Source organism: Macrobrachium nipponense, chromosome 41 (assembly GCF_015104395.2).
Source record: "Macrobrachium nipponense isolate FS-2020 chromosome 41, ASM1510439v2, whole genome shotgun sequence".
Classification (NCBI taxonomy): domain Eukaryota; kingdom Metazoa; phylum Arthropoda; class Malacostraca; order Decapoda; family Palaemonidae; genus Macrobrachium; species Macrobrachium nipponense.
Window position 1 is genome coordinate 42097077 of NC_061102.1, and position 122500 is coordinate 42219576.

A 122500-nucleotide genomic window follows, 5' to 3' on the forward strand; every position below is an offset into this window, starting at 1 on the left:
CTTTGATGTTCCGATTAATACTCGTCTTAGGATGGCATAGATTGATGTAACAGAAAAGAAAAAGAAACTTATTATGTTGTCAGATTGAAATGATTTGAGAAATTGAATTTCAGTTGAAATGGAGAACGGAAACAAGATTTGCGGAACCAGTCATGTTCCATAGCTGAAAGGCTTAGGGATGTAATCAGATCACCATGAAAGTGAAAGAACACGATATTTTTCACACATTTCAAAACTTTATATTTGTTCTTGAAATACTGTCAGATAGACCATGTTATATATAGGATCTTGCGGTTTGTGCTCGCACTCATCTGTACTCAGGGTCTACCCAACCTTGATCTCACCCCCTTCATGTGACACTCTTATCAGAGGATTATTTTGGGATCGCAGAACTGGTTCTCCTCGCAAGGAGACACCTCGACAATTTACAGGTCAAACGTTTCTCTTCATTTCTGAGGAGTAAACGTCGGAAATAACTTGAAAATATTGCCAAAACAATGATGACTATAACGTCATGTATGTAGCAAAGAACATCCAAACTTCGTGACATCGTATGAAACATCATATCGTCAGATAGAATTAATCACCTTTGTAGTGAAGGGACTGGAGAAAGAGTAATGATTAAACACAAAAATAATTGGTATAAATTGGAGAATTAGTTGTCAGTTGCCTTGCTCATATATTTGGTATCTGGGACAAAAGCAGGAAGCATCATTATCATTTCTTCGCCCACTTTTCCCAGTGATTCACCACTGTCATTTGATAAAAGATAAAAAACGACATATCCAAAGAGAGACTGACAAAATAAACAATGAATAAAAAAGGGAGAAATGAAGTATAATATTTTCAACACAATGAACTTTGAAAATGATTAGAAAAATAATTATGTTATTAACCAGATATATCCAGCGGTACGTTCAAACGCTTATTATACATAATACATAATAATAAGTATGACACGTAACTGTCATCTCTTATCCAGTAGAGATTTCGAAGACGTACATTTTGAGAATAATCAAGAAAATTATGTTTTCATTTTCCATGCATTATCCGTGATGCTACCATTATTCACATACTGTGAAGTTCCGTCAAGTCTACCGATCTGTACATTACGTTCGTAATGCTGTTTTTTTTCTCTCTCTCTAAAAACACGATAACGTTTCTCTCGTCGTAAATTCCATATCACTGCTCAACTCATATCCAGTATAAGTCTTCCGTGAGGCGAGGGAAGGCGTGGCTAGATTGGATGTAAAAACAAGCTAATGGAAGCTCGGCAGTTTTTTGCTTATGCGTATATCAGAGACCAATGATAATGATATATTATATAGAGTAATAATAATAATGAAGATTTGTGAGAAGGAACAGCTGCTGGCACTGCTAATCTTTATTAACACACACACACACACACACACACACACACACACACACACACACACATATATATAATATATAATATAAATATATAAGATATATATAGATATATATATTATATATTGGGGTAACTGAGACGTGTACATATATGCCTTCAGGAAGTAGCGCCCCCTACCCCTTTGTGAGCCCCAGGTCCAGCTGGGCCAAAGTATGAGCACCTGCTGGCTTGTAAGTTAACTCTAGGTAAAGGTAGGTTCACAATTGAAAGTTGTGGCTTTGTCCAAGTGGAGGACCAAGAATCATTGGCAACAAGATCACTGACACTGACGGCAGTGACTACTTTGCTTTAGCTTCAATTCTGGACCCCTGGCAGATGATAAAAAAGAGGCAAAGATATGGATCATTGGCTTTATGAGTTAGGAACTGCTCTATAAGGAACTGGGTATCCTTTATTGTATTTAGCCAAAGAATCCATTGTGAATTCTGCTGTATAGATGGAAAGACACAATTTAGAAACGGTCGCCCGTCTTGGGTATATGGGACTGCTGAAAATCTGGTTTATAAATACTGAGGAAATATTGAAATCAAAACTTGAATGTAGGAAACCTTTTTTCAAATTAGTAATTAAAAATGGGTAGAAAATGAATTCAAGAGATATGAGCCAAATATCTTAGCTATATGTGAATCACGGTACAAAGAGTGGGAAAATAGATCTTGGAAGGGGTAGTTGGTATGTTTATTCAGGAAGGGCAGAAAAAGTACTGACTGGCTGGAGAACAATGAGCAGTCAATTACTGTTACCAAGATGTATATGGCTGTATAAACTAAGTCCGGACGACCTGTTTATTATCAGAAAAATTTGGGTGTATTTGCCATGAAGTGTTTTTTTTTTAATTTCAGTAAGTTCTACAGTGCTACACATTTGCTGTTGACCAAAATCCAAATATCGACTGTTTCTTTGAAAGGATTAGTATGGCTCACTAATTCGTTATTTGTGGAGACTAATGCAAAGCACAACAAATGGCTAAATTAAAATTCCACAGATCACATGGTCAGTATGCTCTTAAGTTCTTTGTATCCTCCAATGTGTCCAGCTAAATGAATAAACCATGGCCATTTCTGGTAACAGACTAGAGCCACTGCTGATCATTGGGCATAACTGTCAATCAGTATGTTCTTAATTCCACCTGTGGAAAAACTGTCTGGCTGAGATTTAGAGCCATTTGGGATTGCATTATTGAAGCTTGTCATGCACTTAATATTTCAGATGCTATATCAGAGCCTGACCCCAAGAAGGAGTTAAATGAAATGCTGATGGCTATTTTTTCAGTTAGGACCCTAGTAAGGTCGTCAAATTCAGGGCATGACCAGCCATGGTTTGATGATACATGTAGGTGGGCTTACCATGACAAACAGACCAAATTCAACACATGGATATGAAATCGTTCAAATGAAAATTGCACCATTTATGTTCAGTCTTTCCTTGCAGCAAATATAACTTGCCATACAGCCTAGAGAAATTACAATAATTCCTCGAAAGGAAACTTGGAATCACTCAGCCTCATCTGTGGTGGACCAACATCTATCTTTGGGTCAGGCTCGTCTTACCATTGCACAACTACTAACAGGTGATGGCAGATTTGTTGCTGACCCTAGGGACAATTGTTACTGGCCCTAGGGACAATTGTTACTGGCCCTAGGGACAATTGTTACTAACCCTAGGGACAATTGTTACTGGCCCTAGGGACAGGGGACAAGGCTGAACTGCTTCATCGAGCTTTTGCAGCTAAGCAATCGGCTGAGGATGTCCCTCTCCCTGATACTTGTCGTCCTGAATCTATTCTTAAAATATTTTCACTTCGCTATAGGCATCTTGAGAAAACTCTTGATCATCTTGATAACTGAGATAGTTTCCAGTGTGCTCTCTTCCAAGGTTGGTAGATTCTATAGATTTTTATGTCGACGTAGTACCTTAGAGGATGAGCGCAAGCTTAGTAATACAATGGTTGTTCCAAAAAATGGTATATCTGTAGACTGCAGTAACTACAGGCCAAATTTCTATTCTCCCTGAGCTCTCCAAAGTAGCAGAAAAACTTATTTTTAAGCCTCTATAAGTATGTTATGTGATAGTCAATATGCATAATGGAAGAAGTTAGGTACCTGCGATGCTCTTGTCCTGAGTGCAGAGTAATTCAAGTAGAATTTAGTGTTGCTTTCGATTTAGTAAATCACAAGGCACATTGTTATAAACATCAGAATCTTGGATTGGGTGGATATGTTTTAGGATTACTTCAAGATTTCCTTACAAGTAGGCAGCGAGTTGCTGTTGATGGGATCTTTTGCGAATCAAAACCTATTGTGTCTGGAGTTCCACAGGTTAGTGTTCTTGTCCCACTATTATTTTTAGTGTATATAAGTAATGTCGTTATTGTCCTGGGAAGTAAGATTGTTCAGTATGCCGATGATGCAACACTTGTGGGTGTAGTAAAGTCTCCACTTATGAAAAATGAAACTGCCCTCAGCCTCAATCGGGACATGGACCGGATCAACGAATGGTGTGGTCAGTCGGTGGGATATGAGGCTGAACTCCAGTAAAACGAAGCGTGAGGCCTCATATATTTATGGCAGTGATCAAATCATTGCAACCCGATTTAAGTCACTTGTCCCACCTTTACTCGAATACTGTTCTCCGGTGTGGATGTCTGCTTCTGCCTGGTATCTATCTCTTTTAGCGCGATTGGTTCGTGGTGGTAGGTTCCTGTTTCCTAATAATATCAGTTATGACTTGGACCATCGACGGATGGTCTCTGGTTAATTTTTCTTAAGTTGTATTTTACACTCACAGTTGATCATTGATCCCCTCTCCCTGCCGAGAGCAACCAGGTTCGCTGAACAGCTGCACCGATAAGCAGTAAATGTGGCTCGCTGTCTAACTCTCAGTTCCAGAGGTCCTTTATACCTAACACCGTCGGACTGTGGAACAGTCTCCCTGAGGATGTCGTGCAAATAAAACTTCAGAAATTCAAGCAGAGATACAAAGCATTACTACCCTAGTGCAATTCTCCTTGTATTTTCATCATTTATTTACATTTTTATTTATTTATTTACTAAATTGTCAATTTATCTTTTTCTAATAACTGATCTCTTTCTGTATTTTTCTTTGCCTTCTGTTACTTCTTTCGAATGAACACCGTATTCTTTGGAAGCTTGAATTTCAAGTCGATGGCCACTGTGGGCTTCTTCCTTATGAATAGGGTTCATCTTCTGAATAATAATAATAATATCAAAATTACGTATTATGAGTATTATTGCATCCAACACCAGCGAATGGACTTCACAAAGACGTAAAAGATGAGTATTATACAGAACTGCAACATTTTATATATCAAATACCAGAAAGGAATATGAAAATTATTGCGAAAGAGAGGCCTTGGAGGGACTGCAAACGAAATGAGATGAATGTTGTTAGTTTATGTGCTGCAAATGATGTCATTGGGGTTCTCTTTTTCCAACGAAGGACGCACACAAATGCACTTTATCATCTCCGGATGTCATTCATAGAAACTAAAAGATCGCACTAGTGTTCAGAGAGAGAGGAGAGAGAGAGAGAGAGAGAGAGAAGAGAGAGAGAGAGAGAGGAGAGGAGACGAGAGAGAGAGAGAGAGAGAGAGAGAGAGAGAGAGAGAGAGAGAGAGAGAGAGAGAGATAAGGCATTACTGAAGAGAAGAGCAGATGTCGGCATTGATCACCATTGCAACACTAAAACTGAAAATAAAATCACCCAAGGAAAAAGTTGAAAAATATCTGGGTTTGTTACAGTAAAGCTTCTCGAGAGTCTTTCAATTTAATGTCGAAATAGATTTGCAGTTACAGAAACCATATGTGAGGAGGGGCAAATAATAAGTAAAGATCAGTTTAACATGAATGTATGTGACTAATCTGCTGGAGAGGAAGTGATTGGATTTTGGGTAACAAGACAGCTGAGGCCTGGGATACAATAAATGGTAAACCAAAAACCTTGTCATTTCTGCTTTTGACGACATCCCGAGTGAGTAGGCGGAAGTGTCGTTTTTAAAACACTCGAGATCATTTTAGGAATATCATTGTAACGAGTTTTGCGAGTCATAAGACTGGATGCATCTGAAGGTCCCATGCAAAGAATATCATGAAACTCAGCAGGGAAATTTTGGATCCAAGATTAAAGCAACATAGATATCATGTAAGGTGTGACATGGTCAATGAATTGTTTACTCATATCAATAATAGCTAACACGGTGCTGATTAGATAAGATTTAAAGAAATTATGTACCGTAGAGACTTTTGTGAAGAAATTGTATAGAATCGTTCATTGTTGAAAAAAATGCCTGCGATAAAGATTTGTATAGATTAAATAAAAAATTAGGGTATTACTGGTGCCATTACGTCAGTGTTTTGTTGTCTTTATCTCACTACGAAGTCTTCTTGTGACTTCTGATTTCCCCAGCACTTGCACCGGAAATCCTTTAAGATGTATCAGTGCGTGGAAGAGACTGTTAGCATTATTTACATACTCCCGTGATTTGAAATATTTAAGTACAAAAGTAAAACGGAATGATCTGATTTCACAAGGCCCATCTCGTGGAACAGCATATTTGGGGCCGTATTGTACCTTTTCTGATAAAAAATGAATTTGTCTTTAAATTCTTTATTGTTTGAGCACGAGAAAAGTTAGACAGAATGGAAAATGACATTAGACCATGGGGTCTAATTTAAGTTTACAATTTTCAATACTGAGAAAGATAGAAGTTACTATGTCTGACAAAAAAGATGGTAACAATCTCATACTTTAATCCCAAGATGTCTAACAACTACGAAAGCAATTTTGAGCTCCGTAGGTTGCTTAATAAACTTGTTTTTATTGTTCTTGTCCTTGTTGTAGTAAGAATAACCTGGCCTTATGCCAGCAAGTGCTCATACCCCCTTGAAAAGCATGTAACATAAGTGGCAGCGATGAAATTCAGACATATCGGATGTGTGGGGGAGGGGGAGGCGATGAGGTATGCCAAGGGAAATGTTGGGGAAGGGGGGGCGGGGGCGGGGAGTGTTTGTCATGCTGGAGGGGAAGGAAGGAAACGTCGTACGTCAGGCGCTTGATGCTTCTCAGGAGACATTAAATACGATGCTGGCTTTCCGTGAAAGAACAAAACATAAATAAAGCCTTGGATATTTGTTTATCATTATATTTTTTAAGTCTCTGTTGTTTTAAAATATGACCAATCTATGGGGAAGGGCGACCAGGTTAAGACAAACCTACTTTTTTTAAATTATGACAGCATTAGAAGTTGGCTGTCTGTATCATGATTAATCCTTATCATCATCATCAGTATTTCCTACGAAGTGCACTTAGTGATAAAGGTGTGAATATTATTCACTGGTACTGAATTAGAGAGAGTCAGGAGGAACATAGCCAAGTTGAAATCAAAATTTTAATAATGTTTAAAAAACTCCAATTTGAGTTCAGCTAAGTTCAAGGTTTAGTCCTTGAGTTTAGTTCATCTTTACAAAAATTAGGTTGACAAGCAGAGCACTGCCGGTCTTTCGGCCGCTCAGAGCTTCAGACAGTTGAAATGATTGGGCAGCAAAAATGAAATATCTATTTATACATACTACATATATATATATATATATATATATATATATATATATATATATATATATATATGTGTGTGTGTGTGTGTGTGTGTGTGTGTGTGTATGCGCGTGTGTGTGTGTGTGTATGCACGTGCGTGTGTGTGTATGCGCGCGCGCGTGTGTGTGTGTGTGTATTTCCCTAGTTGATGAAAAGAAGACTTGGAAAAGGGCGCCAACAGACATTTGCTTTAAAGGATGAAAATGGAAATTTCATCAACAAAAGAGATGGGATGATAAAAACTGCTGAGGATTTCTATACAATGCTGTACAATAGTGATATAGAAAATAACTTTGTCAATGGAAATAATGAAACACCTGAGCCAGTACCTAAAGTAACAGTAGGAGAGTTAAAGAAAGGATTAAAAGGCTTGAAAAGAAACAAAGCAGCAGGAGAAGACGGCCTAACAATTGATTTAATAATAGATGGAGGTGATTTCATAATAGTAAAACTCGCTTAGCTTTACACAAAATGTTTGCAAGAATGCCCAATACCTACAGCTTGGAAAAACTTTATCATTATATTAATTCACAAAAAGGGAGACTCAAAAGACCTGAAAAATTACCGCCCAATAAGTTTACCCTCAGTAACATATAAAATAAATATAAAGATCATGTTAGGCCGAATAGAAAGACAGCTAGATTTTCATCAACCAAGAGATCAGGCAGGTTTCAGAAGCGGGTATTCAACAACTGACCATATCCATGTAATGAACCAGCTAAAGGAAGAGTCAACAGAGTATGACAAACCACTATGTATGGCATTTGTAGACTATGAGAAAGCTTTTGATTCTGTCAAAACCTTAGCAGTAATGAAAGCCCTTCAAAAGTAGGGAATAGATGAATCTTATGTTATTACACTTGAAGCAATCCTAAAACTACATAAAGACAACGAGAAATTTTCAATTGAAAAAGGAGTTAGACAGGGAGGCCCCATCTCCTAAATTATTCACAGCGTGCCTAGAAGTTTTTAAGAATTTAGACTGAGAAAATGCGGGAATTAACATTAATGGGGAATACCTTTACAACTTGAGATTTGCAGATGACGTAGTTCTACTCAGTGAATCAGGAGAGGAATTACAAAAGATGATAGAAGATTTGAATAGAGAAAGCAGAAATGTAGGACTGAAAATGAATAAGAGTAAAACTAAGATATGTTCAATGAAAATGCAGAGACAACAAATAAGGGTTATGGACGAACCTCTAGAGATTTTTAATGAATATACGTATTTAGGACAGACGGTAAGTGCTTCCCTAAGAAATGAGACCGAAAGTAAAGTAAGGATAAGTATGGGATGGAGAGCATTTGGTAAACAAAATGCGATTATGAAAAGTAAAATGCCACTTTCTCTAAAAAGAAAAGTATTCAATCAGATGGTCCTACTAGTATTAACTTATGGATCAGAAACTTGGGAACCTTACTAAAGCCTAAGAACATAAGGTAGTTACAACTCAAAGAGTTATGGATAGAATAATGATGGGAATAACTCTAAGAGACAGAAAAAGAGCAACATGGATACGAGAGCAAACTAAAGTAGAGGATAATCTTACAACATGTAAGAAAAAAAATGGACGTGGGCAGGACATATAATTAGAATGTCAGATAATAGATGAACGAAAAGAATAACAGAATGGGTCTCTAGATACTGCAAACGAAGCAGAGGAAGGAAGAGTACATGATGGATTGACGAGCTAAGAACATTTGCGGCTATAGACTGGCATAGAAAGACCATAAACAGACGAGAGTGGAAGAACATGTCTGAGGCCTTTGTCCTGCAGTGGACTAGCAACGGCTGATGATGATGGTGATATATGTGTGTGTGTATGTGTATGTATGTGCGTGTGTGTGTGTGTAAATAAATTCTTCTGTTAAAACAGGATCCGTCTCAGGTACAAAAGGCCCACTAAAACACTTTGGTTTAAAACTAAGAAGTATATTTCGGTGGACTGACTTCCACCCTTATCAATCACTGAATGACAGAAGTAGTTGCACTGGCAAAATATATAGTGGGAGATATGCCCTTAGGTGATGCCTGGGGTCACTGCCAAGCCAACATTGGTTCTGTTAATTGCCTTAATCTGTTTCATTGTCAATATGGTCAGAGTCCCAGGCTCCATTAGAAAGGTTGATCCTATTATCTTGTTGTTTTATCAGTGAAGATTCCACCATCTGAAATTTGTATCGACAGCTGCTCTTGTATAAAATTCGGGACAAGTTCCAATCCATGGTATGGTTAGGGTTATTTATATAATGGAAAATTGCCGAATTATTTTGTCCATATCTAACTGAACGTTCAAGAGAGATTTTCCTGTATGTCCATAGTATGACTTATCACAGTCCCTACGGGGATCTCAGAAACTCCTACGTCTTTACAAACTGGTTTCTGCTGGACGTTGATGAATGTCAGTTGGTGGAATCTTCACTGATAAAACAACAAGGCAATGATGAAGTGGATTAAGACAATTAGCATATATTTACTTCAGAAGTAGAGAACAATAATACTTTAGCTTTCCTTGACGTGTTCGTAAGTTAACACAGCGATAACACTTTTTCAACATCAGTTTACAGAAACCAACATTTACAGGACTCACAACTAAATTTTCTTCATTCATCTTTATAGTTTATAAACGCAATTTAGTCTGTACACTTGTGACCCGTGCCTTTAACATTTGTTCAAATTATTTTAGTCTTCATTCAGAATTTCAGTTTATAAAAGAAATGCTTCAAAAAAACGGTTTTAATAATGCTTTCATAGATACATATGTTGGTAAACAGCTAGAAAAGTTATTGTTCCCGAAAGTTTCCATTTTAAAAGCCAATAAAGCAGTACTGTATTTTACCATGTTTTTCTATGGTAATAAGAGTTTTTCTGTTAAAAATAGACTACTAAAACTTTTAAGAAAATTTTATCCTCAAGTTAATGTTAGGGTAGTGTTCAAGCCTAAGTATACTATTGGTGGTTTGTTTAAGAACAAAGACATCGTATCCCCAGAACTACAGTCTCATGTTGTATATAAATACGATTGCAATTTCTGTAATGCAATTTACGTGGGGAAAACAAAGCGCCAAGCACGTGTACGATGGTTTGAACACTTTGGAAAATCAGTTAGGACAAACAGGCTTTTAGCAAATCACCATTCAGTGCCATACGGGATCACGCAGAAAATAGTGATCACCCTCTAAAGTTAGATTCATTTTCCATTCTCTCTAGTCGAGTGGCCCTCATGGAGCTGGCAATAGTAGAAAGTCTCTACACTTTAAAGTTGAAACCTTCCCTCAGTAACAACGAGAGGTCCACGGAGATGCTGTGTTTTTAAATTTTTAGTGTGTATGTTTGTATGCCTTCATGATGCAGGTATTTATTTATTTTTTCTAATATTGCTTCCTTTCCCTTTTTTATGCCTGTACATTACTTTTTTTTATTATATATACAATGTAACCTTTGTGTAACATTTCTTCATTCTAATGATCGATCGTAATTTAGTGATTTTTAATTTTTTTCTTTCTGTGATTTTGTATAGACCTGATGATGGAGACAGTTACTCCGAAACCGGCAGTCATAAGAAAATAAAGGATGTTTTATGTACAAGTGCTGGTTTTACTCTTTCTATCAAGACTCCGTTTTCCAAGGGATAGATCAGTTGCAGATATATATATATATATATATATATATATATATATATATATATATATATTGATTTATTTATTTATTTATTGTAAACGTATGCATGTTTGTATGTATGATGTATATATATATATATATATATATATATATATATATATATATATATATATATATATATACATACATACAAACATGCATACGTTTACAATAAATAAATAAATAAATAGATGTAAAATAAAATGATACCACCGGTCCTTGTATTTTTAATTGTTTATGAGTAAGCTATGATGAATTTCGTCTTAAAGTATCACTTACCCGTATAACAAGGAATCTTAGTTACATATTCGTGAAGATATATTTCTTTAAATGTACGTATAACAATCTTTTAAATTAGTGTTATTGAGTAACTGCGAAATGATTAAATCAACCCCATTAACTTTATAAAGTACAATGCATTCTGACAAGAAGACGAAGCTTTACAAAGGTCTCCTCCTCTCGTGAGGTCTGTATCGAGCGATGACGTCATCAATGACGTCATGAAAATGTCACGGTTTCACATCTCATCACGGGACCTTGAGAAGTGACTCATTGCCTTGCGGTGTGTGTGTATGTGTATGTGTGAGTGTACCCAAAATGTTCACAGGGACTTAGTTCACGCTCAGGCCCAAGGCATTATAAGGGCTATTGAGCCTTTCATTTGAAGGCATACAGCAATGTCCTTTTACAGTAATGGTCGGTTTCTTTCTGTTTTTTTTTTTTTTTTTTTTTATCTTGTGAGAAGTTTCCTTGATAGGAGACTAAAAGGTACGCTTGACCAATAACTAGCAAAGAGAAGGGACTTAGAAAATATTAAAGGTTAGGTTAGAACTGAATAAGGAAATGGACGAGTCAGTCCTGGAAACAAAAAAGTTCAACACTGAAAGAAAATTAGCATAATCTCATTATCTTCAAATCTCAAACGTTGACACTTACACCTGACAGTCACAGGACATTGTTTAAACGTTCAAATTAAAAAAAAAAAAGTCTCTCTCTCTCTCTCTCTCTCTCTCCTCTCTCTCTCTCTCTCTCTCTCTCTCTCTCATATACGTGATATATATAGTATATGTGTGTGTGAGTAATGATAACCCCTTACAATATCGTTTTTTTTAGAATACTTTTTGAGGTTTGCAATGTGTGCGTCTATAACTCATACCTTATCAGTGACCCTCCACAAAATAAAAGTTATCAGCTCGATGGCTTTATCTTATTCTGTACGGTATAAACAATTAAGAGAAGCACTCTGACATATATTCTTTCAAAAGAGTAGTAAATAAAGTACCGTCACGTCACATATAGATCTGTAATCTTTATTTATTTTTTGTTTTGTTTGGAGGCAGAGAATATGCAAGCAAGTCCCCCTTAACGAGAGCACACACTCAATAAAGAAAAACAAAAAACGTAGAACACAAAAGCTTAACTGGTCGCCTTTATCCTTCATACTTTGCTGGCCTTTATTCCGTAACATGGCTCCTTCCATTGATTCATTTGTGTGGAATGGTGACTCATAATCAGCATGGAAGCTGAGCAACCCCGGTTGGTAGCCAAAGGTCGTAAACCGATCGAAAGTAGGGAACCAGATCCACGTCTAGTGTTGAGGGCGCTTTCTGCCTTTCTCAATTCTGATTTAATACGTAAACCGAATGTAAACCAATTATAACTGACAAAAGTGACTAAAGAAAAACTTCTCATCACTTAGACATGCGTTTCACACAACAATGTAAGCGATTCTAAATATACAGTTAGACAACCTTGTTTATATTTAAGAAACATTTAAAAAATATGAGCATCCAAAAGAACCAGTTTTCATAAAATTATAAACTGCAGTGGAATTATTTGACGATGACTTAAAGGAAATGACAGACCAAGGATGACATTCTCAGGAAGAATCCCATCTATCGTAATACTATGTAGAAAAAGAAAAGCTGGGTCTTACATGATTTATGGGGTAATTAAAGAAAAAATAGAGGGGTCTCATATCATTAACTTTACTCTTTGTAAAATAGATCCAAGCCCTATGGTATTAAACTAGTAGGCTCCGTGTAGCCTACTAGCCTTGAAACCAACAGAAGTTAGAGCATTCATAATATATTCCTAGTACAATGAGTCTGAACTGTCTCTAGCCTACATAGCTACAGATTGAGCACGTTTAACCCAAAGTCTGATTACACAGAGAGCTTTGAAAGAAGGTACCTAGACATACTATATTCCAAAAGCTAACACCTCGGGGATTTCACAAGGTTATGACACAGGAAACAAAGCAATAATCCAAAGAAATATTAAGAATAGAAGCCCCAAGGTACCCTGGTCTGAGTATCATGAGAGAACAGTAACAGAAGGATTGTGTTGATGAGATGTAAATATAGATAGTTGGCTGATTTAGATTAAGATGGCTTCCTGCCACCACGAAACTTTCCTTGAATGAATGTGTAAAATGTTGAAGGGTATAAGATGTTTTGTTTGGATCTGTGGACTCCATCCAGCCAACATAGAGATAAAATTCGGTGACAGTGGATGAGATGTCACAAACGAAAGTAAACTTCATTCTGATTAACTGCTTCTCTCTGTCGGTTTGGAGTTAGTGTAGTGTACATGAATGCGAGAATGCGTCTAAGCGCCTAACTTAACTTTTCTTTCTTTGTTATTTTCCTCTTTCTGTTTTTATGTTTTTTCGCATATAGACTACCTACTTTGCAAGCCAAATGTTTTTCAGGTTTCTTTGTTTCATTCTGAATACTAATACTTCTAACAATTATTAATAATATCAAGGTTAATGGAATGGAGAATAAATTCCACATTAATTTTGTTGTTTGGATATTATCAAAATAAAAAGTGAGCTTAGAGAGACAATACCAAAATGAAGGATCTTGATTATGTGTTAACAAAAGGGCGTGTTAATAATAGTACTAAGCTATAGAGTGTTAATAATAGTACTAATGGGAGTGTTAATAATAATAGTAAAGTGAGGGAATCCTGTAAGAAAAAAGAACACATGGTTATGAAAGTATAAAGGAAAGTATCCTGAGAATATTAATCCTTCAACACAAACAGAATTTGAACCACGTGACCTCATAATGCAGAGAATCAAGATGTGTGTGTTGCAACAGGTGTATCTGACTCTCATCAAATTAAGAGGCTTTAGTGAGATAATATATATATATATATATATATATATATATATATATATATATATATATATATATTAGAAAACATAAAAGACTGATTCCTGAACACGGAAAGGGCGAATTTTATTCTTTCGACACATCCCTCCGATGATTGTTACTCCCCCCTTTCTGTGACCTGTCAGTGGTCACGTTCTGTATGAAGTTTGAATGTTTGAAACAGGTAGGCTTACCTGTAAAGTAGACGGTTTAAATTCTAAAGGTGGCTTCTGTACTCGAGGACAATACATCCAGCTCCATTAATCGGTAGGTTCTTGTATTGCTTGTGCTTTAGATAATTCAGTGTTGACCATCGTTGTTATTTTGTATTTCTGAAGAGGGAAATTTTCTACATTATGATTCCAGATAGATTATCTAAAAATCTTAAACAGATTGCTAGCCATGTAAAAACTATTCCATAGTCTAATCTTTTGCCGGGCGCCTCTCTCTCTCTCTCTCTCTCTCTCTTCCCTTCCTTTCCCCCTTTCTCTCTCTCTCTCTCTCTCTCTCTATCTCTCTCTCTCTCTCCTCTCTTCTCTCTCTCTTTAAAAAAAATTCATAGCAGGATTTTCAAAAGAAATACATAGCCATTAAGCAGGGCATAAAAAACGATTTTTTTTATAATTAAACTTTTCAGCAGCAAAATTTGTATACCTTTGCAAGACAATCATAGTGAGCAATGTCTGTGTTCTTCTTGTGTGAAGTTTTAAAGCTATAAATCCATTCTCGAGGTTGTTTTACATGAAATGCAAAACTCTGTTAGGAATCAAACCATTAGAATTCATATTTAGTTTTATTTTGTTTTGAATCTAAACTCTAGATAAGGTCTCGTGATTAAGATCCAGACCCTTGCAGAAATTTCATATTTTTTGCATTAAAGGTAGTTGGAGATATATCAAAATGTCTTGAAAAATAAAATTTTTAAAAACTTATAAACATACATACGTATATAAACACATATATAAATAAATAAATTATATATATGTATATATATATATATATATATATATATATATATATATATATATATATATATATATATATAATCTGTACTTCTCCCATATTGTTCGTGAAACCAAAACAGTAACTGGAAAAATCTTGATTAAAGCAGCTGTTGTCTAATGCATATCCTTTTGGAGTAGATTTTGCATGAGTCGAGCATGCTTTCATTTATAGATTTAAAGAACACACTAAAGTACTTTATTTTGAGGGAAGAATCTCCAGTCAAAAACATCCGGCTCCTGTGAGGTTATACTTCCTCCAACAAGTGTCAGTGAGAATGACGTCATAGATCAAGATGATCTAAGGTATTTTATAGCATCATTAATTTGACCAAAAAATATGAAATGCGAAAGTAAATGAGTAGGTCAGCCTATTTCGTTGTGGAATAATTTCATTGAACTACCAACATTTGAGTCTAGAGAGCCAATTGAGCGAAAAAAAAATCACAATATCGTTAGGTGATCTAGAAGCTGGCAACAATCAGACCACACCTCTAAAAGTTACCAGAGACTTCATTTATCGTAAATAAAGTTGGTCATTTCATTTCATTTAGTATTGAACCATTAAAATGTTAACAGCATAAAGGAATAAATAATACACATTTACTGTACTGCATGACTTTCAAGCTGTTTAGAGACAGTTCATGGCCAGATGACTGCTGTCAGTTGTGGTCAAAATTTTGCGATTGTTATCAGCTAAGATTTTAGACTTCAACCATATTTGGAGACTGGATGTATCCATTGCGTTACTATGTCCATTTAGGTGATGCCAGAATTACTAATTATTTAATTTGTAAAGATTCCTCAAGTGTAACATGCGTAATTGATCAAATCAATGTCATTTAAAGTCATGAGAGTACGCTCGAATGATGTTTAGTGACGTCATCTACAACTATCCAATCAAATAAAACCTCGACTTTATTTTCTGTTTTTATTTATGGATGTGATAAAGACACCGCATGTCCTATGTTTTGTTGTATATAATAATTGTAGATTATCGTATTTAAGTAACCAATCATTATTAGCTTTGCTAAAAAAACAAAACCAAGATGTCCGGGCAAAAATCGGGAAATGTAACTCTCTTCGTTGTAAACACAAAATGTATATTCATTTTAGATCCAAGACCTGTAGCAGAATAAAATGTAAATTATCAGAATTTGAACTCATAATAATAAATTTTACCAATTTCGTGAAGATGGTGGGACCCAAAATATGACAAGTTAATTTGCACATAGTTATCTCTCTATTACGTAATGAATTTTATCATGTTGGAAATAAAGTGAGGTGTTCACATTTCAATCGGCTTATACGTTACACGTCATTCTCGAATGCTCTTCAGTGACTATTATGACTCATTGACCGAACGCTGGGAAGAGACGAAACAAGTTGAGATAACTTTAACGAAAATCCAGCGGGTGGGTCTGAGGATAGTTTTCGTTGGGTGACGAAGTCGACGTTTCATAGCTCCTAAGTGTTATTGTGGAAAATGGCTAAGAAGACTTATGATTTGTTATTTAAACTCCTTTTAATAGGTGATTCTGGTGTTGGAAAGACATGTATACTCTTCAGATTTTCAGATGACGCTTTCAATACCACCTTTATATCCACAATAGGTAAGAATGGCCGAGTTTTGCTAGGTACCGTTGAGTAACCTGAGGTGCTGATATTTCAAGGTAGTCCAGTATACCTACTAGGCTACCCTTCCCCAAACACACGTTACTATCAAAAGCAAATGCAAATTACACTCTACTTGTAGTTATGGAATTGTGTTATGTTAAGTTACATCAGCGTGACCTCTTTGCACTTTGCTGATGGCCGTTGGTAGCCGCTGTAGCCGACCGAGACCAACTTGAGATCGGCTAACTTGGGTTGGCCTAGGAGTAGTAATCGCAGCCTAGCCTAAGCTAGGGGTAACCTAGCTTAGGTTAGCCTGGGTCCTGACGTCAGTATATTATAGTTCTAAAGTAAGGTGACGTTAAGCTTTGGTAATGAAGAGCATAGGGTAAATAACTGTAGGGTCCAGAGTGGACCATGTTTGGTCAGCGTGTACAATCCCCAAAAAAGTACATTAGGGTAGATCATCACAGCAGGCCACGCAGGCCACCTACCATCAATGCAAGCCACCCTCCGAAAAAGTACATTATAACGCGTCCTGACACCCGAGATGGGCATCAGTCGCGACTTGTTGTTGGTGAGAAACGGAGCTAAAGACCTCTACTCTCCTTTCGAAGTAAGTATTTTCCCCAAAGTTAGAAATTAAGGCCAAATTTTAAGATTTAAACAGATTTAAACAGAGGGTACTGAAAACGGTCTCAAACGTAGTGCAAATCGTCACCAAAAACAGGTTCGAACCCATTTTTAACTTACAACTCGAGGTATTTAGAAGATTGACGCCATCTCGATGTTTACGGAGTAGCTTGTGTCAATAAACTAACCATTTCCTGTGATAAATCCGCACACCACTTGTACCCACAGACGCTGGAGCACTTTTATCACAACAATCGAAACACGATTTCTCATCAACAACAAGCCAGGCGTAAACAGCTGTTGGGGTAGAAGATGACGAGAAGCGTGCTCTTGGCTAATTTTTAAATAAGTAGTAAAACATCAATATTTTACATATTTATGATGATTAATTTGAAAATATTCGTTATTGAAAAAGTAACTCGACTCTGACTCAAATTTAAGTAATTATTTTTCTGAATTAGAACGTTCTTTCAAGTTCTGTATTATGACGTCACGACATCTTGACTTTCGTACCTATTGTAAATAATTGCTATACTCAACTGTCATTGCAGAACAGTTTACCAGTTATTCATGCAGATTGTTATCAGCTATACATGTAATTGTTATAATCGTAATGCGCATATATATCTTTATTATTTACTTTTGGATATATGAAGATGTTTTACTGCTGGATTATCGCCGTAGTGTGACGCAATCGTTTTCGGTCCATGGGCCTCTAGTCTGTTTTCGCACCATAAGAAATTATGGGGCCGAATTTGCAATGACCAGAAAGTCGTTAAAAGAGGAAAGTTAGCATTGAGGGGCATATGTTTTGACTGAGAAAAATAAAAATTTATTCAATAGCTAGCTTTTAAAAAATACTTGGTTATAAAACTTGATTGACAACTAAGCAGCATGTCTACTATGGGTTTCAGAGACAGTGCAAGCAGGTTTTTGGGCAATACCTATTTCTGTAACGAACACTCTTAACAGAACGAGATTTTGCTATAGTGCATTACACCCAGTGCCGTAATTTATAAGGGTACGTGAATCACTAATCGTAAAGAATAACGACACTTGTCCTTGTACCAAGAGACAAAAACTCCATTATGCAGAAATGGATACGAACACGCGTATAAAGCTCCACCTACCCTCTCCCCCCCCCCCCCCCCCCCCCCATCCCTTTTCTTCTTCGTTCCTCCGCCTTCCTTTCTCTCTCTCTCTCTCTCTCTCTGTTGCCATTCGGTATTGTGTTGACCCTCCAAACTGGGTATAAGACTACACACAAAAACGTTGAAATTGGTGAAATTAGGCTATGTATTGGAAGTATATACATAAATATTAAAGCAATTTTATCATTATTGCATTACTATGACAACTAGAATTCATGGAAACAGTTTATAACCTGTTAAGCGTCACCCACGTAATAATACGTTTACCGCGATCTACTCGGTAGCGCCTTCAACGGGATATTACGTTCAAGACTTTAACTGTGCTTGTCAAGTCGTCAGCCCCGTAATAATACGTTTACTCGCATAGAAAGTGTAGGAACATCATTTGGTAACACTCTCAGCACATGGGAAACTTATTTCCAGCCTGGCAACTCTTTCCTGGTGGTCGCTTATGCTAGAAAACTGCCTGTCCCTGTTGGTTTTCTTTCAATACGCTTCGGGCGTTTATCGAGACAAATTGGATTTCGCGTCTTTCACAATGAATGTCCCAAAGAGGAGGCATATTTCTTTAGGTGAGATCAATCAAATACTAGATGAGGAGTGTGATATTGATAACCTATTTGATGATGAGAGCTCTAGTTCTGAATCCTCCAGTGATGATACAAACTTTTCTTCCAATTGCGGGAGTGAAGATGACTTTTCTTTGCCGAGTGACTGGACTCCGAGAGAGAGAGAGAGAGAGAGAGAGAATTTCCAACAGTTAATTACAGTATGAATAACAAGCATAAAAATCAATATTAACTTTGAAAAACTATCATCAGTGCTATGATCCCTGATTACAAAAAAAGCGTGACGGTACGTTAGCAGCGAGCTCATCAGGGGCGGACGCTTAACAGGATAATGGAACGGCGTATGTGTGAAGCCTCCACTAATGTGGCAACGATGATTTTGCCATTCTTAGCATGCAAACATTAAAGGTTACATTTATTTCTGGCATACGATTATTTAAGAAATTCAAAATACTAATAAAGACTGAAATCAATGAAAAGTGCTAGCAAAAACAAAAAAGCAAAAAAAAAAAAAAAAAAAAACGTAGTCGTTTCCTCTATGCACTTTTCCGTATTCGTTCCTCTATGGTTTTCACGGCAGCCAGATGTACGAAAACGTTAGAAACATTTGATTTTATCTACGTTAGAAATATCTGTAATTTTTCGGGTAATTTGGTTGCAAAAAAGGGATAATATACATGAATTAAATCAAAATTTTTAAATAACAATGTAAATTTAAACTAAATAACGAGTAAAGTAAACAGTTTAGGGAATAAAAACTTTGCAGTTTCGGTCGTCTGTCGTCGTCTGCTGTTTGTAATTGTGTTTATGGCGCGCGCGCTTAGAAACCAGGAACAGCAACGGGTTTAAAGTGCAATGTGGAGTGAACTGAGACCAAAATGTGTATAATAACAATCAAATAAGCACTGTGGAGTTTCAGTTGTGATGGCAGTAAGGATAAAAACTGCCGATTACAAGGTAAGAATGAATTCAGTTCCAACCATAACCCCGGGAATAACAAGTTTCATACTTTCACTAATATAGGCAACAAAATGTTGTTTTATTGTGCTGATTACAACTGCAATCTTGAGTAAGATCAATAAACGTTACATACATACGCTAACATTGTTCAAATGAGTGCTGGGAAGGCTGGGGAAAGATGGTGTCCGTCACTGATGAGAACCGTCCATGAAAAACGTAGCCGCCATATTGGATTTCAAAACTGCCTTGAAAACATATTTTACGAAGAGCTCACATGCTTATTTTAGTTCGTATGGGGCTTTCATATATCACAATATGTTGACGAAACTTCAGTCTTTTAAATGGTATGCTTAGAGTTGCAATTGTATTCATGTTTCACCAATTAAATATCGAGTGAATAAGACCCGTCTACCGTGATGAGGGTTGGCCTGTACTGATGTTTCCCCCTATAACGCATCCTGACATCGGAGATGGGCATCAGTCGTGACTTGTTGTTGGTGAAGTATTTTCTCCAAAGTTAGAAATTAAGGCCAAATTTTAAGATTTAAACAGAGGGTAGTGAAATAGTGGTACAAGGCAGTCCAAATCTCACCAAAACGCGACAACTCGAAAGATTTAGAAGATTGACGCCATCTTGATGTTTTGATGGAGTCGCTTGTGTCAATAAACTTCCCATTTCCTGTGATAAATCCGCACACCCACTTGCACCCACAGACGCTTGGGCACTTTCATCACAACAATCGGAATACGGTCCTTAACTGACTTGTTTGTTAGTAAACAACTGTTTTGGTAGAAGACAACGAAGCGTGCACTTGGATAATTTTTTTAAATAAATAGTAAAAACATCAATGTTTTACATTTTTATGCATGACACTTACCTGGCAGGTATATATATAGCTTATCCTCTTGACGCACTGGCAGAATTTCAAAACTCGCGGCAACCGCTAGTACACTGGTAGTTCAGGTGATGGCCACCCCGCTCCCGTGGCGCTGGTACTTGGAACTATTCCCGTTTTCCTCAGATTTTCTCTGCCAGCCGAACCGGCAACATCGTTGTTGGTTCTCTGTTGGAATTTCCTGCTCGTTATCTGACTTTTGGATATTGGTATCGTATTCACGAAGTTAGAGTGGCAATCGCAATTGGTTTGGATTTTGTCTAGTATGTCTGATTCAGGAAGTATGTTTAGAGTTTGTGTGAAAGAAGGGTGTAAGGTGAGACTGCCGAAATCATCGGTAGATCCACATACTATTTGTAAGAAGTGTCGTGAGTTTGTATGTACGTGGGACAATAGGTGCAATGAATGTCAGTGTCTGAATGAGAAAGAGTGGAAGGCTCTTATGAAGTATGTGGAGAGATTGGAAAAAGATCGGGTTAGAAGATCTGTATCTAGGAGTGAAAGATCGGGATCTTCGAGTAAACCTTTGGATGATTCTTTGCATGTGTCTTCTCCAGCTCATTCACATGGTACGAATGTAGCCACCTTTTCCCCAGGTTTCTCCTGCTCCAGTTGCTGTATCTGAGGATACTACTGATCCACAAATTAGTGAAAGTGTTCGCTGCCCTTGCGTCCATGGAGACCAAATTAAACGTTTAACGGACAAAGTGGAAGTGTTTGGTGACAGTGTTGTGGAGGGGCGCCTGATCGTCTCTCTCGTGCTCCTAGACCTAGACCTCTGTCAAGCTCCCAGACCAAGGAGAAGGCATGTCGACAGTCGAAGGGAGGCGAGAGGGGTTGACTTGCGATCAGTCGTCCCTTCAGGCAGTCCTGTTGATACGTCCCAGGCTGCTGCAGTACGCCATAGGAAAGGCGATACTGGGAAGTGCCGTTATTCTTCGGATAGTTCGGCCTCGGGAAGGAGTAGGCGGTTCGCTGAGGTATCGCGTCCTCTCAAGAGGTCATCTGTCCGTCCTCTTCACAGGAGGAAAGGGCTTTCGACCAGGAAGGGTGGAGTAGCCCTGAGATTTTTTCATCGGAGGATGAAGAGATGATCCCTATCAAAAGGAAGAGGATTTCACGTCGGTTGGAAGTTCGCTCGCCGCCTCGTGAGCCCGGTGCGTCCTCGATCTCCTCATCATCAGGAGTCTCGTAAGGAGGCGGGAACGAAGGAGGTGCTGCGTGATATGCAGCAGAGATTGGCAGTAATTGTGCAATCATGGGAGAAGACCGAACAACCTTCGGTTAGACGTAAGGACTCGTCTCTCCCGGTTAAGTCCTCCAAGAGGACGCAGGACGTACAACGCGATCCAGGACGCAGTGCGTCCTGTAAGAAGGACGAAGTTCAGGACGCAGGACGCAAGAGGAGAAGTGATGGACGCAGGGTGGACGCATACGTTCAGGAGGACGCAGGACGCAGGCGGCAGCAAGTCAAAACATTGTCTCGACAAGGAAGAGAGGAGTTTTATAGGGAGTCAGTGCCGCATTCGCTTTCTAAACAGGATCTGCATAAGGACTCTGATTTGGAGAATCAGCAGGATCTTGGTTTTCAAGATATTTCTTCGCAGGAGGAAGAATTTGCGGAGAGTACGGAAGAGGACAAGACGGAAGCTCCTTCTTCGGACTACAAGCTAACAGAGTGCCTTCTTTCTCTGTTTGAAGGAGATTTTCAACCTTCAGGCCCGCCATCGCCTTTGTCGCAATTTTCGAAGACGAAGAAAGCCAAGAAAGCGTCGTTTTTGAAAATGACTTTTGTCCATTTCGGCCAAGAAAGCCCTTCAACGCGTAAATGAGTGGTTGAAGGAGAAGAAAGAGTCGGGGAAGACTTCTTTTGTATTTCCTCCGGCCAAGTTGGCTTCGAAGTCTGGTGTTTGGTATGCTACGGGGAAAGTCTTGGCCCTGGGAGTACCTGCCTCCTCCCAGGGAGACTTCTCCAACATAGTGGATAGCTCCGTAGACATGCTTTGCATTCAGCAAAGTGTGGTGGACTTCTTCGGAGTTCGACCATTTACTCAAAGGTATCTTTAGGACTTTTGAGGTGTTTAATTTTCTTGACTGGTCGTTGGGCGGGGCCCTGGCTCGGACTTCGGAGATGGAAGAGTCGTCAGTATCCGAGTTGTCGAGAAGCATCATGTCCTGGATAGATAAAGCCTTGAGAGATGGAGCTAATGAATTGGCTTCAATTTTCACAGCAGGCGTCTTGAAGAAAAAGACATCTCTTATGCTCGTTCGCTGCTAAAGGAGTGTCGAACGCGCAAAAGTCGGAGTTGATGTTCTCTCCTCTGTCAGGACAGCTCTTCCCTCAAGAGATCATTAAGGACATATCTCTCTCCCTCACTCAGAAGGCTACTCAAGATCTTCTTACGTCATCTGTGAGGAAGTTTTTACCTTCTAAGGTCATGAAGAAGACTACGAAAGATACGAAGACAGCACAGCAGCCCTTTCGGGGTAGGACTTTCTCTCGACCAGCATTTAGAGGGAAAAGAGTTCCAGCCAAAAGAGGTGCTAAAACTTCAACGAAACAATGAGTCAGAAGTCCTCCAGACTTGTGTAGGGGCCAGACTTTTGGACTTCTGGGAAGTCTGGCAAAACAAAGGAGCGGATCCTTGGTCCGTAAAGGTAGCGAAGGAAGGGTACAAGATCCCCTTTCTCAAGAAACCACCTCTCGCTACAGCTCCGAGAGCCCTAGGGGCTCATTACATCGATTTAGAGAAGAGAGAGGCTCTTTGGCATCAGGTCGTCACCATGATGGGAAAAAGAGCACAATCAAAACAGCAATGTCTGGAGGACACGAACGTAACATTGGATTTAACCCAGCAACTGGTCTGATGGTGAACCTGGAAAAGTCACGACTGATCCCATCTCAGGAAATAGTTTATTTGGGGATTCGGATATCCTCAGTGACTTTTCGGGCTTTTCCATCACCCGAAAGGCAGACCATGTGTATACGGAAAGTGCAAGAATTCCTATTGAAAGACCAATGCTCAGCGAGAGAGTGGATGAGCCTGCTGGGGACACTCTCTTCGTTAGAGCGGTTCATTTCACTAGGGAGACTTCACATGAGGCCCTTACAGTTCTTTCTGAACGAAGTCTGGCCAAGAAGATCGCAACCAGATTCCTTCCGGTTTCCAATTCCTCCAAAGATAAAGGAGGAACTAAAGTGGTGGCTAGTTCCGGAGAGGTTGTCAGAGGGTACGTCACTCCAGCAGAGGAACCCAGACCGGATTATTATTTTCCGACGCGTCAGACGCAGGCTGGGGGGCGACGCTGGGCCCTCGGGAGGAGTCAGGCCTTTGGAGCGAAGAAGAAAAGGCATGGCACATAAACAGGAAGGAACTGATGGCGATCTTCTTGGCTATGAAAGCGTTCAGACCGTGGATCAGCGGCAAAGTAGTGCAGATCAACGCGGACAATACCACAGCTCTGGCGTATATACGGAAACAAGGAGGAACCACTCGTTGTCACTTTGCAACCTGGCGAAGAGATTCTTCTTTGGTCGCAGAAAGAAAACGTCACCCTGCTCACCAGGTTCATTCAGGGAGAGAAGAACGTCAGGGCGGATCTGTTGAGCAGGGACGGACAAGTGCTTTCCACGGAGTGGATGTTGCATCTTCAAGTATGCCAGAGACTGTGGAAGCTCTGGGGCACTCCAGTAGTGGATCTTTTCGCTACCGCGGCGACGAAGAGGTTACCGAACTATTGTTCTCCAATCCCGGACCCTCTTGCAGTCGCAGTCGATGCCTTCCTACTAGATTGGACGGGGCTAGATGCGTACGCTTTTCCCCCGTTCAAGATTTTAGGAAAGGTAATGAAGAAATTCAGGGAAAGTCGAGGAACAAGGCTGACCCTGATAGCCCCATACTGGCCGGCTCAAACGTGGTTCACAGAGGTACTGGAATGGACAGTAGATTCCCCGAGAAGTCTACCCACGAGAGTAGATCTTCTCAAACAACCCCACTTCGACAGGTTCCACAAGAACACGCTCTGGGTCTGACTGCGTTCAGACTATCGAAAGACTTGTCAGAGCGAGGGGGTTTTCTAGAGAAGCAGCGAAGGCAGTTGCAAGAGCACGAAGACCATCGACTATCAAAGTGTACCAGTCGAAGTGACAACTTCCGTAGATGGTGCAAGAATCGGAAGATTTCTTCATCCAGTACCTCTGTGACTCAGATTGCAGATTTCCTGCTATACCTGAAGAAAGAACTAGGTTTGGCTAATCAGACGATTAGAGGCTATAAGTGTATGTTGTCGGCAGTGTTTAGACACAGAGGTTTAAACCTGTCCAATGACGCAGATCTTAGAGATCTCCTCAGATCGTTTGATACAAAGAAGGATCGACGGTGCAGAACCCCTTCTTGGAATTTGGACGTCGTTCTCAAATTCTTGGAGACGGATAAGTTCGAACCTATGGGCAGTGCGCCGTTGCGAGAACTAACTAAGAAAACTATTTTCTTAGTAGCCTTAGCTACAGCTAAAAGGATTAGCGAGCTGCAAGCTATTGACAAGCAAATAGGTTGGAAGCACAACAAAGCAGTTTGTTCTTTTCAACAGGAGTTCTTAGCAAAGAATGAGAATCCTTCGCATCCATGGCCAAGATCATTTGAGATTGAAGGACTGGCTGATCTGGTAGGTCAAGAACAAGAAAGGGTTCTTTGCCCAGTAAGAGCCTTACGGTTTTACGTAGAAAGAACAAGAAGCATTAGGGGAACTTCATGTTCTCTGTGGTGCTCTGTTAAAGATCCTACTAGACCTATGTCTAAAAACGCAATGGCTTTCTTTGTAAGAGAAGTCATTAAAGATGCTCATTTGCTTTGTCAAGAAGAAGCTTCGCTTCGGTTTAATTAAAGTTAAAGCTCATGAGGTGAGAGCAGTAGCTACGTCCTTAGCATTCAGGAAAAATTTAGCCCTCAAGGACATTATAGATTCAACGTATTGGAGGACAAACTCTGTGTTTTGCCTCGCATTACCTTAGAGACGTGAAGACAACTTTTGATAATTGTCAAACGTTAGGCCCGTATGTATCCTCAGGTACAGTACTGGGCAAAGGAGTTTCCACCCCATAACCTAATAACATGCTAGGTTTTATTTTAATTCATGGTTATAGTGGTTTTTTATGGTTGTATGAGTGGAGGTTAAAGACCCAACTCAGTTGGCTGGATTAGATTAGGGTGGTATTATATGTGTGTGTGGTTCAGGTGACTAACTTTCCTAGCATGAATGCCCGTGGTGAATGAGGGCTAGGGTTCTCTGTCAACGAATTGGTCACGTCCAGTTGTCAGGCCCTTATTGTTAGCTTTCTCACAAACCGGTCACGTCCTAGTTGAGAGCTACTAAGGTTTAGCAGGCTAAGAGGCAGGACCTACGAAGTCAGCTACCTTAGCAGGTAAGGAACATAATATATAGTTCTAAAAATTTGGTTAAATTTTTGAATTATGACGATGTTGCTGTCTATGACCCACCTCCAAATGTGTCAATCAGCTATATATATACCTGCCAGGTAAGTGTCATGCATAAAAATGGTATTGTTATGATACAATAAAGTTTTATGCATACTTACCTGGCAGGTTTATATATATAATTAAATTCCCACCCTCCTCCCCTCAGGAGACAGGGTTCAGAGAAAATCTGAGGAAAACGGGAATAGTTCCAAGTACCAGCGCCACGGGAGCGGGGTGGCCATCACCTGAACTACCAGTGTACTAGCGGTTGACGCGAGTTTTGAAAATTCTGCCAGTGCGTCAAGAGGATAAGCTATTATATTATACCTGCCAGGTAAGTATGCATAAAACTTTATTGTATCATACAATACCATATTTATGATGATTGATTTGAAAATATTCGTTGTTGTAAATGTAACTCGATTCTGATTCAAATTTAAGTAATTATTTTTTGGAATTAGAATGTTCGTTTAAGTCCTGTATTATGACGTCACGACATCTTGACTTTCGTACCTATTGTAAATAATTGCTTTACTCAACTTTCTTGCAGAACAGTTTACCAGTTATTCGTGCAGATTATCAGCTACCTATTCATGTAATTGTTATAATCGTAATGCGCATATATATCTTTATTACTTACTTTTTGGATATATGAAGATGTTTTACTGCCGGATTATCGCCGTAGTGTGATGCAATCGTTTTCGGTCCCTGGGCCTCTGTTTTCGCACCATAAGAAATTATGGGGTCGAATTTGCAATGACCAGAAAATCGTTAAAAGAGGAAAGTTAGCATTGAGGGGCATATGTTTTGATTGAGAAAAATACAAATTAATTCAATAGCTAGCTTGTAAAAAATACTTTATTACAAAAAACTTGATTGACAACTAAGCAGCATACCTACTATGGGTTTCAGCGACAGTGCAAGCACGTTTTTGGGCAATACCTATTTCTGTAACGAACACTCGTATCAGAACGAGTTTTTGCTATAGTGCATTACACCCAGTGCCGTAATTTATAAGGGTATCATGAATCACTAATAGTAAAGAATAACGACACTTGTCCTTGTACCAAGAGACAAAAACTCCATTATGCAGAAATGGATACGAACACGCGTAAAAAGCTCCACCTACCCTCTCCCCCCCCTCCACCGCCACCCCTTTCCTTCTTCGTTCCTTGGCCTTCCTCTCTCTCTCTCTCTCTCTCTCTCTCTCTCTTTCTGTTGTCATTCAGTATGTGTTGACCCTCCAAACTGGGTATAAGACTACACACAAAACGTTGAAATTGGTGAAATTGGGCTATGTATTGGAAGTATATATACATAAATATTAAAGCAATTTTATCATTATTGCATTACTATGACAACTAGAATTCATGGAAACAGTTTATAATAATGAATCGGCGTATGTGTGAAGCCTCCACTAATGTGGCAACGATGATTTTGCTATTCTTAGCATGCAAACATTAAAGGTTACATTTATTTCTGGCATACGGTTATTAAAGAAATTCAAAATATACTAATATAGACTGAAATCAATGAAAAGTGCTAGCAAAAACAAAAAAAAAACAAATTATATATAATCCACTTATCCGTAGTCGTTCCTCTATGGTTTTCGGCAGCCAGATGTACGAAAACGTTAGAAACATTGGATTGTATCTACTTTAGAAATATCTGTAATTTTTTGGGGTAATTTGGTTGCAAAAAAGGGATAATATACATGAATTAAATTAAAATTTTTAAATAACAAAGTAAAGTTGAACTATATAACGAGTAAAGTCAACAATTTAGGGAATAAAACTTTGCAGTTTCGTCGTCTGCTGCTCGTAACTGTGTTTGTGGCGCACGCGCTTAAGAACCAGGAACAGCAACTTGTTTAAAGTGCAATGTGGAGTGAATTGAGACCAAAATGTGTATAATAATAATCAAATAAGCACTGTGGAGTTTCAGTTGTGATGGCAGTAAGGATAAAAACTACCGATTACAAGGTAAAAATTAATTCAGTTCAAACCATGACCCCGGGAATAAAAAGTTTCATACTTTCAGTAATATAGGCAACAAAATGTTGTTTTATTGTGCTGATTACAACTGCAATCTTGAGTAAGATCAATAAACATTACATATGTACGTATACGCTAACATTGTTCAAATGAGTGCTGGGAAGGCTGGGAAAGATGGTGGTCGTCACTGATCAGAACCTGTACATCCACACGGTAGCCGCCATATTGGATTTCAAAACTGCCTTGAAAACATATTTTACGAAGAGCGTCACATGCTTATTTTAGTTCGTATGGGGCTTTCATATATCACATTATGCTGACAAAACTTCAATCTTTTGAATGGTATGCTTGGAGTTGTAATTGTATTCTTGTTTCACCATTTAAATATCGAGTGAATAAGACCTGTCCACCGTGATAAGGTTTGGTAGTCGCTGGTATTTCCCCCTATGTTCTCAAACATTTATTTCAAGTTCCAAGTGCGAGTCCATTGACAACTAGTTCTGAAGGGTACAGTGTCGAATGACCACCTGGCGGCCTCCTCTACCATAGCGAGACCACCTCCCCAAAAATTGGAAATTATAGCCTTAATTTTTGACTTAAGAGAAATAACTTACTTCAAGAGGAAAGTAGAGGTCTGGAGGTGTTGCTTTGACGGACGCTGGCTCTTGACTGATGCGTTACAGGATTTGTTAAAGTACTTTTTCAGGAAGGTGGTCGTGCTACATTAGAGGCCGGCCATACAGTAATTTACCCTATTTACCCAAATTTCATGTTTTTTTATTACTAACGTAATAATTCCCAGGTAGGCCTAGGCTTCTTTAGTATTCATTACACCTAAGATTACTACCATGCTCCTTTGGTTAATGTATCACCCATAATGGTGTAGCACTAGGGTAAACGACTGGACAGCGACTTGTTCAATCATATTTAATTGGTGAAACAACAATAGAATGAAATCTCTAAGCATACCATTTAAAAGATTTTAGTTTTAAATATTTAACTTCCCTGGTAGTTACATATATAAAGCTTTATCCCGCTGATTCGTTGCGCGCACGGCATAAATTCAAAATTTGCGGCTATCGAATTTTGAATTTCTGTGCTCCCTTTATCCAGGTACTTGGAACCATTCCCATTTGCCCTCAGAAATTCCCTGCCGTCGTTAGAGCAACACGTTGGAAATTCGCTCTACTTTGTTTGGGTTTGCTTCAACTACAAATTGGTGAAGTACCCATTGCTTGGTTTTTTGTTGATGGCTTTTGCTGATATTGGATTTTCCTTTATTTTTTTTCACACACGGATAAGATAGTCTTTGTTGCTTTCTGACTTGGACTATTTAACTTGTTTTCTGAATTTTCAAGATGGCTGACTCTGTTGTTAGAATGTGTGTGAAGGGGTGCAAGACCCGGCTTCCAAAAGCCGCTGTTGATCCCCACACAGTATGCAAGAATTGCAGAGAGCATGTGTGTACATTTGATAGCAGATGTAATGAGTGTGAAAGGTTGTCAGAGAGAGAGTGGAGACAATATGATCGTTATGTGAGGAGATTGGAGAAGGACAGAATTAGGAGAGCTAAATCTTCGAGTGTTCTGTCAACTAGATCTTCTGATAGTCAAGTCCTTTCTAACTTGTCTAACACTAATATTTCTGATCCTAGCCCTAAGGTAGTAGTACCAGAGCCACCTGCGGAGTCGGAGGTAAGTGAGCCTACTTTGAAAGATATCATGGCTGCTATTTCTGCCTTGGGTATGAAAGTGCAATCCCTTACTTAAGATAAGGAAGTGATGTTGGGGGCAGTGCGTGGTTTGCAGCGCAAGTTCGGGGACAGTGCTAGTGCAGTGGAGGGTGCGTCCGTTCGTGTCTGTCATGCTCCTAGCCCTAGACCTCTTCCATGCTCCCCAACCCCTGGGAGAAGGAACGTCGACAGGCTAAGGGAGGTGAGATATGTTGAACAGCGAGTGGACGTCCCCTCAAGCGATCCTGTTGACGCATCCCAGGACGCTCCCCCTCGCCGCAGGAAAGGCAAGATGAGGAAGTGTTCGTCATCCTCGGACGACGCAAGACCCAGACGTGGTTGGCGACAACCTCAAGAATCGAGACCTCTCAAGAGACGCAGGTCCCCCTTTACGTTCCAGCAACCCTCTTGTAGCAGTTAGAGCTCTCCAGAGAGATTCCTGTCGGAGGAGGACGACGCGTCCGCGCCTAAACAGAGGTGTAGGACGCATAGCTCTTCGGAGGAAGAAGACGTGCACATTACGTCAGTTCACGCTTCTCCCCCTCCCCCTCCCCTGGAATGGGAGGTGTCGCAAGGGGCGTCACCACCTCTTCGCCAGAAGACCCCAGCTAGAGTCTCCGAAGCTGTAGACGTACATGCAGTGCCATCTCCAGTTGTTCCCCAGCAGCTAGAGGCACCGCGAGCAGCGTGCTTGTCAGAGCTTCAGCAGTCCATTACGTCTCTGTTTGATGTTTACAAGCCGCAAGGACTAAGAGAGGAAGCACGCAAGAAGGAACCTAAGGACGTCAACAGACCCAGGAATAGGATAAGACCGGAGTTAGGACAGCGAGACGCTAACAGCCAGCAAGACGCGGACTCGCTGCAAGTTGCAGCGCTCATAGACGCTCCCTCGCAGAAAGCTGGACGCGTGACGGGAAGTGACAAGGATCGTGACGCTCCCTCCCAGCATGCTTGACGCAAGCAGGACGATGTGCGTGATTCCCCCACTCGTTCGACATCGGAAATCGCCAATCCTTTGGAAGAGATCTCGGAGGAGGAGACGCAAGAAACTCCTCATGCGGCGGATCTGAAAAGATTACTTGCGGTATTGGCAGACTTATATCCGAATGATTTTCAGCAGGCTGTACCTCGGAGCCCGCAGTCAGTGATAGGTAGTCATTTCTCCATCACGATAGTGGTGCAGGACGAGAGAAGGGACCGAGCCACATTGGTGGCTCGGACCCAGCTATAAAAGCTAGGAGTGGCTATTCTTCTGGTGCCAAGATCAATGTCTCTGTCCCTCGGGATAAGACATCTGAAGGAGATAGGAGGAGGTCCTCTGTGTAGTCCTCTTCTTGAGGTTCGATCACGGAGAAGATAGATGCGTAGCAAGACGTGGCAAGTTCTTGTCAGCTTTTACTGCATTTAACTCTGGTCAACTTTCACTCACGTTTGCGCGAACGAAACGGTTGTAGGAATAAATGCTTGATTTAACAGAGTGAGATCATGGCAAGTCAGGGAAGAGCGGGCAAAATGAGTCAATCCTCTTTTTTTTTTTTTTTTTTTTTTTTTTTTTTTTTTTTTTTTTTTTTTTTTTTTCTCCTCTACTTCCTGGTTATACCGGAATGAGCAAGGAAATAAGAGGAATTCTGTGGAGTCTACTCCTCGGAATTCAAACGTGAGAGAGTTATGTTTTTGGTTCAATCTTCGGATCTTGCTGAACATACGTCAATCTGTTCAGGATGGATAGCACCGAGAGGTTTGAATGCCTCTACAGTGCTACTGTTTTGGGAACAACCAGTTCGGCTTGAACTAGTCGTCGTTGGTATCCTGTAATTACCATAGAAGTCTCCCTTCGGGGAAACCTAACCTTCATTCTCTTCATTGGAGAATGAAAGAGGTCTGCTTCCAGTCCTTATTCTTGTCCCTCAAATGAAGAAGAATTAGGCTGGAGTGTGATTTACTGGAATCTACAAATATATATACTACGTACATTTCTCTTGCAACATGCTTCTGTTGTCAGTTGCATTATCCAAGTAGTAGGCACATACCTGTAATTCAACTCTTCTCGTATGTGATCGAGACAATTAACACCTTCTCATAATTGATCTGTACTCAAGACAGCCTTTTGGGCTTCCCAAGAGTTATTGGTTTTGATTTTGAGATAACTAGTGGTATTGTCTCCCAACAACACCGCAGCATTTGCATTATTACAGAGTAGGAGGGTTTTCTTCCCTCCCATTTCGGTTAAAATGCAGATGCTCAAGTGTATCTTTTTTGCGCTCGATGTTTCTAGCCAAATGCTTTCCTTCATGGAATGGACTACCAGGCAACTCAAGATGACGACAAGTTGAGTGATTGCTCTCCGAGATATTTCGGTTTGGTATTGTTTCTCCTCTGTCGAGGCTTGACTATCAATTCGAACCTCTGCCCGGCAATCACAGACTTAGGTCTCTGATTGCCTGGAATTCTAGCATACCTGTATACCCATCTCTCCTGCACCACATTTTGTCGTTTTGAGAATTTTCAGACATATATATCTCACTAGACACTTTATCATCTTTCTGTTTACCCCATGGTAAAGCAGAAGTCTGTAGCCTAGTCTTCTTCTTTTCCTTGGCATTTGCCCCATCGGCTGCTGCGATGACGCAGAATGATATTCTTCAGACAATTTGAGTTTGTCTTCTAATATACATTTCCCAATTCGTAAGTTAACCCGAATTGTAAATGAATAACTGAAAACTTCTTATGTTCCCCGCCCTACTAGGTCTGCTTCCAAAGTAAATAGAAACGTCCTCTCTGATCCAACCCACGAGAAGCGGTTCTTCAGGCAGTACAATCCCTGTGTTTTCATTACTGAAAGACGCTCCGCTTTTAATGCAAACTCCGACTTTCTTGCCGAGCAGCAATGGAATAGCGGATTAGCTTTTTCAGTCCTCTGTAAAACAACAGGGATTAAAGCTGTCTTCACTAGTTGGTGTCATCGACGGGACTTTTTCTATGATCAGAATCTTGAGAGTTTACTTCTCTCAATTCAACTGTGAAGACGTGGGTCCGGCATTCACCTTAGTCATTCACTAGTAATATAGTATTGTTTCTCCTTAGTTGAGATTCAACTACTGATGATAAAGTCTTGCCATCACAGGGACCTCGATCTCTAGAAGGTAATTGACTATCGTGTGATGTGCGCGTGCCTTGAAAGAATCATCATCTCGTCCCTCAACATCGGCAGCGAACAAGTTAGACTATTTGTATGGTTATTCTCAACATAACTCTTCAAAAGGCGAGTGTCATGTGACTATGTCTCGGATGCGTGGCAGCGCAGTCAGTCGGCATCTGTTGACAAGTCTGAGTCCATCATGAGCTACGCTGTGGACTTTGTATTGGTTGATCCAGATCAGTCATTAAAGAATCGACACCCATCATTGAGTGTCGGTGTCTATCCGCTGCGGACTGCCATTGCAGAAGTGTCCGATGACACGTCTTTCTCTGAGTCTTACGAGACTGTGAGAGACTTCTCTGCAGTTGGATAGTCAAGTGAATGGGTACATTTCATCACTCCGAAGAATATGTCGGACAGTAAGATAGATGAGGTCTCATTGTGACCATATTTATATCTTTCTTCTTTCGGTCTGCCCACAGGTCATTGGAACCTCCTTTCCTAGGACCGGTGGTGGATGCTTGCAGGTTGTGTTTGCTTGCCCGGCTCCTTCAAGAGGACAAGTTGCATCTCAAATATGGTGTGCAGTTCTAGAGGTAAGAAGGATGCAAGAGTGACTGGCCTCTCCAGCTTCCCCACCTCGTCCTTCTACTCCTCTTCCTTCGGGTTGAGGATAGGACTTGAACTTACACTGGCTGTCGGGCAATTGATGCGGTAATCTTACACATAGCTTCCTTTCTATTTTCCTTATCAGAATCATAGAAGAAATCCTGCTCCTTCCTCTAGCAAGGGGAGGAAGGAGACTGGCAATAATGCAAACCCTTCCTAGAACTTTGCATTAATGCCTCCGACTCTTAAATATTCTTCCCAGCCCATTTTCGGATGAGTTATGATTAATCACTCATTTCGAAAAGGCCTAGAAGTCTGACTCCTGATCGTGGAGCTCCTATACTCCGATCAAGTTGTCAGAGGCAGGGCACTCCTCCTTGCTCTTATGACCAGGAGGAATAGCCCAGGTGTGCAGAACTCAAGTCAGTTCTAGAGGCTCACTCACATTCCCACCAATCAGTGAGTCTTCCTTATGTAAAGGACCAAGAGTTTGTATATCGTTTAGGAACGAATCACAATTTTTGAAAGTGAATTGTATTTTTACTAACTACAAACCTGAGGTTCTTTACATTTATGCCCACTTCATGCCACCCCTCAGCCTGAACCTGGGCCGAAAGGCAAAGTGGAGTGTTTACATCCGGGCAGGCTGGCCTACCCGCTTACCAGACAGTAGTTACTGCTTAACCACCTTGTTCAAGAATTTAATGGCTGTAATTCCAGCTACAGTGAAAGTAATTCCTCGTGTAAAGGACCTCAGGTTTGTATAGTTAGGAAAAATACAATTTACTTTCAAAAAATGGGATTTTTCAAAATATCAGTATTAATTGCTAACCCCATCGTAAAATCAGATCATTGTAAGGCGAATTATTGAAACTTGAACACTACCTGTACATTTTATAAAACCTTATTATAGCTTTACTTACTCTTTCCTTAATTATTAACATAAAACATAAAAATATGGGTGGCATTTTGAGGGTTGAAACAGATTAAGGGCATTTTAAGTATTTTCAATGGGGAAAATTGATTTGGTGTACGAGCAAATTGAGCTACGAGCTTGGCCACGAAACGAATTAAACTCGTAGATCAATAATAATATAGTGTGTGTGTGTGTGTATGGTTTTAGGATTAAGTGAAGATTTTGAATACTTAAAAAGAAAATTTATGAGTTTCCAATAATAATGATCTCTTATTCCAATTATAATTTGATCTTTCATAATGCATTTTATTTCACATTTATCACTGCATTTTATTTCACATTTATCACTGTTGCCAATTGGTATGTGTTTACCCTCTAAATTGGGGTCCAGACTTACACTAACCCGTGGAAATAAGTGAATTTAGTGTATCTATTTGAAATATATATACATAAAAGATTTGATCAGTTCTATCATTATTGCATTACTATGATAGCTAGAATTCATGAAAACAGTTTGTAAAGGCATCGGCGTATGAATAAATTGGCAAAAATATTTCCATTTGCCATTCCTAGCCAATCATTAAAGGTTAATTTATTTCAGCCATAATTATTGATAATTTAAAAAAATTAAAAATAGTAAAATAGACTTAAATCAATGAAAAGTGCTTTAAAAAATAAACAAGTTTTGTAATAAACAATTCACTAATGCGTTGCTGCTCATGGATGTTTTTGGCAACCAGATATACAATACGGCTGATTCCCGCCACAGTTTCACTGTGAACAAACTCACATATTTCAAGTGGAATTTGGAGTGAATAAAGAACAAAATATGTATAATTCCAATCAAATAAGCACTGTGGAGTTTCAGTTGTGATGGCAGTAAGGATAAAACCACCAATTACAAGGTAAAAATGCATTTCAGTTTAAAACATGACCCTGGGAATAAGAAGCCTCATACTTTCACCAGTATAGGCAACAAAATGTTGTTTTAATTAAGTGACTTACCCAGTAATTATAGTATAGGTAAAAGTTTCTACAAATCAGCAGCTAGAATTTTGAAAATTCGTGTGGTGCGCTATTTTTAGTGGCTAAGTGACAAGCCCCACCCACTTTTGGGGCTAGAGAGGAACAACTAGCAACTAGATAGTTAGGCTTTATCATTTTTTTTATTTTGAACTTTTATAATGATTGTGATGGTATAAGGTATTGCAAAGGCTGCACAACTTGTCTGACACAGGAATCCTATGATTCACAGTATTTGCACTGGTTGTAGAGGACAAGTTTGTTCATCAGACATTGGATGTGATATGTAAAGGTTAGGACTTGCATAAATGGAAAACCTTGAAATCGCATTACATAAATTGGATAGGGATAGAGAAATAAAGCTTTAGTTAGCCATGAATCCCATCAGGATAGTATTGATGATGTTAATGTTGTTGAACCTGTTACTGCTATTGATCCTGTTCCCTAACTCTCAACTTGCTCCTTTGCCCAGCTCCCTTAATTCTGAACCCAACACCATTGCCAGTCTCGAAAGTAGGATTGATAAGAGGTTCGAATCTATTGCCGAATCTCTTTCTCAATTAGCATCCTCTGTTAAGGTATTAATGGATGATAGGATTATTTTCGTGCGTACGGTAGCGCCTAGTGTTGGTGATGTATTGGAGTACCCCGTGGCGCCTAGTTCAAGTGCAGTGTATCCCACCACCTATGTAATTACTTGGTAATTACATAGCCCTCCCTCCTCCCCTTGGATAGACATAAGGGCACAAACAAATTGAAGCTCCTTGCCAAGTTCTTCCTCGCTCCTTGAAAGTGGGCGGTGCTAGTCACTTATCCAAAACAACAGTAGCAGTATGTACTGCAAATTTCAAAATTTTACTTAAAAAAACTTTATTATAAAAATTTAATTTTTCAATTTTTCTTTGTAAAGAAATTTCAATTTGTCATATTTGAAAGTTTTTAGAAGACAAGATAAATTGGTTAATGGTACTATGACTTATTAAAAAAAAAATTTTTTTGTTCCAGGTATTGACTTCAAAATCAAAACCATTGAGTTGAGAGGGAAGAAAATAAAATTACAAATATGGTAAGTTTCTAATTTATTTTTTAATGTGTGCATGGTACTGTGAAAAAATAGAAAGCGCAAACTTTAAAAATTTTTATACCAATATTGGTTGGTTAGATGAAATTTTTAACTTAAAGATGATGATGTTATTGGCTGTATCTTAACAAGCAAGTTAGTCATACCAAGAATTGCTCTCATTTCCCTTTTGGATTTCATTGTCTGCATATAATTCTGAATATATAGTAATATACATGTAAGATTCTCATCCATTTCTGTTCTGGTGCTGTTCATTTTGTTTTTGTAATGTAGGTGTTTGGTACTGTATCTCTGTACAGTCCATTTTACTTATGAGGAGTTTCCTTCAGTGACATCTGGTTTGTCTTTGAGGACCAGTAATAAAGTAGTTAAACATTACATAATGGGTTGGTGAGGTGTTGGGAATGGGCCACTTACCTGTTAGTTGCACTTATCCCTTGGCTTGCATCAATTCAATATCTCCATTGCTGCTGTGGTCATGGAATTTGACATGGTTTTGAAGCTTTCATTAATATACTGATGTATATTTTGTTCAGTTTGTATGAGATGCAAACAATGAATTAATTTTTGTTGTTGCTTTGGCATCACTTTTTTCTTCTTCTTCTTCTTCTTCACCACTAAAGTTACCTGTATGACGTTGTCAGGCTTGCCATATGTTGAGTTATATGATGCATACTTAATACTATCCTCTGCTGTAGAATAAGACTTAAGCTTGGAATGCTAGAGAAACATTATCATTTATTGTTAAGTTTGTTACAAGCAGTCTGTGTTCTGCTGGGGTGGCATGTTAGCGCGAACTCCTCCAGAGGATTGCTTAGGGTCACCATCGATGTCCTACCTGTGTTCTCCTTCCTTCGTAGTCTTCGGATTCCTTAAGGAGTGAAGGATGTCGGGAGTGATCTTGGGGTTATACTTGTAGAATATCATATGTGGTCCTTCTGTAGAAGAGAAGCCAGTCTTTGATCCGTTGACTGGGACCAAAACACTGGGAGACTTGTCAGTTTAGTCACCTCTGAAATGGCAGGAAAGGGGCCTTGACAATGTTTTTGGGGTTTTGGTTGATGGAACAGTCTCTCATGAGGACAATTGCATCAAAGCATGGACAAGCGTCGACCCACTTGCATTGCATTGCATAGTAGAATTGAGAATTCGTACTTTTCATGGTAGTGGAACCTCTACATACAAAAAATTCAGGTTATGAAAGCAAATACGAAGATTTTTTTGCTTTGGTGTAAGAAAATAATTCAGGTTGCGAAAGGGTAAAGTCCGAGATTCGCCCCGGGCCGCCGAGAACAATTTTAAAACTCGCACGCCGCCAACTGAGTAGACTCACCACAATCCTCCCGCTCTCCCATTGGTTCCTGATGCTAGTCACCGCCGTAAGATCCTGCTCTCCTATTGGTCAGCATCTGTCCCATCATGCCTCTATGTAAAGGCGTTCCTTGACCATTTTTTGCGGCAGCGTTATCATAAACACTTGGAATTCGTTCGTTCACATATATTTCGTTTGTTAACATAAATTCGTGTTAGTGATTTTGCTTTCATTGTACTGTAAGTTACTTTAGCGTGTTGTGTGTGAACTTAATTACTTACGTTATTAGCCATGGGTCCCAAGAATGTTGCTGAAGTTAACGGAAAGAAGAGGATGCTTTCTATGGAGACGAAGGAGATAATCAAGAAGTGTTAATGTTTTCTGCCATTTGTTAATGTGTTTTGTAAAGTTTAGTGTTAATGTTTTCTGCCATTTTTTAATGTGTTTCGTGTTTCATAAAGTTAAGTGTTCATGTTTTCTGCCATTTGTCCTCCTCCTCTGTCGTCACTTTAGGACATCGCCTCACTCGAAAAGTAAGGTTCCACATTTTACTACATACATACGTACAGTATTTCTTGTACTCTGTGCACTAATACACTTTATTTACAGGTACAGTCATGGTTATGTTAGGTATTGAATGGTCCAAATTGTTGTGTTTCATTGTTTATTGGTCAATTTAGCTTTATTATAAAATTTACTGTTGTGTTTTTGTAGGGCTTGGAACAAATTAGGCAATTTACATTAAAACGTAGGTAGAGCTACGAAAAAATCAGGTTATGAAGGTAACTTCGGAACGGATTAATTTCGTATCCTGAGGCAATACTGTAATATGTATACTGTTACTTGAGGTTTCTCGATGATTTATTGAGTTTAGTTTTTCATTTTAGTTAAAATACTTTGTAGTACCCTTGTGGTTTACAACTAAAATTGTTGAGAGTTGAATATACAATAATACCTCCAGTTTAAATCTTTCTGACATAAGGCGTTTTCGATGTTAAGGTGGTTGTTAGTAAAAAAAAGTTAATGAGAAAAATTAAAATTAAATTCCAGTTTATGCACCTTTGCATTGGTCAGCAACCAATGATAAAATGCCATAAAAACAGAAATAAAAGAAGTGTAAAATCACAGAAAAACAAATTATAAAATAATAAAATTCACAATACGTATTGAGATGTACAGTATATTACAGTACAGTGAACCCCCCCCGTTTTTGTGGATTTCTCTCAGGAACATATACCCCCATTATTAGAGAACACATACCCCATTATTTGCAGAGAATTTGCCTATTCGCGGTATTTTTCTTTGTGAAATATCCACAAATTCCTGTTTTTTATCAGTTTCATCATAAAATGCACTTTTTGTGATAAAACTTAAAAAAAAACTTGAGTATAAATATTTTTAGTGGGTTTTTCTTGAGTTTTACTTTTATAGGGGTTTCAACTATTCGCGGCTTCCAGCAGAGGGAACACTGTATATTATTTAAAAGCTGAAAAGTATTAACAATTCTGTTATTTACTTGATATTCAGCTACAATTTGTATGGTATATTTGTGGTTAAGTGGTTCCAGTAGTGTCATCGCTCAAAAATGTAAAAAATAATCAGAAAAGTGGCAAATCACCTAAAAGTAATTGTTAAAGATACAAAATATTATACCTTTACAGTAATATGTGTACTTGGGTGGAAACCAGTTGAAAATTTAAAAATCTAAAAAAATATTGCCATAGAATTTGATGTTCTAGTTGTAGTTATAGTTTATCTTTATATTCTTTTCTAATTTATAGTATTTAGATTTACTCAATTACAAAGGTAGCAAAAATTTTTAACTATTGGATGACTTATTTCACAGTTTATATGTAAGTGTTATTACAGAATTAATGTACCCTTTACATGTACTAACAATGTTATAAGGTTGTTTATAGGGGTTCATGAGGTGTCTAGGTCATTTTTGAATGACCTTATAATGAATAAATGACTGAGTGTGAGGTTCTACTATGTAAGAAATTTTATTTAAAAGTAAGTAGAGGTCAAGATAGCAATTGCTGTACTTAGGAAAACTCCATTGTAGTGCCGTATATGTAATTAAAGTATTCAGTTGTAGAGAACAACTTGAAAATTTGGTGTGGAGAAATTGTTTTCTCTGCCATTACTGCTAAAGAATTTGGTTGGTTATTGTATGTAGTTATGCAAGACGGTTATGAAAATTGGATCCATTCCCACCTGTGTTACATGGAGATAAGGAAATTATGAATGAATGCTGCCATATACTTCCTTATTTTTTGTACTATATATACAGTTGGATCTACCATAAATTTCAGCATTAAGTTCACTTGAGGTTTGTTGCTCAAAATATTGTATGCTACTAGCATGCCAAATTTGATAATCAATGGAAAAACACACAAATCCCCTAAACTCTTAAATTTATATATATTGAATGGCTAACCACCTTTAACATATAGTGGTTACTCAGCTGTGTGGAAAACTAATGAGAAACTTCTGCCATCTTATTAGTACTCTTTAGACATTTGTGTCAGTCAGTAAACAAATAACCAGTATTGCCTGGAACCCCACACCGTCAGTTCTGAAGTGTGCACTCTTAAGTTGTCAGTACTGTGTTAGACAGTTATCTGTAAATCTGTATTCATGTTGCTTTGCAGATTATTGCATTGTCTCAAGACATAAATGTTGTAGCTGACCAGCTACCATATATTTCCCTGTATAAGACAACCTTTAAATCTTAAAATTCATCCCCAAAAATTGTGGGTTGTCTTAATCTACAATTCTAAAAATCAAACCTTGAATTCTAAGATTTGTATCGGTAGGCTAGCCTCAGCCTCGGTGGTGAAGCCTAACCTGAAGATTCACATTATGAAATACTAATAGTAAAGGTAATATAACCCTTTTTACCTTATATATTATTGGCATATCTTCATAACAAATAGCCTATTTGAGTAATAATTCTAAATCAATGAAACAAACTTTTATCTATGCGACCTCAGCTGAGAAAATGTAAACATTGAGTTACGGTTGCTCTAACACCAGTGGTAGTATAATACGGTTGCTCTAACTTCAGTGGTAGTATAATTATGGTAATAATAACATTTAGGATATTAATTTTTCATTAAGAGTTTCTCATACATATCACAAGATTGATTACATTTGCCACCATCATATGTATTCCAGTCTGGTTCTGGCGAGTCGACTTCGGCTCCGTCGTCGATATCGTACACATTGTCTTCGGTACCAACCATGGCATTTTTTAAATGATTTTATGACACTTTCAATTGTCACGTTCCCCATGCTTTTATAGCAAAAATGCAGCGAACATCGCGTGAGGCAGCACACAAAGCTGTTTATAATTGTTCAGAACAATTCACTCTTATGAACGATAATTGTGTGGTACAATAAGTATCGTTCATTATTGTATTTTTATTAGCTGTTGTTTGAAAATGGTGACGAAACAAAACAGTGATTTCCCTTTTAGGCAATGTCCGTATGAAAAACATGATATAGAATCTGCTTTGTTAAACCCACCTTTGATCATTCATGAAAGGAATGTATCTTTGAATTAAGTTTCATTTGGCAACTGAAGACAATGATGATATCAGTAAAACGCGATCACCTGATCATTTCAAGACTGTAAACAAAACTAGAATGCAAGTGAAGCATCACTGCTCTGTTCATATATTGTAATACAATAATGTATGCTTATGATTAAAGTAAAACGAAGTTTTATTAAAATTATTATTCTCAATACAACTATTATTTGATTTTTGAAAGTGGATATCTATCAGTGTAACATCCTAACCGAGGCAGTGATACTCCTCCCGTAAAAAAATTCCGGTTTTTAGAATTCTGGATGAAGCAGTTATTGTAATTGTATGTCATAAACAACCGAATCGAGAAACAACTGATTGCTAATGTCATTTACCGTAACTATCAACCGTTTTTAAGAGCTCCGTTAACATTGTCAAGTTGTTAAACCCTGCCGATTCTCAATGGTGGCTTCCATAAGTAAAAATAAAATACATTGGAGATCTCGAGCTATAGGTTATAGCCGAGGCTGAATAAAACTAATAGCGGCCAGGCGGTTAAGTGAAGTTTGGAACTGGAGAAATTGCTTGTACAATGAAGTGATATAGGCCCGTTTTCAACCAAACTTCATTAATTTATGATAAAAGGCATCTCCGAATTATATCTTTTCTAACAAATAATGGCAATAGAGATATTGATAATACTCAAATCAGCTGAGATTTTGAGAATGTAAACAATATCAAATGCAGCAAATGATGTACTTGATGATATTTATCTGTAATACAGTAACAGTATGATAATAGCAATATACTGTAATTGTATACAACAAGCAAAACAACCTTTATTTAAGTCATCATTATTATAAATGTTGTTGTACGATTTAATTTTTGCAAATCAATTTTTTCCAAAAAAACATTTTGGTTTTGGAATTTAGAAGTCGTCCTATACTACAGATATGAGATAAATTAATGAAAATTTGCCATGATTTTTTACCTTGCCTTATCTAAAGGTCGTCTTATAACGCGGAAATATACTGTAATTTTAACAGCATTGTAGCAAAACTTGAAGAAATGGTGGTGATTTTCAGAGGAGACCTCCGACCTGTTTACCCATTCTGATCAGTGTTAATGTAAGGTGTATAACTTGTTGTTAATGGTGAAATTTCTTTTGAGTGGACATATTTTGAATTTTTACTATTAGATTGACATTTTATCTAAGTCTCAATATATCAGTTAGGTTCACTAACACTGGTTGTTTTTAGAATTATATGTTATAGTAATGCTTTTATATTTGTCCACTTGTCTTTGGTAAAGATTTGCATTTAACCCTGCCATTTATGTCAAAGGTTGCATTTTATAACCTGTCATATATGTCAGGTTTGGAGATACGTATTAGTTTTTGAAAAGACAGCATATACTAAAGTATCTTGATTGTGGATTATGAATATTGACTATAGTTTTGTACTAGGTTTAGCAATATTTGCATTTTATTAAATCATTTATTAGATAAGCTGTCATAGATACTTGAGTGTATATAGCCCTTTATTGGATGTACCAATAACATTTCCATTTTATTAAATAATATATTAAATGAGCTGTCATATATACGTATTTGGGTTTACAGGATAACACCTAATTTTTCTTTAATTTGCTGCTGTGCCCTTTGTTAATACAACGAAGATATGGAATTGAAAGGTATAAATGAGAACGAGGCACAGGACAGAAATCGATGGAGATGACTCATTCGCAATGGCGACCCCATATAAAAATGGGTTTAAGCTAAGAAGAAGAAGAAGAAGAAGAAGAAGTAGTCCTTTGTTAATACATACCTACTTGTAGTAGTATATTGTTCATATATCCTCTTAAATTTTTAAGTATTAGATTACCTTAGTTTTCTTGAGTATTCTCATTAGAATCTTTTAATGTTTTACTGACTGAGCTTTATATTTTTTCAGGGATACAGCAGGGCAAGAGAGATTTCACACAATCACCACATCATACTACAGAGGGGCTATGGGAATTATGTTGGTTTATGACATAACGAATTCCAAATCATTTGACAATATAGCCAAATGGTTAAGAAATATAGATGAGGTGAGTGAATTTCCATAATTTGTATGTAAAATATGTTATGAAGATTTATTACCAAACTGTCTTTAGGCTTACTTGTTAGCAGATGTTAATTGATTTTACCTAACTTTATTAGTTTTACTGTTTAGAGCCCTTATAGCCTCAGCCATATCCATGTATACATACTGTTAATTATCAGTACAGGCAGACCCTGGGTCTAACTTAAATTCAAAAGTCTACAGGTGCCACAATCCACCTTACGGTGCCCTAGATTTGTTAAAGATGCCTTAGACAGTTTCACGGCCAGGTATTTTGCCCTAATATGTAATAACTCTATTGAAAATGTAGAATTTCATTTGCCTAATCATTTACTATGGTCTGCATGGTAGTTTTAGAGAGACATTTATCTTATCTTTTAGTTAAGTTAAAAAAGCAAAAGAGAATGGTAAAAGTATCGTAATGTTATAATTGTTACTCAAAAACGACATCCATAAACAACTGAATGATAATAGTTGTTTTGCTACGACAACCAAAATGAATCTAATATAACAACAATGTTTTGCTTGCATTTCAGCCATTTTACGATGGTGAAAAATGTCCGAAGTAATGTTACTAATAATGTTAATTAAGAAGAACAGGACTTAAATATTTTTGCATTATACCTTTATTTGCTTGGGGAAAATTTTGGCAAGGAAATATAGTACTGCTAAATTTAAGCTGTAGTTGTAACTGAACCTGAAAAAAAAATGTTCACACTGCTAATGACTATAAATTGTAGTGCATCAGCAACAGGATGCAATTCGACCGCAAATAGTAGTGGAAAAAAAGTATTTTAATAAAAAAGGCTGGCCATGAAAGAACACATTTTATTGTTGTTTTCACTCCAATAAAAGATAAATATATGTAAATCTTTCATTATGAAATAGGATGAAAATAACTAACAGAATCTGCTTTTTAAATCATGTACCCGACACCATTTATTAAAAAAAAAAATAATTGAGTTCACAACAAGACATGTTTAAGTCATATTTAAACTTGAAAGCACTTCATATAATGAAAAATAACCTCGTTCTATGTAAGTAGATACTAGAGATGATCTATTCATGCTAAATAGAAGCAAGAAAATCGCTCCGAATGTAGGTAAATATGACAAAATAAACCTGCTTCTGCCCTTAGCTGATTTTTGTATTTTATAATGCTAGTAATAGTAATATTAGACTACATCCAAGGAAAAGATGCATATTCATGCTTGTATTTTATGAGGGTCTCTTTGCACTTGGGCAAAGTATACTGATAACCAGACAATGGCACCATCTATTAATGAAAAAATAAGTATTTCACAATAAGACTTATTTAAGTCATGTTTCAACTTAACACTTCTTATAACAAAAAATAACCTTGTCACGTATGAATAGAGTTTCTAGAGATTAATTTACGCTAAATAGAGCCAAGAAAATTTTCCGACTTGAGTTAAACATGGCAAAATAATCTTACCTCCGCCCTCAGCTGATTTTCCAAACCAAAACATGATGGGTTTGCTTGTATTTTACAATATTAATAATAATGATATAAGATTACCCTCAGTATTATTGGATACAGCGTAGTAAAGGATAACATTTTAAGAAAGCCAAGGAAAAGATGGATGTTCATTATGTTTGTATTTTATGAGGCGGTCTCGGCACTTGGCCTAAGCCTCTGAAAACCAAAAAATGGAGCTGTAAACCCTATAGAGGATAAAAACCAGTTATGAATATAAGCGCCTCAGTGGTGTGGTTGGTATGGTGTTGGCGTCCCACCTCGGTGGTCGTGAGCTCAATTCTCGGCCATTCCATTCAGGAGTGAGAGATGTGTATTTCTGGTGATAGAAGTTCACTCTCGACGTGGTTCGGAAGTCACGTAAAGCCGTTGGTCCCGTTGCTGAATAACCACTGGTTCCATGCAACGTAAAAACACCATACAAACAAACCAGCTATGAATATATTGAACAAGCGCCATAAAACTGAAATGCCAGTAACCGGGGGCTGTTTGTATATAATATGTAAAAATCATGGTCACGTATTTGCTAGAAATGGTAATGGATTAGAATGTTGCTGATGCCATTCCCCTTGGTGGTGGTAGTTCTTTGATATAATTTTTTTTCTTATCAGTACAAACCATTGCTTTTCATGTGATTTTCTTATGGTTGTAGCAGATCAGGTGTAGTACTGAATTGAAGTTTATATTTGTATTGGTATTTGACTGGAGTGGTAGGCAACCATTTTATGTGTTTTATTTAATGTCCCTGTAGGGGGTAGTGTCCTGAGTGCATCTCGCACAGTGTAGTGTAGGCATTACTTAAGGTTCCTTGAAGCCTCATTTCATTCCCTAGCTGCAACCCCTTTCAGTCCTTTTACTGTGTCTCCAGGCATATTCTCATTCTTCCACCTTTCAATCTTTACCCAATAATTGTTTCATAATACAACTGTGATGTTTTCCTCTGTTAGTACATCTTTAAAATCTTTTTTGACTCAATTTCCCTTTCAGTGCTGAATGACCTCAGTTTCCAGTGCTTGGCCTTTGGCCAAAATTTTTCTTTCAATTCCATTCATTTTCATTCATCCAGTGTCTATGATAATGCATTAAAGAAAAATTTTCATTAAATACTTATTTGGTAAGTTTTTACCTTCCAGCTGATCTTCAGATATTTTGTTTTATCTGTTGCTGTATTATTAATTGGGTTTACTGACCTTGACCTCAGAAGCTTTGAGTTTCACTTATCTCTTTGACTGGATTAGTCATAAAACTTGAAGTCTTGTTTACTGGTTTGAAGGAAGCAAGGGCTCGTTGCTTTTGGGAAAATTTGCTTGCGTGCCAGTGTTGTTGTCGATCCCTACTGTGATTACCATATGCTTAGTCTCTTGTTGATGCTGGTGACTGTTACTAGATTTTACATTGATTAACTGAATTACCAAACTTAATCAACATGGACATTTGTTAAGGATATAGAGTGAAGGAGCCAGCACAAAATCCATTGATAGTGTCAAAGAAAATTTTGGAAGAATGCTATAGAAAGAAGGCAAAGTGAAATAGGATTACTGGTCAAAGGTGAAATGATGAGAATGATGTAAAGTAACAAGTACTTATGTTCGCTTCTGCCACCATGATTTTTCGAGTTCTTTTCTTCCGCCATTCATTGTGGGTAGATAGAAACCATGTTGTTATCAGTTCTTTTTGGCCACTGTGCAGTGTGAAAGATACAACAGAGGTTATTCCTGCCACTATCTGATGTGGGAAAATGGTAATGAAAGTCTGAAAAGGAATCTTTTCAATGGACCCCATGGGGGAGGGGGTTGTTCCATCAGTGCAGCTCATGTGGTGCCACTGTAGGCATTACTTAAGATTCTTTGCAGTGTGCCTTTAGCCCTAACTGCAATTTCTATCATTCCTTTACTGTACCTCCTTTCATATTCTCTTCATCCATCTTAATTTGCACCCTCTCTTTACAATTGATTCATAGTGTAACTATGTGGTTTTCCTCCTGTTACACCTTTCAAACCTTTAACTGCCAATTTCTGTGTCAGCGCAGAATGACCTCATTGGTCCCAGTGCTTGCCTTTTCACCTAAATTCTTTATTCAACTTTTCCAACGGAGATGCTGCATAGCTAACCATTATAATAATTTTAGTGTTGAAACCAACAAAATTCGATTTTGAAAGCAGTGGTATATATCTGAAATTAGCTGCTACTAGAAAAAATTATTTGGAGGAGCTATAGTATGATATAATTTAACTAGACTTAATTGAAATTGCCCATTTCTCTATTGGCTATCCTGTAACACCTGAGAGTTTTACTATGAAGCAGGGATGATTTTGAAAAGTTATTAATCCTCCTCAGTTGTGCAAAACGAAAATTAACATGGTAATGTATCTGTTAGATATTATTATCTCTTGACTGATTTTCATGCCAGTGTTGTTGTTGTTTGCATAGTTTTCATAAGTATTTATTTGTTCTAGCATGCAAATGAAGATGTAGAAAAGATGATACTTGGGAACAAATGTGACATGGAGGACAAGAGAGTTATTCCAAAGGAGAAAGGAGAAGCGGTGAGTCATATTTTTATTTGAGTATTCTTGTTATTTAACTGAATTTTTGGATCAATGAGGGCTCTTGAATATCATTGTATATTATGATATTTAACAATGTTCCACTTCTAATGGCTGGAATTCTTCTGGTACATCTCCATATTACTCAAGATAGGAAAAGCAACTTCGACTGTTCTTCAACTAGATTTTTTTTAAATAAAAAATTTTCAGACTTACTTGAATAAAGGCAACCATTGTTTTACTTGAATAAAGGCAACCATTGTTTTAAGAAAAAATACAGAATTTACAAAGTATTGGAAATTTAATAACTGGGTACTTACACTGTAATTGAGGGGAGAATTTAATTGAAAACTTTCATGGTATATTATACTGTGTTATGTGATATTGAGTGTGACCCAAATGTAAACTGGCACCTTAATCAACTTAATTTGATCAAATTTTCATACTTAACCTCTTCATTACCGAAAGTTTGTTTGGAGGTAGGTGGGTACCACCATTCAAGTCTACTACACCGCACCGGGTGCATAAAGGTGGTACGCATAGTACCACCAAAACTCCTCTTTTCAGATAGGGACTTCCAATCATTCTGTAATTTCGGTTTGAAGAGTTTGGAGCAAAATAAACAGTATGACACGATGCCAGACGTATGATGAACCCAAAAAAATATTATTACTGCTTATAGTAGTGTGTAGGTGACAGATGAACTGCGTCTCAACAAAAAATCACAAAACCAGACAAGCGTAAACATGTAATAACTTCTACCCAAGTATAAAACCAGTTGTATTATCATTTACTGTATTTATTTATTTATTCACTTATTACATTTGTTCCGACACGGCATACAAACCTTCGGTCCTTTTACAATAGGAAGATACTAGCGGCAGCTGGATAGGTCGTAAGCTTTCGAACAAGGGGTTCGGTAGTTAAACTGCTTGTCCGACAGGGGCGCGCGCTGCGCGACTGGGAGGTAAACAAACCACTTTTGCTTTCGGCCTCACAGTGGATGGACGTGTGTGTTCGCTCTCTGCCCGCTGCTCGTCGTTTGCTTTCTAGTTTGTTTGTAATTGTGTATGAAAGAGCTTGTAAGTACAGTTTATTCTCTCATCATATAATTACGCTGCAATTGAATTATGATGGAATCTCCACGCCTCGCTACCCCCAGGAGACTTTGCCCGGGTACCGAAGGGCGCAAATGCGGGAAGTTCAGATCATTCCCCGAGATTGACCCTCATGTGTTGTGTGCTCGGTGCCGGGGGCGCGAATGCACCCGGGCCGAGCCCTGTGATGTTTGTAGTGATGGTCGGAGGCGCAAAGTGGAACATTGTATGAGGGCAGGAAGAAGCGAAGGCCTCCAAAGGAGTCGTCGGAAAGCTCTCCCGCGACTCCTTTGGTGACGGACACTTCGTCTTCTTTCCTGCCGCCCGCCCGCTCAACTTCCACGTCTCGCGCCTTCCCCTTCGGGGCGGGTGTCTAGGTCCTTCTCCTCTCACCCGATGTGTCGAGTGTGGAGGAGGGCGCTAGATACCCCGACGTAGAGTTGTACTCTGGGTCCTCTATCCGCTCGTCTTCGCGCGAGCGGGTAGAGGATCCTCCTAATCACCCGACTTTTGCCTCCTCAGGTGCGGTTGCCGTGAAGGATGACCTCGGACAGGTGTGGGCATCGTTGGACTGCAGGGCGGTGCCGAGTGTCCAGGGGCTGCTCTCATCTCGCTGGCTCCGTGGCGGTTACGCATGCTACGGTTACAACCACCACCACGACCCTGACAAACACCTGGCTACGCGTCACCTCCTCACCTGGTGTACACCCAGCACGCGGTCTCTGTGACACCCACAACATCGGTGCAGGGCCAGTCGCCGTAACTCGAGGGGGAGTGTGATGCCGTCCCACCACTTTGAGGTTTGCCGTGCTGGCCTGCGGACCGGACTTCAATGTGCACCGAAGAGCTCGCCCCTTGGACCTACCCACGCCGGGTACCGATGAACGTCTGTGCCGTTGGTTCGACCAGCTGTATCTGCCGTACCTGCCGTGACCACCGCTGCTGTTCCTGTTCCTGATCCTGCCGTGTCTGCTGCCGTTCCTGTGATGCTCGCACCTGCTGATGTTGTTCCGTTCCTGGCGCCGCTGCTCCCGATGCTGGTCTGTTCCGGACAGGTACGTCCGGGCCCTGTTGCTTCGGCAACAGCAGCCCCAGGCTCCGTCCTGGAGACAGACCTGACGTCGGTCCTGAGGAGGTTGACAGAAGAAGAAGAAGAGGAGGAAGGTGTCGTCGTCGTCTTCATCGTCTTCTTCGTCGTCGTCGTCTGCCGCCTCACCTTCCCCTTCTTCTTCTAAGGCTCCCCCGCCTAAGAAGAAGAAGGTCGCCTCCCCCCCCCCTAAGAAGTCTCCTTCGGGAGCTTCTAAGGGCCCGTCTCGCTCTGGTGAGACGGGGGGTTCTTCCGCTGGTCGCGCCCTGCTCCTTCTGGGAGCAGGACCCGTCTCTTCTCCCGCAAGGAAGAAGACTACGGGGACCAGAGGGGTGCCGGCTAACACCGGCACTTCCTCACCTGCTGTCAGTGGTTCGGCCACAGCAGCAGGATCCGGCTCGGCCGCTCGTTCGCGAGAGGTACCGAGTCACGGTCGCCTACCAGCGACGTGCAGCCAGGAACCAGACCTCTGAGTCCGCTCAGCGTCAGGTCCACGGCACGGAGCGGAAGACTGGTGACAGCCGCTCACGCGACTCTCACCAGACCAGCTCTCGCTCTCGCGGCGAGCAGCTGGCTACCCGGGCGGACGTGACGGTCCATGACCGGCCACGGGCTGAGGCTGGGAAGAGGTCCCCCTCCCCCCGTTCGCCGGACAGCCACGGCTGGTACCAGCGAACTGACGCACCGTGAGGACACGCACCGGTCTCACCGTGACAGTGGAGCTCGCCGGTCGTCCTGACCGTCGCTCTTACGAGAGCGATCGGGTACGGTAACCAGCACCAGCTCCTCTGACACACGAGACCGGGGCCGCTGTTCTCGGTCCAGCCGTTCTCCACAGCGAGACGGCTCGACTAGGTCTGCAGCTCGATCGCCACCGCGGTGGTTGACGATCGCCTGCAGTCCTCCAAGCCCGCTGGTTCTGCCAGTGAGCGAGGAGAGAGCGTCAGGTCTGCCTCTCCCATACCTTCAACCTCCTCGGGTTACACCGGGAGGGGCGAGGTATTGAGGAGTGATCGTGAAGGGTGCGCCCTTCAGGATCCCGCCACGTCGTCGTACATACCAGGCTCGGTTCTCGGACCAGCCAGGTCTTACGCACAGGTGGTTGGAGGAGACCGAGAGGGGGCTGTCGCTGCTCCTCTCCTTGAGGGAGGAGGGTCTCGGGAGGTGCTCCTGTTTGAGGGACTGGACGGTCCGACTCCACAGATGCAGTCACTCCTGAGATCCAGAGGAACTTTGCCGAGGTTATTGCGCTGATTCGTCAGCACAACGACCTCGGGGAAGGATCGCCGCTCCCACCATCCGAGCCCACGTCCCGGCTCGAGTCGTTCGGGGCAGGGCCCGAAGAGGGAACCCAGACCGACGGTGGGTTTTGCCGCGGTCAGAGCTGGCTGACTCAGTGCTGGACCAAGTTGAATCGCTTGTCTCTGGACAGGACGGTTCACTGAAGTCTGGCAGGTCTAGCAAGCTACTTCCACCTCCTCTGCTACGACATCGGCGGTTTTACGTGCCATCTGAAGATCCGATGCCGCCCAAACAGGTGAACCCGGAGTTAGCGAGGCTGACTCCGGGTGTGCTCTGCAACAGCTCCTGTCCGAGAACCTGTGGTTCTCGCAGCAAGAGAGGCACTAGGCCTGGAATCTACCGCCATGGTCAGCTTTCCAGGCCGTCTCTGGCTAGATCTGTGGTCCCTCACAGTATCTAAGGTCGCAGCCAACTCTGGGAGAATTTCTCCCGAAGATGACTCGGCCTTTCAGGAGACTTTGCCAGTCTGGGGGAAGAGCCATCTCTTTCCTTGCCCACCAGACGGTGAACCTGTGGGCCAACCTGGTTCTCCGACGAAGGGACGCTGTCCTTACTCGGGGTGTCCAGGGCGGCCGGGCGTGTGAAGCGGCATTGGGACTTCGAAACGGACCTTTACGGAGTTCCACGTCTCTCTTCCCAGGAGGAGATGGTGGACGCTGCGGTGGACAGACGGCGCACTGAGGACAGTGACCGTCTGGTTCACCAGGCAGTCTCGAAGGCTTCTGGGCAGCCTCGGACTGCGGCCAAGTCTAAGAGCTCGGCTAGCGCTTCCTCGGAATGCTAAGACGGTTGCTGCGTCGAAGCCCCGAGGAATGACTCTGTCTTCTTCGACTTCTGGCAAGGGGGCCGTAACCAGCCCTCCTCCCAGCCCTCCTCCATCCCGTGGAGGCTCTGGGAAGAAGTCGAAGAAAGGGGGGAAAGGGGGGAAAACGCTAGGGACGGCGTTCCCCCTCACCTGCTGCCGGAAGTGTGGGGGGTGCCTGGCCAGCCATTGGGCAACTTGGCAGCGCTACGGCGCCGAGACCTGGATTGTAGATGTCCTTCGGGAGGGATATCTATTACCCTTCGAATCTCGGCCACCCCTCACCTCCAACCCGGTCCAACAGCAGCTCGTTACGTCCCCGGGGGGTCACCGAAGGACGTAGCACTCAGACAGGAGATCAAGACCATGCTGAGCAAGAGAGCTGTAGAGATCGTCACGGATCAGTCACCGGGCTTTTACAGTCGACTCTTCCTGGTGGAAAAGTCTACGGGAGGCTGGCGCCCGGTGATAGATCTCTCTCCCCTGAACCGGTTTGTTCGCCAGACCCGGTTCACGATGGAGACGGCACGCTCAGTGCTCGACTCCATCAGGTGGGAGAACGATTTCATGCTTTCAGTGGACTTGAAAGGATGTGTATTTCCAAAATACCCATTCATCAGTCCTCCAGAAAGTACCTCCGCTTCATCCTCGACGGGACGGTGTACCAGTTCAGGGCACTGTGCTTCGGTCTCTCAACCGCCCCACAGGTGTTCACGCGAGTGTTCACTCTGGTGTCTGCTTGGGCCCATTCGCACGGGATACGTCTGATGAGGTATCTCGACGATTGGTTAGTCCTGGCGAGCTCCCGCTCGCAGTTGCTACAGGACAGGGATCGACTGCTCGAGTTCTGTCGCGATCCTGGGGATCGTTTGTGAACTTCGAGAAGTCCGATCTCGAGCCCAAGCAGAGGATGAAGTACCTGGGTATGCTGATCGCACACGGTAGCAGGGCGAGTCTTCCCCGCAGACTCGCGGATCAGCAGATTCAGAGAGGCAGCCAACCAGTTCCTGTCTCGGCAGGAACAGGTAGCTCAGCGATGGCAAGTCGTGATCGGACACCTGTCGTCACTCGAGAAGTTAGTCCCTCACGGGCGTCTTCACCTGCGGTCTCTTCAGTGGAGGACTAAAGGAGAGTTGGTCACAGGCGACGGATCCCCAAGCTTTCCAGTGTCACTGACACAGGAGGTGAGGCAGGACCTAGCCTGGTGGCTCGACGACAGGAACCTCTTAAGAGGAGTGCCTCTGCGCACTCCCCCCCCGGACATGCAGCTGTTCTCAGACGCATCGACCGAGGATGGGGCGCACACCTGGAGGAGTTGCTGACTTCAGGATGTGGGACAAAGAGAACGACAAGCACCTTCACATCAATGTACTGGAACTCAAGGCAGCGTTCCTCGCTCTCCAAGAGTTCCAGGACCGCTGATGGGACACTCAGTGGTGTTGATGTGCGACAACACCACGTGGTGGCTTACGTCAACAAACAGGGGGGCCTAGTGTCTCTCCCGTTGTACCAGTTGACTCGGCAGGTGCACGAGTTGGGCTCAGGCACACTCAATAGAGCTGTCGGCACGCTACATTCCAGGGAAGAGGAATGTAGTAGCAGACACGCTCAGCCGTCGGGATTCAGGTGATAGGGACCGAATGGTCTCTACACCAGGACGTGGCGGAAAGGCTCTTTCGACCTGTGGGGGCGACCAGTCGTGGATTCTGTTCGCCACCCGGCACAACAGGAAGCTCCAGGTGTTCTTCTCGGCCGTGCCGGACCCATGGGGGCAGCTGCAGAGGACGCTCTTCAACCACCACCCGTGGGACAACCTCTTCGCCTATGCCTTTCCCCCGTTCAGCCTGATTAGCGCAAGGTGATCAGTTCGAGCGCTGGTCACCCGAATCTCAGGATGATCCTGTGGCTCCCAAATGGCCACAGGCCATTTGGTATCCGGACCTGCTGCTCTTCTCGCAGGAGAACCGAGAGAGATCCCCCTTGGCACAACCTTCTCGACCACACGTCGAGCGGTACCACCGAGCAGTCCAGTCCCTACGTCTTCACGGCTGGCTGTTATCCACCATCTCTTGCGAACGGAGAGGCTTTTCTCGTAGCGCAGCACATGAGATGGCTGGAAACGTCCGTCTAGTCTCTGCAGCGTGTGTACCAGGGGAAGTGGGCCGTCTTCTGTGGTTGGTGTCGTAGACGGGGTCTATCTCCTCTCAGAGCCACTCTTCAGCAGGTAGCGGATTTCCTCGTGTTTCTTCGCCGAGAGAAGCTCCTTTCAGTCCCCCACAGTTAAAGGATACAGAGCCGCCTTGGCGCTCGTCCTGAAAACTGAGGGGGTTGGACATCTCGAACTCGTTCGAGATCTCCTTGCTGGAGGTCGCCGATCTCCTGCCTTGGAGCGACTTCGAGAGGTCTTGCCCACCCAGGGAACTCAGCCCCCTGCGTGGGACCGTGACTCTCGTCTTAGGAGTCTGACTCGACCGTTCGAGCCACTCCGAGAGTCGTCAGACAGGGATCGACCTCAAGACCCTCTTCTTGCTGGCCCTGGCAATCGCGAAGAGAGTAGAGGAACTTCATGGTCTTTCCTATGATGTACGACACTCCAGGGGATGGGGATCCGTGACGCTCGATTTTCGTCCCGAACTTCGTTGCGAAGACTCAGAAACCGTCAGTCCCTGATGACAGGTTCGAGTCATTCACGATTCCCTCCCTATTGGACTTCACCGATAATGATGCGGTATGAGATGCTGCTTTGTCCTGTGAGGGCGCTACGGCGCTATCTGAAGAGAACTCGACACCTCAGGCCTGAGTGTCGACGCCTCTTCGTTAGCACCGGGGTCACCAAGAAAGAAGTATCCAAGAACACTCTTCATTCTGGCTGCGTGAGGTCATCAGGAGGGCGTATGAGGCTGATGGTAGTGACGACATCCGTACGTCCCGTCCGAGAGCTCACGAAGTCAGAAGTATTGGCCCCTCGTTGGCGTTTCGCAAGAACTTCTCCGTGGCGCAGGTCCTGAAGGCAGGGGTCTGGTCTAACCAGACTACCTTTACGTCCTTCTACCTTCGGGATATTGCCCACAGGTCCTTGGATACCTCCTTGGGACCCGTGGTGGCTGCTCAACAAGTTGTGTAGCTAACCCAGACCCTCGCAGGCTGAACAGCATCGAGTCCTGGTGTGACTGTGTGGATGGATGTGTGAGTGAGTGAGTGACTGGCTCTCTCTTCCCATCTTTTCCTTCCCCTCTACCTGTGGGCAGAGGGCCATGGTCGTCACTACGCTGGATAGGACGAGATGCAGGTGAGCTATATGACAGAGCCCCATCCTATCCCTTTTCACTAGGGATAGGAGCAGAATATCCACCACTTCCTTCTACAAGGGGGGGAAGTGGATGCCTACAAGAGTCAAACCCATGACTTTTATATTTGCTCCTGTACAGGAACAAGTTCTTGCATTGCTGGTACTAAGAGATGCGCATGCCCCTCTCTTAGTACTCGGTCCAGAGGTTCTGACCATTGATCCTGCGGTGCACACCCCGATCAATCGGACAGAGGCTTGGATCCCTCCCTCGCCTCTTACGACCAGGGAGGCTTCCAAGGTAGGGCGAACACCAGTCTGTTCACAAAAGACTCAGATTCCACCCACCAAGAAGTGAGTCTTCCTATTGTAAAAGGACCGAAGGTTTGTATGCCGTGTCGGAACAAATGACAATTTGTCCAAAATTGCATTTTTCCTAACTATACAAACCTGAGTCCTTTTACACATAGCCCACCTCATGCCACCCCTCACACTCTGCAGTTTTTGCTTGGGCCAAAGCAAAAGTGATTGTTTACCTCCCAGTCGCGCGCGCGCGCGCCGTCGGACAAGCAGTTAAACTACCGAACCCCTTGTTCGAAAGCTTACGACCTATCCAGCTGCCGCTAGTATCTTCCTATTGTAAAAGGACCTCAGGTTTGTATAGTTAGGAAAAATGCAATTTTGGACAAATTGTCATTTTACAAATAAAAGATATGAACACCAGATAAATGAAGGTAAAAATAAAGCCTTATAGTAACTTTATATATAAAAAACCAAACCAGAGAAAAAGCGAAAAAGCGATTTTTTCTGAGGACAAGAAACTTGAAAAATTAGTTTAGATACCCCTGATACCCCTAAAGTTGTTTTCTGTGATGAAACTAATCTTAGAAAACGTAGAAAATGACATCGACCAATTTTTGAAGATATACTATAAAAATTTGCGATTTCCATATTTATTGGCGGGGCTTTCGCTTTAGTTTTTGCTCTTTTTTTTTTTTTTTTTTTTTTTTTTTTTTTTTTTTTTTTTTTTTTTTTTTTTTTTTTTTTTTTTTTTTTTTTTTTTTTTTTTTTTTTTTTTTATTACATTGCTTATTTACTGTTCTATTTTGATAATACTTTATTTGCATGTTCCAGGTGCGATATACCAACATTCTGTAAGACCGAATTTCTATTCAAGACTGTAGTTTTCTCACCGACCACCAGTGTACCGAGTTTCACATTTTTTTTTCATAAAATCATTTATTTTCTCTGTAGGATGATAAAACTAACAGAGAATAAGCGTTATTATAGTGCTAATAATACCTGATAATTTCATTAGCCTGTCTTGATTAGTGTATTTTTGGCAAATATTTTTACGATCGGCACCCCTCCAAACTGGAGTCACTACCGAGAGATTCAGTTCGGCAGCAAACACAATGTTTGCATTCTGCTCACCCCCGGTAAAGAAGGGGTTAATGAATACATTCGAGTTCACAAAAATAATTTTTCTTTTCTTACTTGCCGGAGTAATCTCGAAAGTGTGCTAGACATAGCAGATGCTGAATTTATATGCAACACGGAGGTCACCTTTCTAACCTTGCAATTGGGGTTGTTTATAAGGCAACTGACCCATCATGCTCTGTTCTTTACCCTATTCCCAATCATTTGAACATTTGACTTGTGTTTCTTTGCCATGTGTTTCATATCAAAACGTAATCTTTGTATGTAACATACAGTAATTCGTCATGTACAAGTGTGCCTGAGCTAATTAAAGACTTTTTGCTTCATTCCATTTATTCTGTGAAGCAACACTCTCTCCCAACCTTTTGTGCAGGAGGAGGGTGTTCCACAAGGAAGCGTTTTAAGCGTAACACTTTTTTCAGTGGCAATAAACAGTATAGTCCAACAAATATCATCACCTGTTAAATGCTCACTTTTTGTTGATGACCTTGCAATATACTGCACAGGATATGATGCCTTGTCAGTATGTAAACATCTGCAAAGGTCTGTTAATGCCATTACAAAGTGGGCTGATGAGAATGGCTTTAAATTCACCTCCTCTAAAACAGTTTCTGCAAGATTTACTAGGTGCCAGCGTGTGGAAGAGGTTCCCACTCAGTTTAAAAGGATCTATCATTCCTTATGAAAATGAAGTGAAATTTTTGGGAATGACCATTGATCAGAAATTGACATGGGCCAGCCACATAAACTCCTTAAAGATTAAGGTTAAACAATCTCTGAATATATTTTAAAGGTTGTTTCTGGATTTAGTTGGGGAGCTGATAAAAAATCCCTGCTGAGACTATATGACTCACTGTGTAGGTCCAAGCTAGACTATGGCTGTCAGATTTATTCCTCAGCTTGTCAAACCAGGCTGAAGGAACTAGATGTTGTACACAATATGGGGCTGAGAATATGCTCAGGGGCTTTTAGAACTTCGCCTGTTGAAAGCATATATGTTGATACTAACCAACTTCCCCTTGATTTGAGAAGGCAAGAACTAGGATTAGGTACATGGCTAGAATTAAAAGTGCTCCCAAAAATCCCTCTTTCCAGGTGCTGAGGGAAGCAGACTCACGGGTCTTTTTCTGGTATAAGAGCCTCTAGACCAATCCAAGTTAGACTAAATGAAGATGTTAGGGTAATAATCTTAAATCCCAGAAAGTCATGGAAGTAAAACATCCTGTGTATCCCAGCCCGAGAAGAGTCTACTCGAGACTCAGAGGTCTGGAAAAACTAACACCTATTAATAATAATAATAACCTCCATGGCTTATTCCAGAAGCATCCGTGTGCAAAAAAGCTTTTAACAAAAAAAAAAAAAGACTGTCCTGAGGAAGAGATTAGGGGAAAATTCTTTTGGAGCACGAAACTGTCCATACTAATGTGACAAAAATATATACGGATGGATCAAAGTCAGGTAGTGGTGTTGGCTGTGCAGTTATCCTTGGTGATGCAGCATATACAGCTAAACTACCTGACTTTGCATCCATATTCACAGCAGAATTAACAGCCATAGTCTCTGCCTTGGATATAGTTGTTCAAAGTAGCGACACTAATTTTGTCATTTACTCTGATTCGAAAAGCACTTTAGAAGCTATTAAAAAATTCAATAGCTTCCATCCGTTAGTTCAAAAAGTTCAGGAATCGCTCCTCCATTTGTATTATTTGCGTAAATCTCTGTCTTTCTGTTGGGTCTTCACATGTGGGGATTTGCGGGGAAACGAGATGGCAGATGGGGAAGCGAAAGCTGCTAGTGTCTCTCAGAAACAGCCTTTAGTAAAAAGTGCTCATACAGATCTTAAAAGGTCCTTTTAGGTCTTATATTTTAAGCAAATGGCAAGAAAGATGGACTTCTCATCTTGCCAATAATAGAAAGTATAGAAATATTAGAAATAATATATTGCCGTGGCCTTCGTCTTTCCAGTCTGATAGGCGAACAGAAATAGTTTTAAGCAGACTGAGGATTGGGCACACTTATTTGACCCATCAGTTTATTTTAGAAGGGGGCAGCCTCCCAGAGTGTGCTTGCGGTGGCGAGATGCTAACAGTGGAGCACATTCTGGTTGCTTCCCCCAGATATTTTAACCAGAGAGAGAGATATCTTAGGGGTAAATCCCTTTGTGATATTTTGGGAGATGAAGCAGATATTTCTGCTCTCATCTCCTTTTTAAAGTTTCTAAATATTTTTAATAACATTTAATTATTTTTTAGCTATCACATCATAGATATATATATATTTATTTATTAAGCATTTTCTTCATTTATTTCTTCATTAATTCATTCATTTCTCATATTGTAATTTATATATGAACCACTTTCTTCATACACTTATTAACTCATTCATAATGTAATTTATTTAATCTCCATTACGGCGCTGAATGGCTTCTTTGGCCCCAGTGCCTGGGCTTTTGCCCTAAAACTCATACATCCATCCATCCAATATGTAATGAAACTGTTGCCAAGTGTTTATTTAATAATAAACATCATGATAATTTTTTAAAGATTAATGATATTCTTTGTTGGCCTTTTAAAGGGAGAAATTTCAAAGCTGTGTCAAGGCAAATTTGTTGACTACAAATCCATTCAAAAATTTTATGTGCGTGTGCACTGATTCCAAAGTATGTGCAGTAGAACATTCCCTCCAAACCCCTCTTATTCCTTTCATGATTTTGATTTGATATAGTGTTTGCCTGGCACATCATAGGGCAGCAACTTTTGGAGGAAGATCTTGCAAACTTTTAAATCCAGGTACTCCTTGTTTAACGACGGGGCTCCGTTTCAGTGAACCCGTCATTAAACGAGTTATTCTGTTTATTTCGACTAATCGTACACAACTGCTTACAATTACACTCACGACTGTGCTGCCACTGCACTCCCCGCACGTCGCAACTTCAAAAGAATTTTGTTAAACGAATAAGTATCTTTAAGTTACGATAATTCATCTTGCAGTAATCTGATTTTCGTTGGGGTTAGCAAGTAATACTGTTTTTACAATATTTTGAAACTATTTTTAAATATCTCGCAACGATTGAAGGCAGTAGCGTACAATCAGTTAGCAAGAGAGACCAAATTACAATAGCCTAACTTTATCCCATCTTCTAGTTAACCCTCTTACGCCGAAGCCCTAAAAATCAAAACCTCTCCTGTATGCCGGCGCCAGTTTGGAGTGAGCGCGGAAGCGGAAAAAATAATATTTTCAAAAAATCACAGCGCGCTTAGTTTTAAAGATTAAGAATTCATTTTTGGCTCATTTTTTTGTCATTGCCTGAAGTTTAGTATGCAATAATCAGAAATTAAAAATAATATCATTATCATATGTAAATAATGCGAGATATGGTAGCGAAAAAAAGAAAATTCATAGATAATTGTATTCAAATCACGCTGTGCAAAAAACGGTCAAAGCTAACGAGTTACTTTTTTTTTTCGTTGTATTGTACACTAAATTGCAATCATTTTGATATATAATACATAGTAAAACAATAAAAGCAACACCGGAAAAATATTATCACAAAATGATGTACGAATTCGTAACGCGCGGACGTAAAAAAATGTTATTTCAAAAACAAAAAAATTCACTGTAATTCTAAAATGTTGTTCTAGAGACTTCCAATTTGTTTCAAAATTAAGACAAATGATTTAATATTACGATACTGTAAGAGTTTTAGATTAGAATTGCAGATTTCGACCATTTCGGACGAGTTAAATTTGAGCCGAATGTCGAAATTTTTATTTTTATATATATATTTTTTTATATGCACATATTTCGGAGATGGAAAAAGCTACAACCTTCACTTATTTTTTATTGTATTCTTCATGAATTTGCGCACATTCTGATATATGAAACTCTATAAAACGGCTAATATGAAAAGGAGCAAATATTAGGATAATGCTATGTACGTATTTCGGAGACTTGCGGCCGCGAATCGGCGCGCGGAGTGAAGGTAAATATATTTTTCAAAAATTTACCATAAATCACAATATTGTTCTACAGACTTCAAATTTGTTTCAAAATGAAGAAAAATGATGGAATATTACTAGGCCGTAAGAGTTTTAGCTTACAATTGCGTTTTTCAACTATTTCAGTAGAGTCAAATTGATTCCGAACGTGATTTTTTTCTTTTTTATCGTGATTTATATGCAAATATTTTCGAAAAAAGAGAAAGCTACAACCTTCAATCAATTTTTAGTTGTATTCTACATGAAATTGCGCACATTTTCATATATAAAACTTTATGTAACAGCTAATTTTAAATGGTGCAAACATTTCGACAATCGCACAAAAAAAAATCTGATTTTTTCGGAAGAGTTACCGCGCGGACGTAAGGAAAATGTTTTTTTTTTTTTTTTTACATAAATTCACCATAAATCGAAATATTGTGCTAGAGACTTCCAAGTCGTTGCAAAATGAAGGTAAAGATTGAATATTACTAGAATATAAGAGTTTTAGCTTACAATTGCGTTTTTCGACCATTTCGGTAGAGTCAAAGCTGACCGAAAGTTGAAATTTTTCCACTTAACGTTATTTATATGAAAATATTTCGAAACTGATAAAAGCTACAACCATGGTTTGTTTTTTGTTGTATTGTGCATGAAATTGCACACATTTCCATATATAAAACTTTATGTAACGGCAAATTTAAAAGGGTGCAAACATTAGGACAATCGCACGAAAAAATTTATCGGAAGAGTATCGCACGAACGTAAGGAAAAAGTTTTTTCATAAATTCACCATAAATCGAAATATTGTGCTAGAGACGTCCAATCTGTTGCAAAATGAAGGCAAATGATTGAATATTACTATAATATAAGAATTTTAGCTTACAATTGCGTTTCTCGACCATTTCGGTAGTCAAAGTTGACCAAAGATTGAAATTTTTGCACTTATCGTTATTTATATGAAAATATTTCAAAACTGATAAAAGCTACAATCATGAGTATTTTTTTGTTGTATTTTACATGAAATTGCGCACATTTTCATATATAATACTTCATGTAAAGGATAATTTAAAATGGTGCAAAAATTATGTCAAAGTGACGAAATAATTTAGTGCGATAAGAAAGAAATTCGCGTTTGCGCGCCTGCGTAGCGATTGTAAACAAAACAACACCTTGATCCGTGAACTCCCAGCATCCCCCAAGGCGCGTGATACAAAAGTTTTCGGCTGGTAGGCCTATAAGTATTTTTCCGCGAATTTTTAAAAAAACTTTGAGCCGAAGTATGATACGTCCAATCGGCATACGGGAGACATTTTGACTCGACGTTTAATACGTCCAATCGGCGTAAGAGGGTTAAGTAAGTTCAAAAACAGTAAAAGAGAATGATAAAAGTATTGTTTTAGCCTTATGCTCGTTGCATAAATGTGTACAGCCATGAACAACCGAACGAGAAACAACACTTGCTAAGTACAACCGAATTGGATAACAACAACATCTGTTTGGCTTTTATTTCAACTATCGTATGATAGTAAACAATTTCCGTAGTTATGTTATAAATGACGTTATGTAGAATAGGACTTTATATATTTTTATGTAATAACTTTATTTGGAATAGATAAAACTTTGGAAGTAATCATTTATTAGCATTTTTAGAGACTGGGCCAAACTCTTGGAAGCAGCCCCTCAGGCCAGACCTTCTAAGACAGCCCCACTTCGAGAGGTTCCACGAAGGTCTCCCAGCTCTATCCCTTCACGTGTGGAGACTATCAAGTGGCTTCTGAGTAAGGAGGGCTTCTCTCCAGAGAGTAGCCTCCCAGATGTCAGGGTACCTGAGGAAGTTGTCCGCAACCGTCTACCAGGTCAAATGGATGGTGTTCGGAAACTAGTGCAGAGAGAGAGGTCTCAAGAAGCCTCTGCAGGCCAAGATTCCCCACATAGCGGACTCCCTGGTACACCTGAGACTGGACAAAGCCCTCTTGGTAGCAGCCGTGAAGGGGGTCAGGGCCGCCCTAGGCCAAGCCTTCCTTTGTTCCGATACGTAATACAAACCCTCGGTCCTTTAACAATAGGAAGTAGCTAGCGGCAGCTGGAACGGTCGTAAGCTTCGAACAAGGGGAGAACGGTAGTTAACTGCTTGTCCGATCGTCGCGCGCCGCGCGACTGGGAGGTAAACAAATCACTTTTGCTTTCGGCCGCGGGTGTGAAGGACGTGTTCGTCATCGCTCTCTGCCCGCTTCATCGTCGTATGCTTTGTTTATATTGTGTTTTCTACTAATGGTTTGTTTGACTTGAAAATGAAACTGTAAGTACACTGTTTTCATTTTCATTACTTAATTATGAACCAACATGGAGTTATCGCCGTAGATGCGGCGATTTCCTCTTTTCATGAATTGAACCCTTGAATTATGTCTCGGTGCCGAGGGCGGGCGCGCTCGCGCCGAGTCATGTATTTGGGCGAAAGTGTGTAATTGAAAGATGTAAGTACTCTTTTCATTATATTTTTGCCCTGTGCGTTCGTTACCGAGAGTGTGATTGCGCTCGGCACGAGCCTTTTAATTTTGTATAATAGAATGCAATGAAAGTGGATTCGCAAGTGCAATATTCTTTTCATTTTCATTTATTTATTTGCATGAAATTTAATTTGGATCAATTTTCGTTCTTACCCGGGAATTGATCCTTACGATTTTTTTATGTGAAAATGAAATCGCAAGTGCAGTATTCTGTTTCATTTTCATATCTATTTTATGATAGCATCATATTATTGGATCAAGTTTCCGTTCTTACCCGGGAATTGATCTTTTCTCCTTTAAGTTCTATGAAGTGAATCGCAAGGGCAGTATTCTGTTTCATTTTCATATTACTTTTCACTGCTGTGCGGGGGGTTTTGGTAGGGGAAGCGAAGGTCTGCCAGGAAGTCGTCGGAAAGCTCTCCCGCGACTCCCTTGGTATCCGATTCTTCGTCTTCCTTCCTGCCCCCCGCTCAGCTTCTTCATTGTATTTTGTATTTGGGGTCTTCCTTGCGTTCGGGGTGGGGCATGTCTTCCCCCCGTGCGTGAGGGAACCCCTCTTACTAATCTATCTATGTTACCGCAGGTGCTACATCCGTGGGAGACGACCTTGGATGTAGATGTAGACCTCACGAGGTTTGTACTCGTTGTCGGGGCGGCGAGAGTGCTCCCGCAACGAGCCCTGTGTAACGTGTATGCATTGGTCCGAGGCGCAGTGGGTGCTGTACGAGGGCAGGAAGAGACTTAGGCCGCCCAAGAAGTCATCGGAAAGTCCAGTGACTCCTTTGGTAACGGACACTTCGTCCTCTTTCCTGCCCCCCGGCCAGCCCCCACGTTTCGCGCCTTCCCCTGCGGGGGGGGGGGGGGGGGGGGGGGGGTAGCGGAGTCCTTCTCCTCTCTCGATCCGTCGAGTGTGGAGGAGGGCGCCCGCTACCCGGACGTCCAGTTGTACTCGGGGTCTTCCGTCCGCTCTGGGTGGGGTTCTTCTCCCCCCCAGGCGCGAGGAAGCCCCTCTAACTAACCCGACTGTTGCTTCCGCAGGTGTGCCATCAGCGAAGGACGACCTGGGACAGGTGTGGGAGTCGCTGGGACTGCAGGGAGTGCCGAGCATACAGGGGTTGATTCAGCGGTTGGCGGGGTCGGCAGTGGTCACTCATGGTACGGTAACCACTACAACAACCACAATCTCGACACCAGCATATGAGATGCCACCGCACCTGGTGTACACACCACATGTCATGTCGGTAACACCCACGGCTGCAATCCAGAAACCAATTCCTGCCGTGCCAAAGAGGACGGTGCCACCGCCACCTGGGTTCTTTGTATTGCCGACCCCGGACTTCCGCTGCCCAAAGAGTACCCCCCTGGACCTGCCGCCAGTGCCGAGGATGACGGTAGCTGCCGACAGGACGCCTGGCTCTCCTGTGGTACCTGCCGTGCCTGCCGTACCTGTTGCTGTCCCAGCCGCTCATTCCCTTTCAGATCAGGTGCCTGCTGCTCATTCACTTTCAGGATGTTCCTGCCGTTCCTGGACCTGTTCCTGTTGTTCCTGCTGTTGGTGGTGCTGTCACAGTCTCAGGTCTTTCCGGACAGGTGCAGTCGGGCCCTGTTGCTTCGGCAACTGCCCCGGCTCCCTCCTGGATGGAAGACCTGACGTCTGTCCTGCGGAGCCTGGCGAAGAAGAAGAGGAAGAGGAAGAAGGTGTCGTCGTCGTCTTCATCGTCTTCTTCGTCGTCTGCTGCCTCTCCTTCCCCTTCGACTTCTAACACCAAACAGCCGAAGAAGAAGAAGGTTGCCTCCTCCCCCCCTAAGAAGACTCCTTCGGGATCTTCTAAGGGCCCGGCTCGCTCAGGCGAGCTGGGGAGCTCTTCTGCTGGTCCTCCTGTTCCTTCGGGAACGGGGCCCGTCGCTTCTTCTGCAAAGAAGAAGTCGACGGGGACCAGAGGTGCACCAGCCTCGGCTGGTGCGTCCTCACCTGGTGCTAGCGGTTCTGCCGCTAAACCAGGTTCCGTCTCGGCCGCTTCTCGTTCGCGAGAAGCACCGAGTGGACGCTCTTCCAAAGAAGACCGTCCAGCCAAAGTTTTGACGCCCGAGCTCGCTCGCCGTCAAGACAGCGGCGCGGAGCAGAAGACTGGCGAGAGTCGTGCACACGACTCTCGCCAGGCCAGTGGACGCTCTAGCAGCGATCAACTGGCTGCTCGGGCTGACGTGACGGTCGCTGACCAGCCACGGGTTGAGGCGAGGAAGGAGTCCCCGCGGCCGCCGGTACCAGCCACGGCTGGTACCAGCGGCTCGACGCGCCGAGAGGACGCTGGCCGGTCTCGACGCGACAGAGAGCCTAGCAGGTCACCCGTCCGCCGCTCCCGATGGGACCGGGCGGAGACGGTGACCAGCGGCAGCTCGCCTGACGCTAGAGATCGGTCTCGACGTTCTCAGCCGAGCCAATCGCCCCAGGCGAGCGGTAAGGCTAGGCCTGCTGCTCGACCGTCACCGCGGAGGGTTGACAATCAGCAGCAGCCCTCCACGCACGCTGGTCCTGCCAGCGAGCGAGGGGGGAGCGTCAGGTCTGCCTCTCCCGTACCTTCAACCTCCTCGGGCTATACGGGAGGAGCGAGGTACCGAGGAGCGATCACGAGAGGTGCGCCGCTCGTGACCCAGCTATGACGCCGTATGGACCAGGCACGGTTCCAGGACCGACCAGGACATACGCGCAAGTAGCTGGAGGCGACCGTCAGGGGTCTGCCGCTGTTCCTCCCCTTCTGAAGGAGGAGTATCTCGGGATCTGTTCTTGTTGGAGGGACTGGACGGTCCTACTCCGCAAGACACGGTTACTCCCGAGATACAGAGGAATTTGCAGAAGTCATTAAGCTGATTCGTCAGCATAATGACCTTGCGGAAGGATTGCCGCTCCCACCAGCAGAGCCCACGTCTCTGCTCGAGTCGTTTTGGGGCCCGAGAGGGAACCCAAACCGACGGTGGGTCTGCCGCGATCGGAACTTGCCGATTCTGTCTCGAACCAGTCTCTCTCGTCTCCGGACAAGAAGGCTCTCTCAGTTCTGGCCGGTCGATCAAGCTACTTCCACCTCCTCTACTGCGACAGCGGCGTTTCTACGTGTCTTCGGACACCGTATTTGAATACTCCTTCGGTCCTCCTGAGAGGTTTCGACCTCGACGAGGACTGGAATGAGTCGGAGGACGGTATCGGCTCTCTCCTGTCAGGTGTCGATCAGCCCCACCCAGACGACGTTCACAGTGGCGGCAGACCCTTACCTACAGTGAGAGTTCGTAACCCTCCTCGGGAAAACGTTTTCTCCTGACGATACGTTTTCCCAGACTGAGAGGCCATCGCCGCAAGGCGATGGCTGTTCCTACTCTTCTCCAACTGCTAGTTCCACTGGGAAGGCGAGCGAGTATCCAATTCCTCCCCCATTCCCTCTCTCCTTACGGTTACGAGGGAAAGGGGAGGGATCCTACAGAGATTTCTCTGTAGGATCCCACGTTCGGGACTGCGCTACCAGGGGGACCTTCGGGTCCTACCTGACGTAAGCCCCGGTCGTTGAGGAGGAATCCTGCCCCATTCTCGATTTCTACGGGAATCGAGAGGACCACCAGCCGATATCGTTTGACGAATTCGGTGGGGGTTTCGCAGACTGCTTAGAATTCTACGGAATTTCTAACGCATTCAGTGTTCGAGTTTTACGATCTCCAAACACTTACGCGAGACCACGGTCCAAAGTGAGCGAGACGAGAATCCCGATATACACGATAATCGGGAACCTAGCCTATGCTCGAATTCCTGGAATTTCTAGCATTGGAAGAAGATGCTTGCTGAAGAAACTATCTCACAGTAGGCGACCAACCTGGACTAGAGAAGATCGGACGGGAATATCCAGTTTGGCTTGAACTATCGTCTTGGTATTCTGTTCACCATTGAAGCTTTCCTTCGAGGAAGACTTCTCCTTCACTCTCTTTGATAGAGATCGAAGGTGGTCGATCTCCAATCCTTATTTTGTTTTCTTGAAGGAAAAGAATTTAGGATGGAGATCGTTGTTCAGAATCCTACAAATATACTACGTATATTAACCTCGCGACATGATTCTACTAAGCAGTTGAATTGTCCGAGGGGTAGGCGCAGATCCTAGTTAAACTACGGATTGCGACTTATAAGAGAAGTATTCTAATTGAACTGCAACTCGGGGTTGCCTGCAACCTCCCAGGAGTTTTCAGTTTCAATTTTATATACTTATGGTTTTGTCACGACAACACCATTTCAACTGTTATATTTACCGAAATTCGTTTCGCCTAAATATAATTGCTCGAGCATATCTTTTATGCTCGGTAGTTCTAGCCGAACGCATTCCTTCGTGGAATAATGGATTACCTGGCAACTCAGGATGACGAGTCAGCGAGAGCTCAGGCTCAACTACTGCGTATTGAACTGCCTGATAGCAGCTCAGTATCAGCTGGGCCTCCGATATGCACGGTCATGTATGTCTCTCTCTGCCCTGCTTTGATTGACTACCGAACCGTATCTCGGCCCAACAATCATGGACTTAGGTCTCTGATTAACGGGGATTCTCGCAATAATGAAGGACCCATCTACTGCTGTGACGCTAGATTCCATCGCCTTCGACATTGCGAGAATTTTCAACAGAGATATCTCTTGGACTCTTTCATCTTTCTGTTTACCGCACGGTAACAGAAGTCTGTACAAGTCTCCCGCTGCATCGCACTGCGATAATGCGAATGATTTTGCAGACATCTGAGTTTGTCTTCAAAATATCTCGTATTCGTAGGTATACAATTGTTCATTGTTCAACCCGAATTACGAGATGTGTCAGAAGACATTGCCAACTCTCCGACCTGACAGCTCTACTTCCAAATGTTCAGCCCATGAGAAGCAGTTCTTCAGGCGGCTTTCCCCTGTGTTTTCATTACTGAAGAACGCCCCGCTTTCATTGCAACTACGACTTCTCACCGGACAGCAATGAAATAGCGGTTAGCGTTTTCAGTCATTTGTAAGCACAGGTTATGAATCTTGAGAATCCTTCTCTCGATTCGTCTGTGAAGATGTAGGTTGCATTCAATATCTACCTTCGTCTTCAACGGTACATAGTGTTGTTTCTCCTTAGCTGAGATTCAACAACCATGAGATGTTTTACCTTCAGGGACCTCGGTCTCTAGAAGGCAATTGACTTTCGCCTGTTGGGCACATGCCTTAAGAGAATCATCACCTCGCTGTCCGGCATTGGTGACAAACAAATACATTATTTGTTTGGTCTCTTGGCATAACCCTTTAAAGGCGAAGGTCACGTGACTTACTCGGATGCTTTGACAACTTGCCTCCTACCGAACGCAGTCAGTCGGCAGCTGTCAGAGCGGCCGAGTCAATTACGAACTACGCTGTTGACTTAGTTCGGTTGTTAAAGAGCAATCATTACTTCGTTTTAATAGCTTGTCACAGTACCCATACCATTGACACCCACCATGGAGTGTCGGTGTCCTATCCACTACCGAGAACTTCGCTGCATGGGGATAGGAGGATGCGAGAGACTTCGTTGCTAACGGACAGACCAGTATGGGTACTGGACATCACCGAAGTAGAGAAGAGGGATAGGTCATGCGACTATTTCCTTCTTTTCCTCTGAGGAACTGCATGACTTCTCCTGCGAAGTCAAGCATCCAGGGGATGGGGATCCGTGACGCTCGATTTCGTACCGAACTTCGTAGCGAAGACTCAGAACCCTTCGGTCCCTGACGATTGGTTCGAGTCGTTCACAATCCCCTCCCTAATGGACTTCACCGCCTTCGATGCGAAGGAGATGCTGCCTTGTCCGCAAGAACTTCTCCTTGGCGCAGGTACTGAAGGCAGGGGTCTGGTCCAACCAGACCACATGCCCTTCCTTCTACCTTCGGGATATTGCCCACAGGTCCTTGGATCTTTTTCCTTGGGACCCGTGGTGGCTGCTCAACACGTTGTGTAGCGAACCCAGACCCTCGCAGGCTGAACAGCATCGAGTCCTGGTGTGACCGTAAGAATGGATGGTGAATGAGAGTGTGACTGGCTCCTCTTCCCATCTTTTTCTTCCCCTCTACCTGTGGTTAGAGGGACACGGTCGTCACCCTGCTGGATAAGGACAAAATGCAGGTGAGCTACTTAACAGAGCCCCATCCTATCCCTTTCACTAGGGATAGGAGCGTATATCCACCACTTCCTCCAACAAGGGGGAGGAAGTGGATGCCAGCTTGAGACAACCCATACTTTATGTTGCCTCTTGCAAACAGGAACAAGTTCTTGCTTGCTGGTACGAAGAGATACGCTTGCCTCTCTCTTAGTACTCGGCCCAGAGGTCTGACCATTGATCCTGCGGTGCACACCCCGATCAATCGGACAGAGGCTTGGATCCCTCCCTCGCTCTTACGACCAGGGAGGCATTCCAGGGATGGACGAACACCAGTCTGTTCATCAAAGACTCAGATTCCTCCCACCAAGAAGTGAGTCTTCCTATTGTTAAAGGACCGAGGGTTTGTATTACGTATCGGAACAAATGACAATTTGTCGAAAATTGCATTTTTCCTAACTATACAAACCTGAGGTCCTTTACATATAGTCCCTCCTCATGCCACCCCTCACTCTGCGTATTTTGCATGGGCCAAAAGCAAAAGTGATTTGTTTACCTCCCAGTCGCGCGGCGCGCGACGATCGGACAAGCAGTTAACTACCGTTCTCCCTTGTTCGAAGCTTACGACCGTTCCAGCTGCCGCTAGCTACTTCCTATTGTTAAAGGACCTCAGGTTTGTATAGTTAGGAAAAATGCAATTTTCGACAAATTGTCATTTTGAAAGGGTTGGATTTGGGTAATTCCAGGCACCTTTCGATGCTAATCCCAGGCACCTTTCGATGCTAATCAAGAGCGTAAAGTAGTCTCGCCCCCCCGCAGTGCCTTGAAGGCACCACAGTGGGACGTAGCCAGGGTGCTGGATGCCTTTAGGAAGCCCCCTTTTGAACCCCTAGAGGACACCTTGGACAGGGAGCTGACGTTGAAGATGGTCTTCCTACTGGCGTTGGCTTCTACCAAGAGAGTAGGAGAGCTGCATGGCCTATCCTACGAGGTTTCCCACTTGAAAGGGTGGAAAGAGCTCGCCTTTCGGTATGTACCCTCCTTTGTGGCTAAGACTTGTAACCCCTCAATCGGGGATGACAGGTTCTTGGAGATCTCGATCCTGGCCATAGTAAGATCAGACGACCCTCAGGACCTGCTCGTGTTCGGTCCAGGCAGTGAGGAAGCACCTTGGTAGGACAGCCCAGTTCATGCCAGCCATTAGGAACCTGTTCGTGTCCACTGGCCAGGAGAAGAAGGCAGTCTCGAAGAACACCATCTCCTTCTGGGTATGGGAAACGATCAGAAAAGCTTATGAAGGAGCGGGTATTCCTCCCCCGAAGAAAGCCAGGCCTCACGACATCAGGGGCATTGGGGCTTCCCTTGATTGTATATTGTATAATTGTTATGGGTATTTTATGCATTGTTGAAATATGGTGGGTGTCCTATATATGGACAGCATATGGTTGATTCTAAAAGGTGTCTGTTGATGTATTTAAGTTGTGTTGTGACGTCATAGACAAGATGGCGGCAGCGTCGGGGAGATGTAAACAATAACATGGTGCAGTAGAAAGCATGTGCTGGTGGTGTGTGGTTGGTAGGGGAGAACTCTGTCTGGTAGGAGTTTTTGGGTCGTAAGTCTTGTTGTGCTGTTGTTCTAAGGTGATTTCTGGAGTATACTGGAGTTGGAGAAAGCATACAGGTGGGTAGATTATTCATTTGTGTAAATAAAAGGGGTCAGGCTAGGCAGAAATTCAAACTGGTAGCAGAGCGGGGTTGATCAAAGATGCCTGGATCCGACAGTGAACAAAGGGAGACTACTAGATGGAGAAGGGAATGTCCTAGGTTTAGCGGGATACAAGAAGAATACAAAGAATGGAAAGGTCAAGCCGAAGATTGGCTGTTGTTGTATGGAGAAGATATAAAATACCTGGCGATAGAAATGAGAATGAGCTTAAAAGGGAAAGCCTGAGAGCTAGTGGAAGCATTAGATAAAGATAAACTTACTGGTACAGAGGGTCCAAAGTTAATCCTAGAGAAACTAGATAAAGCCTATCTAAAAGACTCGGTAATGGAGAATTACGGCAGAATAAAAAGATACCTTCTAATAGAGGTCGCGAGTGGAGAAAAACCCTATATATGACACCAGTCACAGTAGATCGCCCATTTGCCTTGGTAAACCACAGAGGTCGACTTTCTAAGACTACTGGACATGTGCCCAGCTGTTCTCTGAGAAAAACCTCTCGATTGGAAGAGATACTTGATAGCCTCCAACCGTGAAGAGACGGATTCTATTGACTGGTGGAACCTTTCCGCATGCGGGTGACACAGATGTCGCCAAGGGGGAATCTCCCTCGGAACCTCTGACAACAACGACAGCAGATCTGGAAACCATTCCGCCTGAGGCCACAGAGGGGCTACCAAAGTCATCCTGAGACCCTGTGAACTCATCAGCCTGTTCAGAACCTGACAGATCAAACAAAACGGAGGGAAGGCATACACCTCCAGGTTGTCCCAGGGATGTTGGGATGCATCCTCTGCCAGTGCTAAAGGATCTGGAACGACTGAACAGAACACCTCCAGCTTCCTGTTGAAGCGAGTCACAAAATGGTCCAGCATGGGTCTCCCCAAAATCTGGAAAAGCTTGTCTGCCTAGGATCTGATCCTGGCGACTGAGTTTGTCTGCGACCACGTTCTGTTTCCCTGGGATATACCTGGTTGAGAGCTCTACCGAATTGCTTACCGCCCACTGGTGAAGCTCGATGGTCAAGGTGTGAAGTTGACGTGAAACCAGGCCTCCCTGTTTGTTCACATAGGCTACCACCGTGGTGTTGTCCGACATGAGAACGACAGAATGACCCTCTACCTTCCCCTGAAACTCCTTCAAACCCAGGAAAGCCACCTTCAACTCTAAGATGTTTCTATGTTGCTGCTTGTCCTCCAAACGCCTGAAGCGATGAGACCACCAAAATGAGCGCCCCAACATGCGAGGGAGGCGTCCAAGAACAGAAGGAAGTCTGGTGGAAGAGAACGCAGAGGGACACCCTTCAACAGATTCTGGTCGTCCAACCACCAACAAAAGTCTTCTCTCACTTCCAGAGACAGAGGAGCCATTAACAGGGGAGAGTCCCCCGCCGGAGACCAGAATTCTCCCAGTCTCGTTTGCAGAGACCGAAGATGAAGACACCTATGAAGGACCAGCTTCTCCAGGGAAGGCAACACTCCCAGAAGAACCTGCCACTGATGAGCTGACTGATGTGACTCTGACAGGAAATTGTGCGCCACCGCCCGCAACTTCTCTAATCTCTGATCCAACCGGAAAACTTATGCCACTGTCGTATCGATGACCATGCCCAGGTAGAGAATCCTTTGAGTGGGTACGAGGTTCTACTTTTCCTGGTTGACTAATATGCCCAGTTCCAGACAAAACCGAAGTAGATGATCCCTGTCCTGCAACAACTTCTCCCTAGAAACTGCCAAGACTAACCAATCGTCGAGGTACCTCAGCAAATGGATCCATTGAGCATGGGCCCAACTTGACACGAGAGAGAAGACCCTTGTGAACACTTGAGGGGCTGTCGTCAGCCCGAAGCACAAGACTTTGAACTCGAAGACCTTGTCTGCAAGAGAGAAGCGAAGGAACTTCCTGGACGTGGGATGAACAGGGATTTGGAAGTATGTGTCCCTTAAGTCTATCAACAGCATGAAGTCTTCTTCCCTCACGGCTGCCAACACCGAGCGCGGGGTCTACATCTTGAACCTTGTCTTCCTGATAAAGTGATTCAAGGTGGATAAGTCGATCACAGGCTTCCATCCTCTTGACGCCTTGGGCACCAAGATGATGTGACTGTAAAACCCTGGGGACGGACACACTACTTCCTCTGTCGCATCCTTGTCCAGCATTTTCTGCACTTCCTCCCGAAGAGCCAAGAACTTCAGAGAATCTGGAGGATATGCCCTCTTGAGCTGCGGCTTGTCTGACAGAGGAGGAGAGAAGTCGAATGGCAGTAGGTATCCCACCTGAAGGACATCTACCACACCCACTTCTCTGCCCCATAACTCTGCCACTTGGCCCAATGGCCAGCCAGGCACCCCCCACCCTTTACCTCAGCCCCTTGGGCTCCTTCTTGACTTAAAGGAACGAGAGCGAAAGGGGCGATGATCTGACTCAGGCTGTGTCGAACGGGAAGGCCCTGCTGAACTCGAGGTCCTTGACTGCCTACCAGTTCCTCAGTCCCAGCAAGGACTCTGTGTCGAGCAATCTCTCCATCCAAGACAAACCCCCGTCACTTCTAATCAAGAAGATTAGCCCATAAATTAGCACTGATGTGAGCCAAATATGAAAATTTGCTCCCGGACTGCAATAGACTGGCAAGGGAGGAAGCACTCACCAACCCTTCCGGGGACCTGTTGGAAGCTCTCTTGGCAATAACCACAGACCAGAAATCCAGCCAAGAAACCATCTGCAACATGGAGGCCGCCGTAGATTCCAAGGCTGAGGCATCTTGCGGAGACAAGGACAAAGCCACTGATCTCACCTGTTCCAAAGTCAATCCCGGCTTCAGGCGAATGACGTCTGGGTTAAGGTGGCATGACAACAAAAATGCAGAGCTCGTAGCATAGTACTTCCTATGTCTCGTGAGAGGCGGGGGTAGTAGTTTGATAGAACCCCTAGAGCGAAGTGAACCGTCCCGGTCCGAAACAGGCGTTAACCTTCTGCAAGACCGCCTGAACGTGGCCCGACTAAGGAAGCTGAAGAGATGATTTAGGGTTCTGAGTAGCTCCCACCAAGGCTTCCGGGTAAGAAGGAGTGTAAGACGACCGAGCCTTAGTCCTACTTTCCAAATTGTTAAACCCATAAATGAGATCAACAACTTCCAAAAGGAAGACAAACTCTTGCGTGTCTCCCTCCTCCTGCTCCGGCAATAGAGACCGACGACGAGAAGGATGTGTAAGCTCCTCTAAGGCATCTTCCCCACCAAAATTAACGTAAGGGTTAGCAGCCAAACAGCCCGAAACCCCAACTAACCTGTCTTTGCCCTTCCTTCGCCTTCGAGGGAGGAACAACGTGGACATGTTCCCGAGAGTGCTGTTGTTTCAGGTAGTGTTAGTGGTGTGTGATCTGCAGGAGATGCTTTGTCCTCTGCTTCAAATATCGGGTGTGTTAACACACCCGATATTTGAAGCAGAGGACAAAGCATCTCCTGCAGATCACACACCACTAACACTACCTGAAACAACAGCACTCTCGGGAACATGTCCACGTTGTTCCTCCCTCGAAGGCGAAGGAAGGGCAAAGTCCTTAGCCTTCCAATGCTTGATACACCGACTTGTCGTAGAGGGGGAAGAGGGAGAGGAAGACAGCACTAGTTTCTTATGCGCACTCTTCTCAGGAGGCGGGGACAAAGCAACGCATTTCCTACCAGTCCTCCCAACCGATAAGGCAGCCAACTTCACATCGAATACAGAGTTCAACCTCTGAAGCACTGCCTGGCATATGACCTCAGACTGATGTGCCAGAGAAGGCTCCGATGACAAGGAAGGGAGACGTAGCGAACTGGGCGGCAGTGATGACGTCACAGCTGAGAAAGGCGGATCAGAGGAAATGACTGGGAGAGACGTCATCGAAGGGAGTTAAGTCACAAGTGGTGGTGACGTTACGGCTTCCCCTCAGTGCGAGGGGGAAAGAGATGCCACTGGCGGAGGAATACACAAAGACGGATCCTGTGACGTCATCAATGGGGCTGACGCCACAGCATCACTCCGACTCGAAGTGGCAGCAGACACTGGCGGAGCAATACAAGATAGCCGACTGCTGCTACCCACGAAGACGAGGCTGGGAGGAGGGGGAATGGCATGGCCAGACTGGGGAGGGGGTTGCAAGCCTCCACAAAATGCGCTAGCAACCCCTCCAAGGATGGGGGACCCCCTAGCCCGAGCGTCTTCCAAATCGCCGCCATTTTGGACGCCTTCGACTCTGGAAGAGAAGAGATTGATGAAAAAGCCTCACCCTTCCTGGGAATCAAATAAACTCCCGAGGAAGAAGGGGCTACATTAAAAACATTAGCCTGGCGGCCTCCCGATACTTCCATCAACGAATCAATGGAAGAAAAGGAAGGAGACGCAGGGACAGCGCTATTATGAGGGTTGACTACTGCAGGAGACGAAACATCGGGAAGAGGCTCAAAACCTTCCCAAGTAGGAAGAGTCGAAACCCTCCGATGTTCTCTCTTGCCATAAAACTACCTCCGCTGCTCCTTAGGCCATGCCCGGCATTCTGTGCAAGGATTCGTAATACAGTACAAAAATTAGAACGACACCTACTGCACATGATGTGAGGGTCGGTCGCTGCCGAAGCCAGAAAACGAGAACACGGAAAACCTGGAACTCCGGGGCAAATACGCTGACGCCGAGAAGGAGCAGAAGAATCCATAATACCAGCCAAACACACACACTAAACAGAAATTAAACGGGTAATGAACCAGAGAAAGGCCAAGAAAGGTTAACACAACTCTTGCCCAGGTAGTCAAAGGTGAATGGTCTTCGACCATCCTTCATCCTTGCTTTCATCTGTTTTTTTTAACCGGATCTAGCGAGGCGCTAGAAATGATCTTATTGTTAAGACCGAAGGTTTGTTCGCGTATGAACAAAGGACAGTGCAGCTGCATTATCTAATAAGCATGTATAATAAAGGATTGTGTGGGATAGATGTATGCAACAAAATGTTGTCAACCTACAGGCCAAGGCTGAGATCAAAGAAATGGTGGTGGAATATATTCTCACAACTACTGAATCTCACCATTGTAGCTAGCTACAGATTCTACCAGCATGTGAATCCTGGCTCTCGCATAACCCATAAGGATTTCAGGTGTAAAGTAACCCGTATGCTGGTAAAAATCCAAACATCCAGAAACAGACAAGAGGTCAAACATCATCTGTACCAAGGACAGTATGATATGATAAGATAAATCACTGCCTTGAGCAATGCTCTCAAGGCAGGTGCTAAGTCTGTAAGAAAAACACATGCTTGAGTTGAAAAAGAGTGATGAAAGGCTTCATAAGAAGTGCAGTATCACATTCCACAAGAAGTTCAATTGTTACTCAAACAATTGAATAAACAGTAAAGTAATTAATAGTAATGGAACAATGCCTTTAAAATAGTGTTATACTTAAGATTTACACTAAAAAAACTTATATATGTTATTTTTGGTAAAAATTTCTTTTTCTTTTTTATACCAAATTTGTTACTGATTTTATTTCTTATGTTTTGATATTGCATGGGCTTCAATTATAATTTTACAAAATAAAATATGTAAAGTAATTTATTAGAAAAAACATAGATAGGGTGTTAAAATTTACGATTGTCTTGTAAAAGAGGCCCCACAAGGGGTAGTAAATATACTGTATATTTTCGTGTATAAGACGACCTTTAAATCCTAAAATTCACCCCTAAAAATTGGGGGTCGTCATATATTACAATTATAAAAATCCAACCTTGAATTCTAAGGTGTGTTACTGGTAGACTAGCCTCAGCCTCGGTGCTATAGCCTACCACCATCATGCATGAAGATTCACTTTATGAAATAAAATGGTAATAAAGGTATTAAAATCATTTTTACCTTATATGTTATTGACATATCTTCGCAACAAATAGTCTATTTCAGGAATAATTCTAAATCGGTGAAACAAGCTTTTATCTTTGCGATCCCAGCTGAGAAATGTAAACATCGAGTTATGGTTGTGCTGATGTGCTCACAACAACCCTTATCTTTGGGTAATCTTAGAAATTTCAATGGTGGTGTAATTACAGTAGTAATAACTTCTATGATAACATAATACAGGCAGTCCCCGGCTTACAACTGGTTTGGCTTACGACATTCTGAGGTTAAGGCGCTTTTCAATTATATTCATCAGAAATTATTTCCAGGGTTATGGCACCTACAAAGCTGATCTGGCAGACGAAATATGACACCAAAAATGCAAAATAATCAATAATTGAAGTTTTTTTTCATGAAAAATGCAATAAGAATGCAGTTTACATAGTTTTGAATGCACCCAAAGCATTAAAAGTAAGGTTTTCTTAGGATTTTTGACAATGTTCCGGCTTACGACGATTTTCGGCTTATACAACGCATCTCGAGAACGGAACCCCCGTCGTAACCCGGGGACTGCCTGTATTCATCTTTCATGAAACGTTTCTCCTACATATCACAAGATTGGTCACATGTGCCATCATAATATTCTAGTCTGGTTCTGTTATAACAAAAACGCAGAGAACATCAAGTGAGGCAGCACTCAAAGCTGTTTGTAACTGTGTAGAACAATTCTGTCATAAGAACAATAATTGTACACATTAATGATTCTCTCTCTCTCTCTCTCTCTCTCTCTCTCTCTCTCTCTCTCTCTCTCTCTCTTCTCTCTCTCTCTCTCTCTCTCTGTAATACTAATGATACTCCTCCACTAAAAAATTCTGGATGAAGTGATTGTTGTTATCGTATATTGACATAAACTGAATTGAGGAATAACAGATTGCTGACGTCCTTACCACATCTATCAAACGTTTATTTAAAGCTCCGTTAAAATTGTCAAGTTGTTAAACCCTGCCAATTCTCAATGGTGGCTTCCATAAGTAAAAATAAAGTACATTTTTGTTCATCCCCCATGCAATTTAGATCTCAAGAATGAATGATAGTAAATTAAAGCTGCAGGTTATAGCTGAGGCTGAATATAAAACTAATAATGGCCAGGCGAAAGTTACGTTCAGAACTGGAGAAATTGCACCTTATGCTTACACAATGAAGTAATATGTGCACGTTTTCAACCAAACTTAACTAATTCACAATAAAAGTTATCTCCAAATTATATCTTGTAACAAATAGTGGCAATGAAGCTATTGATAATACTCAAATCAGCTGAGATTTTGAGAATGTAAACCATATCAAACACAAATGATGTACATCATGATGTTTATATTCTGTAATACAGTAACAATATGAAAATAAGTAATTCTGTAATTGGATACAACAAATAAAACAACCTTTATTTAAGTCATTGCTATTATAAATATAGTTGTACTGTTTAATTTTTGCAAATCACTTTTATCCAAAAAAAATTTGGTTTTGTAATTTAGAAGTAATCTTATACTATAGATATGAGATAAATTCATGAAAATTTGCCCTGATTTTTGACCTCGTTTATCTAAATGTCTTATATGCGGAAATATGTGGTAGTCATTTTCAACTTCTCGTGGAAGGTCGGAAAATTTTTTAGAATTTCACCACATGCATTTGCATGTCCTCCTCTTTCCAATAATGTGTTCTTTTCATAAATTGGCCAACCTCAAAGTTTAAAGTTTACCCATCCTGGTGAGCTGCTTATTGATTTTTTCGCTCGTCCACTAAGGGTAAAATGGTACTGTATTATGTACTGTAATCTAAGCATAACATATTTTTTACTATGAGAAATTACCCACAGTAATTATGAAATCAAGCCTATAAGGTGCTTTACAAATTACAGTAATATTGTGAGGTATGGTATATAAATTTTCAAGTGCAATAGTATCACAAAAACAATTTTGTTTAATTTTTAAATTACCCTTAGTAAGATTAGTTTTATAATAATTATGGTTACTTTTTTTCAACTCAAATTATAACAGGTAATTGAAAATTATAAGTTATAACAGGTAATTGGAAATTATTAACCTACCGAGTTGTACTGAAGCACTACTTACAATTTCACTATGTACTATTATTTTAAAATAACAACATGCTTAGAGAGAAAGACAATTTCACTATGTACTATTATTTTAAAATAACAACATGCTTAGCAAGAGAAAGACCTTTAGGGTAATTTTATATATATAATTGTATGTTCTGTCGAGTATGAAGATTTATGTACAGTATTGCATTAGAAATACTACAGTCCGGTCCCGAATTATGCTCGTTCAAAATGTGTGATTCCCCTTTAATGCGGTCGCTAGTTCTCAAAAATAGATTTTTTGTATCTGCGAAGCCGTTCAAATTCTGCGAGTCATGAACCACAAAACATCAAATCTATTGTCTTTTCAAGTATTTTAGATGTGGGGGGTTTGCTGGTATCTGAGAGAAGGGGTGGGGGAGAATGCTTGGAGGAAAAAAATTATTATTCACCCAAGGGGAAATGCGAGAGAATGATTTCCTGCACAGCCATTAGCTAAGACAGAAGGCTCTGTCTCACGCATTTGTGACATCATAGCGCAGTGTGTATGAATGATCATCGTCATACATATTATTCAGATCTGTATTCTGATCATCCGCATACAGATTTAATCATTAATTTTATCTATTGTTGAAATAGTTTTGATGAAAATGACTAGAAGAGAGAGAGAGAGTGTGTCGTATGATCTAAACTTTTCAAGAAACTCATTTCATATCAAATTTTGAATTTTTATCATTTCTTTTTAAGAAATTGTAATTTCATATCAAATTTTGAATTTTCATAAGTTCTTTTTTTATTGTTGAATAAATTTATAGGAAAACGATTACATAGTGAGCGTGCTGGATAAATAAACAGACAGGCGCTCGTAACCAGGTTTGTTAGGCCCAACGGGAGTGAAGACATGCATGATCCGCTAGTCCCCGAAACCTCAAATGGTTCACAAAGCCTTCCTTCAGCAGAAGAACTCTTCACGGAGGATGATATAGAGGAGTTTGAATGTTTTTTGGCAGAGGATAGGTAGAGGAAATTTCATCCAAAAGGTTTTTTTTTTTTTTTTTTTTTTTAAAGAAAATGACTGTATTGTACAGTACACTTCCACCCAATGGTGGCATTGTTTATGTGTGGGAGTTTTCACCATCCTGTGTGTAATTTAAAAGTTTTTCAAGTTATTAAAACCTTTTTAATGTTTTATTTATCCATAAGAACAATTTCATAGAAAAAATTACAGTATAGTTCATAGTATTGAAAATGGGTTGTATAAAAAACTTTGACTGGGTAAGTTGCCGTTTGCCTTGGCCCTAATGGAATTATTCCCATAAAGTGTGTGTTTCGAAATCTGCGAATTTCCAATGCTGCAAGTTTTGAATTCTGGAGTTTACTGAACTGCTAAGAATTATAGCCAAGACTCCTGGAAAATAACTATTTTTTTTTCTTAATTTTGCTTTGAGTTGGAAATTCTTGTACATCATTAATTTCACCCCTTAAACCCTTACCCATAAAGTTAGAGGAGTCCTTGCTGATGTTTAGGAAATTCTGATTTCTTATCGAATAACATCTTTTCAATGATTTCATTAGTTTTCTGAATATATCTTGAAATTTGTATGAAGGATATTTTTATATTTGTGTAGCTATGTAAGACTGTAGGGTAAACATTTGTGTATAAAATATTTCCTTTGTATTTATTTATTTATTTATTTTTTGCAGATTGCTAGAGAACATGGTATTCGATTTTTGGAAACTTCTGCAAAGGCCAACATTAACATTGAACAAGCTTTCTTAGAACTTGCTGAAGCTATACTGAACAAGACACCAGGAAGAGACCCACAGGTAAGTGCTCTTGTGTAATATAAGCTAATGACAGTGATTAGGCTGTGGCAGTTTACATTTTACTCACGGTTATATTAGCTTCCTACAATCAAAGCCAGAGGACTATAGTTTTCCTTTGGTCTTCCTATCTATCTCATGGTCTATCCTTCAGTTTATCACGAGTACCTTGTTACAAGAAATCCTCTTCAGGATTCAAGATGTGCTTGGTGAGCTTCATACAAAGGTACACATCATATTACATAGGTGTAAATGATGGTAGTGTCAGACACTCCTGTTATTCAAGTAGTCTTGGTGAACATACAGAGGTTGACCATCATGCATAAATGTCCATGAAGGTAGAGTGACTGTATTTATATGTCCATCACTATGCACATTAATGTTCTTTATGTTAAAATACAAGATCTTGCAAAAAATGTGAAGTTATAGTTTCAACCTTAGATATTGTAGGTAACTGTAATGACAATCATTTTAGAACTGTGAGAGACTTCTCATATCAATACTTCAATACTGAAGTCTTTCATTGGACAAAGGTTGGTTAGCAGGGGACATGTATTGCTGTAGCATTACTTTTAGATTGCTAGTTACTGTTTGAAGTTCATACCCCTTGTTTATTGGAAAATTGGACAGTATTTTATGTATGTTATTCCATTTAGTCATTGTTTCTTCCTCTTCATGTTGCAAGTATGTTTTAGTGTGTTCATAAATAAGTGATTTCTAACACTTAGTTTAAGGGTGAAATTTTTTTTATTTAACCCTTTACTTGCCAGCCCATTTTCTTACACATACTTTTGTTAACTTTTTCCATTAACCAAGCCTTTGCTGGCCCCATCTTCTTCAAAGCCAGAGAGAGTTATGATAAGCAGTGTTTTACTTTTACACAGAAGTTATCCTCATGAAGTTAACTCTTCATGCTATGATATCCACTTTGTCATTTTAAAGTAGAGTACTTATACAGGTAGGTATTCACTAATCCATCAACATGTATTATGGTTCCTTCACATATGTAAAAGTTACAAAGACATCTGCATGTTGTTTAGATTGCATTAGATCTCTTGTTACCTATGACCATATCAAATGTTACCATCCCCAGTCAGAGTTTAAGGAATAATGAACAGATAACAAATTAAAGCATATGAAATCCATGGTTGAAATATGAAATTCTTTGAACCAGAAAGAATGCCACACTGAAGGACCAATGTTTAGTCACACCCCATTGATGTTTGATGAATTTCCCACATGACCCAATCCCTGTATTCACAGAATGCAGATCAACAGTAACAAAAGGAGTGCTTGTCTTTTTGGCCAGGAGTACACAAGCCACTCTGTGGTGCCACAGAGTGATGTCGGTGTGGTGGGGATGTAGCTTCCCATAGATTTCCATTGTTTATAAGCTCTGTCAAGCATACGAACGTCTGTAGAGAGCTGTTGCTGATCCCCGCCACAGGTTGTAAACAATGGAAACCTATGGGAACCCACGTCCTTGCCACACACCAGCGCCACAGAGGGCTCGTGCACTCCTGGCCTTATACTTGGACTGTGACCTTTCTTGACAGGGAGAAATTATTATGTACATAAAGTGGAGCACATAAGAGGTGTAATGGAAAAAATGTAGTTGCTGTACAATGTTGGAATAAATCCATTGGATGGATATTAGATAGCAAATTAACATATGAATGTGATGACCCCCCAAAATTGAGGATAATCAAAGGTACACTTATTGCTTCAGTACTCAAAATAGGAAACAAAACCTTCAGAAGTGTGGATAACATTAGCAACAAGTTACAGTAGTTACAAAATTTAGGTCAAGAGGTCAAACTGGCAAACAATTTAAATTAATAGAGAAGATGAGGTTGAAGTGTGTACTGCATATAGCAGACTGAATGAAATCAAGGGCTAGAAGATGCATAAACAGAAATTACTAGACTGCAATTATATGATAAGGACACTGAAAATAACAGGACCTATCATAAGCTAAGAGCAGAACTTCATAATTTGTTCATCTGTAAAAGTGAGAGTATTAAAAGCAAGTAAGTTTCTTTTAATGGGCCTTTTTCTTTTTTTAATTAAAAAGTGAACTCTAATTTGTCTAATGTTGAATAGCAACATATTGCAGACAGATGTTACATGGCACCTACCTTTAGTAGGGAGGATTAAAACAGTCACCCTTCATAGAAATTTGCTGTAACAGAGCATTTGTTCCTACACTGATATACAAACCCTCGGTCCTTTACATTATTAGTTACTTTCAGTGTAGGCTGGAATACAGCCGTTAAATTCTTGAACAAGGTGATTAGGCAGTAAGTACCGTCTGGTAGGGGGGTAGACCCAGATGTAAATAGTACTCCATTTTGCTTCCGGCAGTCTTGCAATGAAGACTTACACTTAGGAAATTACGTATCTTGTGAATTTTGAAGGCCTAATTTTGAAGCTTATTTTAAGGGGGTCACATTACACATGATGTAAGATTAACGTATGTAATATTCACATATTACTATCACTGCAAACTACAAATATGCAATTATGCATCTTTTCTATGGATCTTTTAAAAAGTTTTGCTTTACATACTTCACTGTATCCAATAATATTGTATGTACAGTATTCTTGTGTTGTTGTTATTTTATTTTGAATTCATAGCAAAACTGCTGTTTTTCGTTGGGTTGTTTATGGCTGTATGCACTGTCTAGACCGTGGCTGTACACGTTTATGCAACAAGTATAGCGTTACTAATGATACTTTTATTGTTCTATTTTACTTAAACTTATTCAACTAGAAGATAGGATAAAGAGATAGAGGGAAAGGGAAATTATGTACCATAATTATTGCACATAATTATAGTTCATAGGATTGAAGTGTTCTAAACAGTTGTGTGTCAGCCAAAATTGTGTTATTTCACCAAAATGACAATGAATTTTTAATGGGAGTGAACATTACATTAGCCTAAATGTTATTACTAATGTAATTACACTACCATTACAATTTCGGAATGGTTACAGAAAGATAAGTGTTTCTGTGAGTGCTATCATAACTCGATGTTTACATTTTATCAGCTGGTCTCACATATAAAAGCTGAATTAATTGAAATGGAATACCTCAAATATGCCAATAATATGTAAGGTAATAATGGTTTTAATATACAGTAGTACCCCGAACTTACGCGAATTAAGGTGCCCGAATTCACAATAGTGCAAACTTTTCATTGGAACTAACTAATTATCATACACGAGTTCTTCACAAATGTATTATTTTTATTTTTGTACATGCATCTACGTATATGCATCTACAGTGAGTGCATATACGTACGTACTTTTACAAGATGCAATACCCATTCACTAAGTTACTGCACTTTTTAAAGATGATATCCCTTCAGAAACTTTTAATTTCTGAAGTACGGAGGAAAATACATACTGGTACAATCTGTTTGTACTATGTTACGTAATTACAGCACGTACAGTTAATGTTCTTTCAGAAGATGTGACCCCATTCGCACTAAAAATGATACCCCTCCAGAATTTTACCTCACATGATGTACGTATTTCTCTTTCTCTCTCTCTCTCTCTCTCATAGTTAGCCCTCACACTAGTACATGATTTAAATTAATTGAATTTTACCTTCACCCTCTGCAAACATTACGCATGTACATACGTTTCCTTTATTTCATTGAATTGTGTACCTTCCTTCGTTATAATAGACTTATGAAAGTTTACCTAGTGACGCAAAAAAAACTTCTTTTATTCTGATGGAAAAAGAAAATGGCATTTCCATGAATTAGGGGTGACATTAGTATACGTACAAAAATGGATATGTATGTACGTAGTAGTTCCTGTAACTATTTTATGCCAACCAATTATTTCTATTTTAAGGGTAATGTATTAAACTAACTTTTAAATCATATTACAGTAACTTTAATTTCATTTAAAAGTTAGTTTAATAATACTTAAGAAAGCATGATTAGGGTCATATTTAGTGTTCAAACTCTAGAAGTAAGCATTTTTTAGCATTTTTAGAGAGTGTGCCAAACTTATGCAAAACTTCCCCTCATGCGATTGGGTCTGGAACCTAACCTTGCATTAGTTCGGGTATTACTGTATTATCAGTTTATATCATGAATTTTTTCGTGTGTCAGTGTTTATTGCACAGAGGCCTCCTAGGCTAGCCTACCTATAAATATCGTTTAGAATTCAAAGTTTGATTTTTAGAATCATAGTATAAGACGACCCTAAGTTTTAGGGGTGAATTTTAGGGTTTAAAGGTCATCTCATACGTGGCCTTTAACAGGTATATTTGGTATGCCTAGTTGTTGAACCCACTGCGGTTGTAGTTTATATTTTTCCAGGAAAACTTCTTACCAGACTTTATATTCTATGAATGTTAACATTCTTTATCTAATGGGTTTTTGCCTCATATGACAAATCATTTAGCGTTAGGTATTTAATGTGAAAGTATGTTGTGAAATTATTATTTAAGTTACCTGATAACTGTATACTTCTGAAGGAAAGTCAGTTGTCCCTTTTATGGGAGTAATTTATTTTTTTCATTTTAGGAAAACCCAGAAAGTGTAGTTCGCCCTGACAGGAGGAATGATCGAGGTGCAGCCCGACAATGCTGTGCGTAGAGTTGATGAGGATTAATAGTGCTATGTAAAGGAGAAAATGAAGCCTTATAATAGGACACCTGCATAAGATCCTGGTAGATGGCTCCTATGCTGGTTTTCTCATCCAGAGGCACTCTTAACAGACTCCTCCTACTTCTCCTCAACCTAGTGGTGTCTTGACAGATGACTCCATCATAATTAATGATATCACTGCAGACTTTTATCATTGTTCACTGTGCTCTTTGGGGAGGCAAGGATATGATGATGATAGCACAGGCTTTCAATGCTTTACCAGTACTACCATCTTTCTACACTGCACTCAGGGGATGGATTCAAAGGAAGTGTTTGGAACCAATGATTACATTTTATTTCCTCCCAATTTAATCTTTTGAGTGTTGGCTTTTTACATAAATATTTATATTTGCATTAAACTCATTTATTTTCTTTTTATTTGGTATGTGCAAGTTGGTCGGAGCTTTATTCTTTTTATATTTTTAAAATCTTGCTAAGTTGTCAAGAAGTGTAAGATGAAGCATACTGGAGTAATATAGAATTTGGGGTTTGTGTAATCATGGGAAAACTTCTGTTTATTTATTTCTTTTTTGCAGTTTTCTCCTTGGAAACCTTTCATGACTTCGGTGCAATGGAACTCAATTCATAACCTATTTTGTCCACTGTCGTTAAATTTTTTGTGTGAAAAGGCTTTTAATGTGTAAATAAAACCTGTCAGTGTTCATTTCTGATACAAGAAAGGGGAGGTGTATGATGGAATAGTGGTGTGTAGAAGCATAATTGTAAGGGGAGGGGCATACTAGTGTTCATTATTCCATTGAATGAATTTCATATGACATACTTAACTTCTTGTGATAAGGTCATGTCATTTTCAAAGGTAATTAATTACCAGTTAAAGGGGATTTTTTGTTGGTCGCAGCGTCAAGTAGTGTCAAGTTATTAGGTAGGATATTTGCCTTCTTTTGAGAATGTATGTGAGGATTAAACTTAGGTATTGTATCATATTTGTAATAAAATATCAAAGCTGTGAATGCTCCAAATAATTATAATTTTTATGATTGTATGACTTGTTCTTCTGTGATTAGTAAATACATATTTATCATCTGTGGACAGGAGGCTGAATTTTTGTATATACATTATTACTTGCAGTATTTTCTTATCCGATGTCATTCACACTCAAGAGTTATGTAGAATTTATCAAAGATGTACTTAGCATAGGCTCATTTGATTTTACCCACAGATTTATACTTTTTTCTTGCCATTTTGTTTGTTCCAGTAAGACGTGGAATAGTAGTGGAGCATAGTTAAGCTCTCAAAAGTCTTTGAATACCAAGTTGGATTTTTATAGCATGTACAGTAATTGAAAACAAAATTCAAGTGACTGTGTTGAAGAGCATTTACAATTTGCTTTGGCTGTTGGGTTTACACCAGTATCAACAAGAGCAGCTTTGATTCTGCAGTGACCTCAGATAGTGCTACAGCATAAATTTTAAGGAACCTTTTCCAAGGTTGTTATTGTGAAAAGTAATTAACATACATACTGATTTTTAAGACTGTTGATATAGTCATGTCATAGTCATCTTGGGAGTAATCACAAGTAAATTACAGCCATTCCATACTACATTACCCTTTTTTTAATTTTTTAATTTTTTTTGTCTCGTATAGATGGGCTGCTTTAATATTTTGGGATTGTAAGATGACAAGATTATCCATGACTTAGAGTTCCAACATTTTCCCTTTTTATTTCTACTGTGAATTGTTAAGGGTATCTTTTCATATTGAAAGTGAATGGGAATCTGTAAATTTGTGAATAGGTTTGGCATTATCTATTGGCCCCTGAATAACCTCAGAAAAGTTTCAGATTTCTTTCCAACATAATTAATTTTGTTGAATCTTTTTTTGGGGGTCATGCTGATGTAAAGTAAGGCATTCAATAGTATATTCACTAAAGAAATTTGGTAATTAAGTGATTGTATGCACTTTTCCCATTTGATACTGAATCTTTTCAAAAATTTGAAATTCAACAGTAAAATTTGGTGAAAATTGGTAATGTGTACTGTGCTTGATCATTAAATCACTGGTTTTGTTAGTAAATTTCTTCACCATTTCAGCCTTCTTGAATACTACATTTTGTTTGAAGTACACTCTCTCTGTTTCTGTACAGATGCATTCAGTCACTGTCATTCATGGAAACTTGATCCTATTCAATCTAGTAGTGGTGTTACCCATATGTTGACCAGGTTAAGGTATATGCATCTATGAGTATGCAAGTTCTTTTCAGCACAAAATGCCAAGAAAGTCTTTTAATTGCACATTTGTGCAGCTGTGAAAAAATAGTGGTAGAAGTCCTATTCCCATTAAAGCATCCATACATTTCTACTGAAAACTAAGCTCTGCTCAGTATATTAGGAATTTGTCATTTTTCCGGAATATAATTTTGTACACTGATTTATGCTTCAATCTTTTGGTCAAGTCATGGCATTTATTGCCTGCTTCCAAAATCTAGGAAGGAAATTTTTTAAATTGGAACACTTATTGGTGTGCACGGCAGCCAAGTATGATTGCATTTTCTCAGGTGAATTTTATACAGTAGTCATGAAAGCAATTGTAACTGTAGGGTTTTTTATGTTTTCTGTAAGGGTATCAGAATGGTACCTAGTAAGCATTTGTGATGGAAGAATTAGAGTTGCTTAAGCCTTGGTCTTATTTGAGTAGTGGGGTTTTAGCAGACTTGTTCATTTTACCCATCTTCTGAATGTTAATCAGGAAGTCCTGCTTAGTGTGATATTTACTTGAAAAGTTGCTGTTGTAAAGAAAGATATAAAGAATAACATTAATAATTATGAATATTCCCCTGTCAGTTTTTTATTTTTTGTTTTAAATCTCAACTGCGTGTCTTATGACGTGATATGTATAAAGATTGTGTAAAGATATTGACAGATGCAGTAGAAGGCTGTCTTCCTTGTGTTCTTCATAGCAGTGTGAATTCATGATAGGAGGGTAGAGAGTGCTGCTGCCTTGCTAGCCTGTCCTTTTCCGGTGCATTACTATCTGTTCGGCAGCATGTGCAATACTGTCAAATAGATAACTAGCAACTTTTCAAAGTAATTGTATGTACCCAAAATTTAAAGACACAAGGTTGGTAGTTTTACCCATTTTGTCAGTGTCAATATTTACTATAGCAGCACTGTGCATCTTGCACTTAAAAAGTTACTGATATATTTCTGTTAATAGTTAATGCCTAATTATGGTTTAATACATGGAACCTTCTTAAATTGGCAAGTCATAGCAAATGTCCTCATTTTTGACCATTCTTTTGGACTACAATCATCAGGTATTGGTTAGCAAAAACCAAAATTCGAGAAGACTTTTGTGGAAATTACTTTTACAGCAGCTGTTTACATATTTTTGAATATATTAGAAATTAGAGAATAAACTAAAAAAAGAATACTATGAATTAGTATGTATGAAAATAAACATATATCCAAGGACTATAGAACCAAAATAGTGGAAAATTTTTGAGCATTCAATGTGAAGAATACATACAAACACTTGAAAGCTGACAGGTACCAATACTTGCTTCTAAATTTACCATTTGAACAGTTTTATAAATATAAATTTTGAATAACATAAGTAAGGCTGTCATACAGACAAAATCATTTTTGAAATAATCAAGTTGGAATGTACTGTATAGGTGTGTGCAGACCTTGGCCTTAAACAGTAAAAATGGGGAAAAAAGATAGGAAGTAATTCAAGGAATGGTTTAGAAATGAAAGCAATGCAGTCAGAAGAGAACAAATTTGCCAAAATCTAAGACTACTGCATACACTTTGTCATACAAGGCACATGTTACATGTTTATCCCTGAAGGAACTGAAAACCATACCAAGGTCATTCAAAAAAAGTTTTTTCTTATATAATCTCATAAGTAGATGAAGTACAATTAACAAAAATTGATAAAGTCCCAAAACCAATAGGCACAAGTAATGGTGGTGGTTCAGCAAGGCTACTTCCCATAACTACATAATCAGGTTAATTTGAGAGTAGTAGCTGCAAAAATGGACAAAATTCCTTGTGCTTTTGTAGTTGTGTAAACTTCAGGTTCTTCATTATATACCCCAATCATGTGCAGGCTACTCTGTACAGAAAGAAGGAAAAATGGGAAAATAGGGAAAAGTAATTAGTCTAAAGAGCTGAGAATTGTGACAACATACAGAAGTCTAGGGTAAAGTGATGTCAACTATGTAAGTATGAATAAGATTTACCAATGAAATATGGGAAAGCAAAGCAAAATTAGGTAAAAATTATAAGGACAGGAGAAGAATAGAGAAATCCAATAGTGAAAACCTATTCAAACATTCAGTCGTATAGAACCCAAGGTGGGTGAAATCAGCAAATTGTGCCATGAGAGGTCTTGGTCCTCATATTTTCATAGCAACTTGTCAGTGTTGCTCATTTCTTAAGTGTGAAGTTATTGAATTTGAATCCTAAATACATTCTTCACATGGTATTTCTCTATTGTGCTCTTGCTTTGTTAATCTTGTCTATAAATGCTTCATAGTTGGACATTACTTTCCTATGTCTTGACAATTTACAAAAATCTATTATAAGTTACTTGTTTTGCATATATATTTGGCACTGTTGTTCAGATAGTGTATATCTCATTGGGTTTTTATTTTTGCATTATTATGGGTGTCCATTGTGATTAATACAATGAACAAATCTGCAACCGTAGCCCCTTGACCTGAGAATAAAACAGTAAAACTTATTACCTAATATCATACCTAGCAAAAGTCCATTTTTCCCCATTCAAAATGTTTTCATACTAACAGACTGGACTGAAAGCTGCTGCTGAATTATTATTTGCATCATATATTGGTGCTACGATCCTAAAATATCCACCCCCATATAGTAAACCAATAAATGTCTTCAAATTTGGAGAGCTGCAGGTCCTTCATGTATTTACAATAGAAGCAAGATGAAAATGTGTTAGATACCTCACAAATGTTGTCCTTTCCTCACTGAATATTTGATCCCTCATTTGGGGCCACTGTCTGACAAATTTTTTAACATCATTGAGAATGGATAATCTTCACTAGAACACTACAGTTTTGATGCCCTTCTTGCTTTATTAGCAGGCAGCAGCCTCTTCACAGAAGGTGGCCCCATTCCCATTAGCCTATAATTTAGGCTCGTCAACTTGGTTTGCTCTTCTTTTTCAGCTTCCTTTTTTGTGGTACTGCTACCATTCATTCTCAGTGAAATTTGAAAATTGTTGCTATTAGTTATTTCCCAATCTGAATCCAAATTACCAAATTAGGGAGCTATTTTCCAGTCTGGCAACATTTACAGCTCTTTCTGTTTTCTTTTAGCATTGCTCCACTTTTGCCACGATACCTAATTGGCTCATTTGCTCACTCTGCAGGATCAGTAAATTTCTCCAAAGCATCTTCCTTTGTTCAGTTTTGTGAAATATGTCTTGTTTGTATACTGGGTCAACTTGTAAACCTGCTGTTCATGAAATTCCAAACTACTGAATGTTCATCTGTAAGTTACTGTAATCTTTAGTCTTTTCTCTCCCATTTACTTATGTAACACTTCTCCCAATAATTCTTTCTTTACTGAATGTGGTTGCACTTTGATGCCATTTATGAATTTTTTTATATTTGTACTAAGCCACTGATATAAATTTTCCGTAACATATTTATAAAGCATTTTTCTATATTGCTTAGTAATAATTGTCTTGTGGAGAGGTTAAATGAACAGATCCCTGGTAATTTTTTATGAAGAATCTCTAATAATTTATTTTATAAATAATCACAGTAATGCTGGTTGGGTTATGTTAATTTTGGATTGGTTAAAGTTTCCAAAATACTGTATGCAATAATTTTGCAGTCTTTTCAAATTTCCAAATTGAAACCTCCCCTTGGGCTTTAATAAAGTCCACACATGTTGAATATTGTTTAAACCTGCACTTTTGAAGTGTTTGGTTTTGACGTCTCTGACTTGTATAAAGTAGCCAATAACTCATATCAGTAAATCACCCCATTGCACAGCAGTGTATATGGCGTTTACTTTTCGGCTTCATTTATGCACTTGTGGTTTCAAAAAGGAAAGCCTGGTGCAAACTATAATGTCGTTAAGCCAATTATAAGCCCGTTCATTTTATTGTGTATGAATCAGTCTCTTCTTCCACATTTTTACTTTTTTGAGTTTAATTTTTTTTCTATTTTACTCTGGAAGCTGAGCCTCATTTATACATCCTTATGGTATTATAGTTATTATTATATACGGGCACAGCACATTAAACATTTAAGGTATTCTGTTGACCAAAGAGGTAAAAATATAAAAATAGAAAAAATACAGACCTGCAATACACAAATACTTTTGAATATTGTAGTCTATTCTTTAGAATCCTATTTTATGTATGGAGATAATTTGGCTATACTATTTTTTTTGTCACAGAAGGCAAGAGAGGATACTTTGAAACACCAATCTTTACTTACCTTTGTAAATATTTGTCCACCAATGAGAAAAAATGGATCATTATTATACATCAGGAACAGTTCATGGTTCTTCTGGATAGGATGGGCTTGCTTTTGTCCAATGACTTGCTTGAAAATCATTAATAAAGTGTTATTTGTGAAGGATTGATATTTCAGTATCCTATGTTTACTGCTCTGTAAAAAAAACTGCTGTTAGTGATCATGCAGTTCTTGCTTAATGTACTTCTCATAGTACAGTACAAAACCTTGTATGGCAGGCTTGAAAAAAAAAAAGGAATCAGTTTTTAAAACATTAAACCTATTATTGGACTGCAGTGCTCTTCATTCTAAAAAGAACCCAATATTGTCTTCTAAATTGTCGCAGTAATTTGACCCAATCCACAAATGACAACACTAAACCTATTTTAAGTGACTGCCCATTTCATGACAAACAATTTAAAGACTAGGAAATAAACTTTTTGCCACTATTCATCACTTTCAGTATACAGTCATTATTAAAGTATAGTAGCATTACAGACCACTAAAGTTAAGCCTAAGCTCACAAATTCCAGGGATGCAGGTGAGTGTGGTATACACAGTTATCTGAAAACAATGGCTCCTGGCCCACTCAAAGTTCTGATACTGGAGAAAGTCTCCATTAGGTAAAAAAATCCAATGACTGCACCCCTGCAGAGACTACAGGTACCTCAATATACAGACTAGTCTTGACCATGACAGACTTCCTAGTGGCGGGGTCGGTATGGTCTTGGCCTGCCACCCCGTTCCATTGAGGTGTGAGAGATGTGTATTTCTGGTGATAGAAGTGCACTCTCAACGTGGTACGGAAGTTGCATAAAGCCGTTGGTACCGTTGCTGAATAACCACTGGTTCCATGCAACGTAAAAAAAAAAAAAAAATTACTACTGACTTCCAGACATGGTAGATGTCACATCGACAATGAATACTTTTTGCCACCTACACATACTCCTACCATGCTATCAGCCTCTGGAACTGTGGTGACACATTCCAAAGGCTAATGGAGAACGTCCTCGGTGACCTCCCCTTTTGCGAATAGGTGCTATGTCTGAGACACTCATGGTTTCTAAAACCGAGAACACCAAAACCACATTAGAGCTATGTTGTCCCTACTCCAGGATATTGGCAAGGTTGAATGCCTGAACAAATGCATCATCCAGGCATCCGCTGAATGATGATTCTGGGTTATAAAATATCGGCAAGTGGCATCCGGCCGTACACTCCAAAGTGTCAGTTGTCAGAAAACATGTTGCAATACACCACCTGAACACCTAAATTGACTGGTCACTGACCAGCCTGAACTATAACCCCACAGACTTACCCATAATTGGATAGATTTTTAATTGCCATCGTTACCAACCCTGCAGGTAAACCCCATCTACTGAGTTACCTACACTACCGCTGGCAATGCTGTTGCCAGAACCATCTGGCAAAGTGCTCTCCCTCCAATTGCTTCTTGTTCGCTTGAGCGTTAGGACGCATCTTAGCTCAAGTGAAATTTTGGTCTGTTAGCCCGAACCTCACAGATATGGCCTTATCATCTGTTGATGAATCTTGGATTACGATTTGGAACTCTTAGATTTTGGTTCAACTAAAGGGGTGCTGGATTTTGCTAATCAGGACACACCCCAGGATGAAACACCCCCAGCTGTACTACCTTCGAAGACTTCATCTGCTACGCACCCGGAACAACCCTGCAGCAGCTATTGGGGAGCATATTGGTCTTGTATTGCCTTCAAGAAGCAGATGAGTACCCTAAAGCATAACAGACATTCACGTTGCATTAGTTGTAGCTCCCTACAACTAACAGATGCCAAGAGTATAAGGACTGGTCATTGGACTAGATGGAGAACTATTTAAAGCATAGAAAGCTCTAGCTTGGAAGAACAAACGTAGGGTATCAGAACCTAGGAAAGTAGAGGAGGCGAATCTAATTGCAAACCCAGAGGGTAGGATCCGCTGGCCCCCCGGAGCGGGGCAGGCAGTGTCAGCAGCAATTTCCCTTTTCCCCCCAAAAGTGTAAGTAAAAAGGGATTTTGACGTAAGGAAAAATCTATTTCTGGGCGATTGGCTCGTGTCGCCAGCGAAATATCCTTTAATCTATTATTTCTAGGGTAAATGTACTAACACATACCAGAGAATAAATAAAATAAAGAAAAAGGTCAGTATAACTGACTCGCTCACCCTCCAAGAGGGTGTCGGTATGAACACTAGGCGAGTGAGACCACTACCACGAGCCAAATGCCAATAGAAATCTCCCACTACAAAAACCCTCCATGAGGGGAGCCGACCCACAGAGTGAGCAGCTCGTACTACTACTACTCCATCCCATGCTGCCGACTGCTGCGCCTCTGGTGGCCATCCTGAAGTTAGCAGACAATCTTGGGCGAAGGGATGGGTAGGGTGGGATTTCGCTGGCGACACGAGCCAATCGCCCAGAAATAGATTTTTCCTTACGTCAAAATCCCTTTTCTGGGCTCAGCTCGTGTCGCTGCGCGAAATCGTACCAGAGAAATAGCACAAGATTGTAAACAAAAGTAATAAAATAAATCAGAATAGGTCTCAAATAAAAGAGAAAATAAATATAAAAAGAATATAATTGCTAAAAAGATACATATACACAGTGATATAAAAATAGAAATATGCTTAAATTACACTTAATTCTAATCATGTTTCTTAACATAAGGTAATTTACATATATACAGAGGTAAAATGGCTTACATGTAACAAAATGGTATCTGTGTAAAGGCATGTATCAAAAATATAATAGCAATTAAACTAATCAAATGAACAAATTAATCAACAATGATAATATATAAGGAATGTATATGACTTAATATACAAAACCCGTAACCATTATAAATAAGATGTATCCCCTAGCATAAAAATAAGGGGGTAACATCCATGAGATCAATATCTATAATCATCTGCGAGTGTCCCTAGCAAAAAAATAAGGGGCACCCACTACACCATCATAAAAGCAGCTAAGACACAAGGTGAATGTAAATGAACAAGGCAGGAATAGACGAACTGTTGGGTGAGGCAGGTAGAAAGGAGGACTGAATCTTCTACTACAAATTAGCTAGAGTCAGGGGAAACTATGTTACCCGCTGCTACTGCTGAAAATTTCAGAGCTTCCAAGGACTTAAGGTAATGACGTTTGAACACTGTCGGCGATTTCCATCCGGTATACTTTTTCAACTCATCGAAGTTCATATGTTGGAAATAATTAATTGAGGTGGCTACTGCTCTGACATCATGTGCTTTCGGGAAAGAGTCAGGATTGGCTTGCTTAATAAAGTACAGGATTTGTTGCCTGATGCCTTTAATGGATAAAGTTCCACCTTTTTCCCTCTTAAAGAGGGGACCCGATGAGGATGAGGAGGTCCTGGACAGAAAGGCTCGTAAGGTTGAAACTGGGCAAAGAGATACATCTTGTGGAAGGGGTAGTACCTTCCAAGGTTCCCACCTCATCAAAGGATCTTCATTCTTTGCTAAAAAGCTACGTTCCGGAGAAAGTAGGACTTCCCCTGTGGGAAGGAATTGAATATGATCCGGATCTCTGGATAAAGCCGACAGTTCTGAAATTCTTGCTCCTGAAGCTAAGCTTAATAAAAACAGGGTTTCTTAAGAGCATTATAAACGAGCATGTGTCATTATCGGTTTCTGAAGCCAGTTTTAGAACATCGTTTAAGAACCATGAAACTGACGTAGGCCTTACAGAAGGTCTAAGTCTAGCACATGCCTTAGGAATAGACGAGAAGTAGGAATCCGTCAAGTCTATGTTGAACCCAAATTGAAATATCTTTTTCAAGGCTGACTTGTTTGTCGTAATCGTGCTAGCTGCTAAACCTTTTTCAAATAAGGATCTGAAAAAGGATATAGCTGAATTAACTGTCATGATTCTAATATCAGATTCTCTCAGGAAGATTGCTAACTTTTTGACAGCAGCATCATACTGTCTCAAAGTTGAATCCCTTTTATCGGATTCCAAGAAGAGAATATTCTGAGGGTCAATATTCGCATCTCTTTTTGCCGCAAACTTCATGAAATCCATAAAGTTAGGGTTTTGAGAATCCCTGAGGAAGCGAACACAGTCTTCGTTTGTACTGACTGGGAGAGCCTGGATTGGGGATCCGAAGAGGACGAAGGCCCAGTTCCAGAATTAGGGATACCAATTGCTCTTCGGCCAGTCTGGGGCTACTAGAGCCACTTGACCCTTGAATGTCCTGAGTTTGTTTAAAACTTTCATGAGAAGATTCACTGGAGGAAAGACATAAATCTACTTCCAGTTGTTCCAGTCTAGAGCCAGGGCGTCCGTGGCATAGGCCAGAGGGTCCAGGTTGGGGGCTACATAACACGGCAGTTTGTGATTCGCTTGAGATGCGAAGAGATCCACCTGTAGCCCTGGAACTCTTTGAAGGATCCATTGGAACGAACTGTTGTCCAGTGACCATTCCGACTCTAGGGGCACTGATCGGGATAACGCGTCTGCTATGACGTTTCTCACTCCAGCTATGTGAGTGGAGGAGAGATGCCAACTGAACTTGTCTGCCAGGGAGAAGATGGCTACCATGACATGATTTAGATGACGTGACTTGGAGCCTCCTCTGTTTATACAATGTACTACCACTGCGCTGTCCAGAACTAGCTTTATGTGGGAGTACTTTGGTGGGCGCAACCTTTTTAGAGTCAAGAACACTGCCATTGCCTCCAGTACGTTTATATGGAAACTGACTGAACTGAGGTGACCAAGTTCCTTGAACCTTTTTGACCTGGGAATACCCTCCCCAACCGCTTAAGGACGCGTCTGTGTGGATGGTGATCCCTGGTGGAGGGAACTGAAGGGGTACTGACACTGACAAATTCTTGACTTTCGCCCACGGCCGAAGTCGATTCTTTAGAATCAGAGGGACTGAGGATAGTTTGTCCCTGGACCTGACATTTGCTCGTGAGCGCCAGATTCTGGTTAGGTCTTTCAGTTTGGCTTTCATTAAGACGTTCGTCACTGATGCAAAACTGGAGAGAACCCAGGATCCTCTCCTGAGCCCTCCTTGACGCCAGTTTGTGACTTAGAAATTGCTTGACTGACTTCGCTATTTCTTTCCTTTTGGTTGATGGAATCGACAGAGTATGGGAGGATAGATTCCATTGAATGCCCAGCCACTGAAAGTTTGACTCTGGAGTGAGTCTTGACTTGGTCCTGTTTATCTTGAAGCCTAGATATTCCAGGAACTGAATCACTTTCAGTGTAGCTCTGTTGCATTCCTCGACTGTTGAAGCCCAGATCAACCAATCGTCGAGATACGCTACTACCATAATCCCTTGTGACCTGAGTTGTTGCACTACCACTTCCGCTAGTTTCGTGAACACCCTGGGTGCCACATTGAGTCCGAAGGGAACTACCTTGAAGGAGAATGCCTGGTCTCCTATCTTGAAACCCAGATACGGACGGAAGTGTCTTGCAATAGGGATATGATAGTAGGCGTCTGTAAGATCGATAGAGGTGGTGACGGCCCCACGGGGAAGTAAGGTCCGCACCTGCGAGATCGTGAGCATCTTGAACTTGTCGCAGCGGATGGCTAAGTTTAAGCGGGACAAGTCTAAGATTACCCTTCTTTTTTGTGAGCCTTTCTTTGGCACGCTGAACAAGCGACCTTGAAATTTTAATCTCTTGACTCTCGCTATAGCTCCTTTCTGAAGGAGGTCCTCTGCGTACTCTGTCAATTCCTTGGAAGGAAGTTGACGGAAAGGTCTGGATGGAGGTGGGTTCGTCAACCAGCTCCAACCCAGGCCTTTTGACACTATGCTCTGAGCCCATTCGCTGAAGTTCCACCGGTGGCGAAAGTGAAACAGCCTCCCTCCTACCTGAAGTTCTTCATTGGTTCTGGTAACCGCCTCGGCCTCCTCTGAAGTGCTTTCCCCTATTAAAGGGGCCTCCCGACCCTCTCCCACGAAAGGAACGCTTACCTCTGCCTCCCTTACCCGAGCGGTCATACTTCTGTGAAGCTTGACTCTCGAAGGCTTGATTGTAAGCTGGAGAGATGGCGTAAGAGGTGGAGGGCTGAGGCTGAGGGGATATCACATAAATTGGCTGTGATTGAGCTTTAGAAGTGGAAGGTTGGGCTGTTTGCACTAAGGGCACCGCTGGAACTTGCTGAGGAAAGCGTGGCTGCTTTTTCTGGTAAGGTTGGAAATGCCTAGGTTTCCTCTGTCCCTTACCTTTAGGTGTTAGGTCTTGCCTCCTCTTAGCCGTAAGGCCCCAACGGTCCTTAAGGCTCTGGTTCAGCCTCGTAGCCTCTGACTGGACTTCCTTCACCATAGCTTCTGGGAAGAGATCTGCTCCCCAGATGTTAGACGAGAGTAACCTATTCGGCTCATGCCGAATGGTTGCCTCTTGTAGGACATGCTTCCTACAATTCGTTCTAGCAGTGGCAAACTCAAACATATCCGACTGTACCGTTTGAGTCAGGGATTTGGTCATGAGTTTAAAAAGCGGTTCTGAGCCATAGGCTATGGTTGCTACCTCGGTCATAGCCATAGAGTTAATTGACCTGGCTAATCGCGATTTCGCGTCAAATTCAGCCTGAATAAGGCTATCTGGGAGCCTGGGTAGCTTTTCACCAAACTGCTCCATAGCACAGTCCGGTTTGAGTTTGCCAGCTGAGAAGGTGTTCGGCAAGTCTTCCCACAATTCTCCGGCTGAGGGGAGCAACGGAGATGTGGGATCTGCTTCCTTCAATTGAGGCATGGGTTCCCCTTCTGGGCCGCTGGGATGGTAGACCTCGCGATCTTTGTCAGGAACGGGAGCGGGGTTACTCTCATCCATTGTGAAAATGGTAAAGGGACTCTTAAAAGGTTGTATCTTGGTATTAGAACAATCCATGTCCTCTAAACACCTGAGCCATTCTCTCTGAGCCTGGTCTCGTGAATAGAGGACTGTCTCCTTTGGTACCCTATCATCCCGAACCATGGCTGAAGCTGTAAGCCTTGCGTAGCCTATGAACGGAGGCTGGAGTCTTCCGGGTAGAACTCGAAGTCCTCTATCCTTCGAGTTCCAAATTCCGGTATAGAAATGAGACCGTCTTGGAAGGGGGCGTATGACGCTACTCTCCATGGATTGTTCATCGAGAACGGAGGTAGCGAGTCATACGGAGGAAGCTGAGTTCCACTCGTATTGGAAAGTGGAGGAGAGGCTAGAGGGGCTTCTCTCAGTCCGGCTATAATGGAGTCCTGGGAAGTAATCCTATCCGACAATCGAGAGATCATTTGTTCCATGCTACTCTTTAGGGACCCAACCAGGTCGCCCACCTGTTGCAACAGGCCAGCATTGGAGTCCAAGGCCGGAGCTGCTGCGGAGGTGGAGGGGTGGCTCTGAATCGGAACCAAGGGTAGCGGAACTGGTGACTCTGCCGGAGTGCGAGATCTCTCTCTGGAGGATTTACTCCTCGAGGACTTAGAGCCGGAGCTAGAAGCTTTAGACCTGTCTGCTCCGGGATTCCCAGCCGGAGACTTACGCGAGGAGGATGAAGCCGAAGTCGTCTTCTTGGACGACGACGACGTCTTAGTCAAGGATTTCACTGCTTGACCCTTGACCTTAGGTCTAACCGAAGCGTCAGGAGGAGTATACAATTCATCACCTGTAAAGCCTTGGAAGGATGGAGAGGTTGCAGGAGTAGAAGAAACAGTTACGCCCAAGGGTGACCCTTGGGTGTCCACCGTACCTACCTCGACCAACAGGTCGTCTACACCTACCATAGGTTCCACATTAATATCTAAAGTCGCGACGTCCGTGGAGATATCCTGGTCTTGGTCAGTTAATGAGGCAGCCAGCTGTTGTTGGATGAAGGCGATAGTCGGGGCCGCCTCTACTGGGTCGACGTATCCTGTCGCCTTGCCTCCGGGGAAGATTAACAGCGCCAACCGCTTCTCTAAGATGTAGGGCATACCCTTGGCGGCGTTCTTCCCAAAACCGCCGACCCAGGCCCGCAGGGTTGCCAGTGCGGTATCCCTCACTGCCGGCGCCTGGAAGAGAGGGCGTAGATTAGATTTAAGAATCACTTAAAACTAAAACTTAAAGTATAACTTAAACTTAGATGCCTTAAGTTAAAGTGAATGATGAAAACTTAAGCACTAAAACAGAAGCGGAGCAGCTACCGGAGATGGAATACTTACCCCTTCTAAAAGCTGGCTCACCAGATCGTAACATATGGTGCACGTCTCATGGTACCAGACCTGGATGTCCCCGTGCGGAGTCGCGCATGGAGCATGGGACCGGCAAACTTCGTGTCCACATGGGTCCTGAAGTGTGGCGGCGCATCCCGGATGCTCACAGTTGGTGGCCTGTAAGTGGGAAGACACATGAGTATCTTAAAGAATATCACTTACAGGCTAAAGGACAGAAGAACTCCGTTGCATGCCGGAGCTCGGAAAAAATTTTGGGCATAACCCCTCCCTGCTTCGCCTGAATAGGCTATAATCCCGGAGAGATCCGGTAAGACACGTAAGGGAGGGGGGAAAGGTTTAAGGTACTTAAGATAAACTTATAGTTAATCTAATAACACTTAAACCTAAAACTCAAACGAACCGGACCAAGTCCAGTGCGTAGCGGAGTGTAGTAACTCAGCAATACGGTAAGGTTAGCAGGGACCCACTGTATGTTCCGGTCCACTCTACTGGGTGGACTAACGTCTTTCCGCTGGATGCCAGGACTCCGATCAGGAAAGGAGCCCTAGTAAGGTGGGAAAGAGCGAGAAGACATACAGGCTCGAGCTAACACGGAGCGACAAGGAAGCAACGGATGGGGGGAAAGGCCAGTACCCCCCACCACATTACCAACCGGCCGGACCGAGAAGCCGGAGAGGTCGAGTCCAGCCTGGGTCTGTCCCGTCTCCCTAGCCCCTCCGCCTGGGGGGAGAGAGGGAGGCAGGCTCGGGTATGTGGAGCGAGCATGGGCAGACCGACCCACCCTCCCCCGACTCTATGGAAGAGCGGGAGGGGGGGGGAAGGTGACTGGGCAGGCGTCTGGCTGTCTCGTGATCGCGTAGTGACCACGAGGCGGTAAGACCAAAACAAGACAACTAAGCCTAGGACAAACCAACTGATCAGAGAGATGCTATCGGGAAGCAACTGAACTGAAAAGCAGAAGCATATAGGCCCACTGGGCCAAAACCAACTGATCAGAGAGATACTATAGGGAAGCAAATGCCGAACTGATGAGCGTAGTATAGGCTCAATGAGCCAGGACCTAGGCTAAGCCAGACGCCTAACTAACCTAACCATAACAAAATACATGGTACAATTAAATAAAAATAAAAGAAAGAAAGCAATATAGTAGGAGAAAAAATCCAGGAGTGTACGACTAACCCGAAGGTAAGTCTACCACTCAAAGCTAGTCAGAGGCCGATACTAAGAGCCGGGACTAGGGTCTGGAAAGAAGAAGCCTACATAAGGTAAAAGACATGCATGCATGACAAACCTGAGTAGACAGTACCCTAAGTAAAACGGATAATTAATATAGAGCGTACATAGATAAGGGGATGTTCTAGGTATGGGAGACCAAGAACGAACCCACCACGAGGCAGAACCATGCTGCCATGCTTCCGACCCAGAGTTCGTATTTATACCTAAAAAAACGGCAAATACTGACTCAGGGCCGGAAAAAAACCAACTAACCATAAATACTGAGTACTTAACTTAGCTGCTGCGATAGCTGCACGCTCCATTATAGATAAATCCAACGAAAGGGCACAAAAAACACAGAGAGAAAAATAGCACGTGTGACTCGTGTGCGCTAACTGAAAAGGATGGCCACCAGAGGCGCAGCAGTCGGCAGCATGGGATGGAGTAGTAGTAGTACGAGCTGCTCACTCTGTGGGTCGGCTCCCCTCATGGAGGGTTTTTGTAGTGGGAGATTTCTATTGGCATTTGGCTCGTGGTAGTGGTCTCACTCGCCTAGTGTTCATACCGACACCCTCTTGGAGGGTGAGCGAGTCAGTTATACTGACCTTTTTCTTTATTTTATTTATTCTCTGGTATGTGTTAGTACATTTACCCTAGAAATAATAGATTAAAGGATATTTCGAGCAGCGACACGAGCTGAGCCCAGAAAAGGGTGATTTAGTACTAAGCAAGACCAAGACTCTGGGATGTTAGCTTAGATATTCGGGATGAGAAGTTGCCTTTGGGTTCAGGTTCGGCTGCTCTTGCAGGATCGCCCTTTGATCCTGCAGAAGTTGTGTTTCCATCATCGAGTTTTTCGAAGGACAAGGACCATAAGTCGTCCAGTAAGTTGGTTGAAGCAGTGTGTTGGGGAAGGTTTAGATTACATCCCTTCGTCTTCTAAGGTTTCTTTTCCATCTGGATCTAGTACAGATTCAGGTGCTGGTGGTAGTCCTTTTGATATGTTGAAGTTTAATCTGGCAGAATATAACATGAATATCTTAGGATTATCACAAAGTTATAGATTACTGGTTAGACAGTGTTATCACCTGGGTTTCCCTGACAATCGGGATCATGTCATCAGGAATTTCCCCGAGTTTTCGAGTGATACGTATCAGGATTATCAGGGGGGAGGTGAATCTATATATTTTCTTTCTCTTAAAAGAATGGCCTTTTCTTCCACTCGAGCTTCTCTTAGGTCTGTTTTTCCTTCTGTCCCTGATGTTTTCCTTCATTCCTTGCCAACAAAATCTACTCCTCAAATGTTTTCTCACTCTCCTCTTTCAGGGCATACCTTGGTTACATCGCCAGCCTGTCGGCAGGCACCCCCCCCCCCCCCCCCCCCCCCCCCCCTCACACCTGGTTTGCCTCTTGCTGTTTCCCACATTCAGAAGTGGGGGTTTCTGCAAGGGTGCAGTCAGGCAACATGTCAGAATTGAGTCATGATTTGTCTGAGTTAAGAGAAGTGATCGCTTCGTCTGAAGACCTCTCGGGTCTGCGAGTTGCAGAGTTTCCTTTTTCCTCTTGTCCAGAGAGTAGTAGCCATGTGAGAAGCACATCGGATCTGGTAAATAGAACCCTCTCCCTTAGTGCACCTGTTAGTGCGAGCCCAGTGGGTGGATCCTCTTCCTGTCCGAATTCTACGGTTGGGGTTCCGGTAGTTGTACCAGGTATGTCTTTCTCAAACCTTCCTGAGGATGTGGCAGTTTCTTTTTCTAAGGGTTATGGTATTGGTACTGATTTGGTAGCGGGGTTTCAGGGATAGGGGCTCCCTCTCCTAGTTCGCATGTGATCGCTACGGCGGGTTCCTCTTCCATTTTTGTTAGGCGGTTCCCCGTCCGAATAGGACATTGGGTCTTTGGACTGGTTCAGGTATTGCGGCTTCTCTGCTCATAGGTGCTGGTATAGTTTACTCGGGAACAAGCAATCTCGCTCCGGTGTTGGATTTTTCTGCTTTGGCGGGCTTCCATTCAGATAGAATGATGGGCAATTAAAGTGTTTCAGGTGTCGTGGCTTTGCCGCTCTCAGGTGTTTGCATAGATCATTTAGGTGGGTTAAATTAGGTAACCTCAGCTTTGTTGGAACCAAGTTGAGTTAGGTTGGCAGCATTTAACGCACCGATTACGTCATCATCGGTCATTGGTGATAAGGTGTTGCAACCAAATGTATTTTACAACCAGGGGGTGCGGTCTCAGGTAGGCTTGTTTCGGATTTGTCGCACTGGGTTTTCGGCAGTGCGACTGCCCAGGAGTTGCGTCGACTCTCTTAGGAGAGAGAGTTCTTTCACAACCTGTTGCGCTTGGTACAGGGATTCTTCAAGGTATGTTAGGTCAAGATTCCAAGTGTAGGAAAGCAATGGGTTCCCCCTCTTTGCAGTAAGGTAATGTGGATGTTTGTTCTGATTTTAGTCCTGCCCTTCTCCGACCTGAGGAAGCTGATAGGGAGACATCTATGGAGGAAGAAATCCCTATTATTGAAGAGAACTTTCCCCAAGCGGGAGCAGGAGAAAGTGAGTATAAGAGGATGGTGGAATTTATTTATGACCTATTGTGGAGGCGATTTTGTCCAGGGTTCCCTCGTTGTCTATGAGAAGTGACCATCTTAGAGGACACCTTTTGAAACTAGTCTGAAGCTCTTTCACATTCTATGTGGATGTTGTTTGGTCTGATAGGCTTCTTAAAGAGAGACGGTTTCGTCCCGTCAGATCCGGTCCTTTTTGACAATTTAATTTGGTCTGTTGGGCTTCTTAAAGAGAGAGTTTCGTCCCGTCAGATCCGGTCCTTTTTGACAATTTAATTACATCAGTTTTGATGGGGTTGGCTCATCAAGCTAACATATCAGCAGCCTGTACAACCTTCATTGGAAAGAAAAGGAGGGACTTGTTTTTGGGCCATCTTCCTCCTCACTTACCGGATATACATACATAAGAGGGCTCTGTCGAGGGCGCCCCTCACGCTCTGCTACAGAGAGGAAGAGGTTTCGTTGATGGTGAATTTCGTTTCATCTACGTCAGCAGTGGAGTCACAACAGGCGATACGGGTGGCGGCACAAGGTGTTAGATCTCCAATAGGTTTGCGCATACTTTCCCCAGGTAAGTGCACCGGTTCCCAGTCACCAGTTAGGTCCCCTAACAAAGTGTGGTTTTCCACTAAGGCTTTTCCAACAGTGACTTCTAAGGTTTAATCATCCAAGAGGGGTTTTCCCAAGTAGGGGATGTTACCCTCATCGACACCATTAGGGGGGGTTGTAAGGACAACGCTTATTCATAATTTTCTCTATATAATTCATCATTCGCGTTGTTCTTACTTCCCTCCGAGAGAGCGTTCAGCGGGCTTTCCGCCAGTGTATAAAGCTTGTATAACCATATATTGTGTACTTTTATATTTTGTATTTTATGTCTCTCAAGAAACACAAATCGGGTCTCGCCGACCCACTTTTACTCTCTCGCGGGTCGGTGACCACATTTCCGTCCGCATGCTGTATATTTATATTTCCCTTGACTGTAATAAAAATCAGTACACTTCTACCTGCCTCTTTGTCCACCTCTCACAGGGTTGTCTGAATCACTTCGCGGACATCTGGAAGGAGTGGGGCGCAGAGTGTTGGGTAATGGAGGTCCTGAGGAATGGATACAAGATTCCTTTTCTTTCCGTTCCCCTGCTATCCAATTCTCCTATTCACCTTCCCAGTTATTCCCCGTCCTCCATCAGGGCAATAGCCTTGGCCACGGAGATTCAGTCTCTCTTAGAGAAGGGAGCGATAGAGCCTGCTCCCCCTTCGCCGTGCTTTTACAGCCGGATTTTTATGACCCCCAAGGCGGGAGGTTCGTGGAGACCCATTATAGGCCTGTCGGGTCTCAATCGACTTGTGGTTCCACCAAATTCCACATGGAAACCTCCCAATCAGTGTTGAGGTCAGTCCGAAGAGACGACTGGATGATTTTGGTGGACCTCAAGGATGCCTATTTCCAGATTCCAGTACATCAGGAATCTCGGAAGTTCCTTCGTTTCTCGGGTCCATCCGGAACTTTCCAGTTCAAAGTCTTCTGCTTCAGGCTGACCACTGCACCGCAGGTGTTTACAAGGGTAATGTCTCCTGTATCGGCTATAATGCACCATCGGGGCTTCAGAATGAAGAGATATCTCGAAGATTGGCTCATCCAGGCTTCGTCAAAAGAGTAGGGGATAAGGGTGAGAGATTTTCTGTTGCAACTTTGTCAGATCTTAGGAATAAGAGTCAATTTAGAACAGAGTTCCCTTTCTCTGTCTCAAGTCAAAACATACCTAGGCATGATGATTCAGACTCGTCGTTTGAGGGCTTTCCTGACGCAAGAGCGAGTGCTGGTTAACCTGAGCCAGGTGGAGAGCTTCAGATCAGACAGGGCTCAACCAGTGAGCGAATGGAGAAGTCTATTGGGGAGAATGTCATCTCTCTCCCTTCTTGTTCCAGGATCTCGTCTCTGGATGCGCTCTCTGCAGGCGTGTTTTGGGAATCTCTGGGACTTTCAGGAAGAGAGCGCAATAGTAATCTGGGACAATTCCTGCCCAGAGGATCATCGGTGGTGGTCAGAAAAATATCATCTGACCGCTGGCGTAAGTCTGGCTCTCCCGATTCCAGACGTTCATCTGTACACAGATGCCTCAGATCAAGGTTGGGGTGCAACCTTAGAGGAAACTCAGGTCAAGGGCCTTTGGAGGGATCCGGATCGGGAGGAATCTATCAATTGCTGCGAATTGAGAATGGTAGAAAAGGCGCTAGACCGTTAGTAGAGGGGAAGGCGATAGTGCTCTTCTCAGACAACCTTACAGCATTGGCATACCTAAGGAAACAGGGGAACAAGGTCATCAAAACTAAATCTTGTGGCTCAGAGAATACTTCAGTGGTACGAGTCTCACAGGGTTACTCTCCGTCCTCAGTTCACCGCCGGGAAACGCAATCTATTGGCGAAAGCGTTGAGTCGGTCACGGGAGGTACTTGGGGGCGAGTGGACTTTAGTGCAGGAGGAAGTCCAGCTCTTGCTAAAGAGAGGGTTGGCGTCAGTAGATCTTTTCGCCACAAGAATAAATTTTTCAGCTACCAGTCATCTTCTCTCCGGTAGAGGATCCCATGTCATGTGGCACAGATGTGATGCTCCACTCGTGGGACAACCTCCAGGTGTACGCCTTTCCCCCCCTTCGGTTTGATACATCAAGTCCTAGGGAAGCTGAGAAACAGCACAAGAATACAGATGACACTTATAGGCCCCTTTTGGCCCCAGAGACCCTGGTTCCCGGATCTTCTAGAAATGTTAGAGGAACCTCCTGTGATCCTTCCGAAAAGGAGAGATCTACTCAGACAACCCCATTTTCCTTATTATCATCAGAACCTTTATATGCTCAACCTAGCTACCTAGCAAGTGGCGCGTAGGACAGGCCTCTCTAAGGAAGTAACTCGCCAGCTCTCCTTGTGTCTAAGAAAGTCCACTAGGAAACTGTATCAAGTTAGGTGGTCAATGTACCGGAGCTGGTGTAGGAAGGAAGGGCACAGCATCTCCCGCCCTACCATTGCGAAGAAAGCAGACTTCCTCCTGTTCCTCAGGAAACATAAGAAGTTGTCCTACTTGACAATACAGCAGCTTACAGGTCTATGCTGAGTTTCACTTTCCGTTTTCATCTTCTGGAATTGTCGAACAGCAGGATATTGCACGATCTCCTAAGGACTTTCAAAATTGAGTGCCCAGTGATTCCGCTTTGGGCCCCTTCTTGGGATTTAGCGGGAGTCTTAAATCTGTTGAGCTCTACGATATGAGTCATTAGAGGGGTTATTGTTGACAAATCTGACTAAGAAAGTGTTGCTCTTAGTCTCACTTACTACAGGGAAGAGAGTGGGAGAAATCTAGGTAGTATCTAGAACAGTATCATTCTCAGGTAAGGATATGTATTTCTCCTATTTACCAGAGTTCATCGCCAAGTCAGACTCAGAGACCAATCCCTTGCAAAGAGCCTTTAAAGTCTCCTCTCTTGAGGATTTTGTGGGAGGCGATGATTTAGAGATCCGCATCTGTCGAGTTCGTGCACTAAGGGCATATTTGTCATGCACAACTAAATTTTGCCGCATCTGCAGACGTTACTCGTTTCGCCGAGGAACCCTTCCAGGGCTATTTCAAAGAATGCAGTTAGCTTTTCTTGCAAGAAGTTATTTCTCAGTCTACATGTATCCCTTCTGCCTATCCTGTCAGTGGCGAGTCACGCCCAAGATCACATTCGATTAGGGGAATAGCTAACTCTTCAGCTTTCTTAAGGAACTACTCGGTATTATTGATTTTGGAAGCACCAACCTAGAAGTCGATGTCAGTCTTCATGTCATTCTACCTGAAGGACATTCAATTCTCTTTAATGGAGGGTTACTTGCTATGCCCCTTTGTGGTGGTTAATGTGGTGGTGCGGTAAGTCTCACATTGAGCATGAGGGGATAGGAGTGAGGTTTTTACTTTAGGGCATTATAGCTTCTTCAAGCAAGTTTTTTTTCTCCCCATTAACTGTTCACATTATTACAAGATAGGCAGGCAGATAGCATGAATGGATGACAATGGCAATTCCTGTGTGCGCTCTTCACCTGCTGTGTTCAACAGAGAACCCGAAGGACCTGCTCATGCAGCTCCTCCTCCATACATGAGGGGATAAACACCACCCACATTGGAGGCTCCATTCCCTCCATACATGCGAGATATTGAATACCACATGGGAGGTCATCTAGACAGAGACGAGACCTGACTGACAAGACTGACATAAGGTGTTCTCTCATGGCATCTCATCTAAAGAGTTAAGCATATAGGTGAGTTAATGTATATTGTGGGTGAAACTGAGTTACCTGCGCATGATCTGTGAAGGGGTCAGGCTGAAATAGAATGATCCCACCTCCATTTTAATGTTGTTAATCGGACTAATTCAGGTGTTCAGGTGGAGTATTGCAATATGAAGTTTTCATTATAAAACTAATATTGTAATACTTACCTGAACACCTAAATGACTCCCACCCTCCTCAATGAATAGTGATTGATGCAACTGGAGGGAGAGTGCTCTGCAAGCCGGTTCTGGTAACAGCGTTGCCAATGGTAGTGCAAGTAACTCAGTAGATGGGGTTTACCTGCAGTGTTGGTAGCACTGGCAGTTAAAAATTTACCCAATTATGGGTAAGTCTGTGGGGATATAGTTCGGGCTGGTCAGTGACCAGGGCTAATGCAGGTGTTCAGGTAAGTATTACAATATTAGTTATATAATGAAAACTTCATGACTAACCAGCATAAGAGAACTGCAGGAATTCACGGGAATGTTGGACTACTATCACCAGTTCCTTCCAAAAGTTGAACAAACCATGGCCCCCATCAAGATCACCCTCATTGGAAACAAGATTCAACTCGAAGGTACTCCTTTCACCATTTTAGCAGATCATCAGCCACTCATAGATTCCGTTACCAAAAGCCACGACGAATACTCCACCATCAACAGCTTAAACTCCTATTATACAAGGCAAGAAAAATTGGTAGCAGATGCATTATCTAGAATAGAGTCAGTTGGGGAGCAACAATGAATTTATTATTACAAACTACCCAATGCACAACTTCCAAGGTCATGCACATGATACACACCATCCTTCCACATATTCCAATAATAAAAAAAACTATACTAATTACCTATTATGCACACTGTCCTACATGAATTGAGTACGTAATAACTTTGCTTTTTGCAAAAAAAAAAGAAAGAAAGAAATTGGCACAAAAGGGGAATGGACCACATGGCCATATTACGGCGTGTCAGCCAATAATAAAGGCATTCATATGATAGATACATCATCCTACGACATATTCCAATATTACAAAACTCTACTAGCATGAACAGTGTTCAATATGCGAGGTTTACTTAATAACTGCTTTTTGCAAAAAAAAACAGAAATTGGCACTCGAAGGAAAATGGACCATATTGGCAATATATGGTATCTCAGCCACTCCCAAGGTCACGCACAGCATAGATACACCATCCATCCAGACTTTCCAACACAACAAATACACGTGACTATGCACACTGTTCATTGAGAAATGGTTACGTAGTAACTTTGCTTTTCGATCACCTACCTGTTAAAGGTGCGTGCAGGTCGATCTCGACCCAAGCGATTCTCAGAAAAGGGGGAAGCACTTGAGGCAGATGTAAGCAGCTCTGCACACGACCATGGGTTGTAGACAAGTGACCGCCTGCAGGTTGATCACACCCAGATTCGAATGAGGCGATGATTTATGGGAAAAAAACATGGTTTTTGAAATGCTTCGGGTTGTGCACAACCTGTCGCACCTATCCAGGGTTAAACACATTTGAGAAACAGATTACAACATCTTTCTTAGGATCATGTCTCAACAAAATTTTTTAAATCACTCCACTAGGAAAACATTTCTTTAATCAGTGAAGTAGGTAAATATCCCCTCTCTCTTCCTCCTCCTCCTTGGATTCCTCATCTGCTGTTTGTTGCTGTTCCTGCTAAAGGTCTTGCAGCTCCTCAGTGGTTAGCTCTTCCCTGTGGGCATCCACTAGCTCTTCCACATCCTCGCCACTCACATCCAAGACACAATAGACTCCACAACAGGTGTAGGGTAACACTCTGGCCACAATTTTTTCCAGGCAGAATTCATTGTCTTGGAACTCACTCCCTGCCAAGCCTTGGCTATAAGGCTTATGCAGTTGAAGATATTGAAGTGATCCTTCCAGAAATCTCTTAGGGTCAATTTGTAAGTGATTACATAATAAAAATATGGAAGTTTACTCCATATATATAAAAGACTAAAACTAAAGAGGCCAACCAGATTGCTTGCAGGAATGTGATCAGACCAGAGACGCTAAGATGACGTATACAATAAAGTAGGCTAAGGTGACGGGCCGTCACCTGTGGTCATTCATTTGTTTTGAAACATTAGTCCAAGCTCCCTGCTTGAGACAACTACCGCGACCTATAATTCAAACGGCCTACGTGATTAGTAATGTGTCTCTTTTGTATGTATGTTCATATGTTCGAGCTACTGTCTGCTTCCTTTATGACTTGTAACCGAGATGGTAGTGAGAACAGAACAGAATTAGCCATCATCATTGGCAGAAGCGATCAAGCCATCGTCATTGGCAGACCTGTACAACCCTGTCTGATATTCATCATGTAATCTCAGAAGAATATATGTATTTTTATACTTCGTGTTTTCTACTAGAACCTCACATCAGAAAGAAGATACTTACTTCGTTCATTATCATGAAACCCCAAGACACTCCAATGAGTATGGAAGTGCATAACCAACCGACTTAGCGTAAGATTATCGCAAGTCTAACATTACCTCATAGGGCGCCTTATTATACAAGGCAAAAAAAAAAAAAAAAAAAACAGCCCTAATATTGGTGGCAGACTACTAGAAAGAATCTCTACAACGTCTTCCGAAGAAAAACCAGAATAATGAATAATGTATCATATCAGAAGTCAACGACGACGAAAGCAAGAGATTCTTCAAGCAACTTAGTATCATCGTTTAGTGAGGGATTTCAGAAAACAACAAGAACTCTTCAACATCTTCCGAAGAATAACGAATAATGTATCATATCAGAAGTCAACAACGACGAAAGCAACCGATTCTTCAAGCAACTTAGTATCATCGTTTAGTGAGTGACTTCAGAAAACAACAAGAACTCTTCAACGTCTTCCGAAGAATAACGAATAATGTATCATATCAGAAATCAACGACGACGAAAGCAAGAGATTCTTCAAGCAACTTAGTATTATCGTTTAGTGAGCATTTCCATAACTTCAAGAAACAAACCGAACGTGTCTTCAGCATCGGATCTTCAAAGGACACGAATCATCCAAAACAACGCGCACGGGGGAAACTGAAGCCAAACCAGGTCATCCGCTAAACAGAGAAGGAGGGCCAAGGCCGTGTATCGTTATCGGAACACCGTGACTTCCCACAAAATCAAGCTAAGTACAGTCTTTTTATTCATTGGAGTAACTTTGAGTGTTTCCTTTACAGGTCGAATTTTCGTTATTCCTGTGGCTGAAGTTACGAGACATTCTTAATCTTATTTTTTTTACAGAAATTATCTACATCATTGAGATTTCGCTACTGCGAGTTTTTATCTTTGAGTTTCTGTTTCTAGAAGTTCTACTGAAATATCATAATCATATACTGTGTTAATTTTATAATTTTGGGTGATTATTAATCCTTTACATAACAAATCACATTAAACAGTGAATATGCGTTTACGCAGTGGACGTCTGTATTTATACAGATGCATGGATAGGGTCGTTAGGCACAGTAGTGATAAGAAAACACACAAAAACAAGTGGAACACCCGTACAAATCTAGATAAATTAGAAGTAACACCATTTCGGGTCAGGACAGTAAAATGCTCCTGTGCAAGGTCCCGATCGCAATTTTAGCCTTGAGTTTTTTTAGTTATATGCATAAAATTAAATGCGCTGACCAGGATCCCTCACTATTTCAAATTTTAGCAAAGAATGAAGTAAACAACAGCAAGTACAAACAGTTAATATTGAATGCAGTAGAGATAACTTGTCTTAATAGTAATCGCTCAGTTCCTAATAGTTCGTCATTCATACGTTCGTTGCTTTATACGTAACCAACAACAGGAATTGCTTTAAAAAAACAAAACCACAATACGTTGCCAATGGTAAACAGTAGCCCTAAATATCAGAATCAAACAAATCGTGCTTAAGTAAACTTGGTTACTGTGTCATCTAGTCAGACGGTCATGGTCAGTTAAATCTGTCGAGTGTTCAAAGCATAGCACATTCCACATAAGTGACTTCAGCGGAGAGGAAAAACGATGTTGGATCATTTATGCCATACCTTTTTTTATGCCAATACCTTCTTGAATTAAAAAGGAATTTTCCTACGAATCACACGACCGTATCAAGTAATCAGAGCAGGTTCTCGTAATTTTAATACATTAAGTTATTATAAATACTGGTGGATTAAGCCGACTGTACGCGCCGTAAAAATTAGAATATCTTGTTTTATTCCTTTAGTACACGTAATATCCTGTATTTACGGACTCACCATCTGTTTTTCAAACTTCCCTAATGAGAAGTCCGGATAAGCGAGCGCTTACAGATACCTCTATAGTTATAAAAAAACATTATCTTACGTCCTGCCAAATAAGGCGTGTTTATCAAAGGAAAATTCTATAAACCTTCAAACATATTAAAATCCGTCTTGAACAAAAGAGACAGTTAATCAAATAACTTATATAGAAGAACTAATCATTTGTCTCATAAATCATGATATTGTTTAACGACCCAACAGAATTCTCCCACAACCGCAGTCGCAGTTTGCACGCAAAATCTTGAGACGCATGCACCCTCGAATGTCCTAGTGCGTGTAAAAAGACTTTGCTGGGATCTGAAATTTTAATCCTTCCCGACACTCCGAAATATAACAATTTCCGCGAACAAAGCCCTAGACACGGTTGACTCGCAGCAACAAGTTAATCTAGTAATCCACAAAACCTATACATATAAATATCGCATTTTTTTTATTGTTGCTAATTTTTAATCACGCCCAATCAGTCGTAGATGAATCTCTCTTATACTCTATTACTCTATCTAAAGTAATATCCGTAAAGTCATTCAAGCAGAGGTGATTCCGCAGAAATTTTAGTTTTATCTTTTATCTGAATACCAGGAAGTTTCTCCACTAGCGAGTGATCTCTGGGAGAAAAACGGATGTCATTGAAAACAAAATACGGTCTAAGGACGAACATAAAGCTATATACGTACCTTCGTATAGACTCCCAATGAAATTTCAAAATAGAGATAAATGACGAAGTTGAAAAATGTTAGTAATAGGAGTCATTAGGAAATCAAATAAGCCCATATAATTTTTCCCTCAAACGTCATGCCATAAAAGATCGGACTTGGCGTATCTGCGTAGATTTCTGTCGCTTAAACAAGAAAACGATTGGACTTACTTAAAGGCTTTCACCAGATACCATTACCTAAGAGATTGTACCTCATACACCGTTTTCAGCACACTCAGGGGACATTATCAATTTTTACGTATGCCTCCGGCTTACTTTGCACCCCAATTACAATATAGTGTTTGGAGACTTTTAGGGGATACCCTACATGCCTATATGGATGGTCTTGTAATCTTTTCTAATACCTTAGAAGTACATTCACATAAACTAGAGTTAGTGCTACAGAGACAAAGACAAATAATCTCAGAGTAAAATATCTAAATGTGAGTTTTTAAAAACCGAACATGTTTATTTATGGTTTATGTGTCTAGTCAAGGTCTTAAGTAGTCCATGGTAAGGTGTCGGCTATTCATAACTTCCGGTACCTATTAACATAAAAAGGGGATACAGCACTTTTGCGCTGTAGTGGGTATTACAATCGTATGTAAATATGTAACTCTTCAATCATGACAGCTCCTTTAACAGATCTTACGAAGAAGGGTGTAGATTTATTATGGTCTAAAAAGCATCAACAGGCGTTCAATATCTTAAAAGTGGAATAATGCAGCTCACCTAACTTACAAAATCCCTGATTTAAATAAGGAATTTTTTTTTTATTGCAACAGACGCCTCAGACCAAGAGGTAAGAGGGGTACTACTTCAGCAATATGATAAACAGTTCTTTCCTATAGCTTTTTATTCACTTAAACTAAAGCCCTCTGAAAGTAAATATGCAGTAATAGGCAAGGAAGGGCTAGGTATCGTTAACTCACTAGTACATTTCAAGTTCATAATCCACGGCTATCCTGTTAAAATCCTTACTGACCATAAGTCACTTACCGAGTTTTTCAAAGGCTTTAATCACAGTCCCAAAGGAACTCGTTGGCATATGATCATTCAGGTCTTTGGAGCCAAGTTAAGATATCTACCTGGGAAAGCAAATATCATAGCTGACGCATTATCCCGCAATCCCGCACCATACTGCAAAGAACCATTAATTGGACTAAAAGATATAGAAACATCCATGCCTATTGTTAAAGCCGTATCTAAACAAGAAAATTCATTAACCCAAGAGATCGCGAGCATTGAATATCTGGGTTGGAGCACCGAACTGTTACAAACAGCAACAAGGCAAAACAATAAACACTTCGAACGGAAACAGGGTCAGCAGCTAAGCAAAACAATAAACACTTCGAACGGAAACAGGGTCAACTGCAATAAGCAAAACAATAAACACTTTGAACGGAAACAGGGTCAGCAGCTAAGCAAAACAATAAACACTTCGAACGGAAACCCTAAAGCAAAGTATATTTAAAGTATGTATATCAGAATTATGTAATCAAATGTAATATTATATGTAGGTCCGTGACGAGAAAACCCAAAGAACACAGCAGGTTACTAACGACCAGGTAGTTAGTAATAATCTCTTTCATACCAATCGTCCTAAACTGGTTGCATTCCGTCATCCAGGGTTCTCTATTATGTCACAGAAAGCCAAATCACTATTTTACTGGCCTACAATGCTTACAGATATAAAAAGCACATAACTATTGTAACACGGTGTCATGAAAACAAGGGATACACTAAGACACCTGTCAGTTTAGGGGCCTATCCTGTGCCAAATCAATCCTTGAAAGAATATACGTAGAATTATTAACAATTACGAGTCTGACAGAGGAAATAAATACTTCTTAGTGTTAATAGTTCCTTGACACGTTATATAGAATTAATAGCACTAAAAACAAACACCGCAATAGAGTGCGCTAGGAATATTTATGAGTGCTAAATCAGTAAACATGAAATTCAACACATAATAATAATCTGACTCGAGTGGTGTAAATCAATAATAATCTCCTTAACTCGTTGTGTGAATTCCTTTCCATTAAGGAAACCAATACTATATTTTATCACCCAGAGTCAATAGGTTTGGTAGAACGGATAAATAAAAAAAGTGTCATGTTTTACGAGTTACAACTCGTGATATTGGTTCCGAACTGGATTATAGCGGTTCTCGCGGTTTTAAATACCTTTATCATTCATATCTTGTATCTATAGAATTGATACCACAAGTAGCCTTATACAGTACGCCGCTAGAACACTTTTCCACATATTCAAGCCAACCATTAATTTATCAAATATATATAAAAAAAATATATAAATAAATATAAAAATAAAATAAATATGGATACAAGTGGAGTCGATATAATACACTCCGTAAGAAGTCGGAAGGGTTACAAATTATAACAAAAAAGGAATCACGATAAAATCAATAAGCAAAAACGTAACCATAGGTTAATTAAATATCCAAATATATATGCGTAAAGATTTGAACTCTAACTTAACGCTTTAGTAATGACAAATAAGCTAAAAGTTCAAACACATATCAAAACCTACTGACATATTGTCTGTCCTGGTGATTTATATTCGTAGTCAATGAAAAAAAAAAAAATAAAATAAAATAAAATAAAAGAGATTTTAAAGTCAGGAAGTCTAGAAGTGAAAATGTATATCTATGCGAATAATCTTATACAGGGCAAATAGCATATATAAAATTTGTATGGAAACCCTTTTCATTAGTTTGAATAAGGAATATCTAATTTAACATAATTACATTTATTTACAATCATGCAGATTTCCAACATGAAACTAATATATTGTTCAATTTTGGTACTGTTTTTTTTAGACATTCTTGTCATGTGGGTGGAGTATTGAAACAAAAATAAATATCATTTGAAAGTACTAAAGTCGTTATTATTACAGCAAGTAACGTAACTCTTAGCTGGCTGAGAGCAATCTCCTGCCAGGTGACGACGTCATCAGTTCTGAAGGTGCATGACGCGTTGCCAGATCAGCATTGTTCCTTTTAACCTCAATAAACCGCTTGCAAAGCAGGTTGGCTGGAGAGAGGAATGCTTAGCTCATGAACTTCACATGTGGTTCATAGGTCATGATGACATACATAGCCATAACCTATTCTTATCCGTGTGGGCAATGCAACTTTAGTTAAGGAATTGCAATTGTTTTAAAATTAATGAACAAAATAAGCAATTAGAATTTCTATAACATCAAAATGAATTAATTTTTTTCTGAACCTCATAGACAATTAGAGTCAATAAATCAGCTTATGATATTGGTAAACGGACATTTAGAAGTATCAAGTCATGGATAAGAAATATTTACTTGCAACATTAGCCTATTACAATTCAAGTAAATCACATTCCTGGGAAAATGTCACATTTTCTTGAAAAACCCAAAGTTTATATAGAAATTAGTTACATAGTGGGTTCTTTCGTTGCATCTCCTGCCTATTAATAAAGTTTTAAAAATGAACCTCAGAGGATGCGCGCAAGAAATTTGAATATGAAACTTTTGTTAGGGGCACATAGGATCGGATTTTATCACAGCTTAATTTCAGTTAGCATAGAGAAATACAGAATCATGATTAATATTCTCTTTGACTCTTATGTTGCCTGGCAATCTAACAAATAGCTCCGTTTTCCACTTCTTTGTCTAGTAACTTACTACCAGTAATATCAAATTTTCTTTGGGATTTGTATTGATATCTGTTTATTTTTTATAATTATGGATATTTTTACAGTCATCAGAGACCTGGATAGGTTCACTCATTGTTAATGCTATGGATAAAAAAGTTTGTACAGCTGACTTTTGAATCCATAAAATATCAGCGAATTCATGTGTGTTAAGTTCTAAATGGCTTTCTCTCTCCCGTATTTGATGTTGTCTGAATTTACTTTGCCCTTGTGACAAGTATAATTTCACTTGCAGGCTGATTAATGGAACCTTGTTACAGTATCCTGCAGTATGAGAGTTTCACATAGCAACTTCAAAAAATCGTTCGTTGCTGCGGACGACTGCAGTCAAGTAACAACCGCCTACAATGTGAAAGGAATAAGCACCATCATAAGTGAACATGCTTATTTCTTGGACTTCTTCGACCGACACCCATATCCCTTTGTTAATCTTGTTGTAATGCGGAATGCTCCGGCGGCTGTCGGAAATCGATTACAAAAGGGACATACTTCCGACAATTACGACCAGAAGGATATTCAACTCTACGTTGCTGGCGAAGGACTCGTGCTGGGGATGATTTTATTCATCGCGAACGTATTCGTGTGGCTTAGGATGCAGAGAACAAGTATGAGGCCAAAATAGAACATTGGACCCCGCCAGGCAATTTTCCCCTTGTTTCAACCATTTGGAATTGGCCATTTCATTTGGCTATAGGTGGTTGTCTGGAACTGTGTAATGGACGAAAAGTTGTTCGAACGCTAGTTAAATGTGTAGTAGTATAACCTCGGTCATGTATCCTATATATAAATGATTATAAATAACAGAGTTGAAATATATCTTTGCGTGTACGGACTAGGAATCTATATATAAATGATCATAAATAACAGAGTCGAAATATATCTTTGCGTGTACACACTAGGAATCTATTTAAAGTGCATATATATTAATCATAATTATATGAATCCATATACATATGTATAAATAAATCAGGTAGCCTATAATCAATCTGTTACCTTTTATCTTACCAATAACTGCAGATATATAACAGTTAGCATAAAAATCAACGAATCAATCAGCATAAACATTAATAATTTTTATCAATTCATATATGAATTTTTATCAGTTAAAATATGATTTTTATCATGTTAATCTTTATTCTATGCGATTATCAGAGTACATTAGTATTTTCTGTAGCATATGTATCTTAAAGAGATGAAGTGAAAAAACTGTCTCAGTATATATCACGTGATCACTATTATTTACGAATATCATCATATGCATATTATGTTTTATATCTTATTACTTGAATCTGTATTTGTGTACACCATGAATTTTTTTTACTTATAAGTATTTTCTATATATCTATATATATTCACATAGTGTCTGTATCACACTCCTATAAGTTAAATGCAAGTCAAGCATGAGTAATATTCAGTGGTTGGTTTTGGTACCTGACCGAGCTTTTATGTAAGTGATTACATAATAAAAATATGGAATGTTACTCCATATATATAAAAGACTAAAACTAAAGAGGTCAACCAGATTGCTTGCAGGAATGTGATCAGACCAGAGATGCTAAGATGACGTATACAATAAAGTAGGCTAAGGTGACGTGCCTTCACTTGTGGTCATTCATTTGTTTTGAAACATTAGTCCAAGCTCCCTGCTTGAGACAGCTACCGCGACCTATAATTCAAACGGCCTACGTGATTAGTAATGTGTCTCATTTGTATGTATGTTCATATGTTCGAGCTACTGTCTGCTTCCTTTATGACTTGTAACCGAGATGGTAGTGAGAACAGAACAGAATTAGCCATCATCATTGGCAGAAGCGATCAAGCCATCGTCATTGGCAGACCTGTACAACCCTGTCTGATATTCATCATGTAATCTCAGAAGAATATATGTATTTTTATACTTCGTGTTTTCTACTAGAACCTCACATCAGAAAGAAGATACTTACTTCGTTCGTTATCATGAAACCCCAAGACACTCCAATGAGTATGGAAGTGCATAACCAACTGACTTAGCGTAAGATTATCGCAAGTCTAACATTACCTCATAGGGCGCCTTATTATACAAGGCAACAGCCCTAATAAATTCAGTGTCTGAGGTCACTTCAAAGCAACTTTGGAACAGTGCCTTTGTGTTCTATCCTTGTGTGTGATTAAGGATAAATTCCCTCCACAGTGCATTAGTCATAAATATTGTGTGAGAAGTCTTTGTTTTATGTGGTGTATAACTTGGAGTCCATTTCCAGATTCCCACTGCCGGCTCCCTGCATCCCTGCCAGCGCTCAATTACCTTAGGAAAATCAAGTTGGGAACCAGCCTTGCATAAATGGTGAATTCGGCCATTATTGTGAATGATAGAGTAATTCAAAACAGTACACTGTGCCCTCTCCACGTGGTCTATCTGCCATTCAGTTATCTCAGGCGGTTCAATTTTTTTTTTTTTTTTTTTTTTTTTTTGTAAATAAACTAAATTTAGATCTGTTGGCTGAGTTTCCGTTGGTGACCTTTAAAGCATTTAACAGTTATCTAACTTAAGGTAAGTCAGAAGTGCTCCATTCTTTCCTCCTTATCCTTATGTGAGTGTTGTGTTTGACTTTTCAGCAAGGCTAATAATTTCATTCATAAAAGAACCCCTCCAAGGCACGACACACGTAAAACCATATGCTGCTGTTTAATGCTTTGTAACATATAAAAAGAAATAAGGAAAAACTAAAACCAAGTTTATAAAAAGAATTTCACTCAAATACTGTACAATTCAGTGTAGTAAGAAAAGTTGTAAAAAATCGTTAGCAATTTATTATAGAATGAAATATTCTATTTACTGTTTACAAACCGTTCTTATATATTTTAAAAAAGCAACGAAGAAGTCATTGTTCTTTCTGAGAATTTCCAGCAATATAGATCTAAATGCGACTGAAAATGTTGAATTGGTACTTTTTTCTTTCTTTTTTTCTTGAGAATGTATACTTTGGCATCAAGCCACGAACGCTCAAAGCTTTGTGTATGTGCTCCTGACGTTGGGTCCACATAATTGTTGGTGGTTGACTATTTTGAAGGCTGGCCACTCATCCAAACAGATCAGACGAAGCTTACATTCACTTTTTATTATAGGAATCAGTCTCCCTATCTCTTTGTTGAACACGAAAGTAGCGACAATCAATCCTGTTTTTCAAACCAAACACCCATTGCCCATCGATACGTGCTCCACGAGTCTTCTTTTTTAAACCTCGGCATCAAAATCTTCTGAGCTTGGGGGATGATCACCAGTCAACATTCGGCCTGTTATATTTACGACACCCAGCAAATCTAGACTCATCGTCAATCTGTATAGGATTTTCATGTGTGCCAAACATCTGACCCCTCGTTTGGTGTGATACCATTACACTACAAACTTCATGACACATTAAACCAGTCAGTGACAGTGTTGGGCGACCTTCCAGTAACACTCATCGGGATTTCATACACAAAATAATGCAACAATTCTAAAATATCACACACACTTGAGTTGGTATGGATTTTTCTGTTTAAATCGGTCTAGTGAAAAAATTGATTTCCATCACGACCGATCAATATACTGGACAATCTTTTTTGGGACATCTCAATATTGGCAAAAATTCTCCCTTTCTGTTCCACTTTCTTTTTTCTTGCATAGATGTTCCACATTTCTGGCACGGATATTATCTTGTAAAAATCTTTGGCCAGCATGATGGGCTATGATTCGTTAAACTAAATGCTTTATGTTTATTTTGCTAAAAGTTATTTTGTTTACTTTTACATCTAAAAAAAGGCATTAAGTGGGTTGTTTTAGCAAAAGTACCTCTTATATGGTCTGAGGCCTTACGAGTGTTGTTTTGGATTAGCATAAACGAGTTGTATGTAGATAGCTTTATTTAAAGTAGGTCGCGATTAGCGCGGCAGATATCACGCTATAGTAGCACCAATGATTTGCTGGTCCGTGGGCTGGATGAAAGGAGTGGTATTAGGGGGCAAGAACTTAACAGTGATGAATTTAAATTCATCCAACAACTGGTCTTCCAAGCCAGGAGGATGCGCAGGAGCATTGTCCATTACCAGGAGGCACTTGAGGGCAATTGATTTTCGTTGAGGTATTTTTTTTACACTTCATGGACCCACTCAACGAAAATTTGCCTCGTGACCCATGCTTTCTTATTGACCTTCCACATCACAGGCAATTTATTCTTGAACACCCGGGGAGTGTCAGAGTGAAACACAAATAAGGGCTTCACTTTGAAATCCCCACTGGTGTTCCCACAGACTGAAAGTGTTAGCCTATCCTTCATATGATTGTGGCCTGGCAATGAACTTAACTCCTGCGTGACATAGGTCTGTTTTGGCATTTTGTTTCCAGACCAGACCTGTCTCGTCACAATTGAAGACCTGTTGTGGGAGGAATCCTCCAGTCTCAAGATACTCCTTGAATTCCTGAACGAATTCTTCAGTGGCATATTTATCTGAGCTCGCAGCCTCCCCATGCATTACAACACTATGGATGCTAGTGCGCTTTCTAAATTTTTCCAACCAGCCGCTGGCCTTGAAATCACTAAGAGCAGCACTTGTTGTTGGCATTTTCTTACTTCAATCATCTTTCGCACAAATGATTGCTTCAGACACACTATCCCCCGCTAACTGTTTTTCGTTGATACACATCAACAACAGCTTTTCAACATCTTCCACTATTAGTTGCGATCTCTGTTTAGAAAATGTGACCCCTTTCACAGTATCAGCTGCCTTGAATTCATCTTTCGTTGCTAGGATAGAGCTGATGGTCGACACTGACTTGCTGTACATTCTAGCGAGATCAGCTACACCTGCACCACTTTCATACTTTGCTACAAGTTCTTTCTTGAATTCTATCGTATTTCTAGTCTTTTGCACCAAATGGGTGGCACTTACAGCTTTCTTTGGCCCCATGACGGCTACTTTGCAATGAGTTTTTACGCGCAAAACACAACAAACGTGCAGTGATGTGGACTACGTGTACAGAGATGCTTGTTCAGCAAGAAACAAAGCCAGAATGTGTCACGAGAGAAAACAGGATGCTTTTTTTTGGGGGCTTCATATGGGGACCGGTCACACTCTGGGTCCCGGATGGAGCGTTTCCAAGAGTATGAAAACCAAGGAAACATACAATAACCGAACAAAATTTAGAAGAAAAAACTTGCAAAAACAGAAATGTACAAAAAGAGAGGTGTACAAAACCTAGTTTTGACTGTACAATATATATATTTTTATGTTTAATGATCCCCTTGTCTTCCCAGCATCATGAATTTTTAATCAGTTGCTAGAAGAGCAGCCATTTTTTCTCCTATCAACTCTGACTTTAGGCGGGAAATACAAAGCAGGCTAGAGATTGTCATTTCCGTTAGTAGCTGGGGTGGGGTAGGGGATAAAGCCTCATTCCACATTAGGGACATATCCCAAAGGGAGTGTGTAGCTAGCTAGGTACTTCTTAGGCCTACTCTAAGATCCCTTATCCTGTGAACCTTTGCTGACTGAATGTTCTGTTTCTAGGATGACCTGGGGGGCGAGGAGAAGCTGCCCCAACGCCCGGGATTCGCACCTGAATCCGTTCTCAGTTCAGCACAATCCTTCACCCAGGACAGATGTCCAAGCCAGC

At 41.1% G+C, this 122500-nt stretch overlaps 1 protein-coding gene across 1 annotated transcript; it reads left to right on the plus strand.

Annotated features, from left to right (window-relative positions):
• The first annotated feature begins 16223 nt into the window (after positions 1-16223).
• LOC135212731 (ras-related protein Rab-10-like) lies at positions 16224-85519 on the plus strand. Its single transcript, XM_064246436.1, has 6 exons — positions 16224-16475; positions 36581-36641; positions 43454-43592; positions 47561-47650; positions 80650-80772; positions 85313-85519. Exons 1-6 carry the CDS (start codon positions 16349-16351, stop codon positions 85382-85384), a joined length of 612 nt encoding a protein of 203 aa, XP_064102506.1. The 5' UTR covers positions 16224-16348; the 3' UTR covers positions 85385-85519.
• Positions 85520-122500: the final 36981 nt, after the last annotated feature.

Excerpts from the sequence above, each read along its gene's own strand:
- LOC135212731 (XM_064246436.1), top strand. The coding sequence starts at position 16,349 with ATGGCTAAGAAGACTTATGATTTGTTATTTAAACTCCTTTTAATAGGT. Across the intron at positions 43,593-47,560 it reads GGTTAAGAAATATAGATGAG|CATGCAAATGAAGATGTAGA; the intron begins GTGAGTGAATTT and ends TATTTGTTCTAG. Across the intron at positions 80,773-85,312 it reads CACCAGGAAGAGACCCACAG|GAAAACCCAGAAAGTGTAGT; the intron begins GTAAGTGCTCTT and ends TTTTCATTTTAG.